Source organism: Tubulanus polymorphus, chromosome 6 (genome assembly GCF_964204645.1).
Source record: "Tubulanus polymorphus chromosome 6, tnTubPoly1.2, whole genome shotgun sequence".
Taxonomy (NCBI): Eukaryota; Metazoa; Nemertea; class Palaeonemertea; order Tubulaniformes; family Tubulanidae; genus Tubulanus; species Tubulanus polymorphus.
The window spans coordinates 22464923-22586976 of NC_134030.1; the positions used below are offsets into that span (position 1 = coordinate 22464923).

The 122054-nt window shown below is 38.9% G+C and overlaps 3 protein-coding genes and 1 long non-coding RNA gene across 8 annotated transcripts; 1 reads left to right on the forward strand and 3 right to left on the reverse strand.

Moving 5' to 3' along the window:
• Nucleotides 1-7210: 7210 nt before the first annotated feature.
• LOC141906716 (uncharacterized) lies at nt 7211-8021 on the reverse strand. The gene is made up of 3 exons (XR_012619397.1): nt 7909-8021; nt 7752-7816; nt 7211-7282 (listed from the first exon to the last, which is right to left on the reverse strand). It is a non-coding gene; the product is annotated as an uncharacterized LOC141906716 (long non-coding RNA).
• Nucleotides 8022-18802: 10781 nt separating this feature from the next.
• On the reverse strand, nt 18803-100586 carry LOC141907855 (uncharacterized). Its single transcript, XM_074797599.1, has 96 exons — nt 100430-100586; nt 99331-99500; nt 97987-98180; nt 97317-97442; nt 96661-96882; nt 96063-96211; nt 95562-95673; nt 95059-95180; nt 94275-94484; nt 93624-93855; nt 93422-93541; nt 92845-93012; nt 92315-92418; nt 91469-91751; nt 90996-91022; nt 90588-90823; nt 89704-89926; nt 87001-87171; nt 86325-86596; nt 85842-85986; nt 85381-85521; nt 84826-84948; nt 83939-84151; nt 83265-83476; nt 82719-82938; nt 82105-82258; nt 80266-80435; nt 79734-79899; nt 75685-75887; nt 75150-75285; nt 74408-74551; nt 73771-73922; nt 72486-72669; nt 71945-71977; nt 62139-62344; nt 61728-61851; nt 60490-60618; nt 56517-56561; nt 55756-56063; nt 55428-55571; nt 54014-54473; nt 53620-53724; nt 53326-53439; nt 52975-53076; nt 52207-52500; nt 51502-51704; nt 50952-51109; nt 50371-50491; nt 49981-50094; nt 49367-49666; nt 48863-49033; nt 48371-48499; nt 47658-47818; nt 47233-47359; nt 46624-46832; nt 46276-46393; nt 45858-46018; nt 45153-45324; nt 44010-44237; nt 43431-43673; nt 42789-42997; nt 42036-42205; nt 41466-41616; nt 40687-40843; nt 39853-39957; nt 39288-39462; nt 39139-39205; nt 38680-38847; nt 38454-38568; nt 38058-38183; nt 37281-37500; nt 36474-36676; nt 35716-35914; nt 35188-35337; nt 34531-34690; nt 33609-33650; nt 32401-32549; nt 31760-32127; nt 30858-31085; nt 30181-30325; nt 29428-29731; nt 29017-29126; nt 28287-28550; nt 27669-27964; nt 27370-27550; nt 26971-27195; nt 26299-26561; nt 24963-25107; nt 24539-24650; nt 23793-24078; nt 23011-23212; nt 22292-22485; nt 21800-21942; nt 20975-21092; nt 20737-20833; nt 18803-20193 (listed from the first exon to the last, which is right to left on the reverse strand). The coding sequence occupies exons 1-96, from the start codon at nt 100531-100533 to the stop codon at nt 18803-18805; spliced, it is 17925 nt and encodes a 5974-aa protein (XP_074653700.1). The 5' UTR covers nt 100534-100586.
• A 9249-nt stretch (nt 100587-109835) lies between these two features.
• On the forward strand, nt 109836-114380 carry LOC141907260 (immunoglobulin-binding protein 1-like). Of its 3 annotated transcripts, none has more exons than XM_074796851.1 (9): nt 109836-109984; nt 110297-110435; nt 110550-110662; nt 111022-111237; nt 111628-111839; nt 112280-112368; nt 112743-112879; nt 113591-113742; nt 114129-114380. In XM_074796851.1, exons 2-9 carry the CDS (start codon nt 110316-110318, stop codon nt 114167-114169), a joined length of 1080 nt encoding a protein of 359 aa, XP_074652952.1. In that variant the 5' UTR covers nt 109836-109984; nt 110297-110315; the 3' UTR covers nt 114170-114380. The 3 variants fall into 3 exon arrangements, with proteins under 3 accessions (XP_074652952.1, XP_074652954.1, XP_074652953.1); XM_074796853.1 differs by having other exon boundaries at nt 109848-109988; XM_074796852.1 differs by having other exon boundaries at nt 109848-109984; nt 110236-110435.
• A 306-nt stretch (nt 114381-114686) lies between these two features.
• Nucleotides 114687-121621, reverse strand: LOC141907261 (non-homologous end-joining factor 1-like). Of its 3 annotated transcripts, XM_074796857.1 has the most exons (9): nt 121439-121621; nt 121093-121230; nt 120420-120622; nt 119593-119790; nt 118791-118929; nt 118217-118278; nt 118018-118135; nt 115362-115570; nt 114687-114905 (listed from the first exon to the last, which is right to left on the reverse strand). In XM_074796857.1, exons 3-9 carry the CDS (start codon nt 120615-120617, stop codon nt 114804-114806), a joined length of 1026 nt encoding a protein of 341 aa, XP_074652958.1. In that variant the 5' UTR covers nt 120618-120622; nt 121093-121230; nt 121439-121621; the 3' UTR covers nt 114687-114803. The 3 variants fall into 3 exon arrangements, with proteins under 3 accessions (XP_074652958.1, XP_074652956.1, XP_074652957.1); XM_074796855.1 differs by lacking the exon at nt 121093-121230; XM_074796856.1 differs by lacking the exon at nt 121093-121230 and having other exon boundaries at nt 120420-120664.
• Nucleotides 121622-122054: the final 433 nt, after the last annotated feature.

The following is a 122054-nucleotide window of genomic DNA, read 5'->3' on the forward strand; positions in this document are numbered from 1 at the left end:
GCGGAGATACCGCATCATCCCATCCCGTTCAATCATCAACCTCAGAATCACGTGTTTGTCGTTAGATGTGAAAATGAAGAAATGTGTGAAGTCTACAAATCGCGACTTCAACAATCACCGCAATCGATAGGTTCGGGTCTTGTGATCGGTGCTAGTCGCCACGGGAACGAATACGTGTTTAGAGTGAACACTGAACCGATCATTGAAGCGCAGACAGTTCGACCAGACATTGATGAATGTCATGATCATGTTAAACTGTTTCATGATAATTTAGTAAATAAATTCTGTCAATTGAAACTGTCAGTAGAACAACTTGAAGAGAGATTGAACCGGTGCTGTACTGAACAACAACTTGTAGCATTGGAAGTAAAATTGAACAAAACTATCGATGACGCGATAGGGGGAACTATTGGTGATGTCATAGGGAGAATTGATGAAGTGGAAAGATCTACTGATAACGGCATATTTAATTTAGAACTTGACGTCATTGATTCATTGATGACCAGTCAACAAGTTCTGACAGACTTCAGACCAAACCTAGTGACGTCATTACCTGGTGAGCAGACGGGTCGACAGTCACGTATAATATGTGCTGACTGGGAAACCAGTGATATCTATATTAATGCAGTGAATAAATACATAACATGTAGTGGCCGTGTACTAGGACTCGCAACTGATAGTGACGGGTGTCTATTTGTACTCGTGTGGAAAAACACGAAATTCTACCTGAGAAAATATAAATATCAACAGAAACTGTTACAAGAAGATATTACTAGTATCGTGTCTAGATTTCAAACCTTAGTAATCAGTGGTCATAGTGTCTACGTGCAGTCAGAAAGAGACGTTCATGTTTTACGTTTGCTAGAAAACCCTGTAAACAGTTTGATTGATAGAAACCGAGTGAAGAGATATCAGCTCCCGGATGGGGATTACCGTTTTGTAAAGTGTTTCACTGTCGACTCACGGGGACGGATGTTTGTTTATTGTATTCGTTCAAAAAGATTATTATATTTAACAGCAGAAGCGGAATTAATCAGTGTTATTCATATGATGAATTGCGGGCTTACATTCGATCCACATGCGGGATCCCCGTGTGTTATAAGTAATAAACATGTATTACTATCGGTAAACCCAGGAAACTGTGATAACAGAGGATCTGTTATTAGTATCAGATATAATAATCAGGGGTTCATAGATCGCCCGCGTATAGTACTGAACTCTACAGACAGTTTGACATGTGAGATACATCAAGTGTGTGACAGCAACACTGTAGCTATCCGTCACTATGATAACAGTAATGAACGACATTCATTGAGAATTTATGATATAAACACTGTTCCTGCTCATAGGCAATAAGGAGGGCCTGTCCAGGGGCAGACTTTGACAGGAGCAAAAAATGAAAAGGGCATATTATATACTGAATAGGGCAAGCTAAGTATCCACGCAGCCCAAAAAAGGGTCTAGAAAATCCGAAATTTCAGCACAATTTCATGCAATTTTTAGGCACTTGAGGGACATAAGAGAAACCTCAAGGCACATTTGTTTGAAATCTGTTTTCACAAACCATTTCAGTTAGTAGGAAAATCGTCTTTGTTTATACCAGTTTACAAACCGGTTTTGCATAAACCGACGTCTTTATTCAGCCGTAAACGGTTTGCGCAAACCGACTAAAACGTTCACGGAGCAACATCAAACCGACTTTTCCAAGATGGCGGAATAAGGAAATTTTCGATGTCAGCTGACTTAAATTGACTTTTCGTTCAGTCCCAATTGTTCACAGTACGGCAAACCGATTTATGACGCAATAAACCGATTTAAACCGGTTTATACAAACCGATTTCAAACAAATGCGCCTCCGACTCTACTTGTTTAACGGTGTGTTGTGCGCAAGACGCTTTGTTTTCTACCCGGTTGCGAAGATCCTCAGTACTAAACGTCACCGTGCTTCTGCGTTACATATTTTAAACGTATAATACTAAAATAGTTTCCATTACACTCATCGCTATAAGACAACCGTTAATTGTCGTTATACAGAATTGTTTTATTTTTCATACCGAACAAAATGAGAAAATATTTTTCAAGATAATGTTAGATTTAAACGTTAGAAATACGCAAATTTTGAGAAAACTCAACAGCGCTTTCAATCCGAACCATGTCTTTATTGTCAGATGTACACATGGAGTAGCTGGCTACAAGGGTAGGACTGTCTAATTTCAGTATGACTTTCCCTACGCCTCTCTTGGACCAGGTCTGCACTTCCCTGTCGAGTACCGACACATAGTTTCAGTCTGGTGCAGTGATGAGTTTGGTAGAAAAAAACTCCGTGTATTTTCAAGGTTCAAATCAAACTGAATTTGGATTAAAAACGCAGATGAAATTAGTTCAATCCTCGTTCGGGTACCGGCACACACTTGATGGCGTAAAAATACACCGGGTCATCCGTACTGGAAATTGGTTCATTTTCAATGAGATTCTAACTGGATCTTTAGACGTCCAAATCCGAAAAAAGATGCACTTTCACACTCAGTGATTATAGATTTCACTGAAAATCTATTTACTATTTGGAAAAGTTGAATTCGAATTTAAGTGAAATGTAGAAGTGAGACTGAAGCTTGATAACCCAGTAACTATTAGGGATACCTGGTAGATCCTCGCATAATACTCACAATGCCACACAATAGTGGTGCCGGTAACCTAATTGAGTAAAGAGTTGATGAAAAGAATTAGGTGACGTTTATGTCGTCTCGCGTCTATTTCTGTCGACAGGGCTTCGAACAAATAGCTGGCATCTTATGTCGGCATGGAACATCGTTCCAACGACCACCAATTCGGTACATTTCAACGCAAGGTTCATAAGAACTGAATTTCGTATTACCATTTCCATTCGGTTCTCCATGCTCCCATTGTCTAAAATCCTGCAGCAATACGAATGAAAATATATTATGATTAACCTTTTCGCTGCGTATCACGATCTCAGCCCGTCATATATAGTTAATTGTATATTCATGTATAGCACTATTATTCATTGCACAACTCATGTACGCGCAGACCAGACTACTTTAACTAGTCCTGATTTTTCTGCTGAAGAAGTGGCGAACAAAACCTTATATCTATAGTTTATACATGTGAAGGACCCGCTTGGGTAACCACAGAACTATAAACTAGCTATGGTATAACCACTGGTCAAAGAATATGAATAAAATTGGTAAATAGGACTAGTTCCATTGGTCTACTGGTTAGCACGCATGCTGTGTACGAGACCCGGGTTCGATCCCCGGTGATTGTGTGTAATTTCACTATCAATCGTTACATCTATTCACGGGAATACTCCTACATACCGTAGCGAAGTCAAATGGTCTTCTAAAACCAAGCCAAACAGTCCTTACTTGATAAGGTATCAGATCTGAAATGATGACAGTATTGTGTCAGTTAGACTCAATCGAACACATCATCATTCAAACATATATATATATATATATATATATATATATATATATATATATATATATATATATATATATATATATATATATATATATATATATATATATATATATATATATATATATATATATATATATATATATATATATATATATATATATATATATATATATATATATATATATATATATATATATATATATATATATATATATATATATATATATATATAGTTACTTTGAGCTATATCATTCTCCTCCATGCTATCGATCCTAGCCAATTCTGAAGAACCACAATGCTGGTATGCCTGCAGCCATCCACCAAAATACTTGAAGCATTTGTTGTCTCCAGCTTTCGTCCAACCTTCATCACAACACGTATCACGCGCTGAACAAACAACATCCATACCAGCAAAGATTAGCAACTTGCATTGTTTACCTGGGTTCACAAGCCTACTGTGCCTTGTTGGGCCAAAGCCTAACCCTTGGTTGGCCATTATTTGCCTTGTGATCCATTCAATTATTTTGTTAAATCTTCATCATCTCCTTTCGTATTTGATATTCAACACATATACAACACAATAAGGCCTACCCCAAGTTTACTTTTCTTTTTTTAAATTTGTTTGGTTGTGTAAAGTTTTTACTTTGTAAACTGCCCCTAATTCGTACCACATCTTAATTAGTCTGTTTATTCAAAATTATTCAGAATAATTTTGTGACGACGATAGTACGCCAGCAGGTGTATTCGGTGCAAGATTATATCCCCAAAAGCCTGATAGCTATATTTATGAATGTCGACATTTTTATTGATATATTTACCTGTCGCTGTAGAACAGACCAGAAACAGAGTCGATAACATCAGTTTCATATTCAAGTCAATATTTTCCTTTATCTATAACTGATAACAAACACGAATAGATAGAACAGTTTTAGCTTTTGAATAAATTTCGCTGTTTTAATTGCTAAAAAATCTAACAGAATGTTCGTCGTCGAAAAGGAACTGCTTCCAGTGGTTACTGGGAATTATAGGGCTACCGCGAGTAGCGCATGCGCGTGAAATGTTCAGCGAGTTCTGAATCATTCAAGGATCTAAGGAAAGCGTGAAAAAAAGATACGCGTGAATTATCAAAGTATTTTGTACATTTCTGTCAGGTTGCTACAAACAATCCTCGAAAATGAATATTTACCTGTCTCCAGCGTCCTTAGGGAACTCGATGAAAACTGAACTGTCATCGATATTTCATCGAATTTAGAATTAATGTAGATTTTATTTGTTAAATAGACTTTTGCAATTGGCGTATAATCGAAAGGCCATATTGTTTCAAAGTCGATTGAAAATTGAGTGAAGAATCAGAGGTATATTTACTTTACATTTGTAAAAATAATTCAAGATAGAAAACTGTGAGTAAAAGCTATTAACTTTCAAAACAGTTTGTTTAAAAATCGTGTATGTTCCCGGTGTTATTTTACTTACGGTTTCTGGCAGCGAATTCCACGATTTGTTAAATGATTATTTTACCGGAATTATATATATGCGTGGTATCGATTTTGCTTGAAAACATGTGCACCAAAAGCAAACACGAAAAATGCTTTACTGTCGCTTAATTTTGAAAAATATCCCTGAGAGCGGCTAGGTGATCAATAGCTTTAAGCTATTTACTTCATCAGGCTCAATATATATTACTTAATTTTCTATTTAAATGCGTATCTTTTTGAATGGTCTTTTATGATTTAATCGTTGATAAAGAACAATAACAGAGGTTTTAAATAGACTATAATTTTATTTGGAGGAATCATTCAATTATTAAACGTGTCAATCTGCTTTCTGGGGCGAGATGTTCCATTCTTCCCATTTTTCCAACCTCGATACTCCATATACTTCACGTGCGTTCGGGACTACATCTTTAGACATTTTCAATTGGCCCTTCCGAGCTCCCATCAGGGCCGTAGCTAGCGTTTGAATTTTATGGGGGCAGAGAAACCCGAAAAAGGACTGTTATATAGGATATTGTTTTATAACAATAGTATTTGCAAAAATGGCACTTTTCCAAAATGTGTAGGGGGACACCACTGCCCCCTGTTTAATACGACCCTAATATATGTAAGGAGTTGTACTATTGCCCTTCTCGGGTCCCATAAACGTGGTCTTGAGAAATTATCGTATGTTCAGTTCTTATTCCTCACAGGTTTTCTGTTTGAAACATTATAAGAATAAACACCAGACTTCAAGTGTTTCACCCGAGACATTCTTAACTGAAAAGAGCGTACACGCGTACACAAACACCAGACAATATCATTTCAGCGATTAAACGTCCACAAATTCATAACGGAAGTTTAAGAGTCTACGGATTGTTAGGTTACACTATGTTACAGATGGTTACACTCGGTGGTTAAAGACTGCATTTAATAAAATTATATTTCAAATGGAAAATTATTGAATAATATCATATGATATGTCTGGTATCGATTATGCGTGAAAATACATGTCCTGGAAGCAAACATGGGTGAAGCTTTGTAAGGTACTTGATCTGAGCAAATACTAATGGGCAGCGGTTGTCTCCAGTTTTAATCGATAATAACGAGAGAAATCCCACTTTAAATTCAGCCAAAACATTTAAAAGTTCTATGGTAAAATGGTATATTACGAGCAACGTTTCGGCTTAATACTATAAGCCATCATTGTGCGTACTGTGGAAGGTACGTGCGTTATAAGTATAAAAGAAAGTGATGAAGAAGTATTTCTATCGGTAAATTATGTCTCCTTAGTAGTATATAGGCTGTGATAAGTTTAAGACATAATGATCAGGGGTTTATAGATCACCCGCGTATAGTACTGGACTCTACACACATTAAGACATGGGAGATGCATCAAGTGTGTGACAGCAGCGCTGTAGCTATCCGCCCCTGGGATAACAATAATGAACACCACACACGATTTCAAACAAATGAACCTCTGAACTCTACTTGTGTAACGGTGTGTTGTGCGCAAGACGCTTAGTTTTCTACCTGGCTGCGAAGATCCTCAGTACTAAACGTCACCGTGCTTCTACCTTACATATTTTAAGCGTAAACATTAAAATAGTTTCCATTAAACTCATCGCTATACGACGACAGTAAATTGTCGTTATACAGAATAGTTTTACTTTTCATACCGAACAAAATGAGAAAATATTGTAGTGGAGATAATATTAGAATTTAACGATACACAAATTTTGAGAAAACTCAACAGCGCTTTCAATCCAAACCATGTCTTTATTGTCAGATGTACACATGGAGTAGCTGGCGACAAGGGTAGGACTGTCTAATCTCAGTATGACTTCCCCCACGCCTCTTTGGATCAGGTCTGCACTTCCCTGTCGAGTACCGACACATGGTTTGAGTCTGGTGCGGTGGTAAGTTTTGTAACAAAAACACCTTGTATTTTCAAGTTTCAAATCTAACTGAATTTGGATTAAAAACGCTGAAGATTTATATATATAAGATAGACTGGTTGCTGCTGAGTCTATATGTTTGCCCAAGAAATCGTGGGCGATGTAATAGACCAATGAATGGTTTGCAGCAAGGGTTTGTGTTGGCGCGAGCTTCAGTGGGCGGCAATCAAACCCCGGCAAGTGAGGATGAATAGGTGAAGAGTTGATGAAAAGAATATTAGTGGCGTTTATGTCATCCGGCGTTTATTTCTGTCGACAGGGCTTCGAACAAATAGCTGTCAAAAAAAGCGCGCATGAAACATCGTTCCACAGACCACTACTTCGATACAATTCAACGCAAGGTTCATAAGAAGTGCCCATCAGATAACCATTTCCATTCGGTTCTCCATTGTTCCATCGCATAAAACCCTGCAGCAATATGAATGAAAAAAATATAAATAACGTTTTCGCTGCGTATGGTGAGCTCAGCCCGCCATAAATATTTGATGTGCGCAAAACGAGCTCAGCTCGTCGATATAGTATTGTACGTATATACATTGTACAACGTTATAACTCATGTACGCGCATACCAGACGACTACTGCTAGTCCTGATTTTTCTGAAAGATGAAAAAGTGTCAGCTGCCGATGCACAAAACCTTATATCCATTGTTTATACATGTGAAGGACCCGCTTGGATAACCACAGAACTATAATCTTATAATTCTATAGTGTAACCACCGGTCAAACGAATTTGAATTGAATTGGTAAATAGGACTAGTTCTATTGGTCTACTGGTTAGCACGCATGCTGTGTACGGGACCCGGGTTCGATCCCCGGTGAGTGCGCGTAATTTCACTATCAATCGTTACATCTATTCACGGGAATATTCCTACATACCGAAGGGAAGGTGAATGGTCTTCTAAAACCAAGCCAAACACTTTTGACGTTAGAAGGTATCAGACCTGAAATGATGACAGTATTGTGTTAGTTAAACTTCTATCACCCTCCCCTCTTCTGTAAAACACAGCATCATTCAAACATAACGTATAATTACTTTGAGCTATACGATTCTCCTCCATGCTTTCGATTCTGGCTATTTGTGTAGAACGACAATGGTGGTATGCGTGCTTCCATCCCGGAGAAAACTTGAAGCACTTGTTGTTTCCAGCTTTTGTCCAACCAGCATCACAACACGGTATTGTAACACACGCCGAATAAACTACATCACAATGCCAACAAAGATTAGCAACCTGACTTGTTAACCTGAGGGGCCGGTTCCGGTCATGGCTTAGACTTAAGACTAGTCTAGGACTATTTTAGTTATATAGCTAATCTAACAGCTTAAGACCAGTCGTAAGATTTAAGACCACTTTTGGACTTATGTCTCGACTATGGAACCGGCCCCTGGGGTCACTTGCCTACTGTGCTTAGTTTGGTCAGAGCCTAACCCTTGGTTGACCATTATTTGCCCTTTGATCCATTCAATCCTTTATATCATTTTTCGTCATCCCTTTTGATATATAACACATATACAACACAATAAGGCCTACCCCTAGTTTACTTTTCGTCTTTTGATTGGTTTAGTTGCGTAAAGTTTTTATTTTGTAAACTGCCCCTAATTCGTACCACATCTTATATCTTCATTAGTCTGTTTATTCAAAATTATTCAGAATAATTTTGTGACGACGATAGTACGCCAGCAGGTGTATTCGGTGCACGATAATATCCCCAAAAGGCTGCCTGATAGCTATATTTATGAATGTGGACATTGATATTGATATATTTACCTGTCGCTGTAGAACAGACCAGTAACAGAGTCGATAACATCAGTTTCATATTCAAGTCAATATTTTCCTTTATCTATAACTGATAACACACACGAATAGACAAAACAGTTTTAGCTTTTGTATAAATTTCGCTGTTTTAATTGCTAAAAAAATCTAACAGAATGTTCGTCGTCGTAAAGGAACTGCTTCCAGTGGTTACTGGGAATTATAGGGCTAACGCGAGTAGCGCATGCGCGTGAAATGTTCAGCGAGTTGTGAATCATTCAGGGATCTAAAGAAAGAGCCAATGGGGCATAATCTAACTATGGACTTCTTTGACTGTATCCAACACTAGATATAATCACCAGAATAACAAACGAGTTTTCTGCAAAATAATAGAAGATAATAATAGAAAATGCAGAAAATAATAGAAAACCTTAATGATATCGATTATTATGCAAATCAAAGGGGTTTTCTAATCACATTCACCTAAGGATCCTAGAATCTGTAATTGGAATGTATTCATTCATAGTTGGTAACGGTATATCAAAAACAAAACTTAATTGAAAAACATTCTTTGCCTTAAAGATAACACATTGCTTACTATTATCGACAGTAAATGAATTATATAATATTAAGGATCAAAGTTGTTTTGCATTCGAATATCGATAATTGAATTTAATTGAGTCACCGACAAAAAAATGATACGCGTGAATTATCAAAGCATGTTGTATATTTCTGTCAGGTTGCTAAAGAAAAATCCTCGTAAATGAATATTCATCACCTGTCTCCAGCGTCCTTGGGGAACTCGATGAAAACTGAACTGTCATCGATATTTCATCGAATTTAGAATCGTAGATTTTCTTTGTAAAATACACTTTCCCAATTGGCGAATACTTTGAATAATCGAAACTACTCAAGGAATTCAAACGCCATAAATTTAGATATAAAAACTGTGATGTGCCTTGTAGGCCAAATCTTGACCGGTCGGTTTAAGGTTTTGTTTTCTATGTGTATGTGGCTTGTAATTATATGTAAATGAACCGAGTTTCGCAATAAAATTAATGATAATAATAACAAAATATTTTCTTTTCACTTGTTAAAATAATAATATGATATCGATAGAAAACTGTTGATTAAAGCTATTAACTTTCAAAACATTTTGTTTAAAAATCGTGTATGTTCCCGGTGTTATTTTACTTACGGTTTCTGGCAGCGAATTTCACGATATGTTAAATGATTATTTTACCGGAATTATATATAGGCGTGGTATCGATTTTGCTTTAAAACATGTGCATCAAAAGCAAACACGAACAATGCTTTACTGTCGCTTGATTATGAAAAGTATAATATCTCAAACAAAGGGGGCTAGATGACCAAAACTTTAAGCGATTTACTTCATTAGGCTCAATTGATATTATCATATATATTTTCTAATTGAATGCGTATCTTTTTGTATGATCTTTCATAATTTAATTGAATTATAAGGGGGTAGAGAAACCCGAAAAGGCGAGTTATATAGGATGGATTTTCAAAAAGGGCACCACTAAAATTTGTATGGGGACAACATGCCCTCTTGCCCCCCTATGTAAGGAGTTGTATCATTGCCCTTTCCGGCTCCCATATCCGCGGCCTTGAGGAATAACCGTAGGTTAGTTTCTATTCCTCACAGATTTTCTGTTTGAAACATTATAGGAATAAACGCCAGACTTCAAGTGTTTTACCCGAGACATTCTTAAGTGAAAATGAGCGTAAACGTGAATATACAATCATTACCGGACAATATCATCGGTCAGCATTCCGTCAGAGATTAATCGTCCAACAAATTCATAACGGAAGTTTGAGAGTCTACGGATTGTTAGGTTACACTATGTTACAGATGGTAGTTATAGCCTATATTGTCTATATAATCATAATTCAAATGGAAGATTATTGAAGATTATCATATGATATGTCTGGTATCGATTATGCATGAACACATGCGTCCTGAGAGCAAACATGGGTGAATAAGCTTTGTAAGGTACTTACTTTGTTCGAGCAAATACTATGTATGAGTTTGCCGTTGTATCAAGTTTTAATCAATGTTAACGAGAGATATTCCACTATGTATTCAGTCAAATAGTTCTATGGTAAAATCATATGTTTCGAGCAACGTTTCGGCTAAATATTATTGGCCATCATTAGGCGTACCGTGGGAGGCCCGTGTGTTATAAGTGATAAGCAAGCATTGCTATTGGTAAATTCTGGTCACCCTGATTGCAGAGGAGCTGTGATTAGTGATAAGATAAAAACCCACTATCTAAAAATTAAAAAGAAATCTAAAATCGAGAATATGTTTATTGAAACAATCTAAAACATAAGAACACGACGTTTCGATCTCACACTAGAGATCATCGTCAGGTGTGAGATATTGACTAAAAACAGGGGTATATACAGAGGAGATTAGTGATTAGTATCTGGTATAATGATCAGGGGTTTATAGATCACCCGCGTATAGTACTGGACTTTACAGACATTTAGACATGGGAGATGCATCAAGTGTGTGACAGCAACACTGTAGCTATCCGTCACTGGGATAACAGTAATGAACAGAACACATTGAGAGTTTATGATATAAACACTATACCCGCTCTTAGGCAATAATACTAGCCAGTTTTTAGGATTGAAATATTGAGACATTGTAACCGGTAAAAGCCAAAGGGACTTGTCCCATTGATTGTGAATGAATAAAAACAGTATTAATGACCAATCCCAGTATCCCTGTATAATAAAATACAAGGGTGGCAACTAATCGTCTATCTGAAAATGACCTTTCCACTTCAATCGACTGTAATTCCAAAAATCTCAACCGATTCACATGAAATAAGCTTTAATACAAACAAGGAGACTTTCTGCTTCCAACGAGCCTATAACCATTACTCTACGAAAAATATCTCACAACGAAATCGGCGTTTATTTATGGGAGATAGCTCAAAATGGAGGCGTACTGCCATCAGGTAGTGGCGACGCCTGGACGAACATGTTTTGGGAAAATGGTGAATGTCTGTTGAATGTCTGAGGGATATTTACAGACAACAGGTTAATTGCTGCTTTAGTAACAGTGGAAGTCTCCTGACCGCTCGGAACAATTGCACTGACGGTGATGACTGCAGTGTCTTCTAGGTTATTATTGTCTTGATGAAGGCCGTTGATAACAGTCCAAGCTTCCTGATTACATGGAAGAATTGTCCCGATGGTGACGACTCTTGTGTCTTCTAGTGTCTTGAAGAAAGCCGTTTTAATATCATAGAACGAGCTAGAATTGATGGTCGTAGCAAAAAGGTGCCTGCAATTTCTACATGGAAATTCGTCCAGTTCGTGTATCTATTGGCGCATACGCATCTGGCGCAATGTGCCTTGCCGATAAGTAGACCGATTTCTAAGTCACGCTCAGATAATTCTATATCCGATAGATGAACCCAATCTTGTGTATTCTTACCGTGAGATGAATAACTTTGTTACCGGGAGACTACCTTTACTAAAGACAAGATTCAACTATATACGTTTTACCGTTTCGCTCAAACCGGAAGAGAGAACTGAGGCACATTTGTTTGAAATCGGTTTGCACAAACCCGTTTCGGTTTGTAGGAAAATCGTCTTTGTTTATACCGGTTTACAAACCGTTTTTGCATAAACCGACGTCATTATTCAGGCGTAAACGGTTTGCGCAAACCGACTAAACCGTTCACGAAGCAACATCAAACCGACTTTTCCAAGATGGCGGAATAAGGAAATTTTCGATGTCAGCTGACCTAAATTGACTTTTCGTTCAGTCCCAATTGTTCACAGTACGGCAAACCGATTTATGACGCAATAAACCGATTTAAACCGGTTTATACAAACCGATTTCAAACAAATGCACCTCTGAACTCTACTTGTGTAACGGTGTGTTGTGCGCAAGACGCTTTGTTTTCTACCTGGTTGCGAAGATCCTCAGTACTAAACGTCACCGTGCTTCTGCGTTACATATTTTAAGCGTAAAACCGCAAATTGTCATTTTACAGAATAGTTTTATTTTTCATACCGAACAAAATGAGAAAATATTCTTCAAGATAATGTTAGATTTAAACGTTAGAAATACGCAAATTTTGAGTTTTAATATCTAGCCAATCAGATGCCTTTATACCAGTATGACGTTTGCTCTATAAATACCACGCATCTGATTGACTAGATATAAAGACTGGTTGCTGCTGAGCGGGAATCTGTCCGCCCGAGAAATCGAGTGAAGAGTTGGTGAAAAGAATATTAGCGACGTTCATGTCGTCCGGCGTCTATTTCTGTCCACAGGGCTTCGAACAAATAGCGTACCTCGCAGTCGAGCATGAAATATCGTTCCACAGACCATTACTTCGATACATTTCAACGCAATCTTCATAAGGAGCGCCGCGAATACCATTTCCATTCGGTTCTCCATTGTTCCATCGCGTAAAACCCTGCAGCAATATGAATGAAAAAGAAATATAACTACGTTTTCGCTGGGTTTGGCGACATCAGCCTGTCATTAATATTTGATGTGCTCAGCTCGTACGTATATACATTGTACAACGTTATAACTTATGTACACGTATAGCAGACAACTGCTGCTAGTCCTGATGTTTCTGAACGATAGAGAACTATGAACTTATTATTCTATGGTATAACCACTGGTCAATGAATTTGAATTGGTCAATAGGACTAGTTCTATTGGTCTACTGGTTAGCACGCATGCTGTGTACGAGACCCGGGTTCGATCCCCGGTGATTGCGCGTAATTTCACTATCAATCGTTACATCTATTCACGGGAATACTCCTACATACCGTAGCGAAGTCAAATGGTCTTCTAAAACCAAGCGAAGCAGTGTGCACGTAAAAAGGTATCAGTCCTGAAATGATGACAGTATTGTGTTAGTTAAACTTCTATCACCTTCCACTCCTCTATAAAACACAGCATCATTCAAACATGATATACCGTTCATAGGATAAAAACCCACTATGTTCAAATTAAAAGAATTTTTTAAATCAAGAATTCATTCATTCAAAAAATGTCAAATATAAAATCGATTTTAAAAATTCTTTTAATTTGTACATAGTGGGTTTTTATCTTATTATCCGTTCTTCACGTTTGAGTGTGGTTATCGTTCTATGATATATAGTTACTTTGAGCTACATTATTCTCCTCCATGCTTTCGATGCTGGCCACTACTGAACCCCTACAATTATCTTGAGGGGTCGTAAACGAATACATAAAGATTAAACATTTGTTGTTTCCAGCTTTTGTCCAACCAACATCACAACACGTATCAGCTGAATAAACGACATCAATGCGAACAAAGATTAGCAACTTGACTTTTTAACCTGGGGTCACTTGCCTACTGTACTTAGTTGGGTCATAGCCTAACCCTTGGTTGACCATTATTTGCCCTTTGATCCATTAAATCCTTTATTTTGTTAAATCTTCATCATCTCCTTTCTCATTTGATATATAACTCATATATTACACAATAAGGCCTACGCCTAGTTTACTTTTCGTCTTTTGATTTGTTTAGTTGCGTAAAGTTTTTATTTTGTAAACTGCCCCTAATTCGTACCATATCTTATATCTTAGTTAGTCTGTTTATTCAAAATTATTCAGAATAATTTTGTGACGACGATAGTACGCCAGCAGGTGTATTCGGTGCACGATAATATCCCCAAAAGGCTGCCTGATAGCTATATTTATGAATGTCGACATTTTTATTGATATATTTACCTGTCGCTGTAGAACAGACCAGTAACAGTGTCGATAATATTAGTTTCATATTCAAGTCAATATTTTCCTTTATCTATAACTGATAACAAACACGAATAGACAAAACAGTTTTAGCTTTTGTATAAATTTCGCTGTTTTAATTGCTAAAAAAATCTAACAGAATGTTCGTTGTCGTAAAGGAGTATGTTGTATATTTCTGTCAGGTTGCTAAAAACAATCCTCGAAAATGAATATTAACCACCTGTCTCCAGCGTCCTTAGGGAACTCGATGAAAACTGAACTGTCATCGATATTTCATCAAATTTAGAATCGTAGATTTTCTTTGTAAAATACACTTTCCCAATTGGCGAATACTTTGAATAATCGAAAGACCATATTACTATAAAGTCGATTAAAAATTGAGTACAGAATCAGGGATACATTTATATATCATCCAAGCAAACTACTCAAGCAATTCAAACGCCATTTAACAGTAAATTTGGATATAAAAACTGTGATGTGCCTTGTAGGCCAAATCTTGACCGGTCGGTTTAAGTTTTTTTCCTATGTGTGTGGCTTGTAATGCTATGTAAATGAAACGAGTTGGAAAACTGTTGATAAAAGCTATTAACTATTCAAAACATTGTGTTTACAAATCGTGTATGTTCCCGGTGTTATTTTACTTACGGTTTTTGGCAGCGAATTTCACGATATGTTAAATGATTATTTTACCGGAATTATATATATGCGTGGTATCGATTTTGCTTGAAAACATGTGCATCAAAAGCAAACACGAAAAATGCTTTACTGTCGCTTAATTATGAAAATTGATATCCCAAATAAAGTGTGACTGGGTGACCAAAACTTTAAGCTATTTACTTCATTAGGCTCAATTTATAATACTACATTTTCTATTTAAATGCGTATCTTTTTGAATGATCTTTTATGATTTAATTGTTGATAAAGAAAAAGACACACTAGTTTTTTTTGGAGGAATTATTCAATTATCAAACGTGTCAATCTGCTTCTGGGGCGAGACGTTCCATTCTTCCCATTTTCCAACCTCGATACTCCATATACTTCACGTGTGTTCGGGACTACATCTTTCGACATTTTCAATTGGCCCTTACGGGCTCCCATCAGGGCCGTTTCTAGCGTTTGAATTGTATGGGGGCAGAGAAACCCGAAAAGGGCAGTTATATAGGATGTATTTGCAAAAAGAGCACTTTTCCAAAATTTCTAGGGGGACAATATGCCCCCTTGCCCCCAATATAAGGAGTTGTATCATTGCCCGTCCCGGCTCCCAAATCCGCGACCTTGAGAAATGATCGTATGTTAGTTTCTATTCCTCACAGATTTTCTGTTTGAAACATTGGCTTTCCACTAGTAATAAAAATAAAATGAAATAAAAGAAATGATGATAATAATAATCGTTATATTAATGGTAATAACAAACATAATTATCATAATCAGTAGTAGTACATAGTGACCAACAATGAATCTTTTTCGAGAAAGACAGTGATGAGGGAATTGCTGATATTTCTATCGAAGTTTCTATATATAATTAAATGTAGTTTATCTAAGGTTCGTTTCCTGAATAGATACGAAAGAGATTTGATGCGGGACGACAGTCGGCAGTGTTACGCCAGGTGCGTGGCATCTGAGCAAGAAATGATTTGCTATAAAATTTGTATTTGTGAAAAGCAGCTCTGGGATAATTTAGTTGTCTGGTGTTATGATGATGGAAGTAAGAGTTCTGCTGAAACATATTTACTAGGTGAATACACAATTAACGCCGTACAATATCAGTCAGCATACTTTCAGAGATTAAAAGTCGACAGATTCAAATCGGTAGTTTGAGTGTCTACGGATTGTTAGGTTACAGTTGGTAGTTAAAGTCTGCATTTCATATATAATTACAATTCAAATGGAAGATTATTGAAGAATATCATATGATATGTCTGGTATCGATTATGCGTGAAAACATGCGTCGTGAGAGCATACATGGGTGAATAAACTTTGTAAGGTATTTACTTAATTCGAGCAAATACTATGTATGAGACAGCCGTTGTCTCAAGTTTTAATCAATAATACCAAATAATAATGAGAGATATTCCACTATATATTCAGCCAAAATGTTCTACTGTAAAATTATATATTTCGAGCAACGTTTCGGCTTAATATATACTATTAGCCATCATAGGCGTACCGTGGGAGGTCCGTGTGTTATAAGTGATAAACAAGCATTGCTATTGGTAAATTCTGGTCACCCTGATTGCGGAGGAGCTGTGATTAGTATCAGATATAATGATTAGGGGTTTATAAGATCATCCGCGTATAGTACTGGACTCTACAGACAGTTAGACATGGGAGATGCATCAAGTGTGTGACAGCAACACTGTAGCTATCCGTCACTGGGATAACAGTAATGAACAGAACACATTGAGAGTTTATAGTATAAACACTTTTCCCGCTCTTAGGCACCAGCTGGTTTTTAGGATTGAAGTATTGAGACATTGTAACCGCTAAGAGTTGGTATCGAGTAGAACAGATCGCAACTCAGCAATCATTATTCTATATATCATAATTTTAAAATGATACAGTTTTACAGCAAACGCCAAGTTTCATTAATAACGAGACAGGAAGACTTGGTGTCACGTGACATATTTTAACTTTCATAAAATAGTAATTAACAAAAATCCATGTTACGAGAAAAATACCACAATAAATTCAGCCAAAACGAGAAACTTGAGTAGGAGAGTATATGTATTTGCGCAACGTTTCGGCTAAAGACTATTAGCCATCGTCAGGCCTGATGATGGGATTTCTCTCGTTTTCATCATATATTGTGTATCTTCTCGTCTAATCCATAAGGTTGGTTTTAATGATTGGTTTTTTCAACTCGCTTGTTCAATATTTGGATTATACCCGGCCTGTAAAATTCGTGGGTAGTCAATATCGATATGAAACGCATGTATCTTATCGTCATGACGATGTAGCGAATGCCTATTATATGTTAAAAAACTACTCCGATTTGAAATGTTGTCTTAAAAAAAACTAGGGGTCCAGTGCCACTTGGATCAGAAGAAGTGCTTGACGATTCCACCATTCAACAACCCGATGAACGAATACCAGAAACAAATGACCTTTAAAACTCATCACAATAATCTGGGCCTAGATCTGAATGTGATAAACCGACTGAGTGACCGGTGCTTGTGGGCGGGTTAGTGTGGACTGCTGTGTGGACTGCTGTGTTTCAGGGCATTGCTGCTGTCTGTGCCCACCCTCCTCGGCAAAGTCTGGCCGAACACATTTTTCACAAATGGTATGCCGTCTAGGTTCCGACATGACTACCTAATTCATTTTTGGCATTTTCGGAGGAAATGTCTGGGGTACTGCCATCAGGGGGTGGCATATGTCCGGAATAGCACGGGAGCTACGCTATTGGGAAATTTTGTACTTAGTACAATAGCAACGCTATTCTCAAATTCATCTCGGAAATCTCCGTCAGTCCAGAGTGACGTCATCCTTAACGATCGACGAATGTACCACTCTGATGATTCGTTATATTGTATAATTCTAACACAAAATAAATTTTATTTCAATCATTCAAAATAAATGTATAAATGGAATCAGGTTTATCTTATAAATATCTAGAAATATATATTTGCTGCTACAGTCAAACTCGCTGCTGAAGAAATCGCCGACTTATTTCACTTAATAAATTTAATTTGAAATGAAATTAGGACTCAAAAATAGATATGACTTTCAGTAATGTGACGACCTATAAAATCAATGACTTGAATTGCGAATAGAAATTGGGACTGAAAAATCATAGACGACTCCACAGTAATGTGGACAACTTATTCTTAGTGATTTCAATAGCAATCTTGTCCAGGACAAAAAATATTGACCACTTATCCGATGACGACTTAAAACCGGGTTTGACTGTATTTTTGGACGGTTCGAAAAATGTAGCTGTATAAAAATTATGCTTTCTTCAGCTGTAACTAAACTCACAAGGCCTACAGTAGGCCTACTATCTGTGTGTAAAGACACTGTAGGACGTGGACGGCGGAATGATAATAAGAGACTGACAATATTCAAATTCTACCACTTTCCCTCACAACAACACATTTTACAGTCGAGGATATATGAATATTTTTCAATAGTAAATGTTGTTCTTTCGATCCCCCCTTTATAATCTTAAGTTTTAAGCGTCATAGGAGAAACTGATTTTAACCCCCTCTCCTCGGTTTGCATTTTTTAAGAAAATAATCTCCTTTAACTTTGAAACTTTGAATCATTGATGTAAATTGATAAAAAAAATAAATACAGATTTAATTCGACATTGAAAATAAATAAATGAATTTCACTTTGATGGTTTTGTAATATTTTGACACTTTTCTCTAAATTTTTTGTATCACTTTGTTGGTTTAAACCTTGGGATCCTCCTGTTGTTCTTCATGCTGGCCATCACCAGTCACCTTGACATCCAGTTTGAAGTCAACTCCTATATTCTGTTGGTAACTCAGGGAATGAGTTGAACTTTGAGGCGCATTTGAGGTTTCATGCAGATCACGCTCTGTAGATGGGCTTAGCCCAGACTGATCAGGCCCAGCCAAGAGATCAGGCTCCGCAGATGGTTCAGGCTCTGTAGATGGGATTGGCCCAGATGGTTCAGGCCCTGCTGAAGGATCAGGCTCAGGAGACACTTCAGTCTCAGCAGATTGTTCTGGCCCAGCCAATGGTTCAAGCTCAGCAGATTGTTCTGGCCCAGCCAAAGGTTCAGGCTCAGCAGATGCTCCAGGCTCAGCAGATGCTTTAGGCTCAGCATATAGTTCAGGCTCAGCAGATTGTTCAGGCCCAGCCAATGGTTCAAGCTCGGCAGACTGATCAGACCTGGCAGACGGTTCAGGCTCAGATGTGTCAGGTCCAGCAGATGCATCAGATGCGATATTTTTGCTATCAGTTTGAGATCTGGGAGTTGTATCTGATTTTGTAGCATCTGTCTGAACTTTATCTCCAGCAGCAGCAGCAGCAGCAGCAGCAGCAGCAGCAGCAGGTGCATCTGACATCTCCGAGGATTTACTGCGATCCGTCTCCGGGACGACCGAATGGCGGCTGCTTCTCTCTGATTTCACCGATCCGACCTCCGAACTCTTTCCAATCGATTGTCGCGATCCACGATTAAGACTCGGGTTGCTATGGTGGCTGACATTACTGCGGCGACTCGCTTTACTATGTTGACTCGCGTTACTATGACGACTGACGTTACTACGACGACTAGCAGCCGACACACGAGCACTATTGTTGGAATCGATCTCGGCGGCGACCGGTTTGTCGCTCGTCGATTTGTCCGTCTGCTCAGAACGAGTCGTGCTGCCTCCTGCTCCTTCCGGCTCCTCATGATCCTCGTAACTCATCTGCTCCTCATGATTCTGCGTCTGGTCCTCATCAGTCGTCTGCAGCTGATTCTCAGAACTCGAAATCGTTTCTTTCGATTGCCGATTATTTCCGAACTGAGCTTCGACGTCTACTGAAACTTCATCGAGGCCGAAATGCTGCTCGCGTCCAAGTTGTAATCCAGGGGGCAGCGGTGTTCCCTTCGGCGTGTAGACTATATTCGACAGTTGCGATTGTTGCGACGAGTATTGTTTCGAAACGGTCAGGTTCGATTTCGATTGGTCGTTACCGCCGCTGACGTTCGTCTCTCGTTCGTCGTCGAGAATTTCCGACTCGTAATCGGGAATTTCTGGTGAAAGCGCCCCCTGGTGTTTCCAGTATCGTATCATTTTCGTTCTTTTTGGCGTGTTTTCAGGAATTCCTTAATTAAACAAATTAAAAATGATTTTTTATTAGTTCATTATAGAAAAGAATAGATTGAATGCCAGTTCTATAAACCTTGGGCTGGTTCCATAGTTATGAATTATAGTTAACTCTGTGTTAAATCTTAAAGTGGAACTGGGTCCTGGGGTCAATTGGTCTTAAGTCTCATGAGTAGTCTTAAATTGCTAGATTGGCCTTAGAACTAAGACAAGTCTAAGACTTTGGGGCCAGTTGACATGCCATGACTTAAGTGGTCTTCAATCTTAAGACTGGTCTTAAGCTGCTAGATTGGCTATAGAACTAAGTTGGTCTTAAAGACTCTTCTTAAGTCTAAGCCATGAGTATGCAACCGGTCCTTGAGCGTAAGTTTCTAAGCCATGACTTTGGAATTGATCTCACGATTCGCTGCCAAAGTTCTTGGTTGAAATATGGCTTGCGGGTTAAAACACTGCAAATAAAACTAGTTTCGACTTTTTAAAGTCTAACTAAACCTAGAACGGATGGAACCTGGTGGGTCCTGAGTGTGTTTAGTGAATTATACCTGGATCAATGAGTAATGCAGTTCCTGCTTGAATCCATTCATCAGTAGAACTGTCTTCGACATTCAGTGGTAACGTAAATGCACAAACTTGTCGAGCCTACAACAAAATTTATACATGTGTGAAAATCATTGTTCATTCAATATGCAATTCACATCATTTTGGCAGAGGCCATATCAATAAGGGTTGAATTGGAGATTGTGCATTTCATTATGATTTGAAGAATAGTTAAAATTCTACCTTGTTCATGAAAACTGGACAGTAATATTTGTGAGCAGTCTCAGATTCGGTAGTTGTTGATATTTCACTTTCGTGAACAGCTTTCACGTACAGCATCGGTATAGGATTGATATCACTTCTACAATAACACACAGAGAAACAAACATGCAATCATTCAGTTTACTGTTGAAAGATATGTCGTTATTAGCCGAGTTATTTTGCTAAATTAAGCAGAGGCAATAGTTGAGTCTACTGTAGATCAGAGACAATCCCACAGTCTACTGTAGATCAGAGACAAGCCCACAGTCTACTGTAGATCAGAAACAAGCACTCGGTCTACTGTACATCAGAAACAAGCACTCAGTCTACTGTAGATCAGAAACAAGCGCTCAGTCTACTGTAGATCAGAGACAAGCGTAGAGTCTACTGTAGATCAGAGACAAGCGTAGAGTCTACTGTAGATCAGAGACAAGCGTAGAGTCTACTGGACCCAGTTCCACAGTTCTGAGTTAAGATTTAACTCAGAGTTAACTTGAAAATGAACTAATTTTAACTCAGAGTTAATTCTAACTCACAACTGTGGAACCGGGTCCTGTAGATCAGAGACAAGCCCACAGTCTACTGTAGATCAGAGACAAGCACTCAGTCTACTGTAGATCAGAGGCAACGCGCAGTCTGAGTCTACTGTAGGTCAGAGAAGCAAGCGCACTAGCCACTTCAGTAACGATAAATCTTACCAAGTCATCATCATGGAGACAGTCGTCATTTATAGATTATCATAATTTTACTGACTCATAATCATAATTCTACTGACTCATACAGACGAGAGGAATGTTTTTAACTTACTCAATGGAATGTGATAGACGTAATGTATTATTATCCCAGTCAGCTCCTTGTAAGTATAACTCAGTAACAAACACTCCGGCTTCATCTTCCATTTCATCGGTTAAATTCTCCTCTCTTTCAACCACATCACACGTTAGAACAATCTACAAGCATATATCATCAACGAAATATTAATGTCACATTTCAACAGAGGAGGGGGCGGTCATATCGACCCTTCCACAAAATATGGCTCACTGGTAGACAAATTTATGATATCATTGGGTGACTGGGCAACCATATTCTACAGAAATGCATCCAATCACTAGTAGGCAAGTTGATGATGTCATAGGGAGATCTATGTAGGCAGACATCTTTTCTGGAAGTGTCTATAGATCAATTCGCTAGTAGGGAGTTTGATGATGTCATGGGGTGACTTATAGAAGCAACCATATTCTCACCGGTAATGTATCAAATGATAAGGGTGATTTATGGGATGCGGCCATGTTTTCCTACCTGATCTGCGGTGCAGCCTACGATGACAGCTTTCTCTTGTCTAAGGGCGGTGAATAACGATTGTGGATTGACGAATCCTCCTAACCAGACGGACTGTACGCGACCGTGAGGAGGTGCTTTATTCAGATCACTAACCGATGAAACCATTCCATATTTCACCCAGTAACGCATCTGATCGTAACGTTTCTTCACATCTACAACAAAATAACCAAAATATCATTAATTTGTATCAAATGTCGATCTGGGCCCAATCTATATACCGGGTAACCATGGTTTGAATTTGATATTAGGCAATCACAACTTAATGGTCTTTAATCTACGCGATTTATTATGCACAATCTGGTTTTAAATTTAGCTCAAGAACCAGGGGCCGGTTGCATAGTCATGGCTTAGACTTAAGACCAGTCAAAGACCAACTTAGTTCTATAGCCAATCTAACAATTTAAAACCACTTTTAGACTTAAGTCACGACTGTGCAACTGGCCCAAAGATACTAAGATATAATATCTATGTGATAAGAGTCGATAAACTTTTTAGTTACAATTCAATTTCAGCTATCACTGTATGACATTCATCCAGCAGTTTAACTTGAACTATTGAGCAACTGTGCCCAGGTTTGACTTGATAAACCCTTCAATCCCACCCCTTGTTTATATAGCAACTTTGACCGGACAGTATTTTGTTATTTAGGTAGATGTATATGATTTTCTGGTATCTACCTGTAAGCCACGTGAGTAACGTATGGGTGCACGGTTGACTGTTCGGATGAACCCACGACACCGGGATATTCTCACACTGTAAACTACGCGCGGTTTCTACGAGCGTCTGCTGAATCGAATCTGGTCCCGTCAACAAACACTGCTGTAACTCATAGATACACTGTCTAACGTGACACAACAACGAATTCATCCATAAACATTCCTGAAATAACGAACAAAATTACATCGTTTTGAAATAGAAAGAGCGAAATAAGTTAATAGCAAATGCAAAGAAATAGAAAGAATAAGAAATAACAAAAAAAGTCTATGACAGCTTGACACGTTCGCTGGGCCCAGTTTCACGAAATAGTTTAAGCCTAAAACTGTTAAGTTTGAATTGTTGTCCTCATTGAAAACATGAAGTAACCATTGGCAATTGCAACAAAAATTTGAGTTTAACGAAACCGAGCCCTGCTGGCTTAGAATCTTGTAGCTGATTCTTCCTATTTACAGTAAGATATTTGCACACGGGAATTCACAGTTCCGGATTGGCTGGCAATTTCAACAATCTCAGCTTCATTCTCACCGCTCATTGGTCAATTTCGAGTAAAGCCTGACTATATTACAGCTCCAGTGAGGATAATCGCAGAAACTGACATACAAATTATCTATTGATTATCTAGGACTATCCAGGTTATCATCATGATCATCTAGGGCTTTCCAGGTTATCATCATGATTATCACCGGCACTGAACGATGCAAGATTCGACTAAAATCTTTTTTCCAAAGAACTAAAGACGTACCTGAAGTAGGACGTATCCTAGTGATTCGGGCATGATGGTACTGGCGACGGTCGCGTAGCTGAGAACACTCGGTACGTGGTACGGGAAATCGTAACGTTTCGTTTCGCCCGGTAATTTCGAACGTTCTCCCAACTCTAACAGCGGCGGTAACCGATCCAGACACAAGTCCAATGACGTTCTCAATCGATACATGTTTATCTCGTTAAAAGCGACGGTGGCGACTTCTCCGTCGTCCAGTTTAAACGTGTCGTATAGTCTGTTCAACTGTTCTATGAATTCATGAGCGCTGCAAATAGAATTAACATTTATATCAGTTTGCAATATATAGACTTCATTTAACATGTGCATGTGGGTCAACAGTAAACATGTGCATGTTTATTAGCGCTCAAGGTTCCTGCTCTTCATAATCGACGACCAAATTCCAAGACCTTTCTTCCCAATTTACAATTTTATTTCCTGACACTTCACTCTGAAACTTTCCGCATATTGAGGGATCTCGTCGGAGATGATGATTATTAGGGCCAAAAAAAAATTACTCAATAAAGACTAGAAAACATGATAATATTGTTATTCCCTACATCCCATGACTTTTACTGACTCCAGTGCTATCTAAAGACTTCGAAATTTTCTGACTTTCAAAAACCTGGAAAACTATTTTCAAATTCTCTGATTTTGGGAAATTTTTGCTGACCGCAGGAAGCATGGATGGTAAACAGTGTATTGATATTGATAGAGCAGTAATTTACCAGCCGTCATTGAAGTGTTTTTCAGCGCTGTGATGCATCGCTAACCCGTCGACGCTGGCCGTATCACACGTAGACATCTTCTCATCCAACCAATCAGCAAATCCACTCGGCACTGTAACAATATTACAACACTAAATAGATACAGTCATTTACTATAACTCGCAACCAACTACAGAACCATTAGATAAGATATCTAACTTGATTCAGGAGTGCATAAGTGCGCCCAATGACCCAGTTTTTAAGTTCTGGGCAACTGTACAACTTGAGCTTTGGGCAGAAGATCGTCATTAGTTCCAAAGCCAAGCTGATAATGTAAAACTAGTCTTAACTTTTAAGAACACTTTTAGTCGCGACATGCAACTGATCCTTGGGCTATAAGGTTAAGGAGGCGTGGTTTCTGAGATTTCGAAACAGATGAACTTACCGATATCCTTCGGCGGTTTCGGTATTTCCATGTTTCCCAATCGGATGCTGTTTGAACCGTTTCCGATGTTGCGTAACACGTAACCAACAACGGAATCGATGTAATCTCGATCCCAGTCGGAACACACTATATTTCCGTAAATCACCTGCGGAAAAAGTTTTATTTGAGAATTAGAAAGTGGGTCAGTTTTGATGGATAACTTAGGTAAGTGGTTGGATTTTTGATTCTTGCCAATGCCCCATTTTTACTTTAGCCATCGTACACGGGCTGCAGTTGCTCAAAAGTTGGTTAAAGATAACCGGTGGATGAATACTATAGCAACAATGAACTTTGAATTGTCGCTATGTCAACTATCCACTGGTTAACTCGTAACCAACCTTTGAGTAACTTAATGACTACACCTGGGTCAAATTTTCTTTTTTTCGTATCATTTGCCCTGGAAACCAAGACCCCAAAACTCCGGACCCAGACTCACTGAGTCAATGTTGAAGTTGGTTTAGACAAAAACTTAATATCGAATGAAATGAAAAGTAAACTATAACTTGAAATGATGAATTCAGAAAATGCTGGAGTCAGTTGCACAAATGTTTCCTAAAATATCTAACTAGCAGGACCTTGTTTCCAAAGTTGTGAGTTAGATTTAAGTCTTCATCACTTTCAAATATTCAACTGACTGAGCTAATTCTATGAATGAAGATATGAACAGCTCGGTCATGATGAATGTTGTATGGAACTATGCTGTTTTAAATTGTCATGTATCCACTATGTACAACTTTTGAACAACTGACCCTGAAAACAATATTTCAACATCGAATTGCCACCTTTGTATTGTGTTGTATTGACGTTTCATCTTTCAATAGTTTGTTGTGGCTGGAAACTTGATATCTCAGTTTTATGATCGATGAGTGATACCTCTACCGGAACAGAACAAAATGTTAGAACCAACAGGTTTTATATCTGAGTGTGAAGCATTTCTGAATAAGAGGGGGCTTTTTCTTGACAATAATGGAGACAGCATTCCGAGGACTGTTCCATTGACAAATAATAGGGTGGCCAGTTTTCCCTGATTTTTCCATGTGATAATTCAAAATTCCCCCTGAGTCACAATGGGAGGAATTTCTAGGTTTAAAATGTTACAATTAATTCATTTTTCATTGAATCACGTATCGATAAAGAAACACATTACATCATCCAAACTCCTATTCCAAGTTTTTAGTAAAATTTGTTAAATTCCTTGATTCTTCCAGATTTTCCAGGTTAAGACAATCATTCACAATGAAGAAGGGATTTCATTGACAATCAGATGATGGGTTTACGATAACGCAAATAAACTTACTTTCGATATTTTATCCCAGAGGGCGTTGACGTCTGCCTCTTGTTGAAGTTTCGCCGCGTCGAGTACGACGAGCGCCGCCTGGTGGATGTGTTCCGCACTAAACGGATACCACTGACTCAAACCGCGACAACCGAACATCTGCCTCGCTTTCAACATGCCGTGAATGATGGCGAGTCCGTAGAGTAACCGGTGTGAGTCGGCGGACTGACCGTCGAATTCCTGAACGAACTCAACCGGTAGAGTTCGTAAACTACTCGATATAGCTACAATTACAACATCAATGATGTCATAGGGGGATTTATGGAGGCAGACATGGAATCTAGTTGGAATTTAATGGTGTCATAGGAGTAGTTTTGAAGGCAGACATCTTTTCTGGAAGTGTCTATAGATCAAATCACTAGAAGGCAATTTGATGATGTCATAGGGGGATTTACGGAGGCAGACATCTTTTCTATTCTAGAAGTGTCTATACATCAAATCACTAGTAGACAATTTGATGATTTCAGAGGTAGAGTCCTGGAGGTCAATCTTTAATTGAATTATCTATGATAAGATATAATCTTATGATGTCGCCCACAGAGGGATTTATGGAGGCAGACATCTTTTCTGGGAAGTCCAGTTTAATGCTGAAATGTATTTCCTGAAATTGCAGCTACAACAAACAATATTTACCGATGGTGAGTATATTTTTCAGACTCGGATAATTCAGATTGAGAGTTGCCTCCTCCTCTTGCTGCTGCTCTTGCTGCTGCTCATCCTTCATCAGATCCAGCGTGATGCTATCCCACGCCAGTACGTGTAGATGCTGCAGCAGGTTGTCAGGGATGCTGTCGCTAGGTTCACTGACGATCCAAACACAGAATTTGCTGCTGCTGCGTTTTCCGTCGTCCAAACCTTCTACAAATACAAAAATTCCCACAATCCTCAAAAACTACTTCCACGTTCAGCGGCAAGAATTCCTGCCAATATGATTGTAATGTTTCTGAATTCCTCTAGATGGCGAATTGGTGCAAAAATACATTGTCGCTTCACTTCAAGATTAACAGTTTTCAACAGGGGTTCCATACATACCTCTAACTCTATTAACGCGATAAAGATGATAATACAGTTCTCTATAGAACTCAACCGGTGCCAGATGCAAGTCCTCAATAATCACCCAGCTATCTTCCTTCTCGGCGGTATCTATAGCGACGTCGACTCGCAACGTTAAACCTTCCGTTATTTTCACTGTTTCCACATTTATCGAACATTCCTACAAAATAAAATAATTTGCTGAGTTTTTTTTAGTTTTTTCCCGATTCCTTGATTTGTCTAGATTTTTCTGATTCCCAGACTTTCCAGGTCAGTGGCGCCACTCTGATTGTACTTACTTTAGCGAGCTGTTCCAAGATGGCCACCGGAGACTGCGTCAGTTTCAAACTGGAGACGGTATGATGACTGTTCTGTACAGGAGGTAACAGCACTAGGATCCCGTATTGACGAGACGCGGCCATCGTTTCCATGATACTGTGCAGGCGCGGGCTCGACCCCGTCGATTTGATCGCCAGGTGGCGCTTCAGATATTTCAACATGGCCGTCGGTAATCGATCGGGACGCAGCATACGAATTATTATCAACTGATGCACGTCCGATAAACTATTTTCAGCGTCCAAATTATCATTTTTACCTGAAATCAAGAGAACAATATCATTCAATGAGGATTCTGCAGTCAACTGTGGCAAGTGAGGATCCACCAGGTGTCGTTACTGTGAAGTAGGACACTGAAGTCAGATATCTACTTAGATTCAATAGAAATCTATCCGTAATTCCTGAATTCAATCATTGTCAAAAAAAATCGATATTGGAACCCTAAACATCAATCTCAGTTTATCTATACTAGAGATGGGATTTGTCTGGATTTTTCAAATGATGGGCTGAAAATCTAGGAAATACAAAAGTTAACCAGAATTTTGGCGATTTTTAAACTGCGAATTAAATCTCATTCTTACCGCGATCTTTGCCAGCCCCGGTCGCGGACGATGTTGGATTATTTTCAGAGATGGGGATCGGTTCGTTTTCGGGTTCTTCACTCTTGTACCAGGTTCGCCAGACGTCGGGTTGTTCCGCGATCTGCACGCACAAGTTCGACAGCGCCCCCGGTAGACACGAGATCGCGAGGATCTCCTCCCATTGGTCGCTCGGGATCCAAGTGGGCGTCGCCTCCTGACAGTCGAAATCCGCTAAACTCAACTGTATATTCAAACCAGGATTCCCTGAAATTCAACAAAGATAATTTTAAAGGGTGACCGCCACTTTTATTTCCTAACATACACGTTTTGCCTGATTCATTCAGAATTCAATGAATTAACACAGTCAAATGTGTAAGACATAGACGGAAGCTGTTTGATTTTAGCTGTGTGATCTAGCAATCTCAACAAATTACTCTGGAATGTTCCCTGATTTCTTTGAAATAGATGTACGATTTGATGATGTCATAGATCTTATGATTTCAACTATCTTTTCTGCAACTATTTTTTTTTAATTCCGTCAACCCACTGAGCACCAAGCAGGTCATTATTTGCGGGTTTTCTTTTCTGCAATGGTCTATAGTTCCAACTACCATTTAATTTGATGATGTCATAGGGAGTTTTATGGGGGCAGACATATTTCCTAAAGTGGCCAATAGATTTAACTTGATGGGAGATATTATGAGGGGGTAATTTGAGGAAGATTATGTACCTTGCGTAAGGAGTGAAATTTCACTTTCGTTGAAACAATCGTCGGTTTCTGATTGGATATTCAAACACAGCATCGTAGCGAATAGCAGACGATCTTCTTCATATAAACTCCTATAAATAGATCGAATCAATCAACACCAGTTTCAACCTCAACCCGCATCCACAGTTAAAACCAGTCTGAGGCCATGTTAATTCTGTAGTCAATCTTACAACTTTAAGACCAGTCTAAGCTCATCTTGGGTCTTAAGTCAAGATCCGACAATTCAAGACTTGCTTAAGATTTGACACCACTTTTAGACTTGATTAAAATATTCTCAATCAAATTGGTCCAAAAAAACTGGTCTATTTAGTGATGATGTTCAATGTTATGTCAATTTCGACCCATTATTTTCGGACTGGTTGCCACACTTACTGATTAACGTATTCGTAAACCGATGACGTTAAATTCTCGATGATCTCGTCGACTTGCTCCGCGTTCAAACTGACGTATTCAACTCCGTCCGACGGCAACGTCGTGATCTGCTCGATTTGATTGGTCGGCGAGAAATCGCGCGATTGGACGATCGCTTCCTCGTGTAACTCGAGAACGAGGCTATCGTCGACCTCTAATTGGGTCGTTTTTTCTCCGAGACGTCGACTGCGAATCTGTTCTAGAACGTGAGACCGACTTTCGGAATCGCGAGCTTCGATCACTGCTCGAATAAACGATTCTTCACCTAGGAATCAAATCAAGGAAACTACAGAGGTTGTGCACATCATAGTTTGTTTGCCCACCAAAGAGACTGAGTGCTGGAGACTGACCTTACAACAAAACATAATTAGGGCATTTACAAGCTCGGGTCCAGGGGGACTTGTATAAGTCCAACAAAATATTTTTTCATCTTTTCAACAAAGATAATTGGCACTCAACTGGGAGGATGCCTATTGCCCTTGTGGCATCAAAGTGCCCTTTTCGGATGTGACAAGTTCTTCAAAATTAGCTTCTGGGTCCCGCCCCTGAAACTTTTGAGAATCTGTCATCTAAATCATTAATTGGTTTGGTGTAGTTACATTATCTCTTACAGAAATCAATGGCTGTATGACCTCTACAATAATCACAATCTCACCGTTCAAAACGACATTCGGATAGAGCTCAACTGGAGCTCAACCTGTCGTTTATACTTACTGTCAATGTTAGGTTCGGTATCACGAGCTTCTTCGATATCCGTTTGAGTCGGTTCTTTACTGAGTAATTCAGCTGCTGATTTCTCTTGAGTCACGTGAACTGTACTCATACTGTCCAAACGTTCCTTCACATTCACATCTTTCAACTGTAATAACACCCAGACCAGAAAACAACGTTATACAACTCAAACTCAGAGCAAAAAGACTAACTTTAAATACAATGACACATTCATGAGTAAAGACAATGGATTAGATAACAGTCACTCAGGAATTTCGCATTTTATTCTATCACCTAAAAGGCGAAGGCCATATGATTTGACTGTCATCTGCTGGAACCTGAAGGTTATTTGACTGGTCATCTGCAGCAAGGTGAAGGCCATTTTACTGGTGATTCACTTCATGTTGAAGGTAATTTGACTCATTTGCAGCAAGATGAAGGCCATTTGACTGATCACCTGCTGCAAGATGAAGGCCATTTGACTGATCACCTGCTGCAAGATCAAGGCCATTTGACTGATCACCTGCTGCAAGATCAAGGCCATTTGACTGATCACCTGCTGCAAGATCAAGGCCATTTGACTGATCACCTGCAGCAAGGCGAAGGCCATTTGACTGGTCACCTGCTGCAAGGTGAAAGTTGTTTGATACAGGTCAAGCAAGAGGAGAGGTATTATTTACCTTATATTGTTTTTGTACGAAGAATTTGGCCGGAGGTTCGGTGCCGACAGCTTGATCGAACAGAGTGAGGAAATACGATAGATTGAACCGGTATTCCCGTCGGATACTGACTAAACTACGTATAACGTTATATAACGTGGCTCCGCGACGAGATATCGCGAATAATTCATCTTTTAATTCGTCCAAATCGTTGAGAACTTTCTGCGTGTTCGAATACAACTCAGACACCTAGAATAACATAGCAATAATTACTTGATAATTACCTTTCCATGGAAAACTTATTCCAGTTTATGAAAACAATTTCAAACAAAGTGAAAGCTAATTCAGAAATAGGCAGTTCTTCCAAGGAAAAGGCTTTACACGAGGGGCAGGATCCAGTTACACAATTTTCGGTTACAAGAACTCCAGAACCCAGTTCCACAATTCTAGATCCAGTTCCACAGTTCTGGATCCAGTTCCACAGTTCTGGATCCAGTTCCACAGTACAGGATACAGTTCCACAGTTCTGGACCCTGTTCTACAGTCCCATACTCAGTTTCATGGTACAAGATCCAGTGATCCAGTTCCATAGTTCTGGACCCTGTTCTACAGTCCCATACTCAGTTTCATGGTACAAGATCCAGTGATCCAGTTCCATAGTTCTGGACCATATTCACATTTCTCAGCTAAAACCACAGTCGATTAAAATCTAACCTGCGTTAAAAACATCGGAAATGAACTGGAACTACAAAACCAGGTTCAAGCATCAGTTGCAAAGTCAAAAAAAAGAATGAATTCATTTCTGCATTATTTATCCTAGACTCAAATGTTGACCAAAACTGTGAAACCGGATCCAGAGATTTCAGAAATTATTTCCCATCAGAATTCAGAGGGAATGAAGATCTAAAATACCGAAGACAAACCTGATCTTTAACGTTGAACGCGTCGCCGATAACAGCCACGTCTTCATCCAACCACAACGCTTTCGAATCGGCGTTTTTATAAATCTGCAACTTGACGTACGCGACCAACTTCACCATCAATCGTTTCAGATCCTGCAGCGTGTTCAGCGCGAGTTTGTGTTCGGCGAACAGTTGCGGGTGCAGACGCGCGAACGCTCGAGTCAACAGATCCTCCATCAGAGTCTCGGCAGACGTGCCGTAGTTGATCAACGAAACGGACGACGCGACGTACGGAGTCAACTCCGGTTTGGGGAGCGACGTCGATAAGTACAACTGGAAGTTTGGATTGCATAACAATCGGCGCCCGCAGAATTTAACCATCCTTAATTCTATAAATACAAACATTAATGAATGAATGAATGAATATATGATATATAAACATGTATGAATAAATGAATGAATTCTCAATAGATATTAGATTGTGTAAGTAATTAGAATAATATAGAACATTGACATAATCTAATTTATTGAGTGGACACCGCAAAGTTTAAAGACTGTACCAAACGATGAGGGGGGCCGCAAAAGATAAATTAGTTTTCATGAAATATGAATTCAGTAAAATTATGATGATTATCATCATTGAAATGACTGTAGAGACAAACCTTCATTTTGATCGTTCTCGTGAACGACGTTCCGGTGTGAAATCAGAGGTAACAGCGAACTATCGATTTCCTCGGTGCAATTCTTTATCAGTAACGGTCGGCCTTTAATGATACACTTCTCGATACTGACTCCAAACTGAGGGTCACTCCTAGACGAAAACACAAATTAACCATATATGATCCATTTATTGTTGTTTGTTTGATTTGAATATATCAATTCATTTCCGATGTTTTAACCGTAGTCTCTATATATCTCAAACCGACGTCTGCAGAACTGTCGGTCCGGGGGTCAAGGTTTAACTATTCCGGCAATGAATAATCCACAACCCTTTAAACTAAACACAATCATTGAAAATTACAACAAATTTTTAAACCTATTCTGGTATTTTTTTATTTCTAAAGTTGAAGGTTATATTTTACTCTGGAGATTTAGAATCAAGTTCATTTTCTATGTTTCTCCATATAGTAACCTGTTGAAGCTGAAGCCTGTTTTACTTGGGTCAAATTTAACTGTAAATTCTCATTTTCTATTATTAGTTATTCTAAAAATCTAAATAAAATGCCGGGCCTAGTCGCACAGTAATGGCCATCTTTGCTGTATAGCCAATCTAACCAGTTTTAGGATTTTGTACTCAAGCCACAACTGTGCAACAGGTTCAGGGCGTTTAGAATAGCAGACCTAATTCAAAGTTATCGCTTGGATTTGACTTCAACTACAAGCACAAAACTGAGAACTGAGATTCTCAAACTGGTTCATTAAAGCATGCACGATAACATAAACAACTACAATATTACTGAAGGCTACAAATTATACTTTAAGCTGAGACGAGAAGATACACAATATCCGTGTATGATGATGACGAGAGAAATCCCACAATAACGAAGCCAAGATTGAAAAATTCTATATCAGAATGATTGTATTTGAAGAGCGACGTTTCGGCTAAACACTATTAGCCATCATCAGGCGTACTGATGATGGCTATTTAGCCGAAACGTCGCTCATAGAATTTTTCAATCTTGGCTTCATTATTGTCGGAGTTCTCTCAATACTTTAAGCTACCGCAGTATTAAAAGATGAATATTTTCTGTGAAGATTTCCATTGAAAAGTGGAGAAATTTAGAAAGGGGATTCGGGAATTTGAAAGAGCTATTGAGAAGTTAGAAGCTATAGACTGCTGATACATTTATATCTATAGTATAAATTATACCTCCATTTGTCGTGTTCCATCGGGGAACCTACCGGTAGCATACTGTACCGACGAGAAAAACATACATCAAATAACTGACACTTTGTTGTTCGATTACATCATAAACTTTTTCCGCAGAGCAGGTGAGTCAGCTGGGAGTTGCAGTTAGCTAGTTGACCAGTTCATAACTATTGCGGTCACCATTAAAACCGTATTGCAACCACTAATCTACTTTAACCAACTATCAAGCAACTGGCCTGAACTTCAAGACAAGGATCTGGACAGGGTGGCCACTTTTATCTGACTAGTTAATTCCCTGACGTATACAGGGTCTGATCTAAGCCACTAATGAAAGCCACTTGCCCGGGGGTGGAGCATATCTGAAATTTCGCTTGCTCCCTCCAAAAGCTACTTGCCCTCCACTGGCAGTCTGATTTGTGGCACTATCATCTGTTGTATCGACTGGGAAAAAAGCTTTGAGACATAAAATTGCACTAGCCCGGGGGACAAGTGATAATGATAACCTATATGCCCTGATGATAATATACTTGTCCCGGGCAATCGGACAAGTGCTTAGATTGGACCCTTTATACATGGTTTTTTCTGATTTAATCTGCTAAGAATCCAATCAATTAACAGTCAAATACTTAAGACATAGACAGAAACTGTTTAACTTTACACGCGATCTAACAATCTCAACTAATTTCCCCTGATTTTAGGTTTTTTTTTTTTTACAAAATTCCCCGAGTAATCCCTGATTTCCTGTGGCACCACCCTGTCTGGAGCTATAGTTTTTATAGTTCGACTCAAATGACTGATTTTAATTGAACAGTAAAACTATAAACCCAGATCTATGGAACCGTTGGTTGCTGGTTTTACACAAAACACTTAAACTCAAATATTTAGTCGGTGGGTCGAATTTTAAGTTCAGTTACGCCCGTACCTGGTATCAATGTCAAGGTCAATCAGTTGTTTCTCGTGCACGGTCGAATTTAACCAGTTCAACCAATCGATACCGTCGCCGACCGGATCAATCAACAATGGCGGCCGTTGCCACGACGACACCAATAACGCCGAATTCTCCATTTGCCGCGGTCCCAAATCTTAAATTCAGAACAAAAATTTGATTACATATCGTTATTAAGTGATTAGGTATAGAATCTATGAATATGGACCCAGTTCCACAGTTGTGAGTTAGAGTTAATTCCGAGTTGAAATCAGTTATCTCTTGAGCCAAATCTTAACTCACAACTGTGGAACTGTGGAGCTGGTGGATACAAGATGTATGTTCTGAGTTGGCTTCATAAGACCCAGGGAGTCAAACTAGAGCTCTTACGAGGGCAAGACGTATTCAAGAGATAGACGCATTTTTGTGCAGAGATTGTAAAATAAAAAGACATCGAAATATATATTTTTGTTATATGATCTAAAGGCAACTCAACTACATTTATGACAATGGACATCAAAATTACATCATTGTGCATCAAAATTTCATCATAAGGATCCCTGTTTAGCAAAAAACCCAAGCCAAATACAACAATACGCTAAAAACTCGAAATAATAATTTATCACATAATTCTAAGATCAAATATTATCTTACCGTTTTTAAGCCATTCTTGTAATTTAGTTTCTCCGACGATCAGTTTGATTAAACTGCGTATATAGTGGTTGTATTCCTCAATAGTTAACGCCGGTAAAGAATTTTCACTTTCCGCGTATTCGAAATCATCATTCTCAACACGGCTGCCATCTTGAAATATACAATCGAAATTATTCTGAGCTGAGTTTAATTGATACGGGTTCACAATAATCATAGCTAGGAACATTTTGAATCATGTCAGTTATTACTAAGGTGTCTCATTGTTACTATTGTGGTAGTCACCCAATTTACCTCCAAAGGGAACTTTGGAAAACAGTCTTTGAAACCAGGCCCAGTTTCACAAGAAGGTTTTAACTCTTATTAAATCAGTTTAATTTCTTTGTTAATTCAGTTAACTTTAAATCGATTTTCAACAATTAACTCGGGTCTACAGTTATTTCATTCAAAGAGTCAAAATTAGTTCATTCTCCATTAAGTCAACTTGAACTTATTAACAGACCTATTCAACAAGGTGTTGGTTTAACTTACCGGTGGTCGGGGTTTTAATTGGAGGTTGGATCTGTTTTTCCGATTCTTCAGTTTGATCTTTCTCCACCTGTTCCTGCTCCTGCTCCTGCTCCGAGTGTTTCGAGCCGTGCTCCGATTCTGGAGTTTGTTTTCCGTCGACTTTATCATCCGTCTGCCCGTCCACATCCGTCTGCTTTGCTTGTTCTAATTGCTGATCACCCTGAAGAATTCCGAAAGACTTATTTCAATTTCAACCAGTAAACTCTATGAAATCACCACAGCACATTATTGAGGGAAACCCATAATATCAATTTAAACAAATATCATTGTTTATTTCTTAACATTTCGGGTGGAATCCTTCCACCAGTCTTCAGAGTTCATTCGAAAATGTTTATTTCAATTATACTCTGAAGACTGGTGGAAGGATTCCACCCAAAACGATAAAATCATTAGAAATGATATTGTGGGTTTCTATCGATGATATTCATCAAGACTTGAAAAAGTTTCAACTATTTATTACCTCAGGGCCCAGTTTCACGAAAAGGATAAAGGCCTAAATCGATTTAAGATAAACTGAATTAATGAAGAAATTAAATCGATTTAAAAGTTAAACATTTTTGTGAAACTGGGCCCAGAACTGTGGAGCTGGATTCAGGATCTAGTTCCACAGTTCTGACGTAAGTCTGACTATCAAAGTAATAAATAATCTCATATCCAATAGTTGTAAATTTTAGAGTAATATTTTCTCCCTGAAACTAGACTAGTTTAATCAGCCGTACCTGCACACTTCCTGTCTCCGATCCAACCTCCTTTTCAGCGTCCTCCTTTTCGCTGCGATCCGTTTTTTCGACTTCATCGTTTTCCTCGACGTCGTCCTCTAGTTCTCCGTCGGAACTTCCGCCCGCCGAGAACAATTGTTCGCTGTCGATTCCTCGTGAACTGACGGCAGACGCCTCGTCGAAACTCCAGTCTAAAACTCGACCTGTCATCAAAAACAAATAATGATAATGCGAGAAAAATTATATGTCATGTTGTTAGCAATAGAACTGAGTAAGAAGATTATGGTGTGAGGGCAGAAAGAGGCAGAAAGGAAAAAGACAGTAGTAAGATTTTGTTTGGGTGCAGTTTTCCATAGACTAAAGACCAAGGCTAAGGCCATCAAAGTTCTATAGCTAATCTAACAGCATAAGACCAGTCTTAGGGTTAAAGACCACTTTTGGACTAAAGTCATGATTATGGAACCGGCCCCAGGAGGGGGCTGCATTCAGTAAGTGTATGGCATTGTGGCTGCTGTAGTAGCAAGGTTTTCTATCCCGCCCCCTCCCCTAAAAAAAATAAAGACAATTTAAGCTTAATTTTGAAGTAATCATCCATTTGTCGCATCAGTCTATTTATTGATATATCTAAAACCAATTATGAGCATTGATAGAATATTGACATCCACCTCTGGTTTGGGCAGCAGATATTCTATAAGGGTTGGCTGATATTCAGAGGGGTTGATGTAAAAATGAAAGGGTAGCTGCAGGGTTTGGGGAGAAACTGGTGTAATTATTACAAAGAACAATTACGATTTAAATTACAGTTACCTTTATTCGGATCGATGCTATCGATGATCAGAGGAATGCCGCGTTCTTGTAAACATCTCGGCCATTGTAGCGTTAACATCTGTCGTCTGAAACTATAGTGATACGGCCCGAGATACGCGGTGAATCCGGCGGCCATCGCGACGCCCCCGGCGATCGCTTCTTCGCGTTTACTCAACGAATCGTAGATCTGTCGGTATTTTCGGTGCTCGGAACGAAGTATCTAAAAACGAAAAAAAATTTTTTCCAAATTTCTGAACTAACGACAAAACAACAAAATTTGTACGAAAAAGGGCACTGAAAAGATTTTGGCAGAGTTTAGGTGAACTCCTCAAACCTCCCTTGGTTTTCATCTCTCACATGGCTTTATCCAGAGATACTGATAATAAATGCTCCCTAAGTTTGTCGTTTATGCGACAAGTTTTGATTACAAACTTGTCCCTACTCTGAACTGTTGCATCTCAAGCTTTTTTCGTAAAAGTTAGACGCATTCTTTACAACGCAACGCAACACAGCAATTACTTAAGTATATTTTGTTTTGTCAACATTTGGAAAATCCTGCGATTAAAATTCCAGGCCTGGGTTTCATAGATATAGAAGAAAAATAATCCCTGGGAATATTTTGAAATTTGTCAGTTATTACCATGGTTTCTCATTGTTACTACGATGGTTGTCACCCAGATTGAGGATTAACCCCTAGGGATAACTTTGATACTCAGTCTATGAAACCTGCCCAGAGATTTTTGCTTTTGTAACAAAATTTCAGGAAATTCTCGTTACCTTCTTCATGCGAGCAGACGTCTTCAACATGTGTTCCATTTTAATTGTTTTCTCTTGTTGATTGTTCTTATCGATCGTCGCCTCCTCGAATCCTCGCGCCAACTCGGCCAAACGAATTTCCAACGACTGAAAGAAAAAGTTCAAAATTCAAAATTCAATCAAGAAATAACGACTAGTGACACCTGGTGGATCATTGCTTGTCGCGAGTGGAATTATCTTTTGCTGCAGTAGTTGATGTCCTATTGCACACTAGCGACACCTGGTGCATACTCCTGAATCCTTATTTGTTGCAATAACATTGAAGGTACTCCATTCCTATGGACCAAACTTGGTGAACAAAATCAGCCTAGTATTACGATCGTTGGGGCAACAAAACCTCAATTTTTCTGATATTACCTTTCGTTTGTTTTCTAATGAAGTCATTTTGTGTTCGGCTTCATCCACGGCTGCCAGAGTCTGCTCCACTTTAGCGTGTAGCGGTTTCACTTTCGAAATCATCATGCGATGATACCTATACGTATAATAAGAGAATATATCTAGAAATTCATATATCGAGAAAATTTTTCCCAAAAAAAAAAGAACACAGAAACCATAAAATTTCAATAGTTGAAACGTAGCTTACTTGACGACGCCTCTGACCCAGTTACACAATGATCCACACGCGTCGTTTCCTGTTTTACGGAGTAGCGTTTCCGGTTCAAACGACGGTTTCTTCAAATACGACTCAACGAGAGTTAGAGTCGACTCTGGCATGTGATTGTCGTCGAACGTTAATAATTCTTCTGTTAGTCTGAAATTTAGAGATGTATATATCATTTTTTTTTTAATTCGTAAAATTGAAAATAAGAAGCCTCCAGTTCAGCAGTACTGGATCAGTTCCATAGTTGCTGCACCACACTTTCACAGTTTTTTAATTCTAGAACCAAATCTTGAACTGTGGAACTGGATCCAGAACTGTGGAACTGGATCCAGAACTGTGGAACTGGATACAGAACTGTGGAACTGGATCCAGAACTGTGGAACTGGATCCAGAACTGTGGAACTGGATTGTACACTGGCGTTTAGGAATGAATTTTCTTACCTTTCCAAGTTTGCCATTTGACGTTTTGCTCCCTTCTGCCAGGTCAAATCAGAAGTTGGTGACTTTACTAAAATAATTAAAAAATTCACTTTCACCGGAGCTTTATTTAGGACCAAACTGAACAGTTTGAGGATTCATAAAGAACTTACGAATCATGATGATGGCAGCCATTAAATCTTCGATATCGATAACCGGTTTCTGCATCGCGCGTAATTCCTGTAGACTTTCTACGTTCATACTCTGTATGACTTTCTTCGTATCGGCGACGATCGCGATAGCTTTATAAACGGCTCGCTCGTGGGCGACTTGATACTCGGGCAGCAGCTGGTGGAAAATAACATGTTACATGTTAAACTTACAGATACATGTTATAGATACATGTTATAAACACATCCTATAGATACATCTTATAGATGTTGTTCTTCCTTACATACACAAAGTAAATTGAGTTACATGTTATTCTTCTACGTAACATGATATTCCTACATGTTACATGTGATTCTTCCATGTTACATGTGATTCTTCCATGTTACATGTGATGATTTTCTATATTACATTCGATTCTACCATGTAACATGTGATGCAATTTCTTTTCTACATTTCTAAAGAACATTGTTATACGTACATGCAATGTGTGACATGTACATGTTACATGTTACAATAGCATTGACATGTTCAAGTAAAGTAAAACAATCTGTAACTATTTTCAATTACCTTTTTCAGTTTCTTGATTTTCTCCATTTGTGATCGAACGATTCTGACTTGTTGTTCAGTAATAGCCGTGTCCTGTCCGATCTGAGACATGATTCTAATCGTTCCCTGGAAACAAACACTGACAATAAACATCCAAAATACTAAACAAATATTTGTAGTTTCTTCAATTTATCTTAACATTGATTTACAAGTTAATCATTCTTGCGTGTAACTGGGCCCTGTTTGATCTTAATCTCAACTAATATTTGAAAATCAGATTTCAAACATCCCTATTGTAAAACTGGTTATCATCATAGAAACAAACATCTAAACTTTGCAACATTTCTGAACCCAGTTCAGACCAGTTCAGCTGGTTTAGAAACTAAAGATGTTTGACTCTTAAATCTATAAAAGATAATTGATTTTAGGAGCTTAACAGTTTCATGATGAAACTGGACCCAATTTAGAACGACCTCAACTCTTTCATACTATCAGCATTCAACCCCCCAACTGACCCCGTTGATGTTAGGCTTGCAATTGAGTATCTCATTTCAGTGTCCAATATTAAAAGAAAGATGAAGAAAGTTCAGCTGGTTTAGAAACTGAAAATGATTGACTCTTAAATCTATTAAAGATAAACTGAATTGATTTCAAGAGTCAAACAGTTTCATGATGAAACTGGACTCAATCTAAAACGACTTCTTCTCTTTCATACTATCAGTATTCAACCCCCTAATTGACCCCGTTGATGTTAGGCTTGCAATTGAGTATCTCATTCCAATGATTAAAGAAAGATGAAGAAATCTCAGCATGAAAGGATTTTAGTGAATTGAGTTTAAAAGACAGTCGACTCACAGCGTTTCGTTCTTGTAAAACCATTTTCTCGTGTTGTAACTGTTTATGCAGACGAGATGCCATTCGATTCTCCTGCTGAATTTGAGCCAATGAACTTTTCGCTATTTTATGATTGTGATGAATTTCGTCGTATCTCGCGTTCGCCAAAGAGATAAATCTGTAAATCAATCAACATTTGATGATGTCATAGGGGGATTTATGAGGTAGACACATTCTCTGGAAGTGTCTATAGGTGACATAAGTGAATAGTCCGATGATGTCATAGGGGATCTATGGAGGAAGTCATCTTTTCTAGAAGTGGATCCATAGATCAAATTACTAGTAGACAATTTGATGATGTCATAGGGGGATTTATGAAGGCAGACATCTTTTCTACAAGTGTCTATAGATCAAATCATTAGTAGGTAATTTGATGATGTCATAGCGGGATTTATGGAGGAAGTCATCTTTTCTAGAAATGTCGATAGATCAAATTACTAGTAGACAATTTGATGATGTCATATGGGGATTTATGGAGGCAGACATCTTTTTGGGAAATGTCTACAAACCAAACCACGAAATTAGATGATTTCATAAGGGATTGCCAAAAACAGACATCTTTTCTATTACAAAAAATCTGTGATCAAATGATATCGTAGGGGACAGTAGTGTCTATAGATCACAAATGATTTGATGATTTCATATGGGGAAGGAACCATTTCTTCTTATTCTAAAAGGATTTAGAAACACTATGATGTCACAAGAGGGACGTACAGAGGCAGTAGAGGTGTAATTGATACCTTTGAATGAATTTCTCGTATGTAGTATTCGTAAGATGATTGTATTCTCCGGCAGACGTTTCCAGTCCGTCTTGTTGTCTGATTGATAGATGCATCGATGCCAACATGTGAGCGATGTTTTCCTTCTGCGTTTGCGTCAACCAATCAACATCTACATCAAACAAACGAACAACCAATCAAACAACTCGATTCATAGACATTCAAATTTCAAAAAAGATTCAATTTTCGTTTAATGAACAAAGTTTCGATATCCTTGGTTCATCTTCATGTAAAAGGCTGTCTATTGAGAATAGGGGATTTATAGAGGCAGACATCTTTGTAGGGAGAGTTCATTGATTAAATAACTAGAAATTGATGATTTAAGGGTGGGTTTAGACAAGATTAGACGAAGTATGCCTGATGATGGCTAACAGTTGTTAGCCAAAACGTCGCTCCTCAAATATAATCATTCTGATATAGAATTTTTCAATCTTGGCTTCGTTATTGTGGGATTTCTCTCGTAATGGTGGGTTTATTGCAGGCATCATCAATCGTTTCTGGTGTCACTGTGAAAATGAGTTATTTTCAAACCTTTAAGATGGTAGGCGGCGTTTTGAATGAGAACGGATTTCGACCAGTGATGCAACCAAATGAAGTTCGTATTCTGCGTCAGAGCCGGCATATCTCGACAGCGTTTCTGGAACAGAGCGCCACCACCTGTCGATTCGATGAAACACACTCGGAAATTACTGCGCACCATCCTGAAAAATAAAATCACAATATTTTTGGGGTCCATAATTCCTGCTGCTGGGTAGAGACAAGAGGGGTGCAGGGTACAGATAGCAGATCATGTGAGGATAAAACTTTAACTTCGACAGTTCCACAGTTCTAGGCTCAGTTCCACAGTTCTAGATCCAGTTCCAGAGTTCTGGACCCAGTTCCAGAGTTCTGGATCCAGTTCCACAGTTCTGCACCCAAATCTACAGTTCTGCAACTAGATCCACAGTTCTGGATCCAGTTCCACAGTTCTACCACAGTTCTGGATCCAACGCAGTTCTGGATCCAGTTCCACAGTTCTAGGCTCAGTTCCACAGTTCTAGATCGAGTTCCACAGTTCTGGACCCAGTTCCACAGTTCTACCACAGTTCTGGATCCAACACAGTTCTGAATCCAGTTCCACAGTTCTGCACCCAGATCTACAGTTCTGCAACTAGTACCACAGTTCTGGATCCAGTTCCACAGTTCTGGAATCAGTTCCACTGTTGAGGATCCAGTCTCAGTTAAAGTACTGTAATTGACAATGATATTAATTCAACTATTAACTATATCAAACGAACAACTTACTTTAAGAAGAATTCCCAGGCGACGTCGCGTGTATAGGTTAACCCGGCCTGCGTTACTTCCGTACGAATCGAGTTGATAATAGTCGTCTGCTCCTCGTACGTGAACAGTTGACTGATCGACGAACCGGCGATTATAAACTCCTCGATAAACACCAGGAAATCAGCATCGACCAATTCTTCAGAGTGAATCACGAACAACAGCTTCTCTCCCTGTGAGCGAAATAGAGTTTAAAACTATCAGTTCTTAAAGAAACCTTGGTGCAGGACAAATTCAGACATTCACTTTTCGTCCGGTTGATCAGGAAAAATAGGGCAATTTTCTAAAGTATATAGATTTACAGAAAATAGGAAATATAGGAAATGTTGGAGAGGCATGATATAGATGTGAATTAGAATTCACATGAAGTTAAAATCTTCATTTCTAATTAATTTTAGCCCAGAATTTAAGAATGGGGTCATGATACAGAATGGTGGAATGTTACAGAATGGTGGAATGTAGGATATGATACAGAATGGGGTCATGATACAAAATGGGGTCATGATACAGAATGGGGTCATGATACAGAATGGTGGAATGATACAGAATGGGGTCATGATACAGAATGGGGTCATGTATGATGATATGCGGATGAACTGTACTTACTTTAACACCTGCACGCTGATAAGCTGAAACTAGGTCACGTTTAAAGTGTTCTAGTTTATAATCGTACGTATTCGCGACCGGGCTCGGTATTATATTAAACACCGAGAAACCGCTTAGATTCGCCGATAACTTCACGAGAACAGACGTCGTCCCCGGCGAGCCCTCCGATACGATGATGTTATGAGCGCCCTCGTGTGGTGACGAGATCGTCCTCGCCAGACGACAAATAACTTTTATAACAACCTGCAACAATAATGACAATATTAATCAAACACCCTAGTCACATCGAAACTATCATTGTCCCTTTTGATAGGACCTTTAACCATACACCCCCATGTTTTATGGCGACAATTACATCTCTTGTAAGAGTCCCTCAAATCATGTACTCCCATCTACATCTATGGTGACATGAGTTTCATGATTCAGAGATTTTCACAATTCTAAAGCATCCCATACTTTTATTTTTTACATTTTCACTCTGACCCCGGCTACATCGTGAGGCAGCACTAATCATTTCAAATACATTCAAATTTTGTCAGTTGAACTGACATCATTGTGTTGATGCGTCGGTAAACTCACGTCGTAAAGCGGTAACTGAATTCTCGGATGAGCTTTATTATATTCTTCGATCGCCTCATAAAGTAACGCTCGCTGCTCATTCACGTTCATCAACGCCACGTATTTATCGGTGGTCGTGTCCTCATCGGCGTCGAGACTACGCTGATAGTTGCCGGCGGTGACAATACCACTGTCCTGTAGTTTCACGCTGCTGAATACTGGCTCGTCGACGCTCGTCAACATCTTTATCTATACAAATATTCAATACCCTTAAAATCATTCTGCATCATCTTAGAAAATGTTCATTTGCAAGAAATATACACTAGATAGAACTTAACATATAGAATTCTCATTTGCATAATATATGCACTAGAAATTTACATATAGAATTCTCATTTGCATAATATATGCACTAGACATTTACATATAGAATTCTCATTTGCATAATATATGCACTAGACATTTACATATAGAATTCTCATTTGCAAGAAATATACACTAGATAGAACTTAACATATAGAATTCTCATTTGCATAATATATGCACTAGAAATTTACATATAGAATTCTCATTTGCATAATATATGCACTAGACATTTACAATATATGCACTAGACATTTACATATAGAATTCTCATTTCCATAACATATGCAGTAGAAATTTAATAGAATTCTCATTTGCATGATATATGCACCAATTAATTTGCGTAATATATATGCACTAGATATTTAATTATAAGTGATTCATAATTGTCCCATCATCCAAACATCTTAGAATTTACGCATTAAAACCATGTTACATTGTCCAGGTAATCGAAATCTAATATCAAATTTACATCTATTTTGCATGATTTACAGAGTGGGAATACCAATAATCAGGACTCGATCTATTTTCGTAATTCATATACTACAAATCTAAATAAATAAATCTCATTTACATAATCTATGCACTAGAAATCGAACTTGCATTAATGGTACATAAACTACATACAGATATACATGCACATGTTTGACAACATGAGCATGTTTACACACACAGATGTTTGACAACATGTACATGTATGACAACATGTACATGTTTACAAATACAGATGTTTGACAACATGTACATGTATGACAACATGAACATGTATGATAACATGTAAATGGCCGGTGTTACACATACCTGTTCATCGTCGGTGAATACTTTATGAACCGATCTATTGAACGTCTGCTCGTAACGTTCAACATCGACCGAATTAATCATCCGACATCCGTACGTCCAGTAACACTCGTGTCGCCATAACAACAATAAATGTTCCAGATTCGGATTCGGTTGCAGCGACAGGCACAAATTCCTACAAATAATGAATGAATTTACCGTACCACGCAAATGAGCTTTCAGAACGCCTGAACCCACTTCCATAGTTTTAAGTTAAGATTTGACTGAATTTAAGAGTTTCTGAGTTAACTCCAACTTGATGACTGTGGAACAGTGTCCTGGGGCGCCATCTGGTGGTTTACATGGGGCTGCAGTTGCTCACAAGTTGGTCGGAGTAAACCAGAGGATAGTTGACAATAATCAGAAGTTCACGGTATCCATCCACTGGACCCAGTTCCACAGTTGTGAGTTAGAGTTAACTCTGAACTCTGGACCCAGTTCCACAGTTGTGAGTTAGAGTTAACTCTGAACTCTGGATCCAGTTCCACAGTTGTGAGTTAGAGCTAACTCTGATTTTAAGTTAGTTCATTTTCGATGAGTTAACTCTGAAGTCAAATCTTAACTCAGAACAGTGGAACTGGCTGCGGGTTATCTTCAACCAGCTAAATATTAAGTTTATACATACTGTATGAATTGCTGCCAGAAAATGAACAGATGATCATTATTTACCTGAATATAAGTCCGAGGTGTCTCATATTGAATATATAATGTACGCGTTGCGCTATCGGTAAATACATCGTACGCAGTCTATGTTGTAATTCTATTGTAGTTTGAATCAGCAGCGATAATGTCGTTTTCAGGTTCTCCGTCGCCAGTTGACTCAAACGCGTCTGAAATAACGTAGAATCAGTAAACAATCAGACGAAACATTTCAGCTACTCCTACTGTGGCAATCAAGGATCCTAAACGGCGCTGTGCGAAGCGTAATGGAGGACTTAAAAGGGATCACTAGGTGGCGCAATTGCCAGATTTGAGATTTTAGACATATTGCAAGCATGGGAAGAGTCTGGAAATTGTTACAATTCATCAGATATCAGATTTCATTATCTAAGATATGAGATATGAGATTTAAGATATCTGCGAGTACCTTCTCGTCAGGAACGTGTAACCCGGTCGAGGTGCCGGTAGAACCAGCCGTTACAACATCCTGCGCAACGAAGTGTAGATTCAACAAAGTTCCGAAAATCGTCTGCAGATCGTCGTTCCTGAAAACAACAACGAAATCAAACCATCGAAATATTCTAAAGAGAAACCTCTTCATTCAATCAGTTTTTAGTGATTGATGACTAAAATTTGTTAAATGTTCCTCGAACAGGGCCTAGTTTAATTCAAAATTTGAATTAACTGCCGAGAACAACCGTTTGAATGGGAAACAAATTCCATGGAAAAATATTCATTTTAAGCGCAAACATGAAATTACGTCCGGTTCCGTTACCTTGGATATGGACAGCCAAGAATTGCAAAGTGTCGTAGCAGACGGGCGCTGAGCTTCGAACGACCTTGGGCCAAGGTCGGATTGATGGTGGTAACATAGCAGACGTTTTTGATGTAACGCCAGACGTTTGTTTGAGGGTCGTAGAAACCACCATCGTCGATATGTTGTCGAACCATTTCAACAGCCGTCTGATCGCCATAACGATCCGTCTGCAATATCAATACGTGTGCATGAGTATAAACATGTACATGTGACCAAACATGTACATGTATATAAACATGTACATGTGTATAAACGTGTATATGTGCATAAACATGTAAATGTATATATCTTTAGTTCTAATTTGAATAATTTATGCACAACGAATTTACATCTACATTTCTCATTTGCATAACTTATGCACTAGAAATTTTACAAGTATTCTACAAGTTCTCTTTGATTTATCTTAGAAATTAGAACTTATTTGCTTGATTTGTGCACTTAGAATCTACATCTCATTTTCTTATTTGCATGTGCTTTCCTCATCTAAGCGAGGGATTCATTTTGATTGTATCTACTCAATCTATATTTCCAGATGAGCAATTTGATGAATTCGTCTGCTGTTGTTACCTTAGCGAGGTTAAGGTCATCTATGACGCACATGAGTCGTTTGTTGCCTTTAGGGATGAACGTTCGGCCGTGTTTCCACTCTAAACGTTCATCCAGTCGATCGTACAATAATCTACACGTCAAAAACCTTCAAATACAAAAACATTCATCAAATTCAATTATAGAATTTTTATCCTGTTTGCATTTGGACTTTTTATTGTTTGCGCAGACATTTTTTGTCCCATTCGCATGAACAACTTTTGTCCTGCATTGACATTTTTTATCATTTTTGTGTGGATGTTTTTGTCCAGTTTGCTTGGACATTTTTTGTATTTTTGTCCTGTTTGCTTGGACATTTTCTGTCCTGTAAGACAACTTGCGGTTGGATGGTATACTTATCTCCCCCTCGCCCCCTATCAATTCAGCACCACGGTTGCGATAAATACCTGTTAGTGTTGACGGTTAAAGCTAACACCTCTGCCACCTCGCCGGAGCAGACGGTTCGTATTCGTTCGTTGACGATCGATGACTTGCCGCAGCCTCTTTCTCCGATCAACATCACCGGTTTACCGTAGTCGGATAACAATCCCAACAGATAACCCAACATCTAAAACACAACATAAAACATACATCATTTTCCGATCTGCGACTAATACCAAACAATTGATGATATTTCAAAGTTTATTCATTCAGGCAGTTTATTTGTGAGATTCCATGAGAGGCTGGACCCAGTTCTACAGTTATGGACGCAGTGCCACAGTTCTAGATCCAGTTCCACTGTTCTGGACCCAGTTCCACAGTTCTGTATCCTGTTCCACAGTTCAGGATCCAGTTCCACAGTTCAGGATCCAGTTCCACAGTTCAGGATCCAGTTCCACAGTTCAGGATCCAGTTCCACAGTTCAGGATCCAGTTCCACAGTTCAGGATCCAGTTCCACAGTTCTGAATCCAGTTCCACAGTTCTGGACGCAGTTCCACAGATCTGTATCCAGTTCCACAGTTCTGGACCCAGTTCTATGGTTGTAAGTTTAAATTTGACTGTAAGGTTAAAACATTGGAACTTAAACTAATTTCAAACCTAACCTAACAACCGCGGAACTGGATCTTGTTCCCAGGGATTGGACAATGTAAGGGTGAAGGTCGGGTTATCAGTAGTTACCTCAAATTCAGGAATATGCACATACGCGTCGGGTGGAATTCCTGCGTGAGCTGTAGCTGAATACGTTGGCAAACAATCCGACCACGGAACCAAATCATGAGTATCCGAATCAACCATATAGTCAAACAACTAAAAATTAATTGAAAAATATATTTTCATAAAAAATATATGTAATTTCATCAGGAAAACAATGAAATAATTCTTCGCAAGTTTCCAAGCAAGTAGAAGAGAAATGAAACTTTGTTATTTGAACGTTAAAAAGATTTGGTGAAAAATTTTTAATCTGAAACTGAAATATACATCAGAAAACGGTTAAATTTAGAAATTTGAAAAATTCAATAAAAAAAACTGTTTAATTTGAAAATCGAAAAATTCACCAAAGAACTTCGAAAACCAAAAATTCATTGAAAAACTGTCAGATTTGAAAATTCAAAAATTCCTCGAAAAACTGTTAAATTTGATATTCGAAAAAATATTCAAGCAAGTACTTACAGTGCCCTCTTGTGGATAATCGTGATGTTCACCGAATTCGATTTTCCACCAGTTGCTGAAGATTTCTCGTGATTTTTGGTCGAGAGTCGAGCCAAACGTCCAGACAGCGGCCATGATGAAATATCCTTCAAAATCGCGATCAGACAATTCCGTGTACGGGCCGACTAATGTCTGCAAAATCAATGAATTCCAAGTCAGGGATATATTATTCAAATTCAAATTTTGCGACGTTCAGGAAGTAAATATCCATCGAAATCAACAATGAAATCGGTTAAAACTTCATCGATGTGAAATTGAAAAATATAATATCCGATCTAGTGGGATCTCAACCTTATTACTCAAATTATTACTAGAAACAATTGAAATGTTTAATAATTTACACTACCTCAAGGAAACATTTCTGACACTTTCAATTTTTAGTGTGCATGGATTTTATATCATCTTTACGCCACAAACTCAGAATGTTTCATCAATGGTTTTGACGTAAATAAAAAATCTACGAACCTCAAATAAAGTCGTAAAAGTGCCGATCAGATTCTCGTCGCTTTGCTCGATCGTACGCGTGAACTGCACCATATCGGACGGAGCGCCACCTAGCAGCGGCGGACGAGTCGATAAACGCAGGTATTCAAGCGCGCGTTCCACGTAGATGTCGCAGAGACGACGTAGTAATTCCTGCTGTAGCGCGGCGCGCGTCTCCAACCACTGAGCCAGAATCAAACGCCATCCGACATCTTCTTTATCCATCATCAACACGCCTACATTCGCCAGTAAAGATGGACTCATATCGGCCAGTGTGTCCAACTAGAATTAGAATACAACAATGGTACTTGCAGCACACACCAGATAGCACAACAATGCTCTCAGTTGATTTCAATGAACTTTGAACTGCATTCTCAAGCTCCCGAACCCACAGTTACACAGATTCAAAATTTTCCAGGCATTTCCAAGTATAAGCAAATTTCAATTTTTCCAACTCAAAATACAAAACTGATACCTTCATACTACATGTTAATGGTGACTGGTTGATAAAGGTAATTGCTATAGAAAGAGTAGCTAGTGTAAAATAAAATTCGAGAGATTTGTGTGAATTTCTAACAGATCGAGTCCATTCATACCTCCCAAAGAAATCGTAAAGTATCGCTACAATTCAGACGTTCGCTGTTGGGAAAGACGATCGCCCCGGTCGATGTAAGAACTGATTCCAATAATTCCATCTGATACGGGTCGGCCTGTAAATATAATCACATATAATTCATTACAAACACAAACTCATGTACACATAGCCAGCAAGAGTAAGAGACCACTAACATGAACTAAGGGCTAACATGTTTTAACAACTCACATGTAAATGTTTCATCAACTCACATGTACATGTTTAATTAAGGCACATGTAAATATTCCATTAACTCACATGTACATGTTTTAACATCTCCCATGTACATGTTTTAACATCTCCCATGTACATGTTTTATTATAACTCACATGTACATGTTTTATAAACTCACCTGTCCGTCGAGTTCGATTATTTTCATCACTTGTTTAGTTTGGTATTCATATTTGTGACTAGCGATGGATGGACAGCACGCTTTTCTCAACAACGACGGCAAAACACCGTCCTTCCAGTCCCTGCGAAAAGACAACACACACTTCAAATCAGCAAATCTCTGTGAGTTAGCATTTAAAAAGCAGAATTAGAAATGATATCATAAGATACCAAAAGTTTCATGAATTTTACAACCAAAAATCCATACGTTAGTAACATTATTTTTGAAAAATAAATTTCTCTAAAAAAAATTCCTGGGCCGGTTTGATAGTTTGATAGACCGGTATTAACTTTAACCCGGGGGGTGGCTAACTGAATTCATTATCAATTTATTTAGCCCCTGGGCTAATGTTGATTCAAGTCTATAAAACTGGGCCCTGATTTATTATCAAACGAAATCAAAGCGTGTGAAAACAATGAACAAGTGTGGCATATGTTTGGGTACACAACCCAAGTGTTCCTCCATAGCAGGAATCAGTAAAAGGATTGTGAAATTCTAATAATTTCATATTGTGAGATGAGAGGCAGGTAGCGTAGACTTACTTGGTATCCGGATCCATGTATCCAAACAGATCTTCCGATTCGACCGCTTTCGTGAAAACGCTTTGAACGCTGACGTTTTTACCGCATTCTTTCTCGGCGAGCGCGAACGTTTTAATCACTTCACTCTTACCGCAGCCGGGCGGTCCTACCACCAATATCTGATCAACAAACAAACCATTCATTGTACAATTCCAGAAAAAATAATATCCACAGGGATATAAACTGCGAAAGCTGGGCCACAGTTTTCTTGCAATAATAGTTTGCTCAAGTTTTGGAGCAATAATTAGTTTGCTCCAGGTCAAAGTTAGGGCAAGGCCATAAATTTGGAGCAATGATGGTTTTCTCGCATCTGAGCATGCCCCATGAGAGTCAAGAGGCAATTTCCTAAGCAATGATTTACATAACATCCAAATTTGGATTACAGTAAAGCAAACTTGCACTAAGGATTGGAAAATTCAATAAGACCAGAGGAAATTGGAAATAATTTCGTTATTTCGCGTGATTCAGGTTATAAGAGTTTGACTTGAATGTGAGTTAACTGTTAACAAACCGTTTGATGAGCTGTATTGAGTTGTGCGAGTTGAGCGACGCGACCTTGAAACGCGACGCCCGGCATCAGATTCAACTCGTTGACAGCGACAGCGATCGCGTCTTCGATCGAGTTTAATTCCTGTTTCTGGGCGTCGGTATACGCGCTGTACTGCGGTACGTCTGGGGTCACCGATATCACCGGGGTCGTTAGGTTCAATGATTCTAAAAATAGAAATCAAACTATCGTCCTGTTGGGTTCTGTTGCGAGGGTACAGACAGTTAAGGGTCTTACATGAATAGAAATCAGTCTGTTTGCTGCGTGGGCTCAGGGTTTCTTAAGATTCTTAAGATGAAAAAATGAACTTGTTTTTAACTCCAGATGCAAAACTGTAGAACTGGATCCAGAACTGTAGAACTGGATCCAGAACTGTAGAACTGAGTCCAAAAGTGTAGAAATGGATCCAGAACTGTGGAACTGTAGCCCAGAACTGTAGAACTGGATCCAGAACTGTAGAACTGAGTCCAAAAGTGTAGAACTGGATCCAGAACTGTAGAACTGGATCCAGAACTGTAGAACTGAGTCCAAAAGTGTAGAACTGGATCCAGAACTGTAGAACTGGATCCAGCCAGAACTGTGCAAGTCTTAGCTTCTTTTTCTTATTGTGTATTTTGTCCTGCTGCCTTATAAGAGTCCTCAATCCAGCCCCATATATGTATATCATACCTCTGAACGACTGATCGCGACTTTTAAGTTTTGATCTCCGATCCGCCTGCTGCGTACTCGGACGAGATTTCAATCCGGTATCCATGACGGCGACAACCTCATCGCTGGTCGTCTGCTCATCGTCGTCTGCTCCGGGGACGGTCATCGGGATGTCGACATCAGGCCAGAAATCTTTCAGTAACGTGGCGAATACGCTGCACTCTCGCACCGCGAGCAGACGCGGGAAAAACGCGTTACGCAACGCTGTCACTAGAGCCTCGCTTTCATTCATTACCGATTCAGCGATTTCCTCGTCTTAAAAATAGAAACAGTATCGGAGTAGTCCACGTGAAAACACCCTTTAAACTGTGTGATTTGGATATTTGAGGAGCCATCCACTAGAAAAAGGTATCCCTTCATATATTCATGGAGCCTCCCACTAACGAAAAGGTATCAATCACTTCAGATAATCATGGAACCACCCACCCACTAAAGAAAGGTATCCCATCGGACATTCATGGAGCCACCCACTTAACAGAAAGGTACCCGCAGAAGGAGATTTTCAAACACTCCTAGTTTAAGACTTGAAATGTGGCTATGCCTCTGACAATCAGGAATCGGTTGCTCAAAAGTTGGTCGAAGTTAACTGGTTGACATAGCGACAATTTAAAGTCCATCGATACCATGGCATTCCTCCAACTGTTATCTTTAACCTATTGTTTAGTAACTTCAACCCCAGTCCAAATTGCCTTGTTTTTTGTGTCGAAAATTGTCGATGAATTTTCTTACCTTTTTCTTGCGTTTCTTGTTCATGTTTTTCTTCATCAATCTCAGCATTACCTTCGGTTTCCTCGGGGATTGTTTCCTCGAGATCGCACTGTTCGGTGGTTACTACGCAAAGCGGGAATAATCGTTTAATTTGAAATTCGAATAACCATTGAAATTCAAATTCGAATTACCGTTTAATTTGAAATTTGAAAAAAATGTTGAACTCAGAATTTTTTTGAATGAAAAATTTATCACAAGTTCAGATTTAGAATAACTGAAATTGACAGCTGTAGAACTTGGGTCCTGAGTTCTCTCGATAATCTTGTTACTCTGGGTCCTTGTGAATGTTCTCGACGATGGAATTCAACTTACCCGGGCTAGAGTTCGATTTATTGGCGAGCTGATCGAGGATGGCTCCAGCCTCGGCGCAGACGTACTTAAGTGTTCGCGGACTCCAACCGTGAGACCCGTCGTTAGCATCACATCCTGCAAATTTAGAATTCAGGAAAAATCAAATCGCGAGGAAAATAGATTTGAAATAGTCACAAACTCAGGTACTGTGAAATTGGATCCAGTTTCACAGTTTTGAGTTAGAATTCAACAATTAACCGAAAGAACTGGTAATTGTAAGTTTGAAATGAAGGTGATTGTTGTTTTGGAATTTACCTAGTCTGATGTTCTTCGAGATCGGTATATTTGTACCGAGAAGCTGTCGACACAAATCGTAAAGTGTGACGAGTTTTTGAGCTAGTTCAAATGCTTGCAGGAAACCTGAAATTGAGACATATTTCATTGAAGTTTCTGGTAGTTAAATATTAACAGGTGGACATGGGTAGATCGAGGGCACTGCTGGGCTGATATTAATTAACATAATGTACTACAATAGAAAATAGTTAATAAATATGTAAATAATTTAGACTTTAAAACTTGTCCAGCGAGAGTTAAATTAAAGGTATTTTGAAAATAACGGCCAAAAATATGAAAGCCTGGGGGTGAGGTCTGGTGAGGTCAGCCTACATCAAGTGAGGTCAGGCGAGGTGGTTGCTGATTTCATACAAACCTTGACTAAGCAGTAAAACCTCTACTAGAAGTCTTAAATCCGGTTTAACGACGGCTACAGTTCGGAACTGACCGAGTAAAGTCTGCGGCAGCGCGGAGATCACCGAATTAAACGACAGCAGACGATCGGGATCGATCACACGCGCCTCCACGCCGTTATCGATCACCGCGAATACCGCGCCACCCGCGACGACGGACGTCTCCTCCGAGAGCAACGTCGCCGTCGATTTCGCCGCGCGTAACGCTCCTAAAACCGACGACATCAACTGAGCGAACGCGCTCACGACCGGAGCGGCCATCTTGTCGACGCCGTTGAAACAGACCCAACATCCGGTGGCGGCGAGGCCGCGGAATACGTCTTGTAACGAGAATGTATCGACGTTACGGTGACTGTTGAACGTGTAGATCGGTTTACCAAGAGATCGGGCTAGTTCACTGACCAGACACTGTTTATCACATCCCTGAAACACAGAGAGAAAAAACATATACAACTCATATTACAACATGAATACAGATGATAACTAGAAATGTTGCCTTCATGGGCAAAGACATCGTGAAAAAATTCCCCAAACGCCCGCATCGGTACTTCGACGCGTGATCGTAAAACTGTATAAGGAGTACGTCCCTTTATAATTACTCTAAAACACACATCGGTTTTATTCATAACTTCAGACATTCATCCAACAGGCTTCTCGCGCTATGCTACCACAAGATGGCGTTGGGAGTAACGGTCGGTTTTACTGAAATCAGTTACTACGGCTCCTGGATCCAGTTTTACAGTAAGTAGTTAAAGTTAACTCTGAACTCAGGATCCAGTTCCACAGTTGTGAGTTAGAGTTTACTGTGAACTCAGGATCTGGTTCCACAGTTGTGAGCTAGAGTTTAACTCTGAACTCAGGATCCAGTTCCACAGTCTTGTGAGTTTGAGTTAACTTTGAACTCAGGATTCAGTTCCACAGTTGTGAGTTAAGAGTTAACTGTGAACTCAGGACCCAGTTCCACAGTTGTGAGCTAGAGTTTAACTCTGAACTCAGCATCTAGTTAAACAGTTGTGAGTTAAAGTTTAACTCTGAACTCAGGAACCAGTTCCACAGTTGGGAGCTAGAGTTTAACTCTGAACTCAGCATCTAGTTAAACAGTTGTGAGTTAGAGTTTTACTCTGAACTCAGCATCCAGTTCCACAGTTGTGAGATAGAGTTAACTCTGAGTTAAAAATTAGTTCATTTTCAAAAAGGTAAAGAGTCAAATCTTAACTCACAACTGCGGAACTGGGTCCTGGTAGATCCTTACTCGCCAGGAGTGGAATTCTTGATTGCTGCTGGAGCACTCCAAGAAGCCCATTGACAATCAACAAGGAAACTCATCTAAATTTTAGACAATACCCGAATAGTTATTGAAAAAGACTTTGAACTTACCGCTGGTCCGGTAACAAGGCCACCGTAATGGGAAGAAGAGGCCTGTATAAGACTGAGGAACGTCTGTTCGGTGAGATGAGTGACGACTTCACGTGAACTACTGCCCAAATATTCAAAACCGTAATCATATTCCACATCCATACACTGAAAATAATTTGGAAAAAAAATGATGAAAATGAAAGATTTTATTTCAGATATTTTTTCGTTATTTTGCTTTGTTAAAACTTTGAAACTGTCGGAGTGAATTGTTAAATCATCAACAGTTGGTTTCGCTTATTAACTCTTCAGCGCTGAGATCAACATTAATTAGTGCCGCAGTCGTACTAACCTGTATTTTGACGTCGCGATCGTCCGATTTAAACGAGTATCTCAGCTGTGATTTCCATTCGAACGTATCGCGTAGAGTTCCGCCTGCGTCTAACACGGCGAGCAGACGTTCGACCAGGTCGCGTTTATGAGCTAAAATCGCTACGACGCTCGAAATCTTCTGAATTTGACTCGGGAATAAAACAAGTTTATAATCGACCGGGTCGTCTGTTTCCGCTTCAACGACTTCGTCCTCTTTTTTAAACAGCGGCACGTCCAGGTTCATCGTATCGACAGGTGGCGCTTCAGACGTCGATGGCTCTCGGAGACCTTTAAAAAACAACAACAAATATAGCTGCAAAGCAGCGATAATGGGTTTTCTGTCTAGCCGCATCCTGAATGATGATATTAATAATAATAACAATCAATATAGCTGCAAAGCAGCGATAATGGGTTTTTTGTCTAGCAAAAGAGCTATAATGGGTTTTCTGCTTTTATCAGCAGCTCATGGGTTTTCTGTCTAGCAAAAGAGCTATAATGGGTTTTCTGCTTTTATCAGCAGCTCCTGGCCCCAAGCGACAATTAAGAGTTCATTGTTACTATAGTATTTATCCACCGGTTATCTTTAATCAATCTTCTAGCAATTGCAGCTGGGTGTAAAAAGATATTGCATCTTGATGGGAAAATAACCGGAGTGAAATCCTTAATATTCAAAATGACTCCAATTTCACTTTAGTTTCACTTTTATTTCGAGAAAGAAAATTTTGTAAAAGGTTTTCTTACTTTCCTGTTCGGGATTGTTCACTTGTGACCTGGCGGTTTCTTGGTCTAAAATAGTATAAAATATTAGATCAAAGCCTTTGAATCAAGTTCTTAATCTAAAGTATGAATTTCGAGACAGGGTGCGTCACTGTTATTTGATTTGCTTTTCCCCTGACTATTCCCTGACATGCACGTTGTTCCCCTGATTTGATCTGCTAAGAATCCAATCAATTAACACAGTCAAATACTTAAGACATACCGTAGATGGAAACTGTTTGATTTTATGCGCAATCTAATACTCTCAATAAATCCCCCTTATTTTGTACAGAATTCCATGAATATTCCCTGACATTAGAGAAGGAATTTCCTGTTTTCTCCCTGAATTGGGTAAGTGACACCACCCTGCAACAGAATTTTTGGCATAACGAACTAGATTAGCAGGCCACAGTCGGTTATTCCTGATAATGACCAGGATCCAGTTCTACAGTTTTTAAAGTTTAGGTCAGCTAACTTCTGATGTTTTAACCGTGGATCCAGTTGCACAGCCGTGACTAAAGACCAAAAGTGGTCTTAGACCTTCAGTCATCTTAAATCTTAAGAATAGTCTTAAGTTGTCGGACTGGCTATAGAAGTGTGTTGGTCTTAGACTGGTCTTAAATGTAAGCCCTGACCGTGCACTTAGCCAATGAACTGTGTAACTGGGTCTTTGTCATATGCGCGTCCCCAAAATATGGATTTAACATTAAGTGCATCTCCCTTTTCCACACAAGTGCAAACAGTTTAAATCCACTCTAGACTTCAACGGCCGCATTCCGTATTTTCAAGTTAGAATATGTCTTTAGTTTGAATTAGTTCATTTTCAATAACAGTAAAATCATGAGTTCGATTCTAACTTGATAATACGAAACAGGGTTCAAAATGAAACGATGTTATCATAACCCACACACAAACACACACAGAAAAAAAAAAACAATCTGCTTCTACAAGAATGGAATTTGAAGACCGACCACCAAAACATTGAAATTCTTACCCATCCTAAATGTAACCATAGCGTTAGGGCTCGGTTTCAGAGATATTGAAAGCTCTGCATTAGAAAAATACATATTTCATATTGCTTTAATTGAATTGTATAATAATTGTTCATAGTTAGTATATTGGTTGATAGATTTGTTAATATTTGAGCGGAGTCTACTGTATCATCCAACTCAGATATCACTCTCAATTCAAAATATCCGACTTGAGCGGAGTCTACTGTATCATCCAACTCAGATATCACTCTCAAGTCAAAATATCCGACTTGAGCGGAGTCTACTGTATCATCCAACTCAGATATCACTCTCAAGTCAAAAGATCCGACTTGAGCGGAGTCTACTGTACCATCCAACTCAGATATCACTCTCAATTCAAAATATCCGACTTGAGCGGAGTCTACTGTATCATCCAACTCAGATATCACTCTCAATTCAAAATATCCGACTTGAGCGGAGTCTACTGTATCATCCAACTCAGATATCACTCTCAATTCAAAATATCCGACTTGAGTGGAGTCTACTGTATCATCCAACTCAGATATCACTCTCAAGTTAGCAGATCCGACTTGAGCGGAGTCTACTGTATCATCCAACTCAGATATCACTCTCAAGTCAAAAGATCAGACTTGAGCGGAGTCTACTGTACCATCCAACTCAGATATCACTCTCAAGTTAGCAGATCCGACTTGAGCGGAGTCTACTGTATCATCCAACTCAGATATCACTCTCAAGTCAATAGATCTGACTTGAGTGGAGTCTACTGTATCATCCAACTCAGATATCACTCTCAAGTTAGCAGATCCGACTTGAGCGGAGTCTACTGTATCATCCAACTCAGATATCACTCTCAAGTCAAAAGATCAGACTTGAGCGGAGTCTACTGTACCATCCAACTCAGATATCACTCTCAAGTCAAAAGATCTGACTTGAGCGGAATCTACTGTACCATCCAACTCAGATATCACTCTCAAGTCAAAGGATCTGACTTGAGCGGAGTCTACTGTACCATCCAACTCAGATATCACTCTCAAGTCAAAGGATCTGACTTGAGCGGAGTCTACTGTACCATCCAACTCAGATATCCCTCTCAAGTCAAAAGATCAGACTCTTGAGCGGAGTCTACTGTACCATCCAACTCAGATATCACTCTCACGTCAAAAGATCTGACTTGAGCACGGTTTACACCTATTTTTTACATGTTTTTTGCCCAAAAAGTTTGCTGAAAGTTTTATGGTTTTGATGGCAAAAATCCTCCACTATGGAATTTATTGAAAATATGTTTTTCCTGAATAAATTTCTGATCAATCAATTATGAATGAAATCAAAGCCCATGAAAATAGTGAACAATTGTGGCATATGTTTTTGATGTACGGTTGGTTTAGTTTTTTGCACGCATCTCTTTTGTTCTATCACAACAGGACTCAGTAAAACTGCTGCGGTAACAGTTTGGATGTATCTATTATTGAATTCATGGTTCGGTTGATTTTTTGCACGCATTCTCCGTTTCCCGCGTGGATTTTTTTCAATTCCTGATTCCACAAAAAAAGGATCGATTGTAAATTTCTGCTTTGATAATTTCACCCAGTGTGAGATGAGAGGCAGGTGGTGCGGACATAGTCAATATAAACCAATCAGTTTCATCAACATTTCATCAACTTGGAATCGTTTGTATTCGAAGGTAAGTTCATCAATCGTAGAGTCATCAACATTGATCTCATATTGTGTAGTTATTGCAACGGACGAATTGTACAAGAAGTAATTTGACGATTTTCTATTTGTTAAAACTTGATTTTAATTTTAGAAATTTGATGTTTTTGAATTTGTTAACTTTATCTGAAACAGATGTTTGTTTAATGAAATTTACAAGAAATAATTCTAACATTTTCAAATTGTCAAAAAATTGAAGATATTTTCTGAATTCAATTCTGTTAAGTTTAACTAGCATCAGATGTAGGTTCTATGATTAATTATAGATGAATTAAATATTTTTATGACTGCTGAAATTCAGTCCAAATATCACCGATGTATTCGTTCCTATTTCAGCTTCGTAAATTGCTCGTATAAATCTGTGATTTGTCGCCGAAACAACTGTTAAAATGATCGGTAAGTTATAATTCTAATTTCACTGTAAACTTGTAAAAACTAATTCAACAAATAGAATGAAGATTTTTCTTTCACGAAGGTTAAACAATAATAAAACAGATTGTATTAATTTGTAGCGTCAATGCTGATGAAAATGTTGAGAAGTTTACTTCCGATCATGTTGTTAGTGATCAGTTTGTGGTCGATGGTGAACGCTGAAACTGCTGCTGCAGCTGATGATTCAGCTGAAGAACTCGCTCTTAGCCGTCGAAAGAAGACGGCTTACGACGAATGGTGGCGTAAAGCCAATGAACAGGCCGGGAATATCTGATTCCACTGTGGTTAAATTATTGATTCCATAGCGGATAAACTGATTCCACATCGTGTAATTTGTGTGAATTAATAAACAAAATTCATTGAATGATAAAACATTATTCTGTAGTTTATTTCATGACTGTTTTTATGGCGACTGATTGGCGACCTGTGGAATGGAGCCAAAATAGATTCCATTTTCCATCCTAAAACACCTGATATATAAATTTGTTTTAAACAAACATAGCTGCCAGGCGCCATGTTAGGTTTCTATCAAGGATATTCTTTATTCTATGGAACTCTACGCGATACATTTGACTGGAAATCACTCAGAAAGTTACTCATTTTATCTTCCAACATTTGAAGCAGCAAGAAATGAGAAACTTTGTAATTTGCATGTAAAAAATTTTTGGAAAAATGTTAAATTCGAAATTGAAAAAAAATCATCAGAAAACCATATTTGCCACAAGTTCCTCCACAGAGGGACTCAGTAAAGTTTGCACAGGATATCTTGATAATCCAGCTGTAATCAAATTTCAAGGAATGGATTAAGAAGGATTAGTACTAACCTAATTCATCGGGTTTAGGTTCATCCTCATCTAATATAGAACCGGGCATCGACGGTTCACCTCGACCGGTTCTACTCCGCTCCGAGACCGTATCCGTCTTTTCTTTCAAACTTCCCTTCTGCGAGGCGACTGCGGAAAAAAGTTTTCAGAAAAAAAGTTTTCGTAATTTTCTCAACGCTAGAAAAAAAAATACCCTAAAGAACAATCATCGAACTCAATCTTGATTGAATATATCCCGGTAAATATTGATGAAGATATAAAAAGTGTCAAGACATTTATTGAATTTGAATGTTTTCAAATATGAGTGTTATTCAGATAAATGGTGACATTAGGAGAATTGGTAAAATAACAACAAAATAAGAGTGGATCATTGGAACTGTTTAGGAGATCCAAACGAGTGTACGTTTTGGAGACACTAACGAATTAGGCAGCCAAGAAAATTCATCCCAATCAGTTGCTTGCCGGTTCAGACTGAATGGAAGATTGTTTGGATGAACCGGAACCGAATTTCCAATTATGTACTTCGATTTAGAAAAAAAAAAATTCTGTTAACTCGACCGCCGATCAAACAACTATATTTGTACTTCGATTTCCGATTTTTTGTAAACTCGACCGCCGATCACACATCTCCCGTACTTCCATTTCCGATTTCAAAATCAAACCCCCTGTTTCGCTCCGGACAGGTGTGGTGGGTCTGTAAGGGACACTCAATCAAAAAATCAAACAAAATTTACCAGCCAAATAAATAACAGGGACAATCCCTATTTTAAGATCAATAAACTGCAACGGATAAAAACTAACAAGAAATTTAGAGAAAACAGCAATAGATATATGACAAAGGACCACGGTCATGTTTAAGTATATTTTTTACGTTTGGATTATTTCGAAGCAACCTTTATAAAGAACTTTAAATGGCAACCTCCGTCCGGCTGAAAAGCTCAACCTATAAAAAGGGCATTCTGAAATTTGAAAAATCTGCTTTTTGCAGCAATTTCCAAGCAATTCAAGTCCCGACGCAAAGTGCTTTCTAGCAAATTAATTGCATTGAGAAGTTTCCAGGCAATAAAGACAAAATCTTGCATTTTTTTGTTAAAAAATCATCTACCTCGGCTTGTAAAAATGTGCCCTTTTCTACTTTGGGTATGACAAAAAAATATATGAAAAAATGGCGCGAGATTTTCGCGACGCTAGCACGTGCCCGGCTCGAGCTTGATATATTATACATTATAGTATCTTACCATCGCTGGCCGATCTTCGCTGCTGTTTATCGATGATTGCTTTTTTTCTTTCCCTGGAACTATCGAGTCCTTTCAACATGAGCACCGTCGCGTTAATAGTCTCGTTCATTTTACTCATCATCGTCTGAAATGACGCACGATTAATTAGCTAATTACGTAATCAATTAACCGAATAGACAAATGAACTATCGATAATTAGATGATTGATTAACTAATTAAGGTATATTTATTACTCTAAGCCTTAAGATTTAACCCACATTTACTGCGAAAATGAAATAGCCAATGAAACTATAGTGAAACTATCCACACTTAATTAGATAATTGATTTAAGTAATTAAACGCTATTCAAATCAGCTCAAGTTAATTAAATATTCAATTAACTAATTAATGGAATCAGTCAATTTAACGTACTTGTATCGAATCCTTATTGCCGTCCTCGACAGCCTGTAAAGCGCCCTCTACGTGTTCGGTGAGATGTATTTGAGTGACTAGATAAACGATTTCGGTGACGTGGTCTAAAGTCCACGACTGTCCGGTCACTTTACTATCGATTTTGATGTCCGGCATTTTCGGCATCGATTTCTCCTTCTTCGAGTTGGTCGTTGAAGATTTTTCCGCTGTTAGAAATAAGACAGAATTGAAGGGTAGATCAATGATTTTGATTTTAACGCGTGAAATTCTTTGGTCAGAGGAATGTGATTGCAATTAAAATCATTTATCTTATTATGACGCCCTTTGTCCTGGTCTCAATTTCAAGAAAATGTTTTTTTTTTCATAAGTAGCTTTATTAACCAAAGAACAATTTTACGGTAATAAAATATGCTTAAGTTTTTTTAAAAGACATTATTAGCGATAGTATACAGCATTTCAAGCTTCATTCATTGTATTGTATCAAGCTTAGACTAGTCTAACAATGAGCTAAGACCGGTGTAAAAAATGAGGTAAGACTGGGCTGGTACAAATGGGCTTAGACTGGTCTCGAAAATGAGTTACCGTAAGACTGGTCTAAAAAATGAGCTTAGACTGGGTCTAAAAATGAGGTAAGACTTGTCTAAAAATAAACTAAGACTGGTAAAAAAAATGAGCTTAGACTGGGTCTAAAAATGAGGTAAGACTGGTCTAAAAAATGAGCTTAGACTGAGTGTAAAAATGAGGTAAGACTGGGTCTAAAAAAATGAGCTTAGACTGGGTCTTAAAATGAGGTAAGACTGGGTCTAAAAAAATGAGCTTAGACTGGGTCTAAAAATGAGGTATGACTGGGTCTAAAGAATGAGCTTAGACTGGGTCTTAAAATGAGGTAAGACTGGGTCTAAAAATGAGGTAAGACTGGTCTTACAAATGGCCTGCGACTGGTCTTGAAAATGAGTTAAAACAGGTCGCGCAATTTAGCTTCTAAATCTTAGCCTCGACTGTGAAATCGGTTTTGCGTATTGTGCAATATGAATCGTGTGACGAATCGATCAGGAATCGTAGTGAATCGCGGTGTAGCAGGTGTTCGTTAGATAGAGATGGTTTCAGTGATTATTGATTGATTGATGGACAGTAAATGGATTGTAATGATTGAGCGAGCGTTGAGTGTACGTGCAGTCTGACTAAACCACAGCACACAGCACCGCGACACAGATCAAACCAGGTAAGACAATACGCTAGACACCTTCAAATACCACCAGGCAGATTCTTCAAATATCGGGTAAACGCAGATTTTAATATATTCATTTATATCTTCAGATATCAAGGGAAAAATTTATGAATAATTCATTTCAACGCATTAATGAAATATGTTGAATATCTTTAGATATGGACAAAGTATATTACATATCTTACATTATCTCATATAGACCGAAAGGGGAACAATTCAAAGTATATTTAGATATCACGGGAAAAACCTTTCTCATTATTTGGATGATTGACTGAATGATTTTCAAATAAATGAGCTGAACAGATTCAACCTCGTCTTTTAACTATTTCACATTTCTTTTCTAGATCCAGTTGCACAAAAGTCGATTAAGTTTTTACTCTACATTGTTAAATCTGTTTGTTTCAAACTACATCCCGATAACAACGCAATCTGCGCTATTTAGAAATTACAGAAATTATCACTTCACTAAATTGATACAGGGCGAACTGGATCGATAGACCACACCATCATCTGGTAGTTACATTAATTAGGCTAATTAGTCTCGTCAATACAAACGTAATGAGTCTAATTAACCCGACGAGCCTGTAATCACAACACAGCTGAATTAGCCCTTCATTTCCACCGACTAGATCAGATAAAATCACAAAATAACTTATAACATTTCTTATCATTATTTCAAGATCAAAATGATAAATATTCTAAATGGACATTCGTGGTCTGCTACTAGCAAATAACTAAATCAAATAATTATTATTACCAACATCTATTGTCATGATCAATATAATGATTATCACTATCATAATCTATTGTTTTCAATAATGATAAATTACGATAAATCAAAGTGACTTATTAATTATCATAATTAATTACTATTCATCATTTATGATCATTTATTTTTTTTTTTGTCACCTGAATTCAATCGGTGATAAAATAGATACGATCTTCTAAAATCAAAGAATAAATTCACTTATCGAGAATCCAAATGAAGAAGCGATGAATTTTATATGAAATTTTCTCTCGTGTTGCTAGGCAATGGGTTCTATCGTTACGGACGCATTGTTGTGAAGGGGGACGATGATTTTCATCGGTCCCGGAGCGTTCCGTTTGCCGGTTACCGCTCAGTCGAATAGGAATAAACAAATACCGCTCGAGAATGAATCAGGTAAACGTTTCAATTAAACCAATTAAATAAACCTTACTTAAGAGTAGCGAAGTTAATTGAACTAATTTGCACATTCGAAAAAAATTGAACTTTTGAACATCATCTGGGAATAACTACTTGAACTGAGGCTAGATAAAATATTCACTTGTAATTAATTCACCTTCAATTGAAATGATGGCATCTAATTTGGGTTATTTGATCAAACGGTAATTAATCTTTGTGAACTAATCAAATTGTAACCCATCTTAGACTAATTAATCTAATTTTCCTAACCGAACCAATCTCTGATTAAAAAAAAAAGAATTTTCGTTTTCCAGACATGGATTTGAACCAGGTCGAGGAGGAAGGCACGGACAAACTGAATACGGAGGATGCTTGTATACTCCGCAATCTGAGCGAACTACCCGACCGGGAACAGCGGGCGTCTTCGCAGAGCTCGTTAGAAATGGCCGACATTCTAATCGAAATCGACGAACGCCGACGAAAACCACCGCCGGGAATTTATGTAAAAAAGAAATCGCCGAACGACGCAAAGTTTAAGTCGAGTCGAAAGAAGTTGTTGATCGCGAGTTCGATTCAGCTGATCGCCGGGATTATCTCGTTGTTACTCGCGTGTTTCTGGCTCGCCGCCAACCCGTCGAGCGTCCACGCCGAGAAGGGTCTCTTATTCGCCGGTTTCGCCGTTTTAACAACGGCCGCCGTATCCGGTATCCGAGGCAACCGCATCGCGCTGATCCGCTGCGCCATTTTCGCCGTTTTATCCATCGTCGTCGCGGCCGCCGCATTTTTACAAAATCTTATCGGAATCTACGCCGGCGACACCTATCGAGAAATCCCGGCAGCGTGCTCTCGGCTCGATTGTCTCGATCATAAAATCACCGTGTTCGATTCGCGACGTGCTGCCCTCTATTATACGGCGGTGGTAACGTTTTTCGTGGGGTTTTTCGTCGCCACCGCGCAACTCTCGGTCTGCGTTTTAATTTTGACGTCGCAGGAAAATGATCACGATCAAATATTTATAGTAAATAACAGTTTGAATAACACAGCCGCCCGTTCGGACGCTCAAACTCAAACATGAACCAATTTTTCTATTTTCGTATTCTAAGTTTCTAAAAGTTGAAGGTTGATTTCAAACGCTTAAAGTGTTTCGTTTAGTTAGACCTGTTCCACTTTTTATTTTTGATATTTCAATTTTTAGTTTACATTTTTTATTCTAAACTGTTTGAAAATTATTTTACGTTTACGTTCTTTTTAATGTTTCTGAGCAGTTAACTTAAAATTGTTCCATTTTTAATTTTCTCATTCTAACTTCTAAAAGTGGTATTTAATACTTCTCTAATAGATTAATCCATTCTATCTTAAAAGTATATTAGATTGTTTCATTCAAAGATGAACAAATTATATTTATTTCATTTCTACACAAAACTAATAACTTTAATGAAAATTAAGCCCCATTTCAATTTTCTTTTATTAAATTTCTTAAGCGGTTTCATGTTTTTTTTTCTTATATCTGAGTAGTTATTCTTTTGTTTCATCCAATTCGGCCTGATATCAATAATGGTAAATAATGATAATGATAATCAATTACCAATTATTGCGCGTTATTTAAGAAGAGCAACTATTCAAGATTGTTTCAAATTTTCAGTGTATACTTGGCTCTAAACCCGAGGGTCGTCCAGTTCTTAAGTTGCAAGTCAAATTCAACTTTACAAGAGTTAAAAACTAACAAGAAGAACCAAAAATTCATCTTTTTAAAATATCTTTCTATGTATTAGACCCAGTTCCACAGGTGTTCATCGTGATTTCATTAAAATGGAAACTAACTTCCAAGTGTAGAACTGGATCCCACAAGAGATGTTCGAAAAATTCCAGGGCTGGCGTTGGTACACTTTGTGACTATCATAGATGTCAATTAGTAACACTAAACCAACTGGATCCAGTTCCACAGTCGTGACTTAAGATTTGACTCCGAGTTAAAACATCGAAAATGAACTATTCTTAACTCAGAGTTAGCATTAACTCACAACTGCAGAACTGGGCCCTGTTCCACAGTCATGGCTTAGACTTAAGACCAATTTAAGACCATCTTAGTTCTATAACCAATCCAACAATTCAAGACTAGTCTCAAAAGTTAGGACCATTTTTGGACTTAAGTCTCAACTGAGGAACCAGCCCCTGGACCCTGGATCCTAATAGTTTATTTCAAATTTAATTCAGTAATTGAGTTAGTTTAAATAGTACATTTAGTTTTTATGCAATGAGCTAGGGGCGGCGATGTGACGAGAGAATGCAGCAGTCTGTAAGGGGCGGTAGAATTCAGTCTCGTGTTGTTATTTATAGAATTGAATCGAAATGTCACGTATCAATAATAACTTTGATACATACACAACAAAGATACAGCAGACACGGAGCTGCAATAACAGGGTGTGGTCACCAGTAACCTGGGAATATACGTGCTTATCACATCTATCAACTGTGCATCAAACTGATCTGTTCCGCTCTTCTGGATAAATAAACTGGATTCTAATTGTGGATTTGTAACATCAGAACAGCAGGATTTATACGCAATAACCAAAGGTAAAAATTGAGCTGATTTTGTCTCGTTTTTCAATGTTTTGCGTTCATTGGAAAAATGAAGTCAACGAATACAAAGTAAATGAACTACAAATTCTGAGACCTAACTTGAAACAAGGCTCTGGGCTCATACTGGTTAGATTGGCTATATATGGGTCATATGGTTAGATTATAAGACCAAGCCTAAGTCGATGTTTGTTCTATGACCAGTCAAACTTGAGATTCTTATATCAAAAGGGATATATTTTCACTAAGTATGATAAAACTCATAATTTTGATTTAATCTGCTTTGATTTATGTTGAACAATCAAAAATTCCATAATTCATTCATTCTATTTCTAAACTGTATAATTTCACTTATATTATACATATATAATTTATAAATCCCATATGAAAAGCCTGAATTTTGAATGGGGCCCTAAATTATCTGTTTACAACTGGCAGTATATAGTAGTGTATGACACCTGATCACTGCTCACTCACTGAGGTCACATGACCACCACTGACCAATCACTGGCCAGCTACTAGGGTTAGCCAATCACAGAAACCCTAGCAGACTAGTAGGTCACCTTGGGAACTAAGGTTAGCCAATCACAGAAACCCTAGCATACCACTTATGTCACCAACTGGCTGACCAATCAGAGACGAGGACTTAGGGTTAGATTACAGCCAATCAGTTACCCTAGGGTTAGCCAATCACAGACACCCTAGCAGACCAGTTCATGTTGACCCAGAGGCCAGGTATAACAGGCCAGCTGAGAGTCCAATGATATTCTAAATAGATATCTACAGCCAGTCTATTTTCATGGATCTATAGCTGATCTAACAGCTTATGTAGGGAAACCTGTTGAAATGACCGCTTGGTTTTATAGCCAATCTCCACAACGTGTTTCAGAGTTGCACCCACCCAACTCGTTTTCAGATTCACCCCTCTGAAAATCAGCCACTCTGTATAAAATATCTGCTGCCTTTATCTGACTAAATATTGTATCAATGCTGATACATGGAATATATTGAGCTAATGTGACAAATAGTATACCAAAATAAAGCATACATTTTTCGAAATCGCAAACCTTGCTAGCTACTTGGGCAGTCATGATGTCATACAATGAATGCAGCACCTTTAACATTCCAGCATATGGAGAACACTGGATCTTACAGCCCACTTCTTCAGGCCGGTCTAAAGATCTAAGCCCACTTCTTCTGGCCGGTCTAAAGATCTAAGCCCACTTCTTCAGGGAGGGCTAAAGATCTAAGCCCACTTCTTCAGGCCGGTCTAAAGATCTAAGCCCACTTCTTCAGGGAGGGCTAAAGATCTAAGCCCACTTCTTCAGGCCGGTCTAAAGATCTAAGCCCACTTCTTCAGGGAGGGCTAAAGATCTAAGCCCACTTCTTCAGGCCGGTCTAAAGATCTAAGCCCACTTCTTCAGGGAGGGCTAAAGATCTAAGCCCACTTCTTCAGGCCGGTCTAAAGATCTAAGCCCACTTCTTCAGGCCGGTCTAAAGATCTAAGCCCACTTCTTCAGGGCGGTCTAAAGATCTAAGCCCACTTCTTCAGGGAGGGCTAAAGATCTAAGCCCACTTCTTCAGGCCGGTCTAAAGATCTAAGCCCACTTCTTCTGGCCGGTCTAAAGATCTAAGCCCACTTCTTCTGGCCGGTCTAAAGATCTAAGCTCACTTCTTCAGGCCGGTCTAAAGATCTAAGCCCACTTCTTCAGGCCGGTCTAAAGATCTAAGCCCGTCTAAAGATCTAAGCCCACTTCTTCAGGCCCGTCTAAAGATCAAAGCCCATTTCTTCAGATCTAAGCACATTTCTTCAGGCCGGTCTAAAGATCTAAACCCCCTTCTTCTGGCCGGTCTAAAGATCTAAACCCACTTCTTCTGGCCGGTCTAAAGATCTAAGCTCACTTCTTCAGGCCCGTCTAAAGATCTAAGCCCACTTCTTCAGGCCCGTCTAAAGATCTAAGCCCACTTCTTCAGGCCGGTCCAAAGATCTAAGTCCTCTCAAGAAATGAAGCTATGAAGTGAAATTTCCAATAATGATTAATAATTCTATGATAATGTTGTTATATTTAACAGTGATGACACATGGACAGTGATTTATACACAACAGACCAGCACAGTCTGTACCCGCGTATACCCAGAATTCCTGAACATGACCTGAACGACCTCGACCTTCAAAGACAACCACCGCAGCAGACGACTCCGACGATGACTCCGACGATTAGTCAAATCCCGATGCCGAACGAACCGCAAAGCGAAGTCCCGCCCGGTTTCCATCTTTTAGCCGCGTTGCAACAACAACAACAACAACAACGACAAACAAACAATTCGGGATTCTCAACAATGAACGTTGCCGGGCAACCGAGTTATGATTCACAGGCAGATGGAGCAGTGAAACGCTTCTCGAAAGCGAACGCAATTTTGGGCGCATTTCAGATCGTTAACGGGCTGTTTTTTATCGGCGCCGGTTTAACGTGGTTACTATACTGGATTACGCCGTTGAACTTCTCCGTTTCAACCATCGTGGGCGGAGTTGTTATGCTAATTACCGGTAGTCTAGGCGTCGGTGGTCGCCGCGGTTACAAGCGTTCGGTACTAGTAACGTGCGTGATATTCTGCGTATTTTCCGGCTTGGCGTCCGCCGGTTTGTTCACGTATAATTTCCTGTATTTCATCGCGTCTTATTGTTTTAGACGTTTCCTCAACCACGCGCCCCTCACTGGTATGACCTCGCCGTGCGTGGTTTATTTCGTCGGGTTGGTGCTCGCCGGCGTCGAGTTCATAGTCGCCGTCGTTCAGGCCGGATACTGCAGTCACCAGGCGTGCTCCACCGCTAACAAACCGCAACAACCGATTTACAACTATTTCTATGTAACCAACGGCGCCGAACAGATCATACCATCGGCGCCCTCTAGCGACGGTACGGTACCGCCACCTGCCTATAGCACGTATGATAGGCGTTGAACGATTAACCCTTTTCTGCCTAATCCTACATTTACTGCGCAAATCATTATTGCACCTACTACAACTAATGATTTCTTGAAAACTCCTTCAAAATGGAAAATCAAACTCCTTTAATTCGAGCAAATGCCCGAAACTCTTTGAGAACTCCTTAACCCTTTCAGTGCGTCTACACCGCAGTGAGGTGTATAGATCGGTGATGAATTTTGCTAGTACACCGCACTGCAGTGTATTGATGTTATTAGTAATTAGTCTTATCTCTATTAAAGATGGCAGCACCTGTCAGACATAGTGAAATATCAGTAACTAATGATACACTCCGCCGCAGTGTAGACGCACTATAGTGGTATTCCCGTTATTCAACACACTAGGGTGGAATTTCTCAAAGTTTTCAAATCATCTCCAGCACTATAAGGTGTTAATGAGTCAGCACTGAAAGGGTTAAATCTTTAAAAACAGATATTCAGAAATGTTTGTCTAGTTCGTAGTTGTAGAGTCAACTATCCCTAAATCAGTAGAGTTGGGACTTACTGAATTATGAACCAAGTTTAGCTAGTGTAAAGACTAATAATGGCTTATAAAACCACCAGACTACTGAGATAAATAGTACTGATGAGTCGTACTGTAATTGACTCTCATCAAAATTTGAAATTTTCTCCTTTAAAACTCCGTACACAGAGGAACGACTGATCTGTAGGTACCCGGTATGCATTAGAAATCTAGTTGGTCATTCTGTAAAAACAGCTGTTAAAACAATTTGAATTGAACACCTTTCTGCGTAGCCCCACTTACTGGGCCAACCTTATTCGACCAAATATTCAATTTCACTTTTTGTCTTTCTGACGGAAGCTTTTCAATTAGTTAAACCTCAATTACTGATTCAATCCGTTTTTACCTCAAGCCACCATTACTGGGTAAACCCTGCTTTCCACTAGCATGAGCCCTAATATAACTTATCAATTACTGTCGTAACGGCTTATCAAAACTCTAGGCTCCACTTGGGAACCTTTCTCTAAAATCCTGTTAATTGTTTTTCCTGTTTAAAACTCGATTTTTCTGTAGTTAAATGGTTTTCACACATGAAAATTATGTGCTTTCTAGATCACTAGACGCCAAGGGCTAACTCGTGCTTAGTCAACTAATTTGTTTATCATCTAAAAGTTTGTGTTAATCTAATTAGAAATATTCCGTAGTTGATTCTATCACGATCAGAGGTGACCTCTGTATGCCTGAATTTGTTAAATAAATACAAAGCTTAAGATTAAGATTGTACCTTACCCCCAGCGGTATGTACTATTTGAAGTTGTATATTTTTTGAAAGGTTGTATTTGCTGTGATATATTATGTGACACTACTCTCTGTAGACGTTGATTTATTTCTTTTATCGTCGTTTTTAAATTAGAATTTATAAATATTTGCTCCGTATGAAAATTGTTACACGTTCAACACAAATCAAAATAAAAGATTTTATTCGTTTAAATGAATGGAGCGTTATTCGATGATTCTAAGCGCAACCATTTTCCGAGTTGGCGAGGGGAACCCAGAGAGACAAGGGGCCGCTCGTAGATAATTGGAAGGCTGAGATCAGACGAAAAGGCATCTCTAGTTTGAAGAAATACATCCTGACAGATGCGATTTCCGAGGGGATGAGCATCTAATTTGCAACGATCTGTTCCGACGTAAAAGGGCAACCTCAACGAAAAGGCAGGTACCAGTCCATCGAAACCACACCCAACATCTGACCAAGTACAATCATTTGAGGACTAACATTTAAGTTTAACATTTGCAGGTATTTACTCAGACACCTAAATATCTGCAGGTATTTACCCAGTTGCGAGTCAGACAACTAGTTCCAACAGTTGTAAGAGTTTGATTTACCTTTATCTTTCATTAAACTTCCCCTTCGACTTTCTGCAAAATAAAATAGACAAAATATGTATAGAATTGTGACAAATTCTAATGTGATTTGCCCCTTTATTTCCTGAATCTCAACTTCTGGTAATAGGGGTGACCGAAACACTGATGATATATTCTCAAAAGGTTTTTCAAATGGACAATAAACGAAACCAACAAAATGATCATATATAGATTTGTATATAATCGATTGTGGGTTTCGCTAATAGGGGTATCCCTAAAATCTTAATGCAAGCGGTTTAAAACTTGTTGACGAACAGTTCTTGTGTGAAGAGAGGAGGAAATTGAATTCAATTTAATTTAATCAACTTTCTGCAACAACTATTCCGGGCAAAATGTTTAACTGTGCACACATACTGTTCGCAATGGGAGACAACAAATGCCAATTTAAGAGATAGAAAAGAGTTCGCTGTAGAAAGGTTCTCTTACTTGAGAATTAAGAATATTTTGCATATTGTGGAAAACCACTGTGGGAAGTTTTACTGATGACGAAAATGATGAATACCTCTTGATGATTTATCTTTGCCGGTGATAGTGACTCTACGCACTCCGGCGCTGTGGATCTCGCGATGGATCTGACGCGGTTTCTCCAGTCCCATCGCCGTGGCAAGCTGGTATTGTAACGCCGTCTTAATCGAGCCGATTAAATCGGGAAGCCACGATTCAACTTGACCGTCGCAAATCAAAGCCTGTATAAAATAAACGCACGAAACTTTTATACTCTTATTTTCTCATGAAAACTTAAATCTCTACACTCTCAAGTTGTCGTTAGACAAATGAAGGTTTATGAAAGCTGGTCGAAAATAGCTATAGATAGAAGTACAAATGTAGTATGGATGGATGGAGGAATTAATGAATGAATGAATGAATGAATGAATGCTTTATTCTCCCTAATAACAAATAATTGATATACGCACTTAAATACAATTCAAGAAAAGGACATCTCCAAGCCGGGGCCTGTACCATAAGGGGAGATGCCCTGTAGTAAACATGGTCTTGAAAGGGTTAGACTTTATTGATAGGTTCAGGTGACAAATTCAGGTTTTTGAACGGAGAAGAGCCTAGTCTCTTACATAGGGGCAGTATGCAAATCAAAAGATCTAAAAGAGTCATAGTTTCATAACAATATGAATTCAAAATTACCAAATTTTACCCAAGTTTTTTACTAGTGATTTTTCTATTCTGCCAGATACCATCATACTAGACGGGCGTCAACATTATACTGATGACTGGTTGTTGAAGGTGATTTTAAAGAAAAATCGCTGAAGAAAGTGGTCCTAGGGCAATTGCTATTTCAGAACTATGCTGAATGGTGTAAAATTAATTTCCCAAAGTAAATGAAAATCTATCAGATAATTCCTGATATTTTCAAACAGCGAAATGTGATTTTGAAATACTGAAGTTTTTCCTGATTTTACCGGTACTGTAGAAAGCTGTACAGAATAACGAGAGAAATCCCACAATAACGAAGCCAAGATTGAAAAATTCTATATCAGAATGATTATATTTTTGAGGAGCGACATCTAACAACTGTTGGCCATCATCAAGCGTACTGGAACGTACTCAGTACGCCTGATGATGGCTAACAGTTGTTAGCCGAAACATCGCACCTCAAATACAATCATTCCGATATAGAATTTTTCAATCTTGGCTTCGTTATTGTGGGATTTCTCTCGTCATCATCATACACGGATATTGTGTATCTTCTCGTCTAGCTGTACAGAATAACCTCTTTAGAAGTAAGCAAATAAATATCATCTATAAAAGTTGTAAGTAGGCTCGGAACTTACGTCAACAAATGATAGTTTTTCGCCAAGTGCGCAGAGTATTCCGTTTATACTGAACACCGACTTATCGCCCTCTTCGATAATCTCATACGATAAACCACCGATATTCTCAAACAGTTTATTGATATATCGATTCATTTGACCGATGTCGTAACCTACAAATGAATACAGTCAGAAACAAACATCAGTCAGAAATTAATCAGAATTATCAGGTCATTTAGCGCTTTTTTCAAACATAGTCATTTTCTTTATTAAGATATAAAATCTTACAAATATCCGTTTAACCCTTTCAGTGCTGACTAATTAATACCCTACAATGCTGAAGATAATTTAAAAATTTTGAAAAATTCCACCCTAGTGTTTTGAATAACGGGAATACCACTAATGCGTCAACACAGTAGCGCGATGTATCGTTAGTTACTAGTATTTCACTGTTTGACAGGTGCTGCCATTTTTCAAAAGAGATAATTACTAATTACATCAATACATCGTAGTGCAGTGTACTAGCAACATCTATCACTAATTTATACACCGCACTGCGGTGTAGACGCACTGAAAGGGTTAAATAATGAATAAAGTATTTTTCATACTATGAAAATTTCGAATTCGAAATAACCGATTAATTCAGTGCGTTTATTACCGTTGCAGACGATATGCAGCACGTCTTCTAAAGACAGGAAATAGAAACGTGGAAATTTCTGCCGACGTCTCTCCAGATGATTCAACAGTGACTTGCGACAATTCTCCAACACGGCATCCATTCGTTCCAAAATATGCGAGATATCTAAACACGGAAATAATATCATAGTTTACAGTCAAAAAACCCTAGAGTCATTCGCATGGTTTTTGGCTCTAAGTTGACTCTCGCAGTCATTTTTCAAACTTTGGCAGACTTAACTGTTGAACTAGGTCTAGCATTCAGTACCACTTAAATTTTGATTTTAAGGTTTCAAAACATTGGAATTTAACTAATTTTTACTCTTAACCAGGGCTAGGTTTCATAGATGTGGAAACAAAATAATCCCTGGGAATATTTTGAAATTTGTCAGTTGAAACCATGGTTTCTCATTGTTAGTATGGTGGTTGTCTTGTCACCCAGATAGAGGATTTACCCCTAGGGATAACTTTGATACTCAGTCTATGAAACCGGTCTCAGATTGAGGATTTACCCCTAGGGATAACTTTGATACTCAGTCTATGAAACCGGTCTCAGATTGAGGATTTACCCCTAGGGATAACTTTGATACTCAGTCCATGAAACCAGGCCCAGGAATAAAACAAGAAAACTGGATGCGAAGATTAAACATTTTTCATTTATCACTCAATAAAAAGAATGAATGAATGAATTATTTTTGACATATTATTTTTTCAGGCAGACTCACTCTTTCTCTGGCAACATTGTAAAATGTTCGGATTTTTCTCCGTTGCTTTCATCAGTAACTGGAAATCGCGGTTCACCGTCAAGAACTTGTTGTAGTCGTGAGAGAGGGTCGCTCTAACATCCGTACCGGAATAAACCTGTAATACAGAAACTATACAATGAGACAATCAATTGTGACTTATGAAATTTTAGAGTTGGCAGACGATTTAAAAATGTTCCTAGGTTAATGCTTGGGAGAGCTTTGATTTTGGATACAAGCCCTCAGGTTGGGTTAAAAAAAAAGTTTAAAGAACCCTTGAATGAATTAAATTTCTACATTGATGCGGTTCATTATCAATGGAATTCTGAGTTAATCATATCATTTTTTGTGAAAATCTGTAAAACCAGTTGCCGAGCTGAAGTTGAACTGGGTTCAGTTTCAACCTGAAAGAGTACCCGGTTACGATTTCTTCATGAATTCTGTTTATCTTACATCAATTTGAGTCGATCATCAACTGAACTCTTGATTTTCATGAATTCACATATAACACACGCACCTCTTGTAGTTCGAGCCATTTTTCCTGCACTGATAACCAGATCGTCAACACAGCTTCGATCGTCTGCAGACGTTTTTGCCATTTAACGACCTCGTCGAGGAAAGACCCGGCCGCGCTGCTCGTCTGCATCGCTTGAAGCATCATCTGATGACTTTCCAGTAATTCGAATATCGCGTCCGTGTTATTCAACAGATATAAACCACCTTCCGTTTCATTCTACCAAATAATCAATAATCATTATTCATTACTAGGAAAACATTACAGTGAAACTCTGATAGTCTTTTGTAGTTGTGACGATCATGATGTTGATGATTAGTTACATTTAGTTTACAAATTGAGAATCAAAGATAGAGACAACTTCAGGATCCAGTTCCACAGCTGTGAGTAACTCTGAGTTAAATCTTAACTCACAAATGTGGAAGTGGATCCAGTAATCCAAATGACTTATCAAACTCGAATGTATTTTGAGAAATTCAACATAAAATCATCATGCTATGTCTGTATTTGTTCATGTATTTGTGGGAAAAAAGTTTCAATCTGGCTCCAGGTCCCTAGTTATAGACCAGTATTACGTTTCACCTATGGGGTTAGTTAATTCATTTTCAATTAAGTCAACCCCCAGGTTAAAGATAATACAGTCGTTTAATACAATTTTAATATTCTATAAAACCAGGCCCAGGTGAAAAGTAGAGTTTGGGGGTTAGACTCACCTAACCGATGTTGACCAGTGAGTTCAGGGGGGCTATGGGTGTTAGACTCACCTCACTGATATTGACCAGTGAGTTTAGGGGGGCTATGGGTGTTAGACTCACCTCACCGATATTGACCAGTGAGTTCAGGGGGGCTATGGGTGTTAGACTCACCTCACTGATATTGACCAGTGAGTTTAGGGGGGCTATGGGTGTTAGACTCACCTAACCGATGTTGACCAGTGAGTTTAGGGGGGCTATGAGTATTAGACTCACCTCACCGATATTGACCAGTGAGTTCAGGGGGGCTATGGGTGTTAGACTCACCTCACTGATATTGACCAGTGAGTTTAGGGGGGCTATGGGTGTTAGACTCACCTAACCGATGTTGACCAGTGAGTTTAGGGGGGCTATGAGTATTAGACTCACCTCACCGATATTGACCAGTGAGTTTAGGGGGGCTATGAGTATTAGACTCACCTCACCGATGTTGACCAGTGAGTTTAGGGGGGCTATGGGTGTTAGACTCACCTCACCGATGTTGACCAGTGAGTTTAGGGGGGCTATGGGTGTTAGACTCACCTCACCGATGTTGACCAGTGAGTTTAGGGGGGCTATGAGTATTAGACTCACCTCACCGATGTTGACCAGTGAGTTTAGGGGGGCTATGAGTATTAGACTCACCTCACCGATGTTGACCAGTGAGTTTAGGGGGGCTATGGGTGTTAGACTCACCTCACCGATGTTGACCAGTGAGTTTAGGGGGGCTATGGGTGTTAGACTCACCTCACCGATGTTGACCAGTGAGTTTAGGGGGCAATGGGTGTTAGACTCACCTCACCGATGTTGACCAGTGAGTTTAGGGGGGCTATGAGTATTAGACTCACCTCACCGATGTTGACCAGTGAGTTTAGGGGGGCTATGAGTATTAGACTCACCTAACCGATGTTGACCAGTGAGTTTAGGGGGCAATGGGTGTTAGACTCAACTCACCGATGTTGACCAGTGAGTTTAGGGGGGCTATGGGTGTTAGACTCACCTCACCGATGTTGACCAGTGAGTTTAGGGGGGCTATGAGTATTAGACTCACCTCACCGATGTTGACCAGTGAGTTCAGGGGGGCTATGAGTATTAGACTCACCTCACCGATGTTGACCAGTGAGTTTAGGGGGGCTATGGGTGTTAGACTCACCTCACCGATGTTGACCAGTGAGTTTAGGGGGGCTATGAGTATTAGACTCACCTAACCGATGTTGACCAGTGAGTTTAGGGGGCAATGGGTGTTAGACTCACCTCACCGATGTTGACCAGTGAGTTTAGGGGGGCTATGGGTGTTAGACTCACCTCACCGATGTTGACCAGTGAGTTTAGGGGGGCTATGAGTATTAGACTCACCTCACCGATGTTGACCAGTGAGTTTAGGGGGGCTATGAGTATTAGACTCACCTCACCGATGTTGACCAGTGAGTTTAGGGGGGCTATGAGTATTAGACTCACCTAACCGATGTTGACCAGTGAGTTTAGGGGGGCTATGAGTATTAGACTCACCTCACCGATGTTGACCAGTGAGTTTAGGGGGGCTATGGGTGTTAGACTCACCTCACTGATATTGACCAGTGAGTTTAGGGGGGCTATGGGTGTTAGACTCACCTCACCGATATTGACCAGTGAGTTCAGGGGGGCTATGGGTGTTAGACTCACCTCACCGATGTTGACCAGTGAGTTTAGGGGGGCTATGGGTTTTAGACTCACCTCACTGATATTGACCAGTGAGTTTAGGGGGGCTATGGGTGTTAGACTCACCTCACCGATATTGACCAGTGAGTTTAGGGGGGCTATGGGTGTTAGACTCACCTCACCGATGTTGACCAGTGAGTTTAGGGGGGCTATGGGTGTTAGACTCACCTCACCGATATTGACCAGTGAGTTTAGGGGGGCTATGGGTGTTAGACTCACCTCACCGATATTGACCAGTGAGTTTAGGGGGGCTATGGGTGTTAGACTCACCTAACCGATGTTGACCAGTGAGTTTAGGGGGGCTATGGGTGTTAGACTCACCTCACCGATATTGACCAGTGAGTTTAGGGGGGCTATGGGTGTTAGGCTCACCTAACTGATATTGGCAGTGAGTTTAGGGGGGCTATGGGTGTTAGACTCACCTCACTGATATTGACCAGTGAGTTTAGGGGGGCTATGGGTGTTAGACTCACCTCACCGATGTTGACCAGTGAGTTTAGGGGGGCTATGGGTTTTAGACTCACCTCACCGATGTTGACCAGTGAGTTTAGGGGGGCTATGTGTGTTAGACTCACCTCACCGATGTTGACCAGTGAGTTCAGGGGGGCTATGGGTTTTAGACTCACCTCACCGATGTTGACCAGTGAGTTTAGGGGGCAATGGGTGTTAGACTCACCTCACCGATGTTGACCAGTGAGTTTAGGGGGGCTATGGGTGTTAGACTCACCTCACCGATGTTGACCAGTGAGTTTAGGGGGGCTATGGGTGTTAGACTCACCTCACCGATGTTGACCAGTGAGTTCAGGGGGGCTATGGGTGTTAGACTCACCTCACCGATGTTGACCAGTGAGTTTAGGGGGGCTATGGGTGTAAGACTCACCTCACCGATGTTGACCAGTGAGTTTAGGGGGGCTATGGGTTTTAGACTCACCTCACCGATGTTGACCAGTGAGTTTAGGGGGGCTATGGGTGTTAGACTCACCTCACCGATGTTGACCAGTGAGTTTAGGGGGGCTATGGGTTTTAGACTCACCTCACCGATGTTGACCAGTGAGTTTAGGGGGGCTATGGGTGTTAGACTCACCTCACCGATGTTGACCAGTGAGTTCAGGGGGGCTATGGGTGTTAGACTCACCTCACCGATGTTGACCAGTGAGTTCAGGGGGGCTATGGGTGTTAGACTCACCTCACCGATGTTGACCAGTGAGTTCAGGGGGGCTATGGGTGTTAGACCCACCTAACCGATGTTGACCAGTGAGTTCAGGGGGGCTATGGGTGTTAGACTCACCTCACCGATATTGACCAGTGAGTTCAGGGGGGCTATGGGTGTTAGACTCACCTCACTGATATTGACCAGTGAGTTTAGGGGGGCTATGGGTGTTAGACTCACCTCACTGATGTTGACCAGTGAGTTTAGGGGGGCTATGAGTATTAGACTCACCTCACCGATATTGACCAGTGAGTTTAGGGGGGCGTTATGACTCACCTCGCCGATGTTGACCAGTGAGTTTAGGGGGGCGTTATGACTCACCTCGCCGATGTTGACCAGTGAGTTTAGGGGGGCGTTATGACTCACCTCGCCGATGTTGACCAGTGAGTTTAGGGGGGCTATGAGTATTAGACTCACCTCACCGATATTGACCAGTGATACCGGTAATGAAGAGATACTCGCTCGTCGATGACGACTAATGTTTGACGTACGACTCGTAGCACGAGCCATCGCTCGACTCGCTCGACTATCGGTCGTGCTTCCTAAACCTTGATTCGTCGATTCTGACGTCTCACTTTTCTGTTCCTGAAATTCAACGATTTTTAACATTTCAAATACACATGTACGCGTATGGTACAACATGCACATGTCAATATACATGCGTATGTACAATAAAACATGCACATGTCAATAAGCATGTGTAAATAGAGTAAAACATGCACATGTCAATATACATGTGCATGTACAGTAAAACATGCACATGTCAATGAAACTAATACATATACATTTTCTGAAATTCATGCGATTGTTTTGAGAAATATGAATTCTATGTTTTGCCTCACTTCATATGTAGTTTTGAGCAGGTTGATAAAACGTTCTTTGAGCCCTAGAACAATCAATCATAGACAATAGGGAGCAGGTAGTAAGGGGTTAATGTTTACTTACTCCCGGTAAATCCTCTCCGGAGACAGTCGAATCACTGCCTTTACGTATGACTTGACGATGTAGATCGAACAGTTTACTCAACCAAACTTCTTCATACGTCTTCAACGAGTTCTCGATACTCTGATCTTTTACAGCGCGGTTTACGATAGCTCTGACGTCATCAACGTGAGCTGAAACATTGTAATCATCATCTCATCTGATAGCTGAACCCCTTCAGTAGGGCGATGTGTGGATGATCAGTTTTTGAAAGTGTGCTGATAAAATGTCTAATGTCTGGTGTTTGTAGTTCATTTTCAATTAAAAATGTCTCAGATGAAGCACTGAACACATGCGAAGTGTGGACGATCAGTTTTTGAAAGTGTGCTGATAAAATGTCTAATGTCTGGTGTTTGTAGTTCATTTTCAATAAAAATGTCTCAGATGAAGCACTGAACACATGTGAAGTGTGGACGATCAGTTTTTGAAAGTGTGCTGATAAAATGTCTAATATCTGGTGTTTGTAGTTCATTTTCAATAAAAATGTCTCAGATGAAGCACTGAACACATGTGAAGTGTGGACGATCAGTTTTTGAAAGTGTGCTGATAAAATGTCTAATATCTGGTGTTTGTAGTTCATTTTCAATAAAAATGTCTCAGATGAAGCACTGAACGCATGTGAAGTGTGGACGATCAGTTTTTGAAAGTGTGCTGATAAAATGTCTAATGTCTGGTGTTTGTAGTTCATTTTCAATTAAACATGTCTCAGGTGAAGCACTGAACACATGTGAAGTGTGGACGATCAGTTTTTGAAAGTGTGCTGATAAAATGTCTAATATCTGGTGTTTGTAGTTCATTTTTCAAATGAAAATGTCTCAGGTGAAGCACTGAACACATGTGAAGTGTGGACGATCAGTTTTTGAAAGTGTACTGATAAAATGTCTAATATCTGGTGTTTGTAGTTCATTTTCATTTTCAATTAAAAATGTCTCAGGTGAAGCACTGAACACATGTGAAGTGTGGATGATCAGTTTTTGAAAGTGTGCTGATAAAATGTCTAATGTCTGGTGTTTGTAGTTCATTTTCAATTAAAAATGTCTCAGATGAAGCACTGAACACATGTGAAGTGTGGACGATCAGTTTTTGAAAGTGTGCTGATAAAATGTCTAATATCTGGTGTTTGTAGTTCATTTTCAATAAAAATGTCTCAGATGAAGCACTGAACGCATGTGAAGTGTGGACGATCAGTTTTTGAAAGTGTGCTGATAAAATGTCTAATGTCTGGTGTTTGTAGTTCATTTTCAATTAAACATGTCTCAGGTGAAGCACTGAACACATGTGAAGTGTGGACGATCAGTTTTTGAAAGTGTGCTGATAAAATGTCTAATATCTGGTGTTTGTAGTTCATTTTTCAAATGAAAATGTCTCAGGTGAAGCACTGAACACATGTGAAGTGTGGACGATCAGTTTTTGAAAGTGTACTGATAAAATGTCTAATGTCTGGTGTTTGTAGTTCATTTTCAATTAAAAATGTCTCAGGTGAAGCACTGAACACATGTGAAGTGTGTGGACGATCAGTTTTTGAAAGTGTGCTGATAAAATGTCTAATATCTGGTGTTTGTAGTTCATTTTTCAAATGAAAATGTCTCAGGTGAAGCACTGAACACATGTGAAGTGTGGACGATCAGTTTTTGAAAGTGTACTGATAAAATGTCTAATGTCTGGTGTTTGTAGTTCATTTTCAATTCAAAATGTCTCGGGTGAAGCACTGAACACATGTGAAGTGTGGACGATCAGTTTTGTGAAAGTGCACTGATAAAATGTCTGAAAAGGTTTGAAATTGTTTTGCAGATTGATACATACTCTGTAATCCGAGACTGAGTAATTCTCCGAGAGTCATTCTCTTCAGCGTGTCGTTATCGATAGTAATCGCTCCTCCGGTTACACGGACCAGTTGTTTCCAGTGCCGTGTTCTCATCGCTGGATTACTTAAATCATCAATCAACGGTAAACAAGTCTGAAACATAAACATTTACATTTACATCATGAAACACGCGGAAGAAATTACTAACTCATAGCGCTACTGACTTTTTGTCATTTTATTTTTCCACAGAAATGAGAGGAATCTGACATCAAATAAGAGTCGTAACTAAAAGTGTACAATTATGTTACAGACATCCCCTGGTCCATGGAAAATATCATAAAGACACTGTTTATAACATCAAAGCCTTCACAGTTTAGTTACTCATGAAATAAATCTAAGTTGAATTCAATCTTCTCTCAACTTTTACTGAGCACCGATCAGTAGATTATCAGCAGGTTGGGCAGTTCTTTTTCCCAATTAAGGAGGAGGACAGATACCAAAGAACTACCCCTGGCCGGGAAACCTCAGCACATGCTACCATCAGTACGTGAAATCTGGATTGATGGTACTTGAGGAAAGGAACTGACATTGAGACTGATTGTTTCTAGTTTACCTGTATAGTAGTGATAGAGTCGACTAATCCGAGGTAACAGTCCCAGGAGAATACGTCTTCCGGTAATGATTTCACGTTGTCTAACTGTCTCATCGAATCGTCCCGTAAAACCTTCGTATCGATCCTCTGCCAACGTTGTATCTTCCACTCGTTGTGCTGTTCCGTTATCAGACGTACCGTCTCCCAAACCAGTTTCAAATTACTCAACGTATGACGACATCTAGAGATAGAGAGAGAATGCAAGTGAATCGATCCCCCTATGACATCATCATATAGAACTTTCAGGGAAATATGGCTGTTAGTATTCTAGACATATGTAGGAAGTGTACATATGATGTACATTTCTATAATGTACATAAACAATGACATGCATGTGTCATGTACATATCTTATACAATAGCATGCACATGTGTACAGTAATATACACATGTCATGCGCAGCAACATGCACATGTCTTATACAGTAACATGCACATGTCATGCACAGTAACATAGAGCAGCAGTATATGTTTTGGTGCATGTATCACGTGACTGAGTTGAAACTTACTGCGGCAATAAAGAGAAGTTTACAATCGACGTTTCGAGCAACTCTTGCAACTCGATCAAATCTTGAGCTTCGTTTTCTAGTTCGCCGAGACGAGTTATAAATGAGTTTATCGAGTTCCACGCCGAGTTAATGTCGTAATGTCGCGCGTAGATATCACTGCTGTGTAACTCGAGGTGTAAAGATAAAACTCTGCCTCCAAACTCCATCAGATCCTACAAATATCAACAGCAAAATTCAATCAGGACCCAACTTTCAGTTTGAAATTGTATGATAAACTAAGAGACAATCACCCTGTAAATTCAGGACCCAGCTTTCAGTTTAAGATGAGTATAACTAAGAAATAATCACCCTAATCAATTCATAATATTATCAAACCTTTTACTATCATCATAAAATTGAATATTCCCATCATTTCTCAAAGATGTCTGCCTCCATAAATCCCCCTCTATGATATCTTGTCTACTGATGATTTGGAAAAATTGTCTACAAATGATTTGATCTATAGACACTTCTCTATGAATCCCCCTATGACATCATCAAATTACTAATTCTATTTTCTAAGAAATGATAGTTCTGGGTCCAATCTGGCTATGACATCATCACATTACCTGTTTATTCTATTGAACCCAACTTACTAAGAAATCCTAAATACATGTGATAAAATAAAGTCGTACCTTCGTAATTCCGGCCGATTCCTCCTGTATTCTCGGACCGAGTCGTTGTTTAGCGTGCGACACTTTCGTTCGTAGGTTATTCCATCGAACCGGCGACGCCGTGAACAAAACGTCCGTCGATTCCGGAAGATTCTGATTGTATTTCTTCAGTAGAATCACCGTACGATGCATCGCAGCAAATTTACCGTCCATATCCTGCTGTTGAGACGACACCTGACACACAAAAATACAAAACTACTTTAATACATCACACGCTACTTTTTGGGATAGAATCCAAACTGGAGCCACGGTTAAACAATTATATCTGACTTGTATCCAAACTGGAGCCACGTTAAACTGGTGTCAAATCAATACACGTGAAACAGGTCCGTGCTGCGTAGGTTTAGACACTGCTCATGAGTTGAGTCTTTAAACTTAAGAGTGAAATTTGAATTGGACAAAACTTTTTTTGGGGCAGACGGAGAAACTAGCGGTATGGGTCGGCATTACATGAATTGGAGTAGGAGAATTTTCTCACAAAGCAGGGCACGTAATAATCAATCAGCTCCATAGCAGACAGCACAGTCTATTGTAATTCTGGGATAATCAACAAGTTAATTAGAACATGTACATATGAATAAAGGCATGTACATGTCAATAAGAACATGCACATGTCAATAGACATGCATACGTCGTATAAATCTATGTACATCAATAAGAACTTGTACTTGTATATGTGTATAAGAGCATGTAAATATGAATGAAGACATATAAATGTCTCAATAAGAACATGTACATGCCAATGAATAAATGTACATGTCAATTAGAACATGTATATAACTACATGTACATATATACAACTACATGTACATGTATATAACTACATGTACATGTGAATAAGAACAAACCTCATTGAATAATCTCATCATTTTCATGAATGAAGCCGTATCTCTTTCTTCTCCTGTGATACTCTCAATTTCAGGTTCGATTCGTTTCATGAATTCATCGAGATTTTCCAACATCGTCGTCACCTGCAGCGAACAAACAGCCGACAATCAGGCAGTGATCTCGGGGATGAAATAATTTCAACTCGGGATCCAGTTCCACAGAGAGTAGGGTACCCAATGAGACAAATCGAAACTCAAAACTGTGGAACCGAGTGGAGTTGATATTCAAATTATGTACTTTGATTTAAATAAGAGATTCTGTAAATTCCACAGCCGATCACACAAATATCTGTACTTCGATTTCCGATTTCAAAATCAAATCCCCTGTTTCGCTCCCGGCAGGTGTGGTGGGTTTGTAAGGGACAAACAATCAAACGAAATCTACCAATCAAATAAATAACAGGGTCAATATATTCACAGTACCCAATGAGTCAATGTTCTTAGCTCGGATTGACAGCCTGTGAAACTGAGTGGAGATTCCACGGCCTGTGGAACTGTTCCACAGTTGATATTTACCCGATCAGTGAGGTATTTAGTAAAGATCCACATCCACTTGCTCGCGTACGTCGTTAAAACTTGTTTAATCGGCTGCAAATCCACTCGAATCCAACCGATATCTTCGTAATCCTGCAACTGTTGGATTTCATCTCGGGCAATCTGTAAACAAACAAACACAAGGTAATTAACACAGTGTGACGCCACTTTTATTTGACTTGCTGTCTATTCCCTGACATGTACATTGTTTTCCCTGACTTGATCTGCTAAGAATCCAATCAATAAACACAGTCAAATACTTAGCTTAGACACAGACAGAAACTGTTTGATTTCACACGCGATCTAACTAATTCCATTACTTATCCCTGATAGCCTGATTTTTAACTTTTTAACAGAAATCCCCGACTATTCCGTGATTTCCAGGTAGGTGACCGACCTGCGCTATCATTGTTCACTACTCAGTTTTTTATTTCCAAACGTACCCTGTAAATATCGATTTCGGCGTCAAACTCGTCGAGGGTCGGGATATTTTTCTCGTTTTCCGTCATGTGTTTCGGAGTGAGGAACGTTCGTTCAGCCGTACCCATAATTCCCATCGATTCGATGCTGCTCTTAGCAGACGACACTCTACGAATAATCAATAAACAAACTCAACATCAGACACCAACCGGATTAATGATGTCAAAGGGGGATTTATGGAGGCTGACATCTTTTATAGAAGTGTCTATGGATCAAATCACTAGTAAACAATTTGATGATGTCATAGTGGGATTAATGTAGGCGGACATCTTTTCTACGAGTGTCTATAGATGAAATCACTAATAATCAATACTGATGATGTCATTAGGGGATACAGCCATCTTTTCAAGGAAGGGTTTATGGATCACTTGATAGTAATTAGATTGATGATGTCATAGGGTGAATAGCTGATTTGATGGATGATGTTGTAGAGGTGTAAACGGTACCTGGAAGTAGCAGCTGATCGCGCCGATGCTAATCTCCTCAGTTGCCCGGCGGCGCTGGATTTGGCAGACGCACGCAGCGGGTTCGGTGAGATATTACCGTCAAGGAAACTATCGAACGTCTGAATTACGTCTTGCGTCCATAGAAACGAGTATTCTTTGAACAACTCGTAAAGTCGCGAGCATTCTTCGCTGTTCTGCTGAACGACTGATTTAATCTGATCGATTAAACTCAACACGTCCTCGTCCTGTTCGAGATAATCTTTGTAACTGTCCTGAAAAATTGAGAAAAGACAATGTGAACACGATCTGAACCACATAATCCACTAGAAAATAGGAAAATTCCATAGCTTCCATCACAGAACTTCTCCCAAGCCTTAAAGAATAATCAGTGATTTCCACAATTTTCAGCATTTTCAAGGCTATAGTTGGACTACAGGGTACACGTTTAATTTACTTGCTTTTTCTCTGGTACAAATTTCTAAGACTTTCTACTGATATTTAGTTAGTTTACGAAATTCCCCAAATATTCCCTTGTTTTTTATTACACAAAAAAAAAAATTTCCTGATTTCCAGGTCAGTGACTACTCCGGATCTTTTCCAGATCCTGTTGGACTTAAAAAATCACAAATGGACAACTCCCCCTCAACTCATCCCCCTCACCGCCTCAGACACTCACCGTTCTTCCCAACATCTTCACCAAGTTTCCCCGATTCAGGAATCCGGTGAGCCACTCGTGCACGGTCTCCTGGACGCTCGGAATCGACGTAGATTCGTCGAGAGGAGGGCGGAACGCGACGTTACTCTCGATCAACTCTAAACGTATCATCAATATCGGTACGATTCCTCCCTGAAATAATCAACATCGCATTATTTATCGTCACTGCTAAAATGATAGCTTTCATAAATAATTGAAACGGAAATATTTGTTATCGGTATTTTCTTGAGAAAAATACATTAAAACTTCTACCAGTTTCTCGATTCACCATTTTTTGTTGATTTGTAACTCGTAATAATCATGCTTTTTTTTTACAATTTCTTTACACTTCATTTTATTGTGTTCTTCAAACTTTTATGTCTAGTATTTCTACCTTTCTTTGTACGAATCAAATAAGGAATGTCAGAAGTTGTTTTCAATTATAGTTCGACTGAATTGTTGGGAAAGCCTCCGACAGAAACTAATCATAATTTCACTGATTCATTGAAATCTTAATGAATTTCTAAATTGTCGGATTGTCGATTTCTGGGCCCGGTTTCACGAAAAGGTTTAAGCTTAAAACGGTTAAGTTTGAATTGTTGTCCTCATTGAAAACATGAAGTAACCAATGGTGATTACAATAAAAATTTGAGTTTAACCTTTTCGTGAAACTGGGCCCAGACCACTTTCGTTTATTTAAACCTCTATTTATCAATTATCTGTGTCTTTGTGGAAATATCACCTGACTGTTCTTATATAAAACGTAAGTTTTGTCATTTTCCTGGTGTTAATTACTGAGGGTAAACATGGCTACCAGTAATCCTGATCGCTTCGAGCTGTCGGTAACGTACAATCGACGCAAAATAAACGTTTGGTCTGATCAGGATAATGAGTACAGAACGATACAAAATTACTTTTATCAGCCGTTGTTTAATTTGGAATCTGATCGGATAACTGTGGATGGAAATTTATTACAACTTGATATAATAATGTGGAGTGAAGAATTAGAGAATGTTATTAAACACGAACTGAACACCATTTACACAGGACATGTAATAGCGGTGCAAATGATGCCGTTTGATGAGGTAAAAAGCGATATCATTTTCACTTTCATCGTCACCCGCGTATGATACTAGATGGGTTTCCACTGCGAGGTGAGAGACAAATAAAAATGTGGTTTTCTATTTCAGGTGAAATTAGAATGGAGACATGCGCCACCTGGTGTGGAGATACCGCATCATCCCATCCCATTCAATCATCAACCCCAGAATCATGTGTTTATCGTTAAGTGTGAAAATGAAGAAATGTGTGAAATCTACAAATTGCGACTTCAACAATCACCGCAATCGATAGGTTCGGGTCTTGTGATCGGTGCTAGTCGTCACGGGAACGAATACGTGTTTAGAGTGAACACTGAACCGATCAGTGAAGCGCAGACAGTTCGACCAGACATTGATCAAACTCATACTTCTCTGATTGATCCTGATAATTTAGAACATCAATTTTGTCAACTGAAATGCACAGTTGAAGAGAGGCTGAACCGATGCTGTACTGAACAACAACTAGAAGACAGGCTGAACCGATGCTGTACTGAACAACAACTAGAAGACAGGCTGAACCAGTTCTGCACTGAACAACAACTAGAAGACAGGCTGAACCAGTTCTGTACTGAACAACAACTTATAGCATTAGAAGGTAAACTGAACAAAACTACCAGAGATGTCAAAGGGAGAATCGATAAGGTAGAGTGGTCTACCGATGATGTCATAGGGAGAATTGATAAGGTGGAGTGGTCTACCGATGATGTCATAGGGAGAATTGATAAGGTGGAGTGGTCTACCGATGATGTCATAGGGAGAATTGATAAGGTAGAGTGGTCTACCGATGATGTCATAGAGAGAATTGATAAGGTAGAGTGGTCTACCGATGATGTCATAGGGAGAATGGATAAAATGGAGAGATCTACCAGTGATGTCATAGGGAGAATTGATAAGGTAGAGTGGTCTACCGATGATGTCATAGGGAGAATTGATAAGGTAGAGTGGTCTACCGATGATGTCATAGAGAGAATTGATAAAGTGGAGCGATCTACCGATGATGTCAGATGCCATATGGAACGCATAGATGATGTCATTGATTCATTGATGATCAGTAAACAGGTTCAGACAGACTACTCTCCCCCAACCTATTGAGCAGACAGGTCGACAGTCACGTATAATATGTACGCACTGCGGGACCAGTATATATATATAGGCCTATTACGTGGATGATAATAATGTAATGAAGAGATACATTAAGAATGATGGTGGTGTATATGGACTCCATACTGATCCATCTGTTTGTACTGGAGAGAAATGAGAGATTCCTGCCTTCAGGACAAACTTTTAGAATAAATCACTGATATTTTGTTTGGATACCGTAGAACGTTAGTAATCAGTGGTCATAGTGTCTACGTGCAGTCAGAAAGAGACGTTCATGTTTTACGTTTACTAGAAAACCCTGTAAACAGTTTGATCGATAGAAACCGAGTGAAGAGATATCAACTGCATGGACTTTACTTCATCAACTGCTTTGTTGTCGACGCACGGGAACGGATGTTTGTTTGCAAATAGCTTACTGTATTTGGTGATACACATTTCAGGGACACAATATAATTATAATTTCACTGAATAATCAAAAACTTACATCGTTTAGATTAGATTCTAAAAGCGTATCTCGCATGTTTTTTAAACTTGTGATCGATGATTTCTTCAGTCCGGCCATCACGATGTTATCCATATAATCGAGGTAGTCCTCCCAGGCGGGAGACGCTTTACTGATCTGAGCCGCCTCAAACGAACGATCGATGAGCTGATGAATCCGACAACCAGACGGATGAATCACCGATTCCTGCTCTTCTTCCAGTTGTCTATAAGCAGACGCACATAACGTCCATGATTATTATAGTAATAATGATAATGATTATAATAATTCTAGCTCAGAGCTGTTCACAACAATATAGATAAAATAGATACAATTACTAGATATCGAATTAGATCTGATTCTCTAAATAGAATTTTCTAAATGACTTATTGATAAATAATACAGTGAAACTTGTTGCTGCTGAAGTCATCGCAGTTTCTGATGATCATTATATTAAACTATATCAAATAAGAAATACAAATTAAGACTCAAAATAGAGACAACTTTAGTAATATGACGACTTATCCAAATGATGACTTACATTTAGTAAATTGAATTAGAAATACAAATTACAACAAAAAAAAAAGATCAATCAAAGCTAGGGGTACAGTAGGGCTAGGTTTCACTAAAAGTAATCGCTCAAAAATTAGATTGAATTCAAAGTTAATAGACTGTTTTGAACGCATGAATCCAATTCAACTTCATTTCTAAATCTCGTTTTACAGTTATTCACAAAAAACAAATAATTCCTAAATCATGACTGAAAACCTGAATTAATGAGGAAAGTATTTTGACTAGTGAATCAAACATTTTGTTAAACTGGATCCAGAGCAAATTGCGAGTCAGTGAGGAATCATTTCGCAAAAATAGAATAAGAATTCTGATACCTCTGCCAGGTAAGAAGTATATCCATCAGGTAGCTGGTGGCCGGGTTACGAGCCGCGAACACGTCTAGTGTTAATTTCGACCACGAGAGGGCGATGTCGGACACTTCGAGACAGTTGGTTTGCACGATATCGCGATTACTGTACATATCGACGCAGACCAACGACGAAGCGATTTCTATAAAATCAGCGCTTTCTTCCGTTTTCCAAGTGTACACCGTTAACCCTTGTTCAAACAGCTGCAAAATATCGTAAACCGCGCCGTGTGTTTCATGGAAAACAGTCAAAAAATCGGAGCCAATTTCACAGTTCTGAATTCGGACAAACCTGATCAATTTTCGTGAGTTTCTGTTCGAACAGCGGTCTCTCGACCTCCGTTAGATTCTTTACCATCGTGTTGTATTTAGAAACTATCGTCTCCAATCTCGTAGCTGTCACCTGTCAATTATACAAGAATTTGATGGTGTCATAGGGTGATTTATAGAGGTGGCCATGTTATCTGAAAGTGTTTACAGTGTCTTAAGTGTCTAGCGAGGTAATTTGATGATGTCATTGGAAGTTTATGGAAGCAGACATCTTTTCTAGAAGTATTCATTGATACAATGGCAAGGCAATAACTAGACTATCACTATTGTAGGGGTTATATGCAATAGAGGGGGAGGGGAGATGGGAGGGGGGAGAGGGGAGATGGGAGGGGGGAGATGGGAGGGGGAGAGGGGAGGTGGTAGGGGGGTATTTTACTGACCTGTAAGTCGAATGCGTTGGTATTCCTCAGTAATTCACGAGCCTGACTCGGTAACTCAACGTTATCGGTTCTAAGGTGGAGAGGGGGAGGGGGAGAGGGGAGATGGGGAGGTGGGGAGGGGAGGGGGGTATTTACTGACCTGTAAGTCGAATGCGTCTGTATTCCTCAATAATTCACGAGCCTGACTCGGTAACTCAACGTTAAACGGTTCCTGCGATAAATAATGAATCTCTCTCAGTAAACGAATCAACTGACGATCGAGATTCACGTGAATCGTCGCTGCTGTAGCCGTAGATTCTTCACCGGATGCTGGATAGTTCTCCGTATCATCATCTTCCATCATTAATAGAGGTTGTTTTAGTCTGGATGTTAATTCAGCTGATATACTCAACTCCCAATCATTCAACAGTTTACCTTCATAACTACAAAATAACATTAATTTTTGTTTAGCTTGTTTTTGTTAAGATTTGATTTGAATCTCAAAACCACCAAAATAAATTAGAATTTCAACATCATTGGAATCATTCAGATTGATCTAAAACCAATCTTTAAATGGTTAAGAATGTTATTTGCATTTTATGCGTAACCACATTCATTATTGTTTCTGTGAAGGTGAAATTTAGATCAACCTCAAGACTTTCAGATGAATAAACTATGATATATCGACAATAATGACGGATATTCAGATTTATCTAACTGAAATCTTTGGAGAAACAGTAAAGAATGTTCATTGCATTCTATACTATGATAACATTCTTTATTGTTTACGTGAAGATGCGATTTAGATAAATCTAAAAAAATCTAGATGAATAAACTTCAGATACCATAAATTGTGGGATTCTTTATCAAACTAAAGAGAATGTTTTAAAGATCCTTCTAAAGATCCCAGAGAAAAATCCAGGGTCTTTGAGAAAGGGTCCCATCGATCCCTCAAAATGCCCAGTGGTGGCAAATAGAACTCAACATCTCAACGTAAAGTACTTACGCTTCTATGTCGTGCATGACTTCTTTATAGGTATCTCTAAGTTGCCAGCCGAGATCTCCATCCAGTGAATGTAAACTGACTTTACGCATTTTATCCATCGGATGCTGCAAAAAATCAAAAACATCTCTCTTACCAACCAGTTCCATACATCCACAATTATAAGCTCTACCCTGGACCCAGTTCCATATATCCACACTTATAGCTCTACCCTGGACCCAGTTCCATATATCCACACTTATAGCTCTATCCTGGACCCAGTTCCATATATCCACACTTATAGCTCTACCCTGGACCCAGTTTCATATCCACACTTATAGCTCTACCCTGGACCCAGTTCCCTATATCCACACTTATAGCTCTACCCTGGACCCAGTTCCCTATATCCACACTTATAGCTCTACCCTGGACCCAGTTCCACCTCCACAAGGAAACATTTCAGACTAATGTTTTCATACTGAGTATGGAATTATATATATTCATTATCTTTACAACACGAACTCAAGAGTGTTTCATCAATCTATAACACATACCTGCATACGTTGTTTCAATGCATGAACCCAGAATAGTTTACTAACAACAGGAGGCATGTTCAGATGAGTCGGAGGTTTGTGTCGAAATGTATTCAACATTTCTTTGACGTGGATGATTTCTTCCGTAAAAGATTCCACTAATATTCGATCTTTATCTTTCAAATTTGCCTGAATTCAAAAAAATTTACAATTTGCGTTACAAAGATACCGGTACTTGAGACCAGCTTTAAACTTTCCCGTAAGCAAGTAGGCATGAGTTTTACAAAATTTCAACTTTAAAATTGATTTGATTTCAACATTAATACAGTTTATCTTAAGCATAAATCATTTTTATTAAACCTCATTCAGCACTAGAGACACTGGATTTATCTACTGAAAGAGTTGGAATTTAAGATCAACATCTCAGCAACCAGGGTAGACCTAAAATAGAGGCTTATATCAACTATCTTCTCTAAAAGCAAAGCTACCACGCTTGAAAATATTCTCAAATTTCACTAGTTCCTCAATTCAGCTGTAAATGGAAACAAATTGGTCCTAAATCTAATTGATTCCTCACTAGACTTAACACGAGACTCACCTGAACTAGTTCTCGTCCGCTGATGCCTTCAAACACCTCAAGCAGACGCAGCTGTGCCCCGATTGTCGGACACTGTTGAAAACTGCATCGTAAAATATCCGCTAATTTACGCTCCAATTCCTACAACCGACCGATAAACAGAAGGACAGTTAGTACGAATCGACCAATCAGAAACCTCTAACGTTTCTAAATTATTCATTACCTTGACGACGGTTCGAAAAGCGAAGAACGCTTTCTCGAAAGCTTCCGTGGAATCAATCTTTAAAACGTTGTCGACTTTCGCGAAGAAGTTTCCCATCGCGGTCTCATACTGAGCGTGGATCTCCTTAACGAGCGCGTCCAGACTGAGACTACCGGCGCCTCCTATCTGAGCTGTGTCGGCGAGCAGACGGAAATGACGCGTCGTCTGCACAAGCTCAAGAACGTCGTTACATCTATAAATAAATTAAGATATGGCCGCTTTCATCAATACATCTGTGAAATCATCAAATTTTCTCGATATTTGATTCGTGAATAGATGGCTCTCCCTAAATCTCCCTATGACATCATCAAATTGTCTATTAGTTATTCACTTTCAACACTCCTAGAAAACATGTCTGCCTCCATAAATCCCCCTATGACATCATCAATTCTTTTACAAATGATCTGATCTATAGAAATATCTAGAAAGTATGTCTGCCTACATAAATCTCCCCATGACATCATCAAATTGTCTAGTGATTCATTTTCAACACTCCTAGAAAACATGTCTGCCTACATAAATCTCCCCATGACATCATCAAATTGTCTAACTAGCGATCAGATCTGTAAGTTGTAAAACTGGGCGCCTGAATGATGATGGATCTTAACGAACCTTTCCATGAAACTGTTCATCAGATTGAAACATGAAGCGTTTCTCGCAGGCCACGGACTATCGGTCCAAATATAGACATCATCGTCGTCGAGTGAACTCAATTCAGCGTCTGTCATACCGTGTTGCTTTCTGGGTATACTGTAGGGTGGTATATACGCGAACGGGCCGTACATCTTAGCCGTCCACATCGGACCTTGCGGCTTATGAGTCCTGAAATCAGAATTATCGAGTTAGTCGAACCCTATATCATACAGAAATTCACAGTTAAAGACTCTGGGTGCAGTTCCACAGTTCTGAGTAAAGATTTGACTCATCGAGTTAACTCATTGAAAATGAACTAACTTTAACTCTAACTCATGACTGTGGAACTGGGTTCTTGAGTTCATTTCACATGTTTTCCAACAATTTTGTTCCACAGGGTTGAAAGAATTGAGTCAAAACATTAATTTTCTTCATAAAATACGATAAAAACCCACTATTAACCCTTTCAGTGCTGACTAATTAACACCCTATAGTGCTGGAGATAATTTGAAAATTTAAAAAAATTCCACCCTAGTGTGTTGAATAACGGGAATACCACTATAGTGTGTCTACACCGCGGCGCAGTGTATCGTTAGTTACTAGTATTTCACTATGTTTGACAGGGGCTGCCATCTTTCAAGAGAGATAATTACTAATTACATCAATACACCGCAGTGCGGCGTACTAGCAAAATCCATCACTGATTCGTACACTGCGGTGTAGAAGCACTGAAAGGGTTTACAGATCATCCAGTGTAACTTACAGTTTTTCTGCATTTTCTGCAACGTTTTTAGCGTTTAATTCATCAGCGCGATCTTTCTCATCCAGATACGTCCCTCGAAACGCCGCACAAACTCTCAACGCTTCTTTCAGTTTAGAGTGCGACTGAAAATATCATAGAAAACAAATCTGATTGGTCCATTTACGAGGTAATTAAAAGTACTGACCAATCTCAACTGAGGATACCTGACACTGACTCTCTGATTGGTCCATATGCGAGGTAATTCAATAAACTGCGACCAATCACAGCTGAGAACTCTCTGATTGGTTCATTTATGAAGTATTTCAATAAATTAACCGATCAGAGCTGACTTCATTGATTTCAATTAAAAATAGCAAGCTATTCTAGATAGCAAGACCCTTCCAGGAGAGGGAGGCACAAGACACCCTTCCTGGAGAGGGAGGCACAAGAGACCCTTCCCGGAGAGGGAGGCACAAGAGAACCTTCCAGGAGAGGGAGGTATGAAGAGAATGAATAATAAATACCTCTAGCGGTTCATGAAGAACGTCCTTGCCGACCATCGCGTTCGCTCTGTGGACAACTTCATTCGATATCAATTTCAGAATGTGAAGAAACTTCTCTTTCTGATGGTAATACCTGAAATAATCAACATTTAAAATCATCATTCAAGAATGAAAAAGTTTCATGAAAAAGAAACTCAAATATTTGGTTTAGAAGCTATTGGTAAAGCACAATGAAAACATTTAAACTTCAGTTACTTCAAACTTAACATTTGTTATCTAAGAACTTTGATTTTCTAATTAGGGTCCAGTTTCACGGAAGAAACTCAAATTTTTGGTTTAGAAGCTATCAGTTAGTGCATGTTTTCAATAAGCAGAACCCCTAGGTTTCCGAGTACTGTGGAAGGGTACTGCTCTCCTATACTCAACAATTGAAACCGTTTTGAGCATTTGATTCAGTAACTTCAAACTTAACCCTTTAAAGCTTGAATCTCTTATAAAACGAGAATGAAATTTTTACGTTACCTGGAATGTGACCAGACGAGAAACAGAGTTCGAATTAACGGCGGAAAAACCTGCAGCATTTCGTCGGTGTCGGTCGAGTGATGCAAACTGTCGAACCACGGCTGTAGAGTTCTTAAATATAACAGATTATCCTCCGAATCTCGGATTGCCTGAAATGATTAAACAAAAGGATAAGTACTCGTTTCTGAGTAAGATTTACAAAGAGAATCAAATAAAACTTCTTTAAGGATTGAGGAAAAAAACACAAGAAAAATGGACTTTCGAATACGAGCTTCAAAGAGATTTGAAAGATTGAAAAAAAAAAGAAATTGAAATAAAGAGACTTTCAGGATTACTTAACAAATCTATGAAGACAAGAATGGATTGCAAGAAAGAATCACAGGGAAAAGGATATATGGATTACTGAAATGAATCTTTGAAAATAACTTCCAGGATTATGGAATTAAAGAAAATGAACAAAGGCTTGAAGAGATTTTAAGGATTAGAAAAATGAATTTATGGAAGAATAGATCAAGGGCTATGAAAAAAACTTGAAGGGTTTTGAAAGTCATGAAGAAAAAATCTAAAACAGTCAAAATTTGTATGAAAACGTCGTTACCTTTTCGATGTCTTTTCTAACATTGTTGAAACTATGCGCGTATTGACTGTTAGCTTCCTCTAGATTCATCAGTATATCCCTGGCGACCGCTGAATCTAACTGTTCGTTAATCGAATGAAGCTTCTCCAATCGATGTTTCCATAGTTTCACCTCCGACAGCGGGCCGGCGTCGTTACCATAGTAACGAGTTAAATCCGTTATCGGTTCGTGTTTCATTATTGCCTGGAAAAATGAATCACAAATCAACTTACCGGTAATTCCCCCTATGACATCATCAACTGATTACAGGTTTGTTCTACAGTCATTTCTAGAAGAGATGTCAGCCTCTATAAATCACCCTATGACATCATCAAATAGTCTACAAGTAATTTGACCTGTAGCCACTCCCACAAGTTGTATACCCTTCTGCGTGCATAGATTAATCTGTGACATCATCAAAATGTCTATTTTCTATAGAAAATATGATTGCGTTCAGAAATCCCCCTATGACATCATCAAATCGCCATTTACTGATCTGCTATAGACACTTCTAGAAATGACTACATCCATACATCCCCCTATGACATCATCAAATTTGTCTAAGAAACCTGTGGTTGTTATGTTGTAAGTCTTCGCCGTGATGTCATAAGGAGAATCGATGGAAGCAGCCATGTTACCTTGATTTGTTTGATCCAGCCGATGACCGTTGATTCTAGAACGTGTAACACAGCGGAACGTCTGTTCACACACGCAGCCGCTTCGGCTAAAACCTCAATAGAGGGCAGCGGTAGTACAATATCACCCTATAAACAAATAAACCGCAATTATGTAATAGATATAGGCACCGGCTAAACTGAAACACCAGGGGCCAGTTACACAGTCGTGACTTAAGTCCAAAAGTGGTCTTAAATCTTAAGACTGGTCTTAAGTTGTTAGATTAGCTACAGAACTGGGTTGGTCTTAGACTTGTCTTAAGTCTAAGCTATGACTATGCAACCTGCCCCAGGGCTGGGTTTCATAGATGTGGAAGCAAAGTAATCCTGGCTAGGAACATTTTGAAATTTGTCAGTTATATCAATGGTTTCTCATTGTTACTATGTTAGTTGTCACCCAAATTGAGGATTTACCCCTAGGGATAACTTTGATACTCAGTCTATGAAACCGGGCCCAGAAATATAAACACTCATGGTACAGACATTTAAAGATGGATTAAAACTTAAACATATTTTTACGATTATCTAATATCAATCAGCGCAGGGAAATCTGAACTATCAAACTCGATTAGAGTGTCTTATATACTGAAACTAGAACGCAATTTATTCGAAAAGTAGTCGTTATGAAACTTACGTGTTGGTGTCCCTCGGTGATTTCAACAATCGACATCATTCGATGTAAAACGTCCATGATTTTATCGGAGTTGACGCCGGCGTTTAGCGCGACGTTTTGATCGATGCATAACATCGGCATAAACACTTCTCTTACGAGTAAATCAATATGCTGCAGAGCAGACGGCGAACAATCGATATAATATACCTCATCATCTGTAATCAATCAAAAACATTCGTTCTTTAGTTTATCGAAAACTGATTAATAAATTATCAGTTAAAATCAGTACAGGGCCCAGTTTCACGAAAAGGTTAAACTCAAATTTTTGGTGTAATCACCATTGGTTACTCATGTTTTCAATGAGGACAACAATTCTTACTTAGCTGTTTTAGGCTTAAACTTTTTCGTGAAACTGGGCCCAGTACGGTTAATTTTTCTAAATTTTAGACCTTGAGTTTGTCAAATTAAACCGTACTGGGGGCCAGTTTCACAAAAAAGTTTAACTCTTAAATCGATTTAATTTCTTCATCAATTCAGTTTATCTTCAATCGATTAAGGCCTTAATTCTTTTTGTGAAACTGGGCCCTGGATTAAGGCCTAAACCGATTTAAGATCAACTGAGTTTACTAAGAAATTGAACCGATTTCAGAGTTAAACCTTTTTGTGAAACTGGGCCCAGTACGGTTGATTTGATAAACTCAAAGTCTAAAATTTAGACAATAATGAGTAAAAAATACAATACAATTTACAAAAAATAACAGCGTAACATAACATAATCAAAAACTGCCTTTATGCGGACAAAATTCAAGGGTCAGCAGTACTGTAGTCAAGGGTGGAGCCAGGATATCTGTAAAACAGGGGGATCATATGGAAGAGTATAAAAGTAATCGCAAAAAGCAATCTAACACAGCAAGGCCCTCTCCCAGATTATTTTGAAATTTCAAAAGGCTTTTTGATGGCTGACATTATTTTATTCTAAGAGTTTATTTTAAGAATTTATCCCAACGAAAGATTCCATTGCGCAGTTCAAACAAATTTCAGTCTCATTGCAAATGCACAAACTTAGAGAAACATTTTGCTTTGAAATGTTCTTGAAAATCAGTGGGGGATTTTTACCTACTTTGAATATATGGGGATTTCTACTTAGTGGATTTTTACCTACAACCATACCTACAATTCATATTTCTTTATAAAATGGGAAAAAAATTCCTAAACATTTTGAGGGCACCAAAAAAAATTTAGGCAAGGACTAGTGATGAGGACTAGTCCCCCTGGTCCTCTGTTGGTAGTGAATAAACCGGTAGTAAAATAGCTGCTGAACAGTAAGTCATTTTGTTCATTTTGTCGTTTATCGAAACAACCTACTCATATTTTCTTTAGTCAGTTTAGTTCCCATGTTGGTTTTGAGGAAGATCATAGCTTTATTGTGTAATTCAGCTGGAGGGTTGATAGAGGCTAACATCTGTCGAGGTGGGTGAATATAAACGTACAACCTCCTTACATCCTCATTGTTCAAAAACTCATGAAATGCATATCTGAAAAATAGATTTATTCAAAAAAATTAATGTTCTTCATCAATGATTAATCAACAGTTAGGCCCTATTTATCAGTTTGTCAAGGGTGCAAGTCAGCCCAATTAGTTTGTCTTAGTGACTGGGCACAGGGCACAAGCCAGCCCAATTAGTTTGTCTCAGTGACTGGACACAGGGCACAAGCCAGCTCAATTAGTTTGTCTCAGTGACTGGACACAGGGCACAAGCCAGCTCAATTAGTTTGTCTCAGTGACTGGGCACAGGGCACAAGCCAGCTCAATTAGTTTGTCTCAGTGACTGGGCACAGGGCACAAGCCAGCTCAATTAGTTTGTCTCAGTGACTGGGCACAGGGCACAAGCCACCTGAATTAGTTTGTCTCAGAGACTGGGCACAGGGCACAAGCCACCTGAATTAGTTTGTCTCGGAGACTGGGCACAGGGCACAAGCCACCTCAATTAGTTTGTCTCAGTGACTGGGCACAGGGCACAAGCCACCTCAATTAGTTTGTCTCAGAGACTGGGCACGGCACAAGCCAGCTCAATTAGTTTGTCTCAATGACTGGGCATGTGAACATGCCAGCCCAATTAGCTTGTCTCAATGACTTGATAATCCCACCAGGGAGGCCGGTGCAAGCCAGCTAAATCAGTTTGTCTCAATGACTAGGTACAGAACAGGGCATAAAACTAGCTCCCACTAACTAACTTTCTCTCTCTTCTGACAGGCACGCCACAAGCCAGCTCAAAATTTAGTTTTGAATTGATCAGTAAATCTCAGTGACTAGGCAGATAATAGACCAGTTCATGGAAAGTTTGGTTAGTTTGCTTCAGTCGACTGACACCGACAAATATAATTGAAAGTGTTAAAAAAACAACATTTGAAATCAACCGTCGACGCGTCGGTCCGGTAGTTTTTTCGGTATTAATTTCCCTACCTGTTTTCTTCGTTTGCCAGCAGATTCTTTAATTCCTCATTTCGCGGCCGAAGCGAGGAATTAATTCTACTCTCGAACCAGCGTAATTTGTCGTCCATTTCCATGTTGAAATGTTCTGGCGGTCGCGTCGTTTTCGACTGGGTTTAGACGCTACTGTCCGCCATGTTGTTTACCCGTTGTCAATGTCATTCCGGAGCATGTCGAGACCGCACGCGCGCGCTTAGTTACGCTCCGCACATTGTTGTCCTCCTAGTGGCACAGGAAGGACTTCTCCGACCCGTTTCAAGCAATCGTGTTGTCAGTGAATTTCAAATACGTAATATATATGCAGAAAACGCTCAGCCGCAAAGATAACGCATATATGAAGATACATTTTTTGACTGAACAGCGACAGGGGCCGCGGATTAGGCGACCGACGAAGCCCTGGACGGTCGATCAGCCCCGGCTTTTCGTTTGCACAACGATTGTAAAAACCTGTGCAAATTTGACACTTATCCGTTCATAAATTGCATTGTTCCGATATATTTCTTTGCAATGGCCGAGAGTGGCATATCGCTAGGTTAGCCCGGAAAATCGTCGCTTCATTCACTTGGACTCCGGCCTCCCTAATTTCCTACCACCCCTGACGGCGGCCAGATTTGAATAGTCAATTCAAAACCATCAAATTTCGTCCCTAATGACTAAAGGACTAATGGGAGTGAGTGTACTGTGACATCGACAAAACAAACTTTTTGAATTTAACCGTTTTTGGGGCTGCGGTTGTTTTTTTTTTTGGTTTATCAGGTGCTTGTTTTCTTCATTTACCAGCAGATTCATTTCCAAAATAGAAAACAAAGTTGAACGGTGGCTCGGTGCAGCAAGCGCATTGGTCCAAACAGTGCCGGATGCATTTTACAAGCTGCGGATTTCCACAATAAACCATCATCATCGAGTACAGGTCTTGGAGTCATCTCCTTCATTGTGGAAGCAATGAAGTGAAAAAACCGAAACACAATTTACAATTCACACAATTTATTGCTCAACAAAAACGAAAATATATTCATGTCATGAGCATAAAAATTTCTTGGCATTCTCATGCCCGACGCTGGTTAGCAGTTAGCGATAAGATTTGTCTATCTCAGGCTAAACAGAAAAGACATACCTTGTTTTTCCTAATCGGCTGGGTCATTTTGTAAATTCCAATAAACTTGGTGATCAGTACATTTCTATAGATGTCGGGTCTGTTATTTAGCTTGATCATAATTTTAAGAAAAGGTAATGTACAGGGTAGATAAGCGGCCGGCCGGGTCAACTTTTAAGCTCAGCAGAGAACAGAAAAACAAGGTATCATCAGTTTTCTTAGCCTTAATTCAATATAATTTTATTATTCATATTCTTTTAGAGTTTATATAGTTAACTCAAATATAATGCGTGACTAAACAGTTTGTAATTCTCGTGTGGTGACCGAGGAATTGAAGCAACACCAACCGATCTGTAAATTTGATCTCAATCTTTATTATATGTGCATATATAGTTATACATGGACGCATTGATTAGTTTTAAAATAAATTCAGCACTCACATCCTGAAAGTTTTTTTTTGTAAATCAGAATATATAGGATAGAATGTATCTTTATTGCTTACAAAAGTAAAACATTTGCTTAGAGCTAAAAGACAATAACAACAACGTTATACAATATCAGAAACAAAATTCTGTTTTATTTTGGATAGATGATAGCCATGGTTAATATCTATCCAAGATTACACGCCACAGGTTAATGTATGACAAATAATGATGTAATGATGACAGATGATGTAATGTTAGGTGCAAATATGTACTATATAGTTGGGATACGGTCACAGTAGTTATTGAATTGCATTGTTACGTTAGATCCATGGTAGTCTTCGAGTTATTGGTTACTAGGCATGAAATCAGTACAGATGCAGCAGTCAAACAGAAACCAATCCACGAACTAAGAGCGAGCGCTGATGATTACCTCGTAAGGTTTAGCCATACAAATAAAACCGTTATCATCTAATTCTATCGGTCGACGTTTCAGGTAATTCTCGTCCGGGAAACCGAACGTGAATCTCTGCATCAAGCTGGCGAAAAAGACGAACACCTGATGTTTGGCGGAGTTTTCGCCGATACAAGCTCGTTTTCCGGCACCGAACGTCAACCAGTATTTAGGACGAGCGACGATTTTGCCGTCGTCCTCGTCGATGAATCGCTCCGGTTTGAAATCGTCGGCGTCTACCCAGACTCTCGAATCGTGGTGGCATGCGTATAGATTTCCCCAAACTTGAGAACCTTTAGGTATGTCATAACCATCTAAAATATTCAAACGTAAATCGTCTTAATTGGTACAAAACTCTTTTAAGAGCACTGACTGTCGAGCTTACCGAGTCTAGCATCGACACTGGCTGCCCGAAATAAAATTGGAGCAACGGGACAAATTCGCAACGCTTCAAGCATGACCGCCTCGCAATAAATCATATTTGATTTATCATTGATTGTCGGTTGTCGGTTACCTGTGAAAATGAATGTCAGATAAATAAATGTAACCATATCTTTCATTTCAGAATCGACGCATATCTATTTCTCTTACCAATAACTTCATCTATTTCCCTGTGAACTCGGTCTTGTATTTCGGGATGTTTTGCCATGAAGTAAAACAACCAATTCAATGTATGAGTCGATGTATCCACTCCCGCTAATATCAACAGATAAATATGGACAAATGGTTTTGTGAAACCAATTAATTCAAAATCATCGTGTTCAATCATTAATACAGTATGAAAATAAGTAATGTATTTTAACGTCCTGCTATAAATGTCGTCTGCGATACGATTGTAAGACGCATGCTAAGTTTCGTAAAATGTTTTTTCTCCATGTAATGAACGTTGAACGTTTCAAAAAATTGAAAATTATTTTTCAAAAAAGCCACACAAATCTGTCGATGAGATTAGATATATAGTTTACCGGTAAAAGCATCACTAATAGTTTGAACGAGATGTCGGTCGGAGTAGCTTTCAGCTAGTTCAGCATCTTCCTCGCGTAGTTTTTCTCTTGCATTTATCAAATAATCAATAAGATCTCCAATATTATCTGTAAATTTAATATACATGATTTAATTATTTATTAAATTATATACATATATTATATATAATTCAATATATAATTGAATTATGATATAGTGTTACTTAAATTGGCCGGGAAATGAATCTGAATTCTTCAAAATAGTGTTCAGAGTATGTTCTGGAACCAACCAAAACGACTCCCACCTCGTCAGTGTGACTGTCTATTGTAAAAATTCTACCCAATAATTTTCTTAAACACCCTCAACCCTCTAAGCGCCACGCAGGGCATTATCGGTGGGTTCTATGTTTCTTTTTTCCCAATGGGCCAGAGAAGAACCTTCGACCAAGAAACTCTGTCGCCACGAGGGTTTGAACCTATAAACCCTGGATTGACGAGACCAGCGACCGGCGGCTTAAACCACTCGGCCATTACTGATGAAAACCAGAAGAAATAACTAAATTCGCGAACAGAATAATGGAATACCTACCCGGGTCATACTTGTTAACGTGTTCACAGAATTGCGTTTCGAAGACTGACGCGACGTCACCTTTATACACCCGGCATATGAAATGAACTTGATCGAAAACTAATTAAACAGCAAACAATTTGAATCCCCACTGCTCCTATGCTGCGATCGATGCCGACTTGAAAATAAACTGGTCGTTTTCGGACCCTTGGTTGCAACGAAGTTTGTTTACCATGTACCGCCGGTTATACTACGTAATAAAATACAAAAAACATCACCCAACTTAATTATATAAAATGAACGTAAATTTCCTCAAATAGTGAACGCAGTTGGTAGACTACTGAAGAGGCTGACCTACTTTCTAAATGAATATAACGCCCCGCTGAGATAGAATGTTTTACTCTACTCGGGAATCCGTCGATATACTTTTAAACGCATACCTCAAAACATCTTTCTATGAAAGCTTTTTACCATTAATTGAATAATGTCTACAGTTTCACTGTTTTTATGTTTTTGTTTTGCAATGGCATTTTAATAATCTTGTGGTTTCATTTATCAAATCATCAAATCACATCGAGAGGTGATTGATACGATTTGAAGATGGTGAACTCGCAAATCTTTTTCAAAAAACTGATATAAGACGGGTCAAAACTGAAAGAGAAACTGAAACTCATTCATAGGAAATAATATTTTATAGAAACCGGGGCAGCATTTTCTTGTCAGCTGTTTGGAAGTTGTCAAATCAATCCTATCGTGCAAATCTAATTTGATTAGATTACACGTGACTAGCAAATTATAATTAGGAAAATCAAAACTGAGGCGAATTGATCACGTCAAATCAAATTTGATTTTAAGTCAAATCGTTTTTATCTTGTAATAACATATGGTCTAAATTTTTTAATTTAACACGGCATCAAATTCAAATCGATTTGTCATATCATCAAATCACCCCCGGATGTGATTTGATACGTTTGGGGGTCCTCCCCCAAGAAAATTTTGAAAATTAGGAGTGATTTAAAGCGTTATTCCGCCACCTTGAGTGATTACCTTGTGCTAAAAACACGAGTTTTTTTATAAAGTAAAAAATGAAGAAACCTAGCCGAAAAAGGGGGTTAGTTCGCAACCCCCGAACCCCCCCTGGCGACGCCTATGCTCTCTGCTGCTACCAGACTTCAGCACCACTCATAAGTCAGATATTTATCACAAATCAAACATTCATTTGCTAAACAAACAAGCCCAATCCTGGGCTTCCACACAATTTGTCAAAGAAAATATCTATGAAAATGTAATACAAAATTAATTATTTTTTTACAAATACTGGTAGGGATCAGCAGTATGACAGCCAGATTGTCACGAAGAGAGACAAATTATTATATTGAAATCTTTACATAACTAATACATAAGAAACTATTTTATATATTTTGATAATACAGCAATGACTTAAATGATTATTTCAGTATCTATATACGGGGTGCAGCAGTTAAGTAACTAAAACTAACAGATTTGTCATAAAGAGTGAGACTTAAATGATTATTTCAGTATCTATATACGGGGTGCAGCAGTTTAGTAACTAAAACTAACAGATTTGTCATAAAGAGTGAGACTTAAATGATTATTTCAGTATCTATATACGGGTACATATAGGGATTAGTAACTAAAACTAACAGATTTGTCATCATTTGTCTGAATTTGGTGTGGATATTTTTAACCGATCATCCGCTCCGTTAGCCATGAGGCTTGCGTGAGGGTGAAAGTATTAATATTCTGACACTTAATACACTTTTTCCCTTACACTTTCTAAACTTCCTTCCGCGAAGCGACGCCTAAGGATGGCTTCATGTCGACGAACGCAACCGGCCGGATAATCGCCGATCAGCGCCACATAAACACAGCGTTTTCAAACTTCAAAGCATTTTCAAACTTCAAAAGAAAAGATGCAATTGACCGCAATTCAAGAATGGCCAGTGACCTACCTGCAATACCTTTTGAAATCATTCCCCGAAGCTTTTGGTGTTGGTGATGCAACCAATCACCGGCTACGAATTTTAAGGGGGTCAGTTAAAAACTGGTGGGCGCTCCTACAAGTTGTCATTACACTTGGAAATTCTACACGGCGAAGAAGTCTCTGTCGCTGGATATTTGCTCAGATAGGACACGTTTTAGAAAAAGAGAATTTTCATTAGATTGTAACAAACGCAGCTGAGCTGATAAACTATTTGTTATTAATACAACTGGATTTCGCAAAAAGGACACGGAATTTAAAAATGACTTTAAGATTGACTCTTAAATAAAAGGATTACATTTTCAAATTGCTGCTTCATCCGCGTAACAAGGTTGCTGTAAGGTAGGTGGAACATTTATTTAACATTAGCGGTTGAAATTATGTTTTATAGATTTAGATTTAGGAAAAAATAGTTGCACTTTAGGTTAGGGTTAGGTTAGGTTTAATTAACAGGTACCGGTACCCAGTGTTACAGCTTCATGGAAGATACAACAGACTCGCCTACTGATGAAAATAAGAGCGGTCCGAATTGAATAAGGTAGGACATATTTCAGCGTGGACTTGTCAACTAGAGTTGATACGTCCATGATTTCAGTGAGAAGAAAAAGACCCCCCGGGCCACAGAAGATCGAACCCGAAGTTGAATGATGATGACAGAGTGGCTTGAAAAAATTCAGGTGCGACTTGTATGACATGTCTAATAGTTCTTGTAGATAAATAGAATTGATAGAATTTATGTTAGTTCTAACTAGTTATTTGACCCCCCAATTAAAACATAATTTCAACCGTTAATTCTTAGGTATTTTGAATATATTTCACAATTATCCAACGCCCCCCCCCCCACCCTCACCCCTCCCCTTAAAACGAAGCTTCCACGATTTTGTGGGTTAAGCGTGACTTTGGTAGGATGAGGAATTGACGATTTGGACTTGACAACTTTTTTCTACATAATAGAAACTACATAAACGTTAACACATGTAGAGCTAGGGAGGTTGGACTATTAACCCCTCAAAAATACGAACACAGAAACAGTGATACAAATATAAAACAATAGACAAATATACACTTATATAATATTACACATTAAAATGATAGAATTAATTTTTTCACGCGCCATTTTATTTTGAAGTCTCATCTCGCGCCATTTTATTTTTCATCTCGCGCAATTTTATTTTGAAGTCTCATCGCGCGCAGTTTTATTTTGAAGTCTCATCTCGCGCCATTTTATTTGTCTTTTTGCGCATCCCAGATACATCACTTATTTTGTTGTTCTGTAATTAATCATATATCAACTCACTCAGTTATGTATTGTAATATATGTATTGTAATATGTATTGTATTATGTATTGTACCATGTATTATATTATGTATTGTATTATGTATTATATTATGTATTGTACCATATATTGTAATATGATAGGTATTGTACCATGTAGTGTATTATGTATTGTATTATGTATTGTATTATGTATTGTATTATGTATTGTATCATGTATTGTAATATGTATTGTATTATGTATTTGTAATTACTCTTCTCACTCGGTTTTCTCTAATTAGTGTCAGTCTGCCTATAAATACTGATTAGTAGCGAAAGCTTGTGCGTCAAATAAACCTATATTGTATACTTATACTTGTCTCGTTATAATTATTCTAAACCCGGTTTATACCCCAGGCTCCTCTACGGAATAAGGGAACATCGTGTTTTAATTCCCGATTCGGACCCACTGTCGCAGCCTTCGTCAGTGGACACAGGACAACTCTGGCTGGATTCGAACCCTTGAAAGCAGCAGGCCCATTTCTCTTGGACATTGAGGAAAACTAAGACTAAGACTAAGATTCTAAGACTAAGATTCGATTTTCAGCCTTCTTTGGCGAAGAGAACTTCAGTGTGACAATACTCAGAATTCGAACTTGTGGAATGAACCTGTTTTGGAATTTTCTGCGAAAGCTTCATTTTTCTAGAGGAAAATATATCAATTTCATATCGGTAACTATTACGACGAGTAATAGGAAAAATTGTGCCGAAATTGAGAGTATTGAAACAAACACAGCTAACCTACACGGCTGTCTGGAATCAGTTGTTTCGGGATGAAAAATTTGCAGAAAATTCCGAAACATTTTCATTCCATCACGAGGAGACTGAAATTGACTGGTGGCCCACGTACGCTGGGCGAACTTCGGTTATCGGAGTTAGTCGCGACTATAGTCGAACTAAGTGAAACCGAATGTCAGTTAGTCGGAACCATAGTCTGGAAATAGTTCGGAAATAAAGCGCATTCGGTTATTAGTTCCGACCACTAGTCGACTAGATACGAGAACTGAATTTGGCCCTTACTGAGGAACTAGGATTCTGACCATCAGCCAGGAACCAGATAGTCCCGACCAGTCTGACCAGTGGTCGGCGGATGAGAGAGGATTAACGTACAAGGCAAGCAACATCGGAGCCTCGCTTGGAAGGTCTCCACTGAAGGCGCTGCGATGCACCAATCTCGGTAAGTGGAACGATAACCACACTCGGTGAACGGGTAATAAGATAAAATCCCACTATTTACAGATTAAAAGAATTTAAAAACAAGAATTTATCTATTCAATCTAAAATATAAAAAAGACACGACGTTTCGATCTCACCCTAGAGATCATCGTCAGCTGACGAAACGTCGTGTCTTTTATATATTTTAGATTGAATAAATAGATTCTTGTTTTTAAATTCTTTTAATCTGTAAATAGTGGGATTTTATCTTATTCTCGGTAAGTGGACTTTATTAGAATAACATGACACTAAACGCAGCAAAAAATCGGAGTGCCGGTTAATTTCGTATGAAAAAAAATCTATCAGACTGCAATCTTAAATGGGAAAATTTAGGGCACAATCCAAATATAACCAGATCAACTAGAATTGTATGTAAATATATGCAGGAGGGTTTTCTTATTTTTTTGGAATTCATAGATCAATGATCCAACTCACAACTTTTATAGAACTATGACAAATCTAAATTTGAGCTAGAACCATATTTAGTATTCTTAAAAGACCACTCTCTAAAATCAGCAATAGCAAAACTTCGAATGTCATGTCATAACCTTATAATTGAAAAAGGAAGGAGACTCGGCATCGCTCAACCAAATCGTATTTGCCCTCACTGTAACGCTGTCGTCGACGAATCCCATCTTCTTTTTTATTGTAAACTTCAGGATAACTTAAGAATTAAATATGATATTGTAAATCTAAACCTAGACACTTTTCTTTCAGCCATTACTAATCCCAATAAACCAGTCTTCTTAAATATAGGAAATTTATATATTATGCGGGCTTAAATATCACTTAAATAATATTGTATGTATATGTTAGACATTGTATACAGGATATCGACAAATTCAAGTTCTGGAATTACTCGTTTGATGGCGCTAGCCAGAACCGGAAATTGGAACCTTAATCCGCCATGTTCTAGTTCATTTGCAATAAAAAATCTCTCGCTTCAAGTTTTTAGTTAGCGATATTTTACTTACTATACATAGGCACGTATAATCCTTTAAGTATGATATACTGACGATGTGTTGAATTCGATAAAACCTCACTTCGAACGCTAAAGATCACTAGAAATGTCAAAAAACTAGCAAAAATAACAAATTTAGCGACGACGCTCGAAGCAGCTAACGGAAGTAATGACTGGTGCCGGGTGGCATCACTTTGTTGTTGAGTTCAAGACTCTAAGGTGAATTCATTGCAGGCTACACTGATAAATATGAGATAATATTACGAAATAAAATTGATGTTAGAAGGACTACACTCGTAGATTCATAATGAAAATATGAAAAGTACCAGGACTCGAACCAACAATCGAAATTGGGTTGTCAAGTGCTGCCACCATGTGGTACCTGGCATCCAGTCTTTACATCTTCAGCCGTTGCAAAATGTTTTTTGATAATTTTAGGGCACTTATAGTGATGTCTAGCCTTTGCAGTGCGGTTTTATCATATCCAACGTAGCGGTAGGATATCATATTTAAAGGATTACGCGTGACGATATATAGTAAGTAAAATATCGCTCATTGAAAACTTGAAGCGAGAGATTTTCATTGCAAATGAACTAGAACATGGAGGATTTAGGTTCCAATTTCCGGTTCTGACTAGCGCCATCAAACGAGTAATTCAGGAACTCGAATTTGTCGATATCCCGTATTACCTCTCTCTCTCTCTTTTTATTATTTTTCTTTTATTGCACATACCTTTTGTTTTTGTCTGTTTGTTGTTATTGTTGTTTTTCTTCATTCACAATCTTATACTTTGGATTTATGATGAATAAATTGAAATTGACATTGGAATTATCAACTCTTAATGGCAGTAATTAGTACGAGTGAGTAATGGCGGATAGCGGCGGTGGCGATTCACAGCGAGGATTACGCGATATCTTCGAAGATTTATGGACAATTTACACAAAATTAGACTCGAGTGATGTAGCGTCGTCATCTCAATCAATTCAGGTAGATTTACCGATAAATTACGATCGATTTTGGCATCAAAAGCCGCTTCAAACCTGTGAATTAATGTTTGTATATGTCACCAGGGGGCTCTGATTGTATTGTAATGTTTTTCAGGGATCAGTAGTTGAGGGTGTTGAGAAATGCACGCGCGCCGTAAAAATGGTAAACGAAATCAGTTTATTCAGTGATAATGAAGAAATTGACGAAATATCTTCCAATGAAATCAGGTAAGCTTACGCTGAATGCTGCTGATGTCTCATCTGTCCGACTGTCGTGTGCCCACACAAAAAGTTTTTGACCCTAGTATCCTAAGTACTGTTTAATTAGCACCTCGGTAGGATACTGGGGTCAAAATCTTTTTGTTGGGCCCCTGTGGTCGCGCCTTACAAATTTCCAGTCTTTTTTTATACTACCCAAAAAATGATGGGCTAGTTCTCGGGGCGCACTGGCTCAACAACCCCCTTAAATCAAACCAAGATGACCTCGTCGATCTTTGCTCTGACCAGTTCTCTTCGGGGTTGTCAGTGATCTCTGCTGGGGGTCGGTTTCTCAGACTCTATAACTGGTTCAATTGTTGTAATTGTAGGTATTTCTTGTTGCCGGGGTTACTGGCGTATTTCACTAACAAAACGATCGCCGATGACCGTTTAGAGGTTGTGCGTAAAACGAGGATCTATTGGATGGACTTCCTGCGTTTGTGTAAATCGTACGGAGTGGTCGCCGATAGCGACGTGCCGGCCGAATTAAACGAGACGGATGACGAGAAAATGAATAAAACAAAGTCAAATTCAACTCGTAACAGGTAAATAATTTATCCCGATCCAGTTCCATTGTTGGAAGGAGATCCAGGATTTTCAAATGGGATCAGGGCCCAGTTTCACGAAAAAGTAAAAGCCTAAAGCGGTTAAGTTTGAATTGTTGTCCTCATTGAAAACATGAAGTAACCAATGGCAATTTCACCAATAGTTTTAATGAAACATTTTTTGTGAAACTGGACCAGGCCGTGCTCTGCTGGTCACCTCTCAAGAATATATTGAAAAATTGGTCTTTAAGCGAATTTGGAGTTAACTCCGAGTTGATAAGGGTTCGAATCTTTAAAATAGAGTCTAATCTTAACCGCCACCGTTGGACCAGTCCAGAAGTCATCGATTATTGCTGTTGATTGTTGTATTTGCTATGTGTTTCTCTATAGTAACCGGTTAGCAGACGCGCGCGCCGCCTCCGACCGTCGTCAAGCAAAAATAGAACGATTCAAAAAACAGAAACAAACTCAACAACGTCTGGCCGAGTTGTATAAACAAGTTCAGAAAGGTCACGTCGACGAAGAGGTTCAGAGGGATTATTACCTGACTCTGTTAAACAGTTGGATCGACCTGGCATCGGATGAGTTAACATCTATAGACCGTAAGTATCCATCCCCCTATGACATCATCAAATTACTCTTCTAGAGAAGATAACTACTTCCATGAAATCCCCCTATGACATCATTAAAATATCTACTAGTGATTTAATCTATAGTCATTTCTAGAAAAGATGTCTGCCTCCATAAATCCCCCTATGACATCATCAAATTGTCTACTAGTGATTTGATCTATAGACACTTCTAGAAAAGATGTCTGCCTCCATAAATCCCCCTATGACATCATCAAATTGTCCAATAGTGATTTTATCTAGACTCTTCTTCTAAAAATAGATGTCTACCTCCATAAATCCCCCTATGACATCATCAGATTGTCCACTATTGATTTGATCTAGACACTTCTTCTAAAAATAGATATCTTCCTCCATAAATCCCCCTAGGACATCATCAAATTGTCTACAAGTTATATTTGTTACTGTTTCAGAGGAGATTCCGATATTAGAACACATGGCAAAAATGAAAGCAGATGGAACTGATTTGAAACCAAAAGCTGCAAGTGATAAACCTAAAAAGGTTCGTAGTATGAAAATATTATCATTCTCAATCCAACTAGAGGTCTCTCAAAATGGTAGTAGAAATGTAGTTAAACTTTTCTAAATTGGACAAAGTAACAAATTCATTTCTAATTTCGTCTGATCGAGGCCTAATCATTCTGATCCTAAATTCGAACTTAGTTTCTCTGAACTAGCGGGTGCGGGAGATTTCAATCTTGTATTTCAGAAAAATTGTCTTCTAAAAACCTAGCCTTTAATATTTTGCGTATTGTATGAATTCGACAATGATTTCGAATTAAAGTCAGATATTACCTCGGATAATTTTTGATGCAAGATTTTGAAAAAAAGAGACGATTGTGATTTTAAATTGTTTTATTTACGATTATTTTGCAGCCGTTTCGACCGTTTATTTTGACTAAAACCGATGTACAGAAGCGAGTATTCGGCGCCGGGTATCCGTCGTTACCTACGTACTCCGTAGAGGAGTTCTACGAACAACAAGTGCAACAGGGTTTGATGCCCGGACCGGAGTAAGTTTGAGATTGCAACATGCGGGGGCTGCAGTTGCTGAAAAGTTGGTTAAAGATAACCGGTGGATAAATACCGTAGTAGCAATGAACTTTTAATTGTCACTATGTCAACTATCCACCGGTTAACCAACTTCAGAGCAACTGCAGCCCCAGACATTGATTTTCAATTGTCACTATGTCGACTATCCACTGGTTAACTCAGAACCAACTTCACTGAGCAACTGCAGCACAAGCATCGCTAGCTCAATGCCATAACCACTACTCTAGTCTATATCACAGATAACATCATAGAAAGTCTGATATCGATTTTGGAAGAGGGAGTTATTTTGGTTCGCTCTTATCTCCACTAATGCTCGCAACGCTTCCAAAAGTTCCCTTATTCTGAATATAACTCTAACTCGCGGTAACACTTAACCTAACCCACAAGTTGCGTATGCTACTAGTAAAGTTTGTCTGGTCAGTGTGCTGATACCCGTCATCATTCTCTGATCAGACCAAATATCACCTTACGTTTTTCAAGTGCAGTTTAATAAATTAAGATGCACAGAAATTGCAGAAAGTCATAGTATTTGAAAAAGATTTTGTACCTGGTGGTTAAAAGTCATAGAATTCTTTGGCCTCACTTCAGATCAGTGATTTATTTGATCAATTGAATATTTAGTCGATCCGAACCTCTTGATTAATGCGGTATTTTTCTCGGATATTTCTCAGGGATGTGAAGGCGTTCGCGGCGCAGGCGAACGGCGGAAACCGATCGGAGCGCGCGGCCGTCGAAAAAGATGAAATCGAGAAAGAACAAAAAATCGAAAAGGACGACTTGGAAACTTTAACGAAAGCGCGACAGTGGGACGACTGGAAGGACGGTACGTTTAAACACTAGTGACACCTGGTGGATCCTCACTTGCCACAAGTGGAATTCTCTATTCCTGCAGTAGTCGATATCCTACTGCTCACTAGTGACACCTGGTGGATCCTCACTTGCCACACCTCGAATCCTCTATTGCCGCAGTAGTTGATGTCCTACTGCACATTAGCGACACCTGGTGGATCCTCACTTGCCACACCTTGAATCCTCTATTGCCGCAGTAGTTGATGTCCTACTGCACATTAGTGACATCTGGTGGATCCTCACTTGCCACGAGCGGAATCCTCTATTCACTTACTAGTTTGAGTCACTCGGAACCAAAACTTGCTGCCATGTTGATATCTTTTGAACGATCATTAACTTTTTGTTTGTTTTGTTTTTCAGATCACAGGAGAGGTTGGGGAAACCGTAAAAACATGGGCTGAACGAGATAAGACTGAAAACTGTGATAAAATTGTGAATGAATGAATTCTTTAAATTATTACGAGAGCATTTATTGTGGTATGAACGATAGAACTACAGTATAATAACTCCAGTGAGTGTGACTCAATGTGCTAAACACGGTTCCATCAATAACTGTCAAGTTAAGTAAATCTGAACTGAACCGTTAAATTTGGGGGTGTTGCTAGTGAGATGGAGGGGGCATTGTGAGGGAGGAAGGGGGCGTGTTAAGGGAGGAATGGGGCGTTGTGAGGAAGGGGGTGTTGTCAGGTAACTTTGTATGTATCGTATCAAATATGTAATGATTTCTAAAATAAAAAAGGATTTGATTTCAACCCCAAACTGGTCTCCGTATAGAGAATCAATAAAAGGTCTTCAAAAATTTCAACACGTCCTCTATAGACATCTATCGTCAAGCAGCGTCGGAGCATTGACGAGTCAGTCGGAGTTGGAAAATTCGGCCATCAGCTCTGTAACAACCGCAGTATCTATCATTGCAAATAATTTATATACCCAAATTTATATAAATAAATAAATATGAAATACATTTATTAAACTATTCTGATTTACTAAACAATTGATAAATCATTGCAGGGATTTTTTTTTATTCTCGATTTTTCAAAGTTTCAATTTTCGTTTCTTTTTCGCTTTTTCTTCTTTTTTCGCTTCGGCCAAAATAAGTTTTCGGTCGAGTTCTTGTCGGCGCAATAATTCGGCAGCCTGCGAAAGAGGAATAATAATTCAGCAGCCTGCGAAAGAGGAATAATAATTCAACAGCCTGCGAAAGAGGAATAATAATTCAGCAGCCTGCGAAAGAGGAATAATAATTCAGCAGCCTGCGAAAGAGGAATAATAATTCAGCAGCCTGCGAAAGAGGAATAATAATTCAGTGGTCGGGTTAGAGGAAAAATAATTCAGTTGTTACCCTTATGACCGGAAAAAAACATTTTCCAGAATTTTTGACTTGGAAGCGTCAATATTAACTAAATTGTTTTGAATAAATTTGGCTAAGACCTTTAAGTAATGGAGCACTGAAAGAAGTCACATTAATACCAAACAACCCCGTTGAATATCAGAGGGAACCGTCTATTCTACTATTGAGTCAAATCAATTCAGTTACAATTACTCTTGGCGTCAATTAATTTCCCATTATTTCGACTAATATATATTTCATACCGTAGATTGCGATTGTTCGTGATCGATTGTTGCGGCTGATTTCTGAGGACTTTTAGCCGGTGACGTATTCGGGGAGGGTTTATTCACTAAGGATGCCGGCAGCCGAGTATTTCCCCACGACGGACCACCTGATGTCTCTGGAATATCATCGGTGATCTCGCCGAATAAACTGCCATCTTCCTCACCACCAACGCCACCTGTAGCCGTTCCTAGAATCAGAAGATCATTATTATCTTTAAAAGATTTTCAAACAGGGTCCCTACGACTCCTTGATTCCTTAAAAACTCTTCTAAATGGAAAATGCTTGAAACTCCTATAAAAGAAATGCCCCAAACTCATAAATTCAATTTTGAGACAGACAATTACAAAATTTTTGTCTAGTTTTTAGTAATAGTTGTACAGTTAATAAAACTTAGCCCAAATCAACGGACGGACACAAACGAGGACGCGAGGGGTTCAAATGAAAAATGACTGATTTAGATTGTATGTATGGATGGGAGTGTGTATCTCGAAATCATGACCTCCGGCGATTGCGATGGTTTTCTCCAACTCCATTGAGCCACTGGTCAGATGTGATCCTTCTTTACGGGTAGGAATTTATCGCGATATCATTCTGTTCGAACAAATTGAATTTGTTCGAGCATTTTCCAACCTGTTCAAATGTTTAACTATAACATATTTCTCCATTTACAATGTATTATTGTACAACGAATATTTATATTTAATCTAGTTAGATTTATATTTACATTTCCAAGGTGATAATAAACTTTCACAAAATCTGAGTAAATTGTGTTTGATTTCTGAGAATTTATTTTCTATTCTCTGCTAACAATAAATCTTACTAATGAATTGTAGCCGTAATAAAGACTTAAATGATATCTTCATAGTACCAGAGTTACACCTATTTTCCTATACACTAGAAGACACAGTCAATTCCAGAACATTCTCCGGACAGTCAGTACACTATCAGTCACTGATTGCTGAGATTGCATTTTCTATTTGGGATGCGAACAATTGTAAGCTTCAATGAATAAGAAATAGATTTAATTTGCTGCAGTCTATTGATACATTCAGTCCACACATTCAACAGTTAATTATTATGAATCATGAATTCTACTCAGATGCCGATTGGTCGAACTTTTCACAGTAACACTCTCATCATGGCGTTAGCGAACAAGTCTGGAATCTACCGTACCGTGTTATTAGTCTGTCTGCCTGTCGTGTTCATGTTAGGAGCGTTCGGAAATGCAGCCACTTTCCTGATAATGATAAGTCGTAGATTCCGCGGTTTATCTTACGCTAACTATCTAATCGTTTTGTCTCTCAGCGATCTCACGGTCTGCGTCAGTTATACGCTGATACCTTTTTTACAGTTTGTTCTCTTGCACGTCGGAGACACTCCTATATTCATCATCAATTCACTGATCAGTTGTCAAATCTACGGATTTATTGTAACTCTTCCAGTCGCCAATAGCGCGTGGTTTATAGTAGCGATATCTCTAGAACGCGCGGCTGTTGTTCTCTTTCCGGTCACATCTCGTTTGATATGTACGCCGAGATTCGCTAGATTTACTACACTTATAGTCGTCACAACGAACGCGCTGATTCTTTACCTCACACCGGTTTTATCGATATATTTTTTCGACCAGTCTTTCGGATGTTACTACAAGATAATCGACCGAATGACGTATTTCGTGGTGTTTATCATCCACGTCGTCGTTCTGCCTTTATCACTGATTCTAGCATCGAATTCTGTAATAATAATTCAGTTGTTCAGAGGTTCGAAAATAGTTTCATCCGATCAGAAAACAACAAAATCAAAACGTACAACAATAATGCTGGTAACAGTTTCGCTCACATTTGCGATATTTACACTGCCATCGACTATTACCATATTTACAGAAATGTCATTGGAACAGAGAGAATTTCTGTTTGAAATTTTTAATCAGTTTATTATGTGTAATTATGTGGTTAATTTCTACATATATCTTTTACTGGGACGAGAAATTCGCGAGTATTTCTGTATGAAAATGCGTTGTAGAATTTTGGTCAGGTAACCAGCGATTTCAAGTAGGTAGTAAGGTACCAATCAATTGTAATTTTTGTAATCTAATGATTGAAAGCTAACATATGCACTACGTGACCGCCACACTTCAGTGGATATAATCCATGAAGATAAAACCTCCTCTTCAACAATAAAAGGCACTCGATTGATTGCTATAATATTAGCTATTTAGGCAGTAGAAGATGAATTAGCTGGTCCCCATGGGCGCCGCCATCTTAGATTTGGCCAGGGTTAGTGAAATTGATTCCCAGCACAGAATTTTCGTTTACACCATCTCTCTTTGTTTCTATCACTTCCCATCTCTAATAAACAGTGTAAGATCAAAGTATCAAATACTTGCTTTAATCATCACTATTTCGCCTCTAAAGCACAAAAATTGAATTTTCTAGGCAAAAATCTTGATAATTTTCAGTCGCACTTTGAAACTGTCTGAGACTAAAAGCTCAACTACGTTGAGACCCCAAAAAGTGCCAATTTTGGCAAACAACAATGGCCGCGATTCGGCCATTTTGATTCTGATCAGGCCAATTTTTGGTTTGAAGGTAAACCAGGACTGAAAGTTGGCTTCATAGAATGGAAATCATACATTACCTGTTGTATTATTACTGGTTAAATATGAATATTTAGTCATTATTTGCGAGTAGAGTTTTCTGCCGTGTTCAGTTTGGAAAGTGTTGGCGCCGAGAGCCGCGACTTCATCTTCAAATTCCTTCAAAATTCATAAACCGTTGTTTTTTCATTTGGACTACTGAGATTCAAGCTTTAAAACAATCGGCTTTTAACAGCTTACCTTCGACGCCAGCATCTTACTATCGAACACAGTGCAATCGAATTCGCACGTCTTGACATTTTCTGAAATTTAAATGAAGAATTCATTTTTGCAAACTTAACTAGAATTCTTTGAAAACAAACTCCGGGCTCCAATTCAGCATTTGAAATTGGTTCATCTTCGATGTTTTAACTAAAGTCAAACCCACACAACTGCGGAAGTGTGTCCATAGTAAAGTTAAACCCACCCATCTACTGTGGAACTGGGTCCAGTCATACTAAACCCACACATCTACTGTGGAACTGGGTCCAGTCATATTAAACCCACACATCTACTGTGGAACTGGGTCCAGTCATATTAAACCCACACATCTACTGTGGAACTGGATCTAGAGTTAAATCAAACCCACACAACTGTGGAACTGAGAGGTCAGATGGTTGGGGGCAGTTCTTACTCCTGGTTGGTGAGTTAGATAGGGGATGGGAGTGGGGCAGTAGTTACTCCTGGTTGGTGAGTTAGATAGGGGATGGGAGTGGGGCAGTAGTTACTCCTGGTTGGTGAGTCAGATAGGGGATGGGAGTGGGGCAGTACTTACTCCTGGTTGGTTTAACACCTTGTAATCTGTAATCATTAATTTCCCGATCTTTATCCGTCAGTAATTTGTATAATTCATTTTGTCGACGCGTCAATTCACTGACCATTGATAGTAACGGGATCGTCATGTGATTCACCATCTATAAATAACACAAACATACTTTACACATATCAATCACAGATCAGGATCCAGTTCCACAACCAGTTGGTGGATCCAGTTCCACAGTTCTGTACCCAGTTCCACAGCAGTTGGTGGATCCAGTTCCACAGCAGTTGGTGCATTCAGTTCCACAGTTCTGTACCCAGTTCCACAGCAGTTGGTGGATCCAGTTCCACAGCAGTTGGTGAATTCAGTTCCACAGTTCTGTACCCAGTTCCACAGTTGGTGGTTTAGATTTCACTTAACAGATAAAACATTGACGATGAACTCAAATTCTGAACTAAGAACATTTATTGAACTGGGTCTCAAACTTTGGAACTTGGTCCAGAACTGTGGAACTGGATACAAAACTGTTTAACTGGGTCCAGAACTGTGGAACTGGATACAGAATTGTGGAATTTGGTACAGAACTGTGGAACTGGGTCCAGAACTGTGGAACTGGATACAGAACTGTGGAACTAGGTCCAGAACTGTGGAACTGAAATCTGAACTCTTAACTGGATCCAGAACTGTTGAACTGACTTCAGAACTATGGAACTGGGTCTTGGATGCAGTACTGTGGAACTGAGCTTAGAACTGTGGAAGTGGATATAAGTGCGGAAGTGGGTCCAGAACTGTGGAACTAAAATGATAAATTTCTCACGATGGACTGATCAGTTTTGGTGGCTCTAAATTTCCAGATGAACGGGAATCCGGCTAATTGAGACTCTACGGTTAAAACAGCTACTTCATCATCATCCTCACTCGCCACAGAGCGCTGTTTAACATCTTCATCGGTTAATCCAGCCTCGATCTGACTCAATAATCGACCAATAGGAGCGTCTACGCTCGGGTTCAGCGTCTAAAAAAAGAAATCAGAGATAAAATATCTTACCGCTGAATCACAGCAGAGACAAAGTGATTATTTTCTTTTATGATGGATGCTTGAACTAAAAATGTTTCAGTAACGCAGTATTATGACCCCGTAAACACCTCCCTCCTCATACATTAACAGGGTGGCCACCTCAGGGAAATTTCTTTTCTTTAAAATAGTCGGGAATTTTGTTAAGAAAGCTGTCAATCAGGAAAAGTTGTTGAGATTGTCGCATCGCTTGCAAAATCAAACACTTTCCATCGATGTCAAACACGTATTTGACTGTGTTAATTGATTGGATTCTTAACAGATCAAATCAACAACTGAAATGGCAGGGAAAAGTCTGGGGAAATGAAAGACAAATGAAAGTGGTCACCCTGATCTTTCTAATCCTTTCCGTCCAATTTTGCTGCACTTCCTATTTGTCCGAGTTATGGGTAAGGTTTATTGTACGGTATATATAAGGAATAAAAGCTATTGGGTGATCTGTTTATGATTTCACAATCACTGATCGTATTAACGTACCTGTGATCTGTTTATGATTTCACAATCACTGATCGTATTAACGTACCTGTGATCTGTTTATGATTTCACAATCACTGATCGTATTAACGTACCTTTGATCTGTTGATTATTTCGCAATCACTGATCGTCTCGAGCCATGAACTCGTTAAATCCGTCAATAAGACCTCGTAACAGCGATCTCTGAACAGATATTTCACGAGGTACGTGCATCCGTCTGCTAGTGTCATTTTAATCCACGGTCGAGATAACAGATCCGGTTTCCAACATCGACGCCATTCTATCTCTGACATGACTCCTGCAAATATTCTTAGAATAGAGAAGTCATGACTCCAGAGTCCTGCAAATATTCATTATTATTTCATGAGAAGCTGAGAAGTCATGATTTCCATTACAACAGGTCTGACACGCAAAGAAGTCATGACTAGGAGTCATGTCCAAAGGGCTTATCTACAATAAATTCAGACTTAAGTAGAGATGTCATGACTCTAAATGGGAGTCTTCAGATAATCAATTAATGAGATAACTGAAGTCATGACTACAATTAATCTCCCCATCCACTCACTGAACTGAGTTTCAAGTTTCAAGTTTCAAGTTTGTTTATTCATTATAATCACATGACATGATCGTCAATGAACAGCGGATTAGAAGAAAACAATATAATACATATATACAATACTAGGATTACAAAAATATTTACAGGAAAGAGTTCATAGGACATAGCGCACTGTACAATATAAGTCAAGCATGATGATAGTAGTTAGTTACCTAGGCCTAATCGTTGGTGGTAAGCTTTTCATGATCGGATGAGCTTATACCAATCTTCGAGCTTATACTTGTGGTTTGTGAAAATATCCGATCGTGAAAACAGCTAAACCACTGACAGGTTACTGACTAATGCAAAACCTGGATGCAAAATGACAAAGTCAAAGGGTTCGTCAAATAAATTGAGGAGTCAGTCCAGAGTCCAGTCAAACATGTCAAAATAAGAAATTAGGCAAACCGACTTGTATTTTAGGGCCTTTGATTTATGTCCATTCGCTCTTAAGACACTCGCGGAAATATTTTCATGATATTTTTTTATTGGAAGAAAAGTAAGTAGAAGATTACTCACCTGACACGAAATAGACCCCAAAATTAAAGGAGAGATCGGTGCCGGTATTTCAGTTGTTTTATTGACAGAAACTCAATTAAATGCATTAATTTGGGTAATGTTTTCGAGCATCCACGAAAACTGTATACATTATAATTTGCTATAAATCGTATACACGCTAAATGCTTTTTAGAATCAATAAACTTTATTTTGGTTGAAGTAACTTCCGCATATTTAAGTTCGATTCCCGATTTATTGACAATTGCCAGTTGCCGATTGTTGCAGCGGTCAATGGTGTTCAAAGAAAAATAACGTCATTCAGTAAATTATTGCCGCCGCACTTTTGCCATAGCAGTCCAATGCCACCGGATTAGTGTCAATCATTTATTGGAAAAAATACGACCAGTGAATGGGAGGCTTTTCATTCAAAACGCTAAGAAAGCCTGGGCAGACAAATTCGAAATGTCTGCATGCAAACCAAGATGAAATTTGGTCAACCTTCCGAACAATGACCAAACAACAGTCTAAGGCGAAAGACCGCAGTCATCAAAAATCTTCTTAATAATCAACAACCAGGGCCCATAAACATGGGGCTGACCGTACTCCGGGACTTAGTTTGTGTTACGAGCGTGAATAG

Excerpts from the sequence above, each read along its gene's own strand:
- LOC141907261 (XM_074796855.1), bottom strand. The coding sequence starts at position 120,617 with ATGTCAGAGATAGAATGGCGTCGATGTTGGAAACCGGATCTGTTATCT. Across the intron at positions 118,279-118,790 it reads AGGTGTTAAACCAACCAGGA|AAAATGTCAAGACGTGCGAA; the intron begins GTAAGTACTGCC and ends TTTAAATTTCAG. Across the intron at positions 118,136-118,216 it reads GTAAGATGCTGGCGTCGAAG|GAATTTGAAGATGAAGTCGC; the intron begins GTAAGCTGTTAA and ends TGAATTTTGAAG.
- LOC141907855 (XM_074797599.1), bottom strand. The coding sequence starts at position 100,533 with ATGGAAATGGACGACAAATTACGCTGGTTCGAGAGTAGAATTAATTCC. Across the intron at positions 85,987-86,324 it reads CGATCAGCTGCTACTTCCAG|AGTGTCGTCTGCTAAGAGCA; the intron begins GTACCGTTTACA and ends GATTATTCGTAG. Across the intron at positions 49,667-49,980 it reads CTTTACGATTTCTTTGGGAG|TTGGACACACTGGCCGATAT; the intron begins GTATGAATGGAC and ends TTCTAATTCTAG.
- LOC141907260 (XM_074796851.1), top strand. The coding sequence starts at position 110,316 with ATGGCGGATAGCGGCGGTGGCGATTCACAGCGAGGATTACGCGATATC. Across the intron at positions 110,663-111,021 it reads ATATCTTCCAATGAAATCAG|GTATTTCTTGTTGCCGGGGT; the intron begins GTAAGCTTACGC and ends TTGTAATTGTAG. Across the intron at positions 112,880-113,590 it reads GGTTTGATGCCCGGACCGGA|GGATGTGAAGGCGTTCGCGG; the intron begins GTAAGTTTGAGA and ends GATATTTCTCAG.